Here is a 133,869-nt window from a genome sequence, read left to right as displayed (position 1 = left end):
TGCTACCAGGAATTTGCAAATACTTTCCCACCCCATGAAGTTCTTGGCACACACTCCAGGAATATTAGTTATAATTCATCTTTCATGAGTCATCTTAGATGTCATTTCTTCAGACAGCATTCTGGGATGCCCCCCCACCCCAATAATATAAATGTTAGGTATGAAATTGCAACTCTATTAAGTACTGCTGAGGAAAGGAACTATGAAAGGCATGAAATAGGGGAAATAGAGAAAGCTTCTCTCTACAAATGGTGATTGAAGATCATTCATCCCCTTGGATCTGCTTACTTGACCACCCTCCAGAATGGGCTGAGTTCCCCAAAGGCAGAACTCTGTAATACCTCTGTGTCCCAGCACCCAGAACAAAACTGGGAATACAGGGCCTTGGTAATGGGCTGGTGAGCAAATAACCGAATTTGGTTTCCAGAATAGGTTTTCTTTCCTGATTTCTGCACTCCACTCAAGATATGCTGCTGCTTACTGATAAATACAGGGGAAAAAAAGTATATACAGTATGCTGCTTTTTGAAAAGAAAGGGGGCAAATAATAATGTATATTTGCTCAGGCTTGCAAAAAGAAACAAACTGAAAGGATTCACAATGAACAAGTTTATCTGTGGGGGGCAGAAGGTGAAAAGAAAATTGGGACTGAGAGTAGGTAAGAGTGAGACTCATCAGTGTACTTTTTCACATACTTTAAAGTTTTGAACTATGTGATTTTGTGACCCACTCAAACAATGTGAATCAGAGTGAAAATAAATAGAACACAATCAAGAGACTCTTTCCCCATAAGCATATAGAGCCCAGCTCCAGATAAACTAAGGAAGAGATTAAAAATAATTTAAAAAATAAGTTTTATAAACTAATGTTCATTAACAGCATTATTCCCAATAGCTAAAAAAGAATAAGCAACTCAAGTGTCCATTAACAGACGAGTGGATCAAGACAATGTACCTACACAAAATGCAATGTTATTCAATCATTAAAAAAAATTTTTTTTAAGATTTATTTCTTTCCACCCCCCCATTTCCCCCACTGTCTGCTCTCTGTGTCCATTCACTATGTGTTCTGTGTCTGCTTGCATTCTCATTAGGCAGCTCTGGAACTGATCCTGGGACCTTCTGGAGCGGTAGAGAAGCAATTACCCTCTTGTGCCACCTTGGCTGTTCTGCTACATCTTCTTTACTCTCCTCTGTGTCTCTTGTGGCATCATCTTGTTGCACCAGCTCTCCATGTTGGTTGGCACTCCTTTGTGGGGCAGCTTTCCCATGCAGTGTGGCATCCCCACACAGGGCAGCTCTCCTGCATGGAGGCTGCTTTCCCCCCCATGGGCTAGCACTCTGTGTGGGCCAGCTCACCCTCACCAGGAAGCCCTGGGCATCGAACCCTGGACTTCCTATATGGTAGACAGGAGCCCAACTGGTTAAGCCACATCCATTTCCCAGAAATTAATTTCTGATACAGGCTACTACATGGCTGAACCTTGAAGACATGTTTCAAATTAGTTAAGGTGGATTTTAAATTTGGGTCCTGGTGGAGGTGAGGTGCAACACAATGGGAAGCTGAGGCCATAATGCATGAGAATAGATAGTTACTTATAGGTCCCAGAGAGAGAGGGGGCTATAAGGAGTCGATGGAAAGTGCAGTTGTCTGGGGGTGGGGGTTGGACCCAACCAGTGGGTAGGGAGCACACAGGCAGAACAAGAGGGGACTGTGGGCTTGTGCCTTTATTTTGATGTAGGGGTAAATGTTAGTAGATCCCCTGTGGAACTCAAGGACTGGTTAGCCCTCCTTTTAATACATTTAGAAGGTTCTATTTAAGTAATACAATTCAGCTTCATTAATTTGAACTTTTCTAATTTGAAATGTAAAACCATGTAGCTCTGGAAAGGAAAATTTAGCTAATCCATGTGACAATACAGGAGAATATCAAAGCTACTTTGTTTTTTTAGGAGGTATTGGGGATTGAACCCAGGACCTCATACATGGGAAGCAAGCACTCAAACACTTGAGCTACATCCACTCCCAGCATTGATTTGAAGCACATTAAAGGTATAGCAGTCACTATACTGGAAGACACACAATAGTTTTCAAACACTGTTAGAGGTTCCCCCTTAGAAGGCTTGCAATAATTAACAAGCTGTAGCTCAGTTCCCTCTGATATGCACTGAGGAAAGGGAAACCCCCTCCCTCATAAGCCTAATGTCTGAGGGCACGGCACTTCTCCAAAGGTTGAACAAAGAAACCATGTGGAGACAGGACTAAAGGGAGATGGAGATCTTCACTACCTGCATATCAACAGAAAACCCACTCCTCCAGCATTCTAAGAAAACCTAATTCCCTAACCCACTATCCTCTAGCCATATAAGGGAAAAATTTCACCTGTAGGGCTTCCTATTGGCTCCTGCCTTACTTGGACCCTTGAACCCCTCCCACCAAATATAATTTCCCTGCCTAAGAAAGTTCTGTATAAATTAAATCCCTCCTTCCAGGAGTGGGCTGAAGTCTATTCTTCAGACCCCCTCCATTGGGAGAGCTTCTCAATAAATTTCTGCTTGTAGTCCTATCAGTCTCCATGTCCCAGTGAACAGTTTTTCTCTAACAAATGCCTAATGAAATTTATTAGCCTCAAGTTCTTACTAACCACAATTTACATATTACTTGAAAAGTACCCTTATTTGGCAAATTGGTCAGTTTAGTCCAAGCAAGCTATCTGTGTACCTGACCTATGTTTTGCTGGTAAAAAGTGAGCTGCCTGAGGATATTCCTTGTCTTATTGAGCTCTATATTCTCCAACAGGCATAACACAGTGTCTTATGTCAAGTATAGTACTCAAAAAATATTTCTAAAAATGATCAAACTGCATGATGTACTTGAAGCTAATTCAGTTGTCTCATAATTCACATTTTTGTCACTAATTCGTCCTGCTCTTTTTCACAGTCCCAGTTTTACTCTACTTCCAAAGAGCAAACTGTGTAGCTCTTTATTAACTTGTCCCAGTTATTTTTAGTAAAGATAAGTATTTCCCTTTTGTAATTGGTAATCAACACCATGCCCTCATTTCTGGGACTGATGCATCCTGTGTGCAACTTCAGCCTTGCTTCCGAGAATGGCGCCACCTGGAGCTGTGCACTGCCACAGCCTGCTCACTTCCTTTAATGGCTCAGGACAGAGAAAACCTAATTCATAAGATTCCCATTCTGCCTCTCATAGAGATTTACAAATCAGCATTCTATATTTTTAAAAGATTACAAAGAAGAAGGAGAACCAGCAAGATGGCAGCGGAGTAAGAACTCCTAGAGTCAGTTCCTGCTACAGGGCAGGTAGCAAACACCCAGAGCTCTCTGAGCTAGCTGAAACACCTGTTTGGGGGCTCCAGGAGGTCAGAAGAGCATCCTGCAATGTCCTTGGGGGAGTAGGAGGAGGAGACTGCCTGTCTGCGGAGAAGACTCATAAATAGAGTGCTCAATGCCCTGGAGGCCAGTGCCCATCCTCCACTGGAGGCACAAGCTGCCTCGGGAGCTGTTCTGCAGCTGGAATAGAAAGCTCCGCTTCCCTAAAACAGGAAAGGAAGAGGCGGTCAGGTACCAATTTCAGCTATTGATGAGGAAATTCAGCAGGCTACAGTACAATCCTGAGAACAGCTAAAACTTGAGCCTGTCAAAGTCAGAAAGAGACCAGGAGCCAGCCATGCCTGGCACTTAACTCCATGCCAGGCACAAGGGGAAGCGGGGCGGACTGAAAATCCCAGTGCCAGTGGGGACTGGCTTCTTCCCACCCAGATCATATTGCAGCTGTAGCCTAGACCCCAGTGCCACCTCCAGCAGGGAGGAAGCTGTGGGGACCTGTGCCAACCTCTCCCAGAAATTACTGGCTAAACCATGAGGCCGGTGATTATACTGCTCTGGCGGCACAAGCCGCCCCAGGAGTTGCTCTGTGATGGGAATTGGAAGCGCCATTTCCCAGAAACAGGGGAGGAGGAGACAGTTGGCTGCTGATTTCAGCTACAGATTGGGAGTCTTGACTGGCTAAAAGATAACCCTGGGAACAGCTGGGGTGGGAACCCGCCCAAGTCAGAAAGAAGCCAGGAGCCACCATTCTGACTCTGCCCCCAGCCTGAGGGGAAGCTGGGCTGACTGAAACTCTGTGTCAGCAGGAACCAGTTTCTTTCAGCCCCGCCTCGGGTCGGAGGAGACTGAGGAGCCCTGCACCAGCCTATACAGGTAACTGCAGGGAACTTTGTCTGGCATAGACTGAAAATCAGAAGTCTACCAGGGCAACTGCAGTCATCTTAGGACCTGCACTGCATAGATTGCTGCCCACACTTGCAGCTCCTTCCCTTCCCTGCCCCAGGTAGGGAAGAAAGGGATGTGAAGCTCCATCAGTCTCTCTGGGCAACTACAGCCTAGGCCTGCACATGGATTATTCCACACAGCTGGCAAAGGAGAAAGTTAGAGAAAGTTCATTCGTCCTTGGTGCAGTGAGGGCAGCTTGAGCCTCCACAACTTACAGCACCAACTACATGCTTGGCTCCTACTGCATAACCAGCAAGGGAGAAATGATAGGAAGCCCTAAACTAGAGAGAAAACCTGCACCCAGGAAAAATACTCTAGTAAGCCAGATGTGAAGACCAACAAAAAATTACAATCCACACCAAGAAACAGGAAGTTATGGCCCAGTTAAAGGAACAAGAAAAGCCTCCAGATGACATAAGGAACTGAGACAACTAATTATAGATGTTCAAACAAATCTCCTTAATAAATTCAATGAGATGGCTAAAGAGATTAGGATATTAAGAAGACATTGGAGCAGCACAAAGAAGAATTTGAAAGCACACATAGAAAAATAGCAGATCTTATGAGAATGAAAGGTGCAATCAATGAAATAAAAAAAAATTGGAATCATATAATAGCAGATTTGAGGAGGCAGAAGAAAGGATTGCTGAACTTGAAGAAATGGCCTCTGAAAGTGAGCATACATAAGAACAGATGAAGAAAAGAATGGAAAAAATTGAACAAGGTCTCAGGGAACTAAATAACAGCAAAAGATGTGCAAACATATATGTCATGGGTGTCCCAGAAGGAGAAGAGAAGGGAAAAGGGGCAGAAGGAATATTTAAAGAAATAATGGTAGAAAATTTCCCAACTCTATTGAAGGGCATAGATATCCCTGTCCAAGAAGCACAATGTACGGCCATCCAAAAAAATCCAAATAGAACAACTCCAAGACACATACTCACCAGAATGTCAAAGGCCAAAGACAAAGAGAGAATTCTGAGAGCAGCAAGAGAAAAGCGATGCATAACATATAAGGGATATCCAATAAGATTAAGTGCTGATTTCTCACCAGCAATCATGGAGACAAGAAGACAGTGGTCTGATACATTTAAGATACTACAAGAGAAAAACTTCCAGTCAAGAATCTTATATCCAACAAGACTGTCTTTCAAAAATGAGGGCAAAATTAAAATATTCACAGATAAACAGAAACTGAGAGAATTTCTAAGTAAGAGACCAGATTTTCAGGAAAACTAAAGGGTGTGCTAGAGCCTGAAAAGAAAAGACAGGAGAGAGGGGCCTCAAAGAAAGTCTAGAAATTAAGATTATATCAATAAAAGTAACTAAAATGTCAAAAGAGTGGTGAAAATAAAATATGACAGATAAAAGTCAAATAGTTAGGAATAAACTTAACCAATGATGTAAAGCACTTGTATTCAGAAAACTGCAACTCAATGTTAAAACAAATCAAAAAAGCCCTAAATAACTGGAAGAACATTCATTCCATGCTCATGGATTGGAAGACCAAATAGCATTAAGATGTCAATGGTACTCAAATTGATATACATATTTAATGCAATCCCGATAAAAATTCCACCAGCATTAAAGAAAAAATTGAAAACATGATCATTAAATTTATTTGGAAGGGTAAGGAGTCCTGGATAGCCAGAAACATCATAAAAAGGAAAAGTGAACCCTCATCTCCAGACTTTAAATCATAATACCTACCTATATTGGTAAAAACAACATGGTACTGGCCTAAAGACAGACACAATAAACCAATGGAACCAAATTTATGGTTCAAAAACAGACTCTCACAGGTATGGTCAAGTGATTTTTGACTAGCCTGTCAAACTCACACAGCTCGAGCAGAACAATTCATTCAACAAATGGTGCTGAACGATTTGGACATCCATAGCTAAAAGAAGGAAAGAGGACCCCTATCTCACACCTTATCCAAAAACTAACTCAAAATGGATCAAAAAACTAAAAATAAAAGCATGAACCTTAAAACTCCAGAAGAAATTATTGGAAAATATCTTCAAGACCTAGTGGTAAAGGTGGTAAAGAAAAGAGGACTGAGTGGACTACTGATGTTTAATGTATGTAGTTTTAATTAGCTTTACTGTAAAATTGTGGAAATGTATAGAGTGGATGATAACACACAGTAACAGCTGGTTTATAAATGGGGATATGACTGAAAATGGTAGTGTAAGTATGTAAATGCCAATTGACGGAATGGTTGAGAATAATCTAGGAACTGGATAGCACAGTAAACCAAAAGGTGGGTGAGAATTGTGATTGATGGTACAGATGCAAGAGTGTCCTTTGTTAGCTAGAACAAATGTATATCACTACTGCAGGGTGTTGGGAATGTGGAGAAGCATAGGAAATATACAGCTGGAGTGACCTATGGACTGTGGTTAGTACTAATAATATATTCTTGCATCTATGCAAAAGATGTACTGTGTTGATACTGAGACAGTATGGAAAATGCGAGCCAAATATATACTATGGACATGGCGATAATCAGATGATATTATTCTATCTGTAGCAAATGACACAACACGCTGTGGTGTGTTGATTGAGGGGTGTTGTTTGGGAATTCTGCACATGTGCATGATTGTTTTATAAGTTTGCAACTTGTCATTAAAAAAAATCTTTAAAAAATAATAATAGGGTGGATTGGGGGGAAAACATACCAAATGTAAGAAAAGAACTATGATTAGTAGTAAGATTTTGACAGTGTTCTTTCATAGTTTTTAACAGATGTCTCATGACAATGCACGGTGTTGGTGGAGGGTTACTGTATGGGACCCCTGTATTATGTTATGCATGTTTGCTTTGTAAGTTCACAACTTTTACTATACACTTGTTTATGTAAGTTCATATATAAATGATATAAAGATAATAATAATCAGATTGGTTAGGGGGAAATACTTTAGTAGTAATATTTTCACAATGCTCTTTATTTTTTTAAAGATTTATTTTATTTCTTTCCCTTCCCCCCCCCAGTTGTCTGCTCTCTGTGTCCATTCGCTGTGTGTTCTTCTGTGACTGCTTCTATCCTTATCAGTGGTGCTGGGAATCTATTTTTTTGTGTGTCATCCTGTTGTGCCATTGCCATTCTTGGGCAGGCTGCACTCTCTTTTGCACTGGGCATCTCTCCTTATGGGGCACACTCCTTACGTGTGGGGCTCCCCTATGCAGGGGATACCCCTGTGTGGCAGGGCACTCCTTGCATGCATCAGTACTGCACATGGGCCAGCTCCACATGGGTCAAGGAGGCCTGGGGTTTGAATCACGGACCTCCCATATGGTAGGTGGATGCCCTATTCATTGGGCCAAGTCTGCTTCCCTCAGAATGCTCTTCAATCATTAGTTAAAAAGGTTTAAAAGCAATGCAAGTTATTGGTGGTAGGGTGAGATGTATGTTTGTTTTTCAAGTTCACAGCTATTATACATTTATTATGTATGTTTATGTACAAGTGATATATTTCAATAAATTTTTTAAAAATTCAAGAATCAAAAAAAAAAAAATTACAAAGACCATTCTGCTTAGAAGAGGAAATAAAGATATCTAATTTTTAGTGTATTCCTCCAATTTTGTCAGAACAGAGATCAAACTTCTTATATAGTGTTTTAATGCTTATGTTCAGATACTTCTCAATGAATCAAATTTTGAAATATTTCTTTATATGGTTAATAACTGTCTTTGAATTTAGGTTAACTGTTGTTGAAATAACTGCTCATACATAATCATACTTAATTACTGCTCTGAGATATTCATAATTTTTCCAGTTTCAGTCTGAGTGTTTAACTCGTGGTGACAAGATGTGGCTTCTGGGACCAGATCTTCTAATTAGCTGTATAGCCCCAGACAAGTCATTTCAGAGCCCTCCATTCACCCAGATCAGACAGGGAAAATAATATGGGCAATAATATGGATAATAATACCTTTTAATCTACCTTATGTGTGAGCTGACATAAGAATTTATATGAAAACATTTTACAAAGTTACTAATGTAAAAATTTTGCCAAAGTAAAGATGGCATCCTTTCAGAACTACAAACTTCATTAGTTATACAAGGTCAATTTAAATAGCAAAGCTAGTTACAATAAATCCATTCATCCAGTTTCCCATTTAACTTAATTACAAAAATAGGTATTTTTCATGAAAATATTTCTATTTATTTTTAAAATTTATTCCCCTCCCCCACTGTTGTTTGTGCTTGCTGTCTGCTCTTGTGTCTGCTCACCCTCTTTTTAGGAGGCACTGGAACCAAACCCCGGATCGCCCATGAGGGAGGGAGGCACCCAATCACCTGGGCCACATCTGCTTCTTGCTTGTTGTCTCTCACTGTTTAATCATTGTCTCCTCATTGCATCGTCTGTTGCATCAGCTTTCTGTTTTGCTCATCCTCTTTAGGCGGTACAAGGAACCAAACCCAGGACCTCCCAATGTGATAGGCAAATGCCCAACTGCTTGAGTCACATCCTATTTTTTTTTAAGATTTATTTTTATTCTCCGCCCCCCGCCCCTTGTTTGGGCTGTCTGCTCTGTGTCTGCTCATCCTCTCTTTAGGAGGCACTAGGAACCAAACCCGGGAACTCCCATGTGGGAGGGAGGCGCTCAATCATTTGCGCCACCTCCACTCCCTGCTTTGTTCTCTCATTTTGTTTTCTCTGTGTCTCTTTCGTGTCAGCTCTTACCACAAATCTACAGAAATTGTTCTTAACAGCTCCAGCCCGACCAGCCTTAATTAGTTTTAACCACAAAGATATGCACAGTTAAGTAAAAGAAAGTTAACCTATGAGAAGTTTGCCTAATTATAATAGTAATCACATTCACCAAGTCACTAGAATAGCCCTTCCCTCATTAACCTGTTAAAACTTTCACATCCCTCTTTTAAAAATGCAGGATTTATCTAACCCAAGGACAAGTTCCTGCTGTTTTCTCTACAGAACTAAACAAGATTAGCAAGGCATGTGCAGAATTTAAAATGACCCTGAAGGAAGTGCACTTGGCCCAGTGGTTAGGGTGTCCGTCTACCACATGGGAGGTCTGCGGTTCAAACCCTGGGCCTCCTTGACCCGTGTGGAGCTGGCCCATGCGCAGTGCTGATGCGCGCAAGGAGTGCTGTGCCACGCAGGAGTGTCCCCGTGTAGGGGAGCCCCACGCGCAAGGAATGCGCCCCATAAGGAGAGCTGCCCAGCGCGAAAGAAAGTGCAGCCTGCCCAGGAATGGCGCCATACACATGGAGAGCTGACACAACAAGATGAAAGATGATGCAACAAAAAGAAACACAGATTCCTGTGCTGCTGACAACAACAGAAGCAGACAAAGAAGAACACGCAGCAAACAGACACAGAGAACAGACAACTCGGGGGGGGGGGCGGGGAAGGGGAGAGAAATAAAAAAAATAAATCTTTAAAAAAATAAAAATAAAAATAAAATGACCCTGAAACATAAAATACCCTGCGGGTATAATCACATTGGGCAGGAACAACACAAAGAAAATACCAGACCCTAGATAAACCTACATGAAATCTACCAGCCAATAATAACAACCAACTTGCAATCCCTCATTTGAATGTGGGCACAGCCAGTGATAATAACCAACTCACAATCATTAAAGTCTACTACTAGCCAATCCCAATGTGCCAATAGTGCTGATGACTCTAACTCCAACTCCCTTTGTTTAATCCAGTAAATGTCCCTTTTCCAGCTCCGGAGACAGATCTGAGGAACATGACTCCTGTTTTCATCGGGCTAGCCTTTGCTAAATAAACATGTTCTCTTCTCAAAATCCCCATGTTTACTGATTAAATCAGAGTGCATCAGATGAGAACTCACTTTTGGTCTGCAACACATGGTGGAGCAACCATTTCTGATTCTTTGCTGGAGAGTATCTGCCCTGAACCCATCCCCTTATAGAGTGGGGGTAGTGGTGGGAGCACTAATCCAGGATTTAAAGACAGAGGTCTTCAAAATTAAGTGTGGGGAAGTGGATGTGGCTCAAGTGATTGGGTTTCCATGTACCGTACGGGAGAACCTGGGTTTGATCTATGGGGCCTCCTGGTGAAGGAGAGAGCGCACCTGTGCAGTGAGCCGGTGCCCATGGTGCCCACGTGGTGAGCCAGGGTCCGCACATGTGAGTCACGCAGCAAGATGATGATGCAACAACAACAACAACAAAGAGAGACAAAGGGGAGAGTCAAGGTGAAGCACAGTAGAAACCAGGAACTGAGGTGGTGCAGCTAACAGGAAAACTCTTTGTATATCAGAGGTCCCAGGATTGAATCCTGGTGAATCCTAGAGAAAAAATAAGAGAAGACCAAAAGAGAAATAGATACAGACGATCACACAGCGAATGGATACAGACAGGAAAAACAGCAGGACAGGGGGAGAAGAGGGGGAAAACAAATACATAAATAAATCTTTAATCAAAAAAAAAAAATTAAGTGTGCATCAGAAAGCCCTTATTAAAAAATGCAGAGTCCTGGGCCCCTAACCCCATGGTTGGTTTAGGAAGTCTGGGGTGTGACCCAGGAATCTGCATTCATTTCCAAGCTTCTGGCAAAAAATCTTCAAAACAGTAGCAATTCTCAGAGTGACAGGTCTGTGGACAAATATGAGGGTTCATCTTCAAGACAGCCCAAAATGATGTCAATTCCTCCCATCTCCAATACTCTAATCCATTCAAAAGGATGGACACTAAAGTTCCATCTTTTTTATTCTTATTCTGGTGATCCTCTTCCTTTCTTACTCTGCCCCTTTTATTCAGTCGCTAAGTCTCTCGCTAATCATGCCTGAAAGTTTTTGGACACAATTATCTCCTTTAGAATTGACTTCATACCCTTCAATGATAAAAACTGATTGAGCAGTCCATGAACTCATTTATTAAATCAATAATTTTGATTTTCCTGTATTTATGTCTCAATATGTCATCAGTTTTTATTTTATATTTTAGGAAAATATAAAATCTGTAAACCTGTGCTCTCCTATTTAATTTCCTGGGATGGAAATGATGGTGACTGCTCTCAGGATACACTTTCCAGGCACATACTTTGTAGTCAAGCTCCACAAACAGTAATCACAAATGGCTATAGCTCAGCACTTGAAATGTGGCGAATGTGAATGAGGAATTTGATTTTAATTTTGTCAAATGTTAAAAGATAGTCACCAAAGGTTTTAAGGGATTTATAATTTACTCGGGGAGATAAGTTATACTTTAATGCCCATGTCTTATGTCCTAGGGTGCCTAACTACCACTCATTAAGAGTCCTTCCCCCGATGCTCGAAATAATATATGCCCCTTGAACAAGAAATCATCAAAAGAAATATTTAGGATTTTCTAACTCCTAAAAATTCTAACCAAACTTTAAACCAATACTCCTTGTCCACTGCACTTAAATGTATATATTTACATCATCTGACTAGATTTGTTGGATTATAAAGCTACCACTTAAATATAACCCAAATAATGCTCTCTCCAAGGCAGTATGGGCTAGTTCTGTTTTGTTCACCATTGTATCCTCAGCTCCTGGAAGAGGATCAAGTACAACGAAAGTATTTGACAAATACTCATTCAGGGAAACGGACTTTGGCACAGTGGTTAGGGCATCCGTCTACCATATGGGAGGTCCGCGGTTCAAACCCCGGGCCTCCTTGACCCGTGTGGAGCTGGCCATGCGCAGTGCTGATGCGCGCAAGGAGTGCCGTGCCACGCAAGGGTGTCCCCCGCGTGGGGGAGCCCCATGCACAAGGAGTGTGCCCATGAGGAAAGCCGCCCAGCGTGAAAAGAAAGAGCAGCCTGCCCAGGAATGGCACCGCCCACACTTCCCGTGCCACTGCACAAAGAAACAAGACACAGCAAATAGACACCAAGAACAGACAACCAGGGGATGGGGGGAAATTAAATAAATAAATAAATCTTTAAAAAAAAAAATACTCATTAAATGAATGGACTCAATGTGAGGCTACTGCTTCAGAGGTACCTCTGCATAATAGAGTTCTACAAGTTTATGGTACACATCCCAGTTTTCAACTAATCCTTCACACTAGCCTAGAGAAACTGAATGGATACATATTGATGTATAGTGCTCCAAATCCCACTCAATCCAATATTGCCCCTTCCCCATGAACTACATTCTCTGAGGCTTTCCATTTATAGCAATATTCCAGGTACCAATTATCTTATGTTTTAAAAATTCACAGTACTCGGGAAGCGGATTTGGCCCAATGATAGGGCATCTGTCTACCACATGGGAGGTCCAAGGTTCAAACCCAGGGCCTCCTGACCCGTGTGATAAGCTGAACCACGCACAGTGCTGATGCGTGCAAGGAGTTCCGTGCCACGAAGGGGTGCCCCCAGTGTAGGGGAGCCCCACGCGCAACTAGTGTGCCTTTAAGGAGAGATGCCCAGGGCGAAAAAAGTGCAGCTTGCTCAGGAATGGCGCAGCGCACACGGAGAGCTGACGCAGCAAGATGACGCAACAAAAAGAGACACAGATTCCGGATGCCACTCACAAGAATACAAGCAGACACAGAAGAACACACAGCAAATGGACACAGAGAGCAGACAACTGGGGCAGGGAAGGGGAGAGGAATAAAATATAAATAAATAAATAAATAAATAAATATTTTTTAAAAATTCACAGTACTTATCTCCTTCACTTAGATAAACTCAGATTTTGTTCACGCATTTAATTGACACAATAGAGCAACTGATGTGTACATGTTTGGGTTAACATTAGATTGTCTCTGCATCAGTCTATTTATGGAAGACAAGTGTGTTAGGCTTTCCCAGTCTTTGCATTCATACAATTCCTCTCGGTATATACTTTTCAGCCATTTGAGCTAGAAATTTTTACTCAACCCTTTTCCATATTAAGTGTATCTGAGTTTTACCTATGGGTTCCCGGTGACGTAAAATAAAACATAATTAATTACTGAAGGCACTACCACATTCGCTGCATTTGTAACGTTTCCCTCTTGGGTAAATGCTCTGTTATCTCCTAAGGGTGCACATCTGGCAACAGGCTGTCCCACGAGAACAACGTTCCTATTTGTCAGAAGCCCACTGATGTTTAATGATGTCTGCGGGGTCACTGAAGGCAGCTGCACAGTCACAGTATTAACAGGGTTTTTCTCCTGCCTGAGATCACTGGTACGTGATGAGCTACGTCTCTTTGTGGAGGGACGGTCCACCTTCACTGAATCTACACGTTTCTCTCTTGTGTGTATTCTCTTATGTTTAACAAGGCAAGACATGTAGGCAAAAGCTTTCCCACACTCCTTGCAGCCATAGGGTCTCTCTCCTGTATGAGTTCTTTGATGTACAATGAGCTTTTGCTTCGTGGTAAAGGCTTTCCCACATTCCCCACATTCAAAGGGTCTCTCTCCCGTGTGAATTCTTTGATGTTTAATGAGACCTGACCTCTGGGAACAGGACTTTCCACATTCACTGCACACAAAGGGAGTTTTTCCTGTGTGAAATCGCTGATGTGCTATGAGGCATGTCTTTTGGATGAAGCCTTTTCCACATTCATTGCATATATACGGTTTCTCGCCTGTATGAATTCGCTGATGCACAATCAGATTTCCCTTCTGGATGAAACCTTTTCCACAATCACTGCATATATAGGGCCTCTCTCCTGTATGAGTTTTCTGGTGTATATTGAGCCGTGATTTCTTGGGAAAGGCTTTCCCACATTCGGTACATTCATAAGGTTTTTCTCCTGTATGTGTTCTCTGGTGTTCGGTGAGCATGAACTTTCTGGAGAATGCTTTCCCACAAAGACTGCATCTATGGGGTTTTTCTCCTGTATGAATGATATGATGATCAGTGAGCCAAGACTTCTTGGTAAAGGCTTTCCCACATTCACTGCAGACATGAGGTTTCTCTATTTTGTGAGTTTTCTGCTGCTTAATGAATTGGGACTTAGTACTGGTGGGTTTTCGATTTTCAGGGAATTTAACTTCATTATGTAATTGTTCATGATTAGCGGGGAGAAATGACTTCCTATCTCTATTAAACTCAGCAGTGTTCTTTATTTCATAGCTTCTGCTCTGGTTGACTAAAGTTAAATCTGATTTCACAGTTTTTCCATGTAAAGGAGATATATAATGATTTTGCCTTAAAGAAAAATGACTGTTGCTCTGATGAACAATATTTTCAAATGCGTTACACTCATGGTATTGTTCCATTCCACATATACAGCTTTCATTTTGTGAGTTTGCCAGCTGATGATCATTAACTTTCAAGATGTCTAGGAAAGAAGAGAAGAGTGAATCCTTCCATCATCTCGATTTGGAATATGCACATTTTAAAAATGCTTTGATGTGCGATGGCTCTATAGTGACAACCCGAGGATATGAGTGTAAATAAAACTCCACGCTTAATGTTCCTTGCATGTTGGCAAAACTAATAATGTAAACAAACCAAAAAGTAAAAGCAGTTAGTGTAGAAACAAGGTTAGATAATTTACTGAGTAAATACGGATTTGGCTGCTTTCTAAATAAGGCTGTGCAAAACATGCAGAGACTGAAATATGAGCAAGTCACTGTAGGCAGCAGAACACACAAGCTGGAGGGGCCCTTAATCCAAACTGGTGGACAGATTCATTAATTCTATCAACCCTTATTGAATAGCTACTATGTACCAAGCAAGGTGCTAGCTAGTGTTGGGGATACACAAATATCTCCCTTATGGTAAAGAAGTCTACATCAAATTTGGTAAAACCACCTGTGATGGTTAAGCTAATGTGTCAAGTCAGCCAGGTAACTGTGCCCAATTGTTTGGTCAAGCAAGCAGTGGGCTAACTGTAATACAAGGGAATTCATGGACTTTAGTCACCATTGACTTTACCGCATAGATAGCTGATTACATCGATCAGGGAGATTGGATAAAGCAGCACTCATTGCTGATGGCAATCAGTTGAATGCCTTAAAAGGGGAAGTGATTCCAGCATTCAGGGAGAATATCCCAGCTTGTCTTTGGACAGCCAATGTCTCCCAGAAACTCATCAAGCCCCTGGCTACAGCCTGCGTGCGGAACCTGGACTTGTGCATCCCCATGAGAGACTCTGATAAAATCTCTTACTATTGACAGATATCTCTTGTTGATTCTGTTTCCCTAGAGAACCCTGAGTAATACCACCTAAAGAAGCAAGGAGAGAAATAAAGAAAGCAGCTGCAGATTGTAGAAAGTGGTTTAAAGGAGCTATGGAGTGGAGCAAGGTGGAGGAAATCAGGATACATTTTGGAGGAAGACAAGACTCACTCAGGGGTTTGTTGTTGGATGGGGAATAAAAAAAGTGAGGAATCCAGGGCAATGCCCTTCCACAAGATGTAGAATAGTATTGATGAATAGAATGTGGAAGAAACCAAGCATACATTCTGAAACAGAACCACTTTAAGATGGTTACTGCATATCTAACTACAGACATAAAGCCTCTGAAGAATATATAAATCTTGAAGAAAGTCTTCACTGGAGACAACAATTTAGTATATAAATATTTAAGGACAGAGAACTGGATAAGGTCATGTACTGAGAACATGTGGATTAAAAGAAGATGAAGGCACAGGACCAAGGTTTCTGCTAATCTATCATGTAAGAAGTTCAGAATTGGAAAAATCCAATGGTTAACAAAACGTTAACCATCCTGACCAGGAAAATAAGCAGACACAGTGTTTAGAAAAAGTATACTGGAGATCAGGTCAGACTGCTCTATTCCCAATACTTTATTTTGGCTTAATTGCGGTAGACTCAAGTGGAGATTCTTTTCCTAAAATTTTCCTTTCTTCTTTATTCTGAAGACACCATCAAACCCACTAACCTCACATTTATTGGAAACCTCCTGAAGTTAATAAGCACTTCAACCACTGTTTTAGCTGGAACATTCTCCTATATTCCTTGAGAAAGAATCAACAATTCTTAGGGATTATTATGACAGGGCAGTGGAGCATATAATCTCCGGAAGCAGATGAACTACTGCTCTGGCTGTGGGAACCGTCATCTCTTTCTTCATGCTGTACCTTAACAGAGCCAAATTCTTTGCACTCTCATACTTTTCCCTACTGACAATGCAACCTGAATCTTCCTCCTCCATCTCTTTTCTCCATCACAGTAAATGGCAACTCAGCTCTTGCTTCATCTGATTCTATCCAAAGCGATCCTTTAAATACAAATGTCACTCCTCTACTTAAAACTCACCAGTATTTTCTCATTCATTAGGAATTCATTCCAAGTCTTGAAATGGGACCCTGTAGGACCTGCCTACCCCAACCCCAAGCTACTACCCCGCTGACCTTATCTCCAGCCTCTCCCTCCTGCACACTCTGCTTAGTCCACTCAGGCTTCCTAGAAGTTTCTCAACACACTCCTACCTCAGGCCTTTGAGCTTTCCATTTTTTCACAATGGGGCACTACTCATCCAGGCCCACCTATGTCCCTCATCTGTGTGCTCTGGGCACCTTATCAAAGAGGTATTCCTATCCCTAAAGGCATAGCACCAAAGCTGAGCACACACTGCATTTATGCTGCTTTAATGTTCCTTAGAGCAATTTCTATCCCCAAACCCTAACATCAACCTTCATCCAGCTCCTCCTCTCACATACCTATCTACTTTGATGGCAAATCCCATTTGTTCTCCTTTACAAATATATCCCATCTCTAACCAACACTCACCCCTCCACCCATGTCAGAGTCAACCACTCACTATTTTTACTCCCTCCCTGGCTTCCCTGCTTCCACTCCTGCCTGCTAATGTCTTCTTTCCACAAGTAGCCAAAACAATCCTTTTTAAAAGCTAAATTACATCATGTCATTCCAGTATTCAAAACTTCCTAACATTCTGTCACCTCATTAGGAATAAATTTTATTATTCTTAATAAATGGATTAAAGGCCCTATCTGACCCCCTCCTCACTCTGTCACTGCTACCATTTTGGCCTTATTTCTTACCATGTTCCTGATAGCCAACCCTGCTCTATTCATATTGGCTTCTGTGGCAGTTTGATACTATTTATGAATTTCAAAAACAGATATAGATTATGTTTGTAAACTGTCAGTTCCTCTGGGTACAATACCCTTTGATTGATTTAAATTCAAAGGCTAGAAGTTTACTTCATTAAATCAATTCAGGGCCTTTGATTTGACCACAACAGGTGGCTCAGGGTGGAGTCCCCACCCCCAGGGCTATATAAACAGATACTCAATCAAGAAGACACACAGAAGAAGATACAGAAGAAGGCCCACAAAGAAACAAGCCCTCCAGCCTATAGTTGAGACTGGAAGAAGCTGGGCCCACAAAGCCTTAAGAGAAAGAGGAGGGCTGAACCCTTGCTGTCATCACCTGCCATCTTGCTTCAACTCATGGCAATAGAGTTTGGTGAGAAGATGCCTCTTATGGTACCTTGAGTTGGACTCCTTAGGGCCTTATAACTATAAGCTTTTATCCCAAATAAATACCCTTTATGAAAGTCAACAGATTTCTGGTACTTTGCATCAGTACCTCTTTGGCTGACTAATACAGCTTCCTTAACATCTCAAACACACTCCTGCCTTGGGTTTTTAAACTTAATTACTCTCTCTACTTGGACACCTAACCCAGGCAACCTATTAACTTCCCCAACGCACTTTCTCAAAGGTACCTTATTAAAGAAAAGTCCCTTTCCTAAAAGAGAAGTCCCCAGCTGTAGTGCATACAGTCCGTTATGCTGCTTTATTTTTCTTCACAGCACTTTCACCCCTTAATTTTCCCACAGATTTACAAATTTGGTTTTTATAGATTTCAAGGCTCCTCTTCCTCTCAGAAGGAAAACTCTTGATAAATTGTTTTGCTCACTGTTGTTAGCCCCAGCATTTAACAGGCTATCAAAACATAGTTTTTAAAGGAATGAATCAAAGAAGCAATCACATATATGGAACTCATGTGGGACATTTTAGGAAAAAGACAGAATCTCTGTATAAGCAAGATGACACCATTTCATGAGATCCCAGAACGAGAAATTTCAATGTCAAATGACAGGGAAAATGGTTACCTGGGACCTGAAGTCATCAGAATATGATGGGGGGTGGGATAGGGGAACCAAAGCTTCAGGTAAGTGAATAGAGTGGTAGCATCTACGATGAATTAGGAGAAAGATCAGAATTAGCAAATAGCCAAAGGGATTAAACAGAAGTAGACATGAGTTGTGATCTCGTTTAGGCTGGAACTGAGAATGTAGGATGTTAAAAATGTCTTCTCTAGTTAAAAAATCACCATGCACAGCAGAGACCTTTAAAGAAATGAGCTCTGCAGAGAGGGGACATTCAAAGAAATTCAACACGGGCAGACTCAAGATGTACAGAACTAAAGGAGAAACTGGTTTTCTTATAAGGAAGATCATTTAGTTCTTTGCAGTTACTGGGAACTCATAGGGCAGCTACTGCTGAGAGAAGTAAAACATAGAAGTGAAGTCTATGTTAGACAATATCAAGGCAGATGTCAATTTGGGAGTCTCCTCCAAAAAACAAAAGGACTTAAGTCATTTGAAGGAAACTTTGGAGGGTTAGGAGAACAGAGGAGAAAATGTAAAACAGAACTTTTGAGAACCTCAGAATGGGCCAAAAGAGCAGCTAAGGGGCCAGATAATTGCAAGCCAGTTTACTGTGGGTTCTTAACATCTGAAGCGGGGTTGGATGTTAGAAAGGGAAAGCACTAGGACCCAATAATGCAGGAATCAGAAGGCAGTGATGAATCCAAAATTTTCTTTCTGGAGAGAGGACAGGAAGGTACAATTTCAAAGCAAGGGATGTGAAAGGTATGAAGAAGGGAAAGACTGGTGAATCCCAGGAAGAAGAGAACTTGGCAAATAATCCAACCCTCCAAATCAAGATGTAGACAAAATAAACAGGGATTAGAGCCCAAAAGAGATAAAAGGATATAGTTTTTTTTCTAAACTCCTACAAAACATGGGGAGAGGTGGAGAGGCTGTTAAGGTATCCTCTGACATCCTGCAGGGCTGCGATCCTTTGCTGCTTGGCCAGAATGGGGCTTCCACAACCTCCCCCACTGCTGCGTCTCTTACCCACATGAGCTCCATGATGGACTTCCTCTCGTCTCATCCATGGTGGTTCTCCTCGTTCCAACTTGGAGAGTGCAACTGGTTTGCTAACTTGATACCCTGTTCATGGGAAATGATATATAACTTAGGCACACCGACTGGGACTGTGGGCTATAAAGACCATGGCATGTTACATTTGAGGACTAAGTAACTGACACACCTACAAGGCAAAGGCTTTTCAATCCCATGTTTCTTTGGGGCCCAAGAATGGACTAAGAATCTGCCAGTACAGAGCACAGCAGTTACTCCAAAGCTTTCAGCAGCTGAGACAGGAGAGGCCACTGACTGGGTACCTCTGAGTGATGCAGGGGAGCTCTCCTCACCCAGTGACACCAGGCTGCTATAGTTCTCCAACATCACATCCAGGTACAGGTCCTTCTGAGCAGGGCCCAGCAGCTGCCACTCTTCCCAGGTGAACTGTACAGCCACATCCTCCCATGACAGTGATTCCTGTAATTACAGACACCCCTTTAATAGAATGATTTCCTTTTTATTTTATTTTTCTAATCTTTTATTATTTTTTTTTAGAGCAGTTGCAGGTTTACAGAAAAACCGTACAGAAAGTTTAGTATTCCCAAATACCCCCAAGTGATTTCCCTTTGATGACATGGAGGAAATATGAAGGAAGTTGTTCTCCTCATCTCCACTATATAGGCAGCATCTATATCCCTAGGGGTCTTTTTTTAAATTAATACATTGAGGAAGAAGTACAACTCTAACAAAACATTCTGTAAATGTGCACTGAGTCATCCAACCTTTCATCAAACTAAGTTTCTACAGTGTATAGCAGTTAAATCCTCTTACTACCTAGAACTATCTCTCATATTAACACTATACACACACACACACACACACACAGAAATATGGGCCTATCTGCTAAGTGATAAACATAGGCTAGTGATGTCAGGATGAATAAAACATGTTCCGACATTTAACATGAGCCTTCACAGCCAATGGCAGAGATCTACTGTAAAGATACTCCAGATGCCAGCATTACAAGAAATTATATGTTCAATAACCATGTTTGGCATGATGAAAGGAATAACAAAAACTATCAGAACAAGACAATAACAAAGATGGCTAGGCAGATTTGGGGGAAAAAAGTAAAAAATATATATATATACATATATATGGGGTGTTGTATGTATGTGTGTATATGTGTGTGCACACGCACACACACATATATATATATTTTAAGAGGCAGGTTAGCAGCATAATGGAGACACTAAATAGATAATTACTGAGTTGTAATATACAATCGAAGAAATTACCCAAAAGTTTACACAGAAAAACAGATAGAAAATACAAAGAGGCTAATAAACATGGAGGATTATGAGTTCTAACATATGAACTATCTGTAAATTCTGAAAGATAAAACAAAGGAACAAAGAAGTGATATCCAAAGATCTAAAAACTAAGAAATTTCCAGAACTGATTAAACACCCCAAACCACAGACTCTGGAAACCCAACAAATGCTGAGCAGTAATTCAACACCAGGACCACTGGGCTAAAACATAATACAGGCATACCTTGTGCTACTGTGCTTCATTCTATTGCACTTCGCAGGCATCGCATTTCTTACAAATTCAATGTTTGTGGCTACTCTGCATCAAGCAAGTCTATTGGCACCATTTTTCCAACAGCATGTTATTGTATTTTGATAATTCTTGCAATATATCAAACTTTTTCATTGTTATATGTTATGGTGATCTGTGATCAGTGATCTTTGATGTTACTATTGTAATTATTTTGGGGTGCCATGAACCTTGCCCATATAAGACGGTGAACTTAATTGATAAATGTTGTGTGTGTTCTGTCTGCTCCACTGACTAGCCATTCCCTCTCTCCTTCTCCTTGGGCCTCCCTATACCCTGAGACACAACAATCTTGAAATTAGGCCAGTTAGCAACCCTACAATGGCCTCTAAGTGTTCAAGTGAAAGGAAGAGTCTTTGTGGGGTTACATAGGCGCTACAGAAAGTGATTCCTCTCCTGGATCTGGGCAAAGTAAATTGGAGAGGATTCACCATTCTAGATGCCATTAAGAACATTTATGATTCATGGGAGGAAGCCAAAATAGCATTTTCAGGAGTTTGGAAAAAGTCAATCCCAACTCTCAGACAACAGTTTTGTCAATTTCTTACCTCCAAATCTGTCCTCAAAATACCAGTTCACCTACCTGTTCATTGAAAACGCTTGGGTTAACTTGAGTCGGGCCCCTGTGTCCCCTGAGTTTGCCTGTTCTCGCCTCACCAGGGTCTCTGAGGAGCCCTGGGAGAAGCAGCCGGAGGAGACCTGCTTTTGCACTGATGAGATGGCAGCCGTTCAGGATGCCACTCATTAAATCTCCTCTAGGAAGAACAGTCAAATTTCCTGAGACCAAAGTGCCGTGGAATAAGAGCATACTCCAAGGAAAAGCTCTGCTCCCTCCTCAAAATCAGTCAGTGCATATCAAGCAAATTACAGTGGATCCTTTGTTGTGTTGACTGCTGGGAGACGGTAGGTGAAATTAATAGCTAATGGAACCCACAGCCTCCTCCAGTCACACATTATGTTCCAACAACAGTCATTCAGTGTTGATCTTGTGGTAAATATATTGCTGAGCCAACTTTGTCCTCTGCTGAAGTTAGAATCTAAGTTTATTTCTCTCTAGATCCTGCTTTTCAAAACTTATACTTTTCAGATTAACTGAATTGATTTCTTTTTTTAATGGCCTCTACAAATATCTTAGGGAACAAAAGAAAGAATAAAACAAACCAAAAGTCACCTGGGCCTTGATCATTTTCTTCAGTTCTCAGGAAGTGGCCAGCAGTGGAGATGCTCTGTCTTTGTGTCTTCTGGATCTCGTCTAAGTTTCTGGTGAGAAATCCTAGTCTCCAATCAAGTGTGTCCCCAGAAATGATGATACCCAAATCCTGGAACTTCCTCCTTCCTGCACTTGATGCTCTTGCTCTTGGGGAGTTAGGACCTGTGAGCTAAAGAGAAAATTCCATTTGAGTGGTACATTTCTTCTTGGCCTAGATGCTGTCACTGCTCTGAGACATTTTTCTTTATCCAAAACTCCAATTTTCCTAACTGTTCTTTTATTTGGTGCCCTGAAGATTTTACATCCTTAGGCAATAAAACTTAAGATTTTGAATGTGGAAAAGGCATGCCTTTCTTTTGTGCAGCGGAAGTGGGGTGGCTGTGAAAGTGGAGGTGGGAAAGGAGATCCAGCAGAGCACCATATCTCAGCAGCAGGTAAATTCTCAGGCAGATCACTTTTAAGAAACACCATATAGGAAGGAAAGGATCTGGATATAACTTTCCTTTAAGCGATGTGTGCCTGTGTACCTTTTCACAAGTCTTTGTATAACCTGAGGCTTTAGTCTGAAGGCAATTGTACTGGGCCTTCAATAGACAACAGGATTGTCCTTTTAATATATGGTATTAGTATAGTCTTTGCATATATTGTCTGTAAAGAGTATCAAAATATCATGTAACATAAGATGACAAATACACACTATATCTGAATTCTAGTGTAACCTCTGAAACTATCAATTTTTAAACATAATTTCTATATTAAAAGAAGGGGGAAATATAGTTAAGAAATGCATCCAAAAGGAGGCAAGCAGTAATAACAAGGAATAGAGAGCAGGTGGGACAAATACAATAAATTCAATAAGATGATTCTTTTAAAACAAAATCTATTAAGAATTACACTAAGTATAAACTGAACAAGAACTCCAGTTAATTACATTAAAGATAAATGCCTTACATTTATCAGACTGGATTAAAAGTTAGAATCAAATAACAGGAAGCAGATATGGGTCAAGCAATTGAGCTCCCACCTACCACATGGGAGGTCCAGGGTTCAAACCAAGGACCTCCTGAACTGTGTGGTGAGCTGGCCAATGCACAGTGCTGATGTGCACAGGGAATGCCCTGCCACGCAGGGGTGTCCCCCATGTAGGGGAGCTCCATGAACAAGGAGTGTGCCCTGTAAGGAGAACCGCCCAGTGTGAAAAAAGTGCCGGGTGCCCAGGAGTGGCGCCGCACACAGGGAGAGCCAATGCAGCAAGATGATGGAACAAGGGAAACGGACTTGGCCCAGTGGTTAGGGCCTCCATCTACCACATGGGAGGTCCGCGGTTCAAACCCCGGGCCTCCTTGACCCGTGTGGAGCTGGCCCATGCGCAGTGCTGATGCGCACAAGGGGTGTCCCCTGCGTAGGGGAGCCCCATGCGCAAGGAGTGCGCCTGTAAGGAGAGCCGCCCACACTTCCCGTGCCGCTGACAATAGCAGAAGCGGACAAAGAAACAAGACGCAGCAAATAGACACAGAGTACAGACAACCGGGGGAGGGGGGGAATTAAATAAATAAATAAATCTTTAAAAAAAAAAAAAAGATGATGCAACAAAAAGAAACACAGAGTCCTGTGCCGCTGACAACAACAGAAGCGGACAAAAAAGATGATGCAGCAAACAGACACAGAGAACAGACAACTGGGGCGGGGGGGGGGGGGGGGAATAAATAAATAAATCTTTTAAAAAAATCAGGGAAGTATAATAGCAGTACAAGGACAGACAAAACTGCCTATGAACAGACTCATGCCTATATAGCAACAATTTATGACAACAGTGGCACTGCGGAAGTGGATAACGAAGTCACTTAAAAAATTTAATTGGGAAGGAGATGTGTCTCAACTGATAGAGCATCTGCCTATCATATGGGAGGTCCAGGGTTCGAACCCAGGGCCTCCTGGCCTGTATGATGAACTGGCCCGTGCACAGCGCTACCACGCACAAGGAGTGCCACGCCATGCAGGGGTGTCCCCAGAGTAGGGGAGCCCCACATGCAAGGAGTGCACCCCACAAGGAGAGCCACCCTGTGCAAAAAAAGCACAGCCTGCCCAGAAGTGGAGCCGCACACACGGAGAGCTGACGCAGGAAGATGACTAACAAAAAGAGACACAAATTCCCAGTGCCACAGATAATGCAAGCAGACACAGAAGAACACACAGAGAATGGACACAAGAGAGCAGACAATGTGGGGGGGAGAGAAATAAATAAAATTCTAAAAAAAATTTTCATTTTCTTAGGTATGGGAACCAGGGAAATGAACCTGGGACCTTGCGTGCAAGAGGCCAGCGCTCAACCACTGAGTCACATCGGCTCCCCTGTGTCAGTTCCCTCCTCTGCTCATTTTCTTTAGGAGGCACCAAGAACCAAACCGGGACTTTCCATGTGGGAGGCAGGCGCTCAACTGCCTGAGCCACATCCGCTCCCCATCATTTTACTAAATGGTGCTGGAAGCAGGTGTAGCTCAGTGGTTTGAGCACCTGCTTCCCATGTAGGGGTCCTGGGTTCAATCCCTGGTACCTCCAAAAAAAATTAATTATTTAATAAATAGTGCTGGGAAAGTCTATGTGAGGTGAGGAGATAAGGTTCATCCCCATCTCACAAACATACACAAAAATCAATCCAGGGTCAACAGTACATCTCAATGGGAAAATCAATTTAATAAAAGGAGAATTTCTCCATGACATTAGGATATGAAAAAATATTTTACACAGGTCACATGAAGCACTAACTATAAAGGGAATGATATTCTTCTGGAAGAACTGTAAAACTGTTTGGCAACATCTATTTTAGGTTGAAGTTACATACATCCAATGACATAGCAATTTCACCCTGAAGTATACAATTAGGTATATATTCCCTCCAAAGTGAGTGCACATTCAAACAAAAAGACAAAAGAACTCTCGCAGTAGCGTTATTCATAGTAACCCAAACTGCAAACAGTCCAAATGTATATTAAAACTAGGAAAAACTGTTACAATGGAATGTTAAGGGCAACTATAACCTTTACAGCCTACAAGCTAAGGATACTTTTTAAATTTTAAAAGACTGCTTAAAAAACAAAAGTCAAAGAAGAATATGTGAGAAACTGTATTAGATTTGCAAAGCCTAAAATATTTAATGTCTAGCCATTCACAAGAAAGTTTGCTAATCCTGTTACAGAACAAAGAAAATGCACCTACATGCAGCAACATGGATATACAATATGTATAATGCATGTTACATACATAATGCACAAATTCATAAATGTAATATTAAAAGAAACCTCACATACACAAAATGCATGCTGTACAATTGCATCTACCCAGTTTAAAATAGGCAAATCTAAATAAATTATAATGATTAGAAATAATTCAGTACATGGTAAAAAGTTTTTAAAAAGACTGGAAGTAGTTATAGAGAGCAGTATGGTAAATAGCTTTGGGTGTGAGGAAATAATATAACTGGAAAGGGGTTCACAGATCACCACAAGAAATGTTCTATTTCCTGACCTGGGCGATGGTTGGTCACACATATTGCCTTTATAATAATTAAACTGTACATTTTGGAAAAGATAAATTCAGAAAGAGTAACAACAACAACAAAAATGGAAGAGCTCAACAGCACCAGAAGTTTGTTCTTTGAAAAAAAAACCCAATAACACTACTTCCTGGAAAGATGCTGACGCCAGACAATATAACAGGCGAAATTTCTAGACAGCCAATAAGACAAAGATGCCCACTGTTTTCCTACTTTGTATCTGAGAGCCAAGCCTATGTATTAAGACAAAAATAAGGTATGAACACTAGAAAGCAGGACAGAAAATTAAGGTTACTTCCAGAAAATGTGATCGTCTATAAGGAAAAAAGAGATTCAAGGAATTATATATTTAAAAGCGAAAATCCTCCTCCACAATTCCCCAGGCAAATTTCCACATATATATTTGACTAGAATTCCACCATATACCTAAGCTCACCTCCATACAATCCTATGATTACCTGTGGGAAATGGCACCACCACGACTGGCAAAGACCGGCCAGGGTTTACTAATAAACTGGGATACGGGTCACCTTGCCAGAGGGATAAAGACTTAAAGTAGAAAGTGTGAATGTATGACAAGCGCGTAAGCAACAGCGCGGTACAGTAACAGGTCAGAACAAGCGGTAACAAACTTCTGTAAAATACATATACACCTTTTCGGTTTTGAGGAGCATAAGGTGTCTCACAACGACTCCACCTTGCCTTCGCAGCAGCCATGGACAGAACACACGGAAACCCAGGCGCGTGGCCGAATTAGCCCCCAGTCTCTACCTGGCCAGCTCCCGGGCGCCGGGTTTCAAGGCACTGCCCGGCGCCGTCCCGCCGTCTGTCCCAGCAGTCGAGGTTCGAACCTCAACTCAACCACTAGCCCGAGGTCCTGAGCCTCCGCAGAGCCAACTCTCACAGGCACCATCAGTACCACAGAAGCTGACCACACCTCCCCGTATTAACCGAAACCTGGGCAGCGCAGAGGCTCAAACTCCCGGCGGCCACTGAGCTCCACCTGAAAGGCGAGACCAGGAGCGCGTTCACGGCACCCACCAGCGCCAACCCTCGCAGGCAGAGCAACCCGCAAAGACCCCCTACCCTGCGGCTGGGACACAGCCCAGAGACCCTTCACCATCGTACCGAGCCCGAAGCACCCCACGCACAGACAGGCGCGTCGCGGTCTCCCACTGCTGCCCCCCAAAACTCCCCATCCTGGCGCACCTTCCAAGCCCTCCACGGATTCGCACTACAGCACGTCCACGGACCTCCTCGCCTGTTCCAGGGACAAAAACCACACACCGACCTGATCTTCTCCCGACCCACGGGGCCCTGCTAAACGTCGTATTTACTTCCGCGAACTGCTCCGACTCTACTCCTCCGCCAGATCCCACGTCCGCCTACGGCAGCTGAGGAGGACCAGAGGCCGTTGGAGAAGGGACGACCCGACTTCCGGAAGCGCCGTAGAGTCAACATGTCCGCGCCCTGCCGCCATTGCTCGCCGGGGGCTGCCATCTTTGAATATGTGATACAGAAGGCAGGTACAAGCCAGGGATGGCGGGGAAGGTGAGAAGCCTCAGAAACGGTCTCCTTCCCTGAACAGCTCGATCTAGCGGAAAATGGAGAGATATTTCAGAGTCTCAAGCGTACACAGGTTAACATGGCACTGTGACCGGATTTTGTCTAGGTTCTTGTCTGTGCTGCAGAAATGAATTTCAAGAGCAGGTAGGGTTAGGCCAGTAATTTAAAATAGGGAGGGAAGAGATATGGGAGAAAGTAACAGATAATGGGTCTCAGGTAGAGAGGAAGGAGCTGAAAAGTAATACAGCGGGCTGATTTACAGGCTACAATTTTGACAAATGTTAAAAAGCAATTCAAAGCAAAAAAGATAGTTTGCTTGTTTTTAAAATTGTATTGGAACAATTGGAGGAGTACATAAAAAAATAAAAATCTGAATACATTCCTCACTTCATATTAAAAAATCTCAAAATAGATCTTAGACATAAATTGAAAATGTAAAGTGATAAAACTTCTAGAAGAAAACATAGAAGATAATCAGTTGAACCTTGGGTTTGATGATGAGAGTTTAGATACATCAAAAGCATGACCCATTAAAGAAAAAACTTATAGATTGTGCATGATTTAAAAAATTGTTTAAACTTGTGCCCTCTGAAACATACTGTTAAGACAATGGACAGACAAGTCAGGACGTAAATATGTGCAAGTCATATATCTAATAAAGGACTTGTATCTATAACATAAAGAATTCTTAAAACAGTAAAACTCAGAAAAGAAAAAAAAAAAAAAGGCAAAGTCCTTGGACACTTAACCAGAAAAAACAAACAGCAAAAGAACACGTAAAAATATGGTCAACATCATTTTTTTAAAACAGGAAATTGAAAAAACTACAACTTGAAACACATAACCAGCTATTAGAATTGCTGAAATCCAAACCAACTGACAATATCAAATGCTGGCAATAATGTAGAGTAACAGGAACTCTTAATAATTTAAAGAGAAAATGCAAAATAGCTCCAGTTTTCCACCAGTCATGATAGAGGATAGTTTGTTATATGGTTGTAGAAGTTGAGAGAGGTTCAATTATTTGCGTATAGAAAGTCCAGGACTCAGGAATGATTTTGAGAAGGAAAAATGATTTATTGACAGCCGGTGAGACGTGGGAGCTTTCTGTTTCAAACTGGAGCCCCAAACAAGATTTTCAAGTTCCTTTTATACAGGGTGGGGAGTCATGGAGCTTTTATCAAAGAAAACTACTTTCTTTGTTAGTTAAGTCTTTGCCTGAGTACCTATCATATCACCCACATTTCAAGTGAGCTTGAATTAGCATCTAGCCCACATTCTGTCTGGATGCAATCTGGAATACACAATTAGTCTTACATCCTTTCTGAACATTCAAAGCCCATATCACTTAAACTGGATTTCTAGAGACCAGGGTACAGAATTAGATGATTTTGAATTTATGCACAGGCTATATTCTATTCCCCATTGGAGGCTAAGTCCAAGTTCCCTTAAGGTTCGGCATCACTACCATCAGAGTTTCCCTGGATTGACTGGTAGGTATATAGAGTTTGCATTGCTAAATGGCCTTCTGAGACTGAAGTGGTTGCCATGGTCACCAAGGGCAGGACTCCAGCTTCTCACTGTCCCACACCCACAAGTCAGGACAGACAGCTTAAGTTACTTCTGAAGAGACAAAGAGCCTCCCACCCATAACCCACATCAATATGTGTGGTTATAGAGATAATCATATTTTTTTCTTTTTAAAGGTAGGCTAAAAAGATAGAAGAATAAAATGGTTCTCACCAGATTGTAGAATTTAGGAAAATGGTTGTTTCTACTTGTGTCAAATAAACCTGAAATAACCAAGGGAAATATGCAGTTAACTTTTAGAAAAGAGGGGAAAAAATCCCATCTTTAATAGGTAACACCACTTCATCACCCTGAACTCTGAATTTTGTGGGGACAATAAAAGTGAATATAGGAAGACAGTGCTTTAATAGAAACCTGGAGAATGGCCTTACACTTTTAAAGACTGAACGGAAATATTCCCAGCATCCAAAATTTTTTTTTTTTTTTTTTTTTTTTTAAAGATTTATTTATTTATTTAATTCCCTCCCTCCCCCGGTTGTCTGTTCTTGGTGTCTATTTGCTGCGTCTTGTTTCTTTGTCCGCTTCTGTTGTCGTCAGCGGCACGGGAAGTGTGGGCGGCGCCATTCCTGGGCAGGCTGCTCTTTCTTTTCACGCTGGGCAGCTCTCCTCACGGGCTCACTCCTTGCGCATGGGGCTCCCCCACGCGGGGGACACCCTTGTGTGGCACCGCACTCCTTGCGCGCATCAGCGCTGCGCATGGCCAGCTCCACACTGGTCAAGGAGGCCCGGGGTTTGAACCGCGGACCTCCCATATGGTAGACGGACGCCCTAACCACTGGGCCAAAGTCCGTTTCCCGCCAGCATCCAAAATTTGAGCCTCAAACCACCCACCAACCTGGGACTGCGGGCCTGGAAAACTCTTAACTTCCTAAAGCCCCTCAAACATACTGGCCTCACCAAAAAAAGGTTGACTTCATATTAAATCTGAACCCTAACCCAGACCCCACCCCCACCCCTACTCTAGGATTCTCTGAGTCCCACGTTAAATGCCAAACATGGTGGAGACACAACGTTCACTCATGACTGAGTCCTCCGCCCGAACCCCAGTCACTAGATTCTGAGCCAAGACACACTTTCCGGGAAGCTACCAGAGCTGGGGCCAAGCCTGGAACCACTTCCGATTCTGGCGCGCTCACGCCGCAGGCCCTCCTTCCGGTTGCCCGGGCCCCTGAGGGCCGGTGGATGTTCCTGGCAATCCAAGTTCCGGCTTGGGACGCCCACCCTCAGCCTTTTTGACGCTGTGGCCGTAAAGGAGGTGGTGACTCAGGCAGTGGGGAAAAACTGAAGTCACTTTTAGGCCCCAGTGTCTTCCCCTACTTATGGCAATGGAGGGGCAGCGGTGCTGTGCAAACTGCAGAGGTTTTCAGCAGCAGGAGCCTGACCAAGGAGAACGTGTCACATGGGGCATAATATTCAGGCGACTGGGGGGGGGGGGGGGAGATGGCAGCATTCTTTTTGCACACTTTGTTTTAGCCTTTAAGCAGGAGTCCAATGGGCATGGCCGTCTTAGAGGAACTCAGGTGTCTATGTGGGGAGAGATGCACAAGGAGTGAATTCTATAAACTAAGAAACACATTAAAAAATAATAATAATTAGACGAGGAAAGCCCCAGTTGTGGCTCAACCGTTAGTGTCCACCTACCATATGGAGGGTCCAGGGTTCTATACCCAGGGCCTCCTGACCCGTGTGGTGAGCTGGCCCATGAGCAGTGCTGCTGCAGGCAAGGAGTGCCTTGCCACACAGGGTGTCCCCACATAGGGGAGCCCCATGCACAAGGAGTGCACCCTGCGAGAAGAGCCGCCCTGAGCAGTAAAAGCGCAGACCGCCCAGGAGTGGCATCATACACACAGAGAGCTGACAAAGCAAGATGATGCAACAAAAAAAGAGACAGTTTTCCGCTCCTGGATAAGAATGCAAGTAAGAAAAAAAAAAAAAAACAACACACAATGAGCAGACAACGGGGGTTGGGGGAGGTGGGAAGGGGAGAGAAATAAAATAATAATTAGATGGAGTGACAGCATGTTTTTAGGTTGGAAGACTCAATGTAGAAAAGATGTCAACTCTGATTTAATTTGTAGATTCAATAGAATTCTCAAAGGAGCTTTTGTAGATACAGACAGGCTTACTTAAAAATTTATATGGAAAGGTAAAAGAACCAGAAGAGTCAAAACAATTGAAAAAAGAAAAAGCTAGAGGGTTCTAATTACCTGTTCTTTTGTCTTAGTATTTATCTACAGTAATCAGGATAGTGTGGTATTAGCGAGAGATAGGAACAGATCAGAACAGGATAGTCAAGAAGTAGACCCAAATAAATACTGGGAAATGACTTTTACAAATGTACAAAAGCAATTCAATGGAAAAAGAACAAATAAACTATAACTAAACCTCATCCCTTTAAAAAAAAATAGCTAAAAAATGAATCATAGTTCTAAATACTGGTGGCAAAAAACTATTTTTCTATGAAAATACTCATGACCTAGGGTTGGTGAAAAACACTTAGACATAACACCAAAATTACAAACCATAAAAAAAATTAAAAAAAAAAAAACAGGCAAATTTGACTTCATAATAATATCTTTTCCTCTGAGAAAAACTGTTAAGGGAATGAAGAGATAAGCTACAGAAGAGGAAAAATATTTGTATAAAACATGTTGGACAAAGGGCTTTTCTGCAAACTATACAATGTCTAAACGCCACAATTTAAAAAAAATCCACATAAACATTCCAGTTGAAAAACACCAAAAGACTTAAAATAGAGAGTTTATCAAAGAGGATATATGGATGGCAAGGGAACACATAAAAAGATATTCTGGAGTGGATGTGGCTCAAGCAGTTGAGCATCTGCTTCCCACATGGGAGGTCCTGGGTTCCCTCCTTGGTGCCTAAAAAAAAAAAACAAAAAACAAAAGCAAACAAGCAAATGAAACAACTAACTCAGGGGAGCCAATGTGGCTCAGTGGTTGGGCACTGGCTTCCTACATACAAGTTCCAGGGTTCAATCCCAGGACCAGGTACCTAAAAAAAATTTTTTTTAAATAAAAAGTCATTCAACATTAGTTAACTACTAGGGAAATGTAAATTAAAGACACAATGAGACACAAGTGCACCCATAATTGAATGGCTAAAATATAATATACTGACATTAAGTGCTAGACAGGATGTGGAGCAACTGGACCTAACATATATTGCTGATGGGAAGAAAAAATGGTAGTCAGTCAGGAAGAGTTTATTTCTCATAATCATACACTTACCAAATGATCTATAAATTTTATTCTTAGGTACTTAGCATATAGAAATGAAAACTTTAGTCCCACAAACCATTATATAAGAATATTCACAGTATCTTTATTCATAACAGTAAAATCCTTGAAACAACTCCAATGTTCTTCAGTTGTTGACTGGGAAGCATCTATATTACAAATCACTGCTCAGCAATAAAAACAAAACAACTATTGACACACCCAACAAATTGGATGGCTCTTAAGGTGAATTTGCTTAACATCAAATAGCCAACCTCAAAAGGGTACATGCTGTATGACTACATTTTATAACAATGATTTTTATATCAGTGATTGCCAAGTGTTAAGGTTGAGGGGAGGGTGTGAATATAGAGGAGTAGCATGAGGAAGTTTGTGTTGAAATAACAATCGTGTATCTTGATTGTTGTGGTGGTTACAGGAATATATATGTGATCAAATTTCTTAAAATTATACAGAAAAACAGAACAAACCCTAATGAGTGTATGTCACATCTGGTGAAACTCAAATAAGTTTTCTAATTTAGCTAATAATATTGTAACAATATCATTTTCCTGCATTTGATGATGAAGAAACTGGGTAAAGGACATCTAGGGCTATTTTTTAAGTTTTTGTGGATCTAAACTTATCTCAAAATAAAAATGTATAGAAAATCATATTAACAATAATCCCATAAACTACTTGATGGTATCTATCAACATGTTAAAGCACATCCAAATATGTTGTTACACTTATGTATTTAACATACTGTTTCACTTTGAAGTGCTTCGAGAATTCCAAAATAATGTTTAACTGAGAACCAAAAAATGGAAAAGCTAATATACAAAAATGATAGGCATAGAATTGTTTGAATTGTATATACTGAATTTAATTCAAGAGAAGAGGTATAACCACTCTTTAAAAAATTATAATATCATTCAGAAGGTACTGAAATATGGTTCAAGATACCCTATTCCCCAAATGTAAAACAGATTGTATTATTTATTAAAGTTAGACTTGTGGCAGAAAGCACTCAATTATCATTTTTCTGAAAATCTTTTATGAGATCAATGATATTTTGCTAAAGGTGCTTCACATTTAGTTTGTTCATAGGATTGTTAGAAAATGATTTTCTGGAAAAGGATGAAGTCAAATTTATCACCAAAAACCCAGCTGTATATTCATTGCCATATGGAAGTATTTCTCTTAGGGTGTAAACTCTTTGAAAGCTTTTGAGATGTTATTTTTGGGCAAAGGCTTCCCCACAATTATCACACTTTTTCCAATTAATTTACTGATGACCTATCTTCCCATGGAAAGCTCTCCTAGTTTGTCCATTCATAGCATTTTCTCAGCATAAACTTTTAAAGATATAAAATGACCGAGAGAATTATCAATGCAGATTGTATCCGTTGTTTCATACATGTTTTCTTTGACCTAAAATGTGAGGTGACTAATGACTACAGACACTAACACATTATCTGCATTCATTAAATTACTCTTCAATGCAAATACTGTAATATACTGGGACTCCTAACTGGCAACAAGATGTCCCACAATGACTATGTGTGCATTCTCTTATGTTTAACAAGGATTGACAAATGGGCAAAAGCTTTCCCACAGTCACTGCATCCATAGGGCCTCTCTCCTGTATGTTTTCTTTGATGGACATTGAGCCCTGATTTTGTGGTGAAAGCTTTCCCACATTCATTGCACTCATAGGGTTTCTCTCCTGTATGAATTCTCTGATGGGTAATAAGATCGTGCTTGCGCAAAGAGAATTTTCCACATTCAGTACATGCAAAAGACGTCTTTCCTGTGTGAAATCTCTGATGTTGTATAAGGCATGTCTTCTTCCTGAAGGCTTTCCCACATTCATTGCATTTGTAGGGTTCCTCTCCAGTATGAGTTCGTTGATGTATTCCTAAAGTACTCTTCATAGTAAAGCCCTTTCCACACTCATTGCATATATATGGTTTCTCTCCAGTATGAATTCGCTGATGTGCAATGAGCATGCTTTTTCCAGTTAACCCTTTTCCACATTCATTGCAGATATAAGGTTTCTCTCCAGTATGAGTGCGCCGATGTACATTGAGATGGCTCTTTTCAGTGAAGCCTTTCCCACATTCACTGCATACATAGGGTTTCTCTCCTGTATGGGTTCGCTGATGTCCAATCAGCCGGATCTTTGCTGGGAAGCCTTTTCCACATTCACTACATACATAGGGTTTCTCTCCTGTGTGAGACCGCTGGTGCACAATAAGACGGCTCTTCACAGTGAAGCCTTTTCCACAATCATTGCATATATAGGGTTTCTCTTCAGTATGAGTTCGCTGATGTACGATGAGATCGCTCTTCATCGTGAAGCCTTTTCCACATTCACTGCATACATAGGGCTTCTCTCCTGTATGAGTTCGCTGATGTCTGATGAGAGGGCTCTTAAGAGTGAACCCTTTGCCACACTCATTACATACATAGGGCTTTTCTCCAGTATGAGTTCGCTGATGAACAATGAGACAGTGCTTCATGGAAAAGCCTTTCCCACATTCAGTGCATGTATATGATTTCTCTTCTGTATGAGTTTGCTGATGTGTAAGAAGACTGTTCTTTAAAGTGAAGCCTTTCCCACATACATTGCATATAAAAGGTTTTTCTCCAGTATGAGTTCGATGATGTGCAATAAGACGCCTCTTCTCAATGAAGCCTTTTCCGCATTCATTGCATATATATGGTTTCTCTCCTGTATGAGTTTTCTGATGAGTAGTAAGACTGAACTTTGTAGAGAATGCTTTCCCACATAGACTGCATCCATGGGGTTTCTCTCCTGTATGACTTCGCTGATGATAAATGAGCCGGCATTTCTTGATGAAGGCTTTCCCACATTCAGTGCACGTATAGGGGTTCTCTCCCATGTGAGTCTTCTGGTGTAGATTGAGCTGTGATTTCTTGGGGAAGGTTCTGTCACATTCAGTGCATTCATAATGTTTCAGTCCTGTATGTGTTCTCTGATGTTCAGTCAGCCTGGAATTTCTGGAGAATGCTTTCCCACACAGACTGCATCCATAAGGTTTCTCTCCTCTATGAACTTTCTGATGATTAATGAACTGAGACTTCTGGGCAAAGGCTTTCCCACATTCACTGCATATATGATGTTTCTCTATTTTGTGAGTTCTCTGAAGCTTAATAACCTGGGACTCGTTGCTGATGGGTTTTGCACTTTCAGTGTATTTAAGTTCAGTATAAAATTGTTCATGCTTACCATGGAGAAAGGATTTCTCACCTCCATTAAACTCAGAAGAGTTCTTTACCTCACTGTTTCTGTTCTGGTTTTCTAAACTTAAATTTGAATTTAATGTTTTTTCATGTACTTTAAACATATCATGATATCGTCTTAAAAGAAAATGACTTTTACTCTGATGAGCAGCATTTCCAAATGTATTATGTTCAAGGCATTGTTCCACAAGCTTCTGAATTCTTTGATTTTGCAAGTGATGCTGCAGAGGACAATTAATTTTCCCAATGGCTATGAAAGAAGAGAACAATTAATCATTTAATAATTTGTAATAAAACTGTTTAAATAATACCTTTGTATGAGGCTCTTTAGTGACAATTCTATATCAGTGAAAAAGAAACCCCATAAATGTTCCTTATTTCTTGCACACTGGTAAAAGCAATCATATAAACACACAGAAAGTAAAAGCAATCGTTACACAAACAAGGTTAGATAATTTGCAATCTATGTAGATTTGGTTGTTTTCTAAACCGGTTCTTGCCAAACATATGGAGATAGAAGCAAGTCACTGTTCACAGCAAACCACAAAATTTGGAAGGATACCAGACCACAGAGGCTGATCCAAACTGATAAGGACCGCATTGATTTATTCCACAAATGTTTGCTGAATTGCTCTCATGCACAAGGCACAATGCTTATATTTGGGATATACAAACACATTCCTTATTTTCAATGAGGTTCAAATTCTAATTAGTGAAAAGTGAATAAATAAGGAAGTGAAGAAATAGGTAGTTGCAGATTGTGCGCTGTGGTTAAAGGAGATGGAGATGGAAAAAGAAGAAGAAATCTAGATATGATTCCAGAAAAATGACAAGGTTCACTGATGGTTTCAATGCTGGAGTGCAGAGGGTTAATGAAAGTGATTTCTCTGCATACTATATGACTTGAGCCACTGAGTAGGTGGAATTCCTCATAAGGAAATGAGGATTATTAAAGTTAAGAACATGGGAAAAAAATCAAGTGTGTACTGTGAAACAAACTTTAATATTATTATATATCTAGTATGGACATGAAGAAATCAAATATATAAACCTTGAAAAATGGTTTTAACTAGAGATAGCAATGTGGAAAACATCAGCACAAATTATTCAAAGAAAGTACCATATGAGATCATGTTCCAAAACACGTAGAATGAAAAAAGATGATGACATACATCATTCCAATACACAGAGTTCTGGAATCCTTTAAACCCACGGAAAGGAATCACTGACTACAGTGATAAGGGCAATATGCAGATTCAGGTGCACAGAACATATATCTCAGAGCAGTAAGAATATGAAATCCTCACTATTTGGTTTCCAGCCATGTGTGATATACTATAGAATGACCACATTATCCCAAAAACTAGTCCTTTTTCTCCAATCTAGAGACCACCATTAGATGAACTTTCACAAAACAGCAATGTCAAATTTAAAGGAATGCTTTTTTGTCAAGACTCCAACTAATGATCTAGTTGGGACATACTCTCCCAAGTTCCTATAGAAAGAGGTTAACAATGATCTGCAGTATGGGCTAAATTGGCAGGCTTGATTTACCCAAATCCTTTACCTTCCAAGGAAGGATTGCTCTTTACTAGCTCCTGGGATATAACCTCTGTGCCCTTGGGAGTACTGACCACACCAGACAGTTTATACTAACTGTGATTTAAAGTGAATGCTTGTTTTTTTAAGGGCTGTCTTTTGGGACAGGCTGTATCAGTTTAACCCAAGGCTAGAGATTGAATATCATGCCTACATGACTGACCCCCAATAAAACCATGGATCCCCAAGGCTTAGGTGAGCCTCACCAGTTGGCAATACTATGCACATGTTGTTAACATATCATGGTTGAAAGAATCAAGAACTGTTCATATGATTCCAATGGGAGAAAACAACTGGAAGCTCGCACCGGGTTTTTCCTGGATTCTGCTCAATGTGTCCTTTACCTTTGTTGATTTGAATCTGTATTGTTGCACTGTAATAAATGTCAACTGTGAGTGTAAAAGATTTTCTGAGGCCTGGGAGTCCTTCTAGTGATCACTGAACCTGAGGGTGGTTTTGGGGACCCCCAACACAAATGATTCTTAGGAATTTTGCATTAGGCCAGTAGATCCTGCATTTTTTCAGATGTGCTCCTGCATGGGATAAGGAAACTGTCAACTTTCCCATCACATTCTACGTGTTGTATCTGGTATATGAATAGATGTTATATATGAATTTTTCTCATTATCAGTATCCCTAATATACTGATTTCTCATCTTGCCACTAATAGCATCTATTTGGTTGGCAGCTAGTAAGGGGTCCTAAAGGACCTTTTTTTTGTGGACCATGACTTGTAGACCAAAATTTATCTTCAGAATTTTTTTCAACATCTGGATGTACACAACTACCATCCAGGTAAAAGGTAAACAACCTAGAGCTAGAAAAATATGAGGCAAACTTATCCTCCCACCATGCTATCTCAATTACTTTAAAAAATAAGTCTAGTCATCTGGCAACTGAAGTTAATATTTAACATGATACCACCTTTACCCACTTTTCTACTCCATTCATTCCCATACAAATACCTTCTAACATGGCCTTCATTTGGTCATGTTCAGGTCACTCTTTTGAAAGTTCACAACAAGGCTTTGCACATTTCCATTTTCTCTTCATTCATACTAGTGGTAAGTTCAATTTCCAACACATTTTAAATTAATCCTTGTCTTCATTGCTCATTTTTAGTTACCTTCACATTGCCTTGAATTGTAACAAAAAAAATGGATCAAAAGCTGAATTTCTAAATATTACATACTGATTTGTCATTCTTGACTATAAAACTTTTTATCCCTGGAAAGTATTTCTTTTTTTCTTTTTTTAAAAGATTTATTTATTTATTTATTTATATCCCCTCCCCACCACCCCAGTTGTCTGTTCTCTGTGTCTATTTGCTGCATGTTCTTCTTTGTCTGCTTCTATTGTCAGTGGCATGGGAATCTGTTCCTTTTTGTTGCATCATCTTGTTGTGTCAGCTTTCCATGTGTGTGGCGCCATTCCTGTGCAGGCTGCTCTTTCTTTAGCGCTGGGCGGCTCTCCTTACGGGGCGCACTCCTTGTGTGTGGGGCTCCCCTACGCGGGGACACCCCTGCGTGGCACAGCACTCCTTGCGCACATCAGCATTGCACGTGGGCCAGCTCCACACTGGTCAAGGAGGCCTGGGGTTTGAACCGTGGACCTCCCATGTGGTAGATGGACGCCCTAACCACTGAGCCAGTCTGCTTCCTGGTATTTCTTTATTTCATACTAAATTCAGTCTGTTTAGCATATATTATGGCTGTGATTCACCACCTATAAGAGCATCTCTTAGAGAGCTTTACATATAGAAGTCATGTCCATACTTGCCCAAAACTTGCATTGAGAAATGCTTGAGGGAAGTGGATTTGGCCCAACGGTTAGGACATCTGCCTACCACATGGGAGGTCCAAGGTTCAAACTCAGGGCCTCCTAACCCATGTGATGAGCTGGCCCATGCGCAGTGCTGATGCATGCAAAAGGAGTGCCGTGCCACGCTGGGGTGTGCCCCGAGTAGGGGAGCCCCACAAGGAGAGTCGTCCAGTGTAAAAAAAGTGCAGCCTGCCCAGGAATGGTACCGCACACATGGAGAGCTGATGCAGCAAGATGACACAACAAAAAGAGACATGGATTCCAGGTGCCACTGACAAGAATACAGGCAGACACAGAAGAACACACAGTGAATGGACACAGAGAGCAGACAACTGGGGGGAGGGGGTATGGCCTCTTCCCCACATGGTGAAGCCATCAAACAAAGAAAAAAATCAGTGAATGACTATGAAATCTTCAATTCTTACATAAGGGAGAATGAAAAACAGGCTCTTCAATCCCAGGAGGCAAAGATACCTTGGGCACCATGAGTGAAAAATGGTACAGTATTTTTGGGACCACCTCTCGATGTTATAGAAACAGTGTAGAGTGGGAATTTAGAGGAGGAATAATCTAGTATATCCTGGAGTCCTTGAAACTATTTCATAAAAAGAGAATTGAAAGTGACAAAAATATATAGTGTCTGAATGGGACAAACACCAAAATCACGTGATGTCCAGCAGTTCCCATCTTAATCAACAACTCTAGACAATGTTTATCGCTCTGAATTTCCTGAAACAAATTACCTTTCAAAGACAGTAGCCTCACTGGGATGTTCCTGTCTCAACATTTACTCTTTTGCAATCTAACTTATTACATAATCATCTTTCTGGACTCTAACCACCCAAGGTTCTTCTTTATCTTTACTCAAACTCTGTAAGAGCTCATGTAGTTCATACTTCTATTGCCAGACATAACTCACCCTGAACTTCTTGTATGTGTACAACCACAGTGCAGAGAGCTCCACTTTGATGCTAACAAATACGTGCAACTAACAATGTCCAAAATAGAACTTCTGATCCTAGCCCAAATCCTCTCCTCCACGTATCTTCTCCATGACAGTAAATGACAATTTTACCTTTCTCAAGAATCATGCAAACAACTTGGCACAGTCATTCATCTATTTCTTTCTGTCACAACCCATATCTACTTCACTGGAATATCCCATCTGCCCTACTTAAAAAAAAAATACATCCAGAGTGTATCCCCCACTCACTATTTCCACCCAAGTCAAAGCCAAACACTTTCGATTATATTAAAGCAATAGCCTTCTCCTAGGCTTACCTGCTTCTGCCAATGCCCACTACTGTCAACTTTCTATACAGTAGCTAAAATGATCAATTTAAAAAAAAAAAAAGATCAATTTTAAAAATAACGTATTAAAAGAAACAGAAGAGACCTTTAAGAAGAGAGCTCAGCATGTAGAGAATACTTAAGATAATGACAAAATGATTAGAATTTATGACACAGAATACTAGAAGAGAGGCTAAGCTACAAAAAGGATGGTGGGGGAGTGGATGTGGTTCAAGCAGTTGAACGCCCAACTCCCACAAAGGAGATCCTGGGTTCAGTTCCCAGGGCCTTCTGGAAGAACAACAAAAACAAGCAAAACAAATGATAAAACCAATTTAGGGAAATGAATGTGGCTCAGTGGTTGAGCACTGATTTACCACATACAAGGATCCAGGTCCAATCCCCAGCTACCTAAAAAAAAAGGATGGTGGTGGGAAGGGTTTTTCTTCAGGAAAAATAATTCTTGGTTCTCACACAGAAAAGTTGGCCATGATATGCCTGTTGCTATGGAGATGAGTAAAATAAACAGAACTGAGAACAGAGAATAAAGAGAACAGAAAGAGCTTCATTCCTGGTAAGGAAAGAAACGTTTAATGAGGGGAAAAAATGGAAAACAGAAGTTTGTAAAACCTCAGAGATGGGTAAAAAAGAGAAGCTAAAGAACCAGATAAACACACAGTGAGAGACCAGGTTATAACGGGGGCAGAGCATACAAAGGGGAGTTGAATGTTAGGAGGAGAAATCAGGATTTTCATTGGGGCAGGAAGGTGCAGTAGTCAGAAGACAGTGTGAATGCAAAGCAGTCTCTCTAAAGAGAGGTCTGAAAAGTAGAATTCACAGCCAGAGAGGTTGAAGGAAGAGACACAGTTGATAATGGGTAAAGATAAAGAACATGAAAATCCCTGAAAGAAGAAAACTATGAAGAAACAAAAAAACAAACAAAAAACCAACCTGTAAGATAAAATAAACAGGGTTCAGATTTCAGAAGGAAAATAAGAGCAATATTTTCCTCTACAATCCTATAATGAAAAAGCACTCTCATATGGAAAAAAAGGTACAAGGAGGGATGTTTATGAACCTCAGACACCCTCTCAGTTGTGATACCTTCTCTGAATGGCTAGAATATGGCTTCCTCTGTCATCCACCTTGAAGGCTGAATTCACTCACCTGGACAGATCTGACCATGGATTTCTTCTTCTGTTGTCCATGGTTCTCCTCTTTTCAAGGAGGAGAGTGCATCAGGTTTGTTAGCTTGATACCCTGTTTGTGGGAAATGATTACATATTTTGAATTGGTCTGTGGTTTGTCAAGGGAGAATGTGACTGTATAATGGAGAATTTGGCTTCAGCCCAATGAAGAGCTGGACTTTGTCCCCAGATCCTGGGAGGTAACCTGTAAACCCTGGGAACTCCCAAATGATAGGAGTGTCTTAGATAGTCATGGTGGCACCTTGGACTAGAACTCCAAGGTGTCAGCCGCACCTCCACGGAGGGGAGGACTGGAATTGAGTTTAACCTCCCAGACAATGATTCCGTCAAGCGTGCCTGGGCAAAAAACCCCAATAAAAACTCCGGGCACTAAAGCTTGAGTGAGCTTCCCTGTTTGTTAATACTTGGTGTGTACTGTGACATGTCAGTACTGCCGGGATAAAGCATCCTCAGGATGATGGAAGCTCTGTGTTTGGAACCCAATCTGTGTCTCTCCACTTGGCTGATTTTGATTTATGACTGTTCCCAATGTGGGAAAGAGTCAAGTTTAATATTCACAAAGGGAAGCTGGAGCCGGCTCTGCTGTTCTAGGAGGGAGGGTAGGGGTTCCAGTGGCTTTGGTGCGCCAAGAATTTGAAAAATGGTGCCAAAATGAGGGAGGGCCAATGGTGAGTGCTAGAAGCGGGGCTAGAGCAGGGAAAGCCAATGGTGAGTGCTGGGGGGGAGGGGGCCAGGAGTGAAAGCGGTGCCAAATTTGATAAACACGCTAGGGGTGAAAGCTGCACCAAGCCCGCCCAGCCAGCTGGAGTGTAGGGAACATGGAGAGCCAAGAATCAGAGAAGGAACCTGGAAAGTTAGATTTCTCAGATAGGCTGTAACCTCTGATGTACCCAATCAATGCGGAACTGGGGAGGGACCCAGGTGTTACGTTTAGGTTATAAATATCACTGTTTCTTGTTGTTTGACGTGCTGGCCATTTTGTCCAGGTTGAGCGCTCATTCCTGCAAGATGGTTAATAAAATTCTTTTCTCCTCCACAATCAGGTGAGCTTTTGTTTTCTTATAGGTGCAGCGTTCTAACATCAGTAATAAAACTGTAATTGTAATTATAGTGTTTCCTGCGTTCTGAGTCATTTTAGTCAATTATTATCAAAGCTGAGAATAGCTGTGGGGACCTCTGAATTTGAAAGTAGCTGGTCTGAAGTAAGGGTGGTACTGGAGATGACCCCAAGAGGGCAGTCTTGCAGGGACTGCTCCCTCAGACTCTGCAGTTGGCTAAATTCTTTTGTAACTGGGACAACATGGTTTTCATATCTACAAGGCAAGACTTTTCTCTCAGGACAGGGGACATTAAACCCTCTAATATTAACCAAGAAGATCTAAGCATCTCTCATTTCAGAGTACTGCAGGTATTCTGAAGAGTTAAGCAGCTGAGAAAAGAAAGGCCACTGACTAAACAGCCCCTGAGTGAAGCAGGGGAGCTGTCCTCACCCAGTGACACCAGGTTGCTATAGTTCTCCAGCATCACATCCAGGTACAGGTCCTTCTGAGCAGGGCCCAGCAGCTGCCACTCCGCCCGGGTGAACTGCACAGCCACATCCTCCAATGTCAGCGATTCCTGTAATCACAGGGTCTTCTTTAATGAAGGAGTACTTTTTTGATGCGATGGAAAGACTACAAAAGGAAGTCATTCTGCTCCTTTTCGCCCTATAGGAAATTGTTTTTTCTTCTTAATGCATGGTGATAGAATCAAAATCATATAAAATGTGTTGTAATTGTGCAGTCACCTATTCATTCAACTAAGTTGAAAATTCAAAGACATTTGTGTAATATGTAGTCATTAAATCTTGCTAATGTTAAGAATATCCACAATATATATTAATTGAACATCAATTTGCCAGTACTAAACTATATGCTAGTTATGAGATGAATAGTACAGATTCTCAGATTCACCATGAGGCTTCAGAATCAATATCAGAATTGATAATGAAAAGACCCATAATACTAGAACCATAAGGCAATATATATCAAATAAATGTGGTTTGAATAAAATAAACTATACAATACATGTATAAGGTACAAGAGATTATATGACTAAGCAAAAAAAAATCTTTAAATGAATATGTATATAAGGACACATATACGTACAAAAGATATCCATATATATGTGTGTGTGATTGTTAGACAAGTTAATACCATATTAGAAACAATGATGAGATAACTTGTGAAATGAAATATGCATCTACGGAAATGACCCTAAATGAAGCAGAGTAAATAAGTCAAAGAATTGGCAAGTATGAAGGGGTGGTTAAAAAATACGGAGGAATAGAGTGAAAGAGTCTAACATCTGCTTTTCATAGTTTCTGTATACTACAGTGTAACATAAAAGTCATATCCAAAGATCTCAGGACTGAGCAGTTTTTATAACTAATAAATAACCATACCTCAGACTTAATAAATCCACACCAGCAAACCTCAAAGAGGAAATCCACACCTAGCCACATGCACTGAAGCTGGGGTATATCACATGCAAAGGGAAGCTTATGAAAAAAGCATCAGAGAAACGAGGTTATCTATAAAGGAAAGACAACATTTACCAATAGGTGAATTTTCCACAGAAACAGAAACCAGGTAAGAGCAGAATAAAATCTTCAAAGACCTGATGTAGCAACACAGTCCAGCCCTGAAGACCAACCAAGAGTGAAAGGTCCAAGAAGTAGTCATACTACACTGATATTTGGGACCTGCTTGCTAACTAACCTTGTTCCTCTCCTGTCTCAGATGCCTTGCATGGCTATGGCAGACTGGGCAATGGAAACTGGGAAGTTCCAAGGAGACATGGATGGAATCATCTATACCCAAATGATTGTAGAGGCCACTGTTTAATTAAGAGAGCACACTAGTAGAGGATACAAGTGCTTAAACCTGGACAGGTGATCACATTCTAAATTATCCCAGGTGAGACATCACTAATTTTGGAAAAAATAGTATATTTAGATTGGTACCAAACTTCACAAATACCGAACCTCAAAAATGACTTTCTAGTTCATGGTCTACCCTGTGTTGGCCCTGGAAGGATTATCCAGTGAGTTTGCTTGGTGTATTCCCACAGCAATCTATGAGAACTTCTATAATAAACACTTGTAGGGGAACCTGCTTTTGCATTTATGAGAAGGCTGCAGTTAAGGACACCATCCACATCGCCTCTCGGAAGAATCATCAAAAAAATTTCCTTAGACTTTAGTGCCATGGAAATGAACATTCCCGAAGGAACTGGTATGTTTCCTCCTCCCAGTCAAAGAGGAGCACGTGACTTACTGCAACTCTCGTGTTGTGATGGCTGTCAGAGATGTCAGACCCTCACTGACAGCTTATGGAAAACAGTCCTGCACAGTCACATATTATGTGCCAACTGTTAATCACATACTATGAATACTATGAATAATGTATCCCCAGTCCTACTTTGTACTGATTTTGAAATTAGCGTCTAGGTTTACTTTTTTCCACCTACTGCTGTTCTCAATTTACACATTTCTGTTTACATTCACTGATTTTTTAAATTGTTTTTTTATTTTTAAAGAAGTTTTAGATTACATAAATGTTACATAAAAAAATGTAGGAGGCAGAGTAAGGAGCTCCCAGAGTTGGCTCATGCTACAGGGCGGTTACTAATAACTGAGAGCTATCTAAATCACCTGTTTGGGGGCTCAGGCGACCAGAAGAGCATCCTGCAACACCTTGGAAGGAATGGAAAGAGGAGACTGCTCATCTGCAGAGAAGACTCGTAAGTAGAGGCTCATGCCTTGGAGGACAGTGCCCACCCTCCACTGGAGGCACAAGCTGCCTCAGGAGCTGTTCTGTGGCTGGAACTGAAAGCTCCACTTCCCAAAAGTGGGGAGGAAGAGACAGTTAAGGTACCAACTTCAGCTACTGATCAGGAAATTCAGTGGGTTAAAGTATAATCCTAAGAACAGGTAAAGTTTGAGCCTGTCCAAGTCAGAAAGAGGCCAGGAGCCACCATCTTAACTCCACACCTGGCACGAGGGGAAGGAGGGGACTGCAAATCACAGTGCTGGTGGGAACCGGTTTCTTCCCATCCAAATCAGATTACAGCTCTAGCCTAAGCCCCAGCCCCACCTCCAGCAGGGAGGAAGCTGGGGGAACCTGTGCTAGCCTCTCTAGGAAAATATAGGCCGCACCATGGAGGCCAGTGATCATTCTATTCTGCCAGCACAAGGTGCCTCAGGAGCTATTCTGTGGCTGGAGTTGAAGGCTACATTTCCCAAAATGGGAGGAAGAGACGGTTGGCCACCGATTTCAGCTACTGATTAATAAACTCAGCTAGCTAAAGTATAACCCTAAGAACAGCTAAAGTTTGAACCTGTCCAAGTGGAAAAGAGGCCGGTAGTTGCCATTTTAACTCCACCCCCAGCATGAGGGGAAGCTGGGCTGATGGAAAATCACAGTGACTTGTAGAGACCTGCTTCTTTTACCCAGATCAGCTTGCAGCCCTAGCCTAGGCTTTAGCCCCATCTCTGGCAAGGAGGAAATTGGTGAGACCTTCACCAGCCTCTCCCAGTAACTGCAGGTACATTTGGCTGGAAAGAGTCAGAAATCTACTGGGGGGAACTGAATGTGGCTCAACTGATAGAGTGTCCGCCTACCATATAGGAGGTTCAGGGTTCAAACCCAGTGCCTCCTGACCTGTGTGGTGAGCTGGCCCATGCATACTGCTGCCGCGCACAAGGAGTGCCATGCTACACAGGGGGTGTGGGAGCCCCACGTGCAAGGAGTGTGCCCGCAGGGAGAGATGCCCTGCATGAAAAACAGCGCAGCCTGCCCAGGAGTGGTGCCTCACACATGGAGAGCTGATGCAGCAAGATGAAGCAACGAAAAGAGACATAGATTCCTGGTGCCACTGACAAGAATACAAGTGGACACAGAAGAACACATAGTGAATGGACACAGAGCAGACAACTGGGGGTGGGGGTGGGGAAGGGGAGAGAAATAAATCTTAAAAAAAAATACACTGGAATCATATAATAGCAGATTTGAGGCGGAAAAAGGATTGGTGAGCTTGAAGAAATGGCCTCTGAAAGTGAACTTAAAAAAGAACGGAAAAAAACTGAACAGGGTCTCAAGGAACTAACTGACAGCAAAATATGTACAAACATACGTGTCATGGATGTCCCAGGAGGGGAAGAGAAGAGAAAAGGGGCAGAAGGAATATTTGAAGAAATAATGGTGGAAAATTTCCAAACCCTATCAAAGGACATAGATATCCATGTCCAAGAAGCACAACCTACTCCTATCTGAATAAATCTGAATAGACCAACTCTGAGGCACATACTAATCAGAATGTCAAATGCCAAGGACAAAGAAAGAATTCTGAGAGCAGCAAGAGAAAAGCAATGGATAACACATAAGGGATACCCAATAAGATTAAGTGCTGATTTCTCATCAGAACCATGGAGGCAAGAAGACAGTGGTCTGATATATTTAAGATACTGTAGGAGAAAAACTTCCAGCCAAGAATCTTGTATCCAGCAGGACTCTTTTAAAAATGAGGGTAAGTTTAAAATATTTACAGATAAACAGTGACTGACAGAGTTTGTAACCAAAAGACTGGCTTTGCAGGAAATACTAGAGGGTATGTTACAGCCTAAAAGACAAAAGAGAGAGAAAGGCTTGGAAGATAGTCTAGAAATGGAGATTATATCAGTAAAAGTAACTAAAAGTGTTAAAAGAGTGGCAAAAATAAAATATGACAGATAAAACCCAAATATTTAGGAATAAACTTAACCAACAATGGAAAGCACTTGTATTCATAAAACGACAACTCATTGTTAAAAGAAATCAAGAAAGACCTAAATACTTAGAAGAACATTCCATGCTCACAGATTTGAAGACTAAATATCATTAAGATGTTAGTTCTTAAAAAAAAAAAAGTAAATTCTACTCAAATTGATACACAGATTCAATGCAATCCCAATAAAAATTCCACCAGAATTTTTAAAATAAGTGGAAAACATGATTATCAAATTTATTTGGAAGGAAGCATTTCTGAATAGCCATAGACATCTTTAAAAGGAAAAGCGAAGTTGGAGGACTCTCACTTCCAGACTTTAAATCATAATACCTAGCTACAGTGGTAAAAACAACATGGTATTGGCATAAAGACAGAAACATTGACCAAGGGAACAGAACTGATGGTTCAGAAACAGACCCTCACATGTATGGTCAAGTAATTTTGGCCAAGCCTGTCAAACCCACCCAGTCTGGGCAGAACAGTCCATTCAAGAAATGATGGTAGGAGAACTGGATATCCATAGCCAAAACAAGGAAAGAGGACCCCTATCTCACACGTTATACAAAAATTAACTCAAAATGAATAAAAAGCCTAAATATAAAAACAAGAATCATAAAGCTTCTAGAAGAAAATGTAGGAAAATATCTTTAAGATGTGGTGGTAGGTGGATTCTTAAAGGAGATGAGAGAAGGACTAAGATGGACTACTGATATTTAATGTATGTAGAAGTTTTAAATAACTTTACTGTAAAAGTGTGGAAATGTAGAATTGATGGTAACACATTACAATGAATAACAGCTGGTTTATAAATGAGACTGTGGCTGAAAAGGATAGTCTAGGGACGTAAATGCCAACTGACAGAAAGCTAGAGAATAATCTAGGGATTGAATAGCACAGTAAACCCAGAGGCGGATGAGAATTGTGGTGGATGGTACAGATTCAAGAGTGTCCTTTGTGAGCTAGAGCAGATGTACATCACTATTGCAGGGTGGTGGGAATGTGGAGAAACATGGGAAAAATACAATTGGAGTGACCCATGGACTGTGGCTAACACTAATAATGTAATATTCATGCATTTATGCCAAAGATGAACTGTGTTGATAATGAGGGAATATGGAAAGTGTGTCAAATGTACGCTATGGACCTGGTAATGATATGATATTATCTCATAATCTGTAAAAAATGTTCCGCCACAGTCTAGTGTGTTGATAGAGGGGTGTTGTAAGGGAATTCTATACATGTGCATGATTGTTTCGTAAGTTTACAACTTCTGTCATAAAAATACATTTAAAAATAATAGGGTGAAAATACACCAAATGTAAGAAAAGGGCTATAGTTAGTTGTAAGATTTTGACAATATTCTTTCACAGTGTGTAAAACATGTCTCATGACAATGCAAGATGTTGGTGGTGGGGTGATGTATGGGACACCTGTATGTTGTTACACATATTTGCTTTGTAAGGTCACAACTTTTTTTTAAAACTATCTTTTTTTTAAAGACACATAGATCACAAAAAATGTTACATTAAAAAGTATGAGGTTCCCATATACCCCACCCCCACCCCCTAAGTTCACAACTTTTACTATACACTTATTGTTTATGTACATTCATAGATAAATGATATAAAATAATAATAATAGGGTGGGTTGGGAGAAAAACACACCAAATATAAGATACTTTGGTTAGTGGTAATATTTTGAGATGCTCTTTAATCATTAGTTAAAAAGTATTACACAACATTGCAAAGTATTGGTGGTAGGGTGAGGTATGAGAGCCCTGTATGATATTATGTATGTGTGTTTTGTAAGTTTACAACTATTACTATACACTTATTGTTTATGTATGTTTATGTGTAAGGGATATAATTCAATAAATGAAAAAATTAAAAAAAAAATATAGGGGATTCCGATATGCCCCACTTCTTCCACCTTCCCCATTGTGCACTGATTTTTACAGGCCCCAAGAAATCTAGTGGAAAATAAAGGAAATAATAAAACAAACCAAAAGTCACCTGGTCCCGGACCATTTTCTTCTGATTTGGGGAAGTGGCTGCTAACCAGGTAGTCTTTGTCTTTGTCTTTTCTGGATCAGCTCTCCAAATCTGCATCCAATAATCTTAGCCTTAGTCAGAGAAATGGCATTCACTAAATCTTAGAATCTCTTCCTCCTTCCTTCACTTGATTTCCCTTGCTCCTAGAAACCTAGCACCTGTGGGTTGAACAGAAAATTACCATGAGTAGTGCATTCTCTTTGGGCCCAGATGTTGTCCCTGGTGCTGTGCAGTCACCTTAAATCAAGACCCTCAAATATCTATCTATCTCTTTAGGTAGTGCTCCAGAAGCTTTTACATTTGGGCCAAGAAAACATAAGATTCTGAATGTCTGGGAAGTAGGCCTTTCTTCTGTAAGGCTGAAGTGATTTTACTGAAAGGGGAGGTGGGACGGAGATGCAGCACAGTACAATGCCTCAGCAGTGGGTAAATCCTTAGGCAGTTCATTTTCAGGAAAGAGCACATACAGCCAGTTAGGATCTTCAAACCACGTGTACCCATGAACCTCCTCAAAAGTCATATAGTCGTAGAAAATAAAAGTATTAATTATCATAAGTACTAATTATCTTAAGAATTTGATAATGGTTACATTACATGTTTTGTGTACTCTCTAGTGTCAGCAATAAAACATGAAACAAGCAAAAGAAACCACAAAAAATGCATATAATTCATAATGTAAAACCCATTTACAAAAAATAGACAAAACTAAATGAATTAGAATTAGGATTTAATTACACAGTAAAAATAGAAAAGTATTTTCCTCTAAAATTCAGGATCAAGCTTACCATTGGGTACAAGTGTGAAGGTTATGATTGAGAAGGGGCTCATGGAGGACAACACAGTTGGGTTTATGTTCAATTTCTTGCCCAGGGCAAGGACTGGCTACAAGTATACAGGTGGACCTTGCTTGGCACAGGTGAAGTATTTGACAGTTTAGTTAAATAATAGCAGTCACTCAAGAACAAGAGAGGGAGAGAAAGATGGTGAAAGAAAAAGAGTTATAAATACAAATTACAAAACACAAAACCATAAATAAGGGGAAATAAGCAGCCTTCTTTACTCATTGTACTATATTCCTGCCTTCACAATTCATTACTTAGGTATTTTACTTCACTTGATCTTCAAAATAACCCTGAGAGGATTTTAATTTCCCTTTTTGTTAACGAGGAAATAGAAACCCACCAGTTATGCATGTCATCCAATAAGCAAGAGACAGAAATCAGGATTGCAAAACCAAATTCATGTCGGTCTGAAGTTCATGCACTTCATATCTGACCAAAATTAACTATAAATAAGATGTCTGCTCATCAAGTAAACAAGCAACTAAAAGGCTATTGATATGGGAGGCAGATCTGGCTCAAGTCACAGATCGTAAGCCTACCACATGGGAGGTTAAGGGCTCAAACCCAGGGCCTCCTGACCTGTGTGGTGAGCTGGCCCACTTGGAGTACTAACGTGCACAATGGGTGCTGTGCCACACAGGGGTGTTCCCTGTGTAGGGGAGTCCCATGCGCAAGGAATGCACCCTGTAAGGAGCGCTGCCCCATGCGAAAAAAGTGCAGCCCACCCAGGAGCGGCGCCGCACACATGGAGAGCTGATGAAGAACGACGATGCAACAAAAAGAGACACAGATTCCCGGTGCCATGGACAAGGATACAAGCAGACACAGAAGAACACACAGCGAATGGACACAGAGAGCAGACAACTGGGGGAGGGGGGGGCGGGCGGAAAGTGGAAATAAAAAATAAATCTTAAAAAAAAAGAACATAAAAAAGGCTATTGATAGAATTCTCCTTAATCGTATGGTCACAGAAGTATCAAGGGGATTAAGAGGATGGCATTAACATCTACCACTTACTTTGAAGAAAAACAACAATAAAAAAGACTGATTCATGAACTGAGGGACGGACAGATGGTTGGATAACTGGTAAAGTTAGTCACTAGTATTTACTAGTATTATCTTTGGGGAATAGAATTTCCAACGACAGATGTTATTGTACTTGTATCGGAAAAAGTCTGAAAGGATATATCCAAGAGAAATATGCAGTAAACGTGCAAGACAAAATATAAAAAGCGCATCTTAAATGTAGAACATATTACCTTTAGGTATGCTTAATCATTCATCTCCCCCAAAACTTTCATTTTATGATTCAAGAGCAAAGCAGGATGTGGGCAACCCACTGGGATTTAAAAACGAAGGGTGGCTGGGCAGCGGGTGGAGCTCAATGGTTGAGCGCCTGCTTCCCATGTAAAAGGTCCGGGGTTCAAGTTTCGGTACCTACTAAAAACAAAGGGTGAAGAAGGGGCTTGGACCTGAAGGGCTGACCGGGAAGGTTTTGCGCTCTACCCACATCAGCTACGGGACCCGGATCTCCAAAATGTCAGCCCCCGAGTACCAGGACCCCGAAACAACTCCATCACTGAGCCCCAAATAAAACCCAACTCTACACTGCATTCGTTGACAAACACCGTCCCTCCAGCTCTCACTCAAACCCCTTTAGGTAGACTCTCACCGCAGATATCCAGAGATTTATAACCACTACCTCTCAGAAACCCCCGAAAGGCACTCCAATCGCAGACACCCCAGTCCGCACCCGTACGTGGCCCCGTGGAAAGAACACCCAAGCACGCAATCCTTCCCTCGGAATCCCACAAACAAGACTCCAAACTCCGACGCCCACGGAACCCCCCCTCAACATATTCCAAGAAAGGACGCAGACAGGGCCTGATTTTCTGCAGACGCAAGGCGCCGCGCCAGCAGCTTAACTTAGTTGCAGCGCTCGGTTCACTGCTGGCCCCCTCGCCCGGCCTCCCACCGGCGTACGGTGGCCTTCGAGGGTCTGAGAGTTTTCTACGGAGTAAGGTCTACGGGATGCCGGCTTGTTTCCGAAGGCGCTCCTGGGGGCGGCCATCTTTGAAAGGGGCAAAGGGGCCAATTTTGCGCCAGAATCCAGAGAATGCCGTCAGGATGAGTGTTTTCCTAAACGGTCCCATTTCCGGGCACCTCAACCCTTAAGAAATTGGGTCAGTGCTGAAAGCCTCGAGTTTATATGAGGCAAAAATGGCGTGGGGCAAAGCCCTTTCGGCGAATGTAACAGTAAAGGAAGGTGGCCGCGACATGACTCCACTTTGTGAAAGGCCTGGGAAAGGCGTAGTGGACGCAACCATCTTAGAGGAAGTTGAAGCTTCCATACGACACCCAGCGGGGAAGGATCAGGTTGAACAAGACTAAGGAAGATAACCTGGGCAACTAAAATTTACCCCTCTATAATTTTTAAAACATTAAATTGTAAAAATTTAAAGGAAAAAAGAAAGAAAGAAAGAAAAAAAACAGATTCAATCCACCGTAAAAGTATTGTGAAGTGAAAGGACACAGATAATTTTCACTCCTTTAAGTTTGGCTAATGAAAGGATTTGGTGACCTTGGAGCCTACTGTATTGGCAGCAAATGAGGGGGCATGTGAAATCGAACTCATACACTGCTTGTGGGAGAATAAAGTGGTTAAAATCTGTATGGAAGAAATTTGACATTATCACTTTATAAATAAATGTCTCTATCTTTGTACTATTCCACTTGTAAGAATTCTTTGTGTGCAAAATATATGTTACTCATAACAGTGAAATACGAAAAAAGGAAATAAAGTAAATGTTTATCAAAAGGGAGGGAAGTGGTTAAATAAAGTAAGGAAACAATTTTGTAATGGACTATAATGAAACCATGAAAATTTATGAGAAAGCATTTCACAAATTTATATAGGATCATATCCAAGTCATATTTTTCTTTTTTTCTTTTTTAATTTATTTTAAAAATTTATTTCTCCCCTACCCTGTTGTTTGGGCTTGCTGTATGCTATCTCTGCTTATTTTCTTTAAGAGGCACAGGAATTGAAGGCAGGGGAGCTGAACACAGGACCTCCCATATGGTAGGCAGTACCCAACTGCTTGAGTCACATCCTTTCCCCAAGTTATATTGTTGTAGAATTTAAGAGAGGTTCAATTATTTGCGTATAGAAAAGCCAGGACTCAGGAATGATTTTGAGAAGGAAAAATGGTTTATTGACAGACCGCCGTACTCAGGAGCTTTCTGTTTCAAACCTGAGCACCGAACAAGAATTTTGAGTTCCTTTTTATACAGAGAGGAAAGGCCAAATGATCCTTTTGTTTCAGTTCTCAATAGGCTTGAATTAGCATATATCTTCCACATCCTAGGTAAGCTTTCAGCATGGATTTCATACATTCTAGATAAGCTTTGCACACATTAGTTTTGCATTTCCCCTGAATATTTAAAGTTTATAGAGTATGCATTGATAAACTGTTTCCTGGGACTGGAGTCATTGCCATGGTTACCAAGGGCAGGGCTGCAGCCTTTCACCATCCCACACCCACAAGTCAGAGACAGATAGCTTAGGTTAAGGTTATCTCCGAAGAGACAAAGAGCCTCCCACCCATACAAAGCCCACATCAATATTTTTTGAGTGTAAAAAAGCAAGGGTCAGGAAAACATTTATAGTATTTATAGCTAATATACATTTGTTTTAACAAAGCAAAAGTATACATTATACGTATTGGCTTGCATATGTCTATTTCTGGAAGAACAAGGTAAAAATAATTAAAATACTAAGATAAATTTAATTTAGGAATGCAATGAAGGCTCAACTTTCACTAATCCATTACTACATTTTAGTGTCTTCATAAATACTTTTTTTTTTTATTTTTTTTATTTTATTGACTTTGTAATAATATTACATAAAAAAATATATATGATCATAAATACTTTTAAAGTCTTACATAACTGTAGAAATTTGAGATTATAGATGAATTCCAAAAAAGAGATATTTATTATGTTTGTAAACTGGTCTATTCCTCTGAGCTTGATACCCCTTTCATTGTATTAAATTCAGAGGTTTCAGGAAGCAGATGTGGCTCAAGCAGTTGGGCACCCACCTACCACATGGGAGCCCCAGGTTTGGTTCCCTGTTCCTCCTAAAGAAGATGAGTTAGACAGCAAGCTAGTGCAGCAAGCTGACAAATGACCAACAAGATGACACCACGAGGAAACACACAAAGAAACACAATGAGAGACACGACAAGCAGGGAGCAAAGGTAGCTCAAGTGATAGGGTTCCTCTCTTCCAAGTGGGAAGTCCCCAATTTAGTTCCTGGTGCCTCCTAAAAAGAAGACAAGCAGACAGTGAGCGCAAACAATGGGGGAGGGGGAGAGGGAGAGATATTTAAAAAAAACTTTTTAAAAAATTCAGAGGTTTCACTTTTATTATATCAAGATTAGGACTTTGATTTGATCACATCATCAGGGCATGCAGAGTTGAGTATCTGCCCCCTTGATGTGATATATATATATATATAATCAAATTACTATTTTTTAAAAATTTAATTGATTTTGTAAAAATATTACATTAAAAAAATTTATATGAGGTCCCATTCAACCCCACCACCCCCACCCCACCACTCCCCCCCCCACCCCAGCAACACTCACTCCCTTCATCATGACACATCCATTGCATTTGGTAAGTACATCTCTGGGCATCTCTGCACCTCATGGTCAATGGTCCACATCATGGCCCATACTCTCCCCCATTCCATCCAGTGGGCCCTGGGAGGATTTACAATGTCTGGTGATTGCCCCTGAAGCACCATCTAGGGCAACTCCAAGTCTCAAAGGCGCCTCCATATCTCATCTCTTCCTGCCATTCCCCATATCCATCAGCCACCATGTCCACTTTTCCCATTTCAATGCCACCTTTTCTCTGTGGGCCTTGGATTGGTTGTGTCTGTTGCACCTCTATGTCAGGAGGAGGCTCAGATTCCACATAGATACTGGATGCAATCCTCCTGCTTTCAGTTGTAGGCACTCTAGACTCCATGGTGTGGTGGTTGTCCTTCTTCAACTCCATCTTAGCTGAGTGAGGTGAGTCCAATAAATCATATTGTAGGAGCTGGAGTCTGTTGACGCTCAGGGCCTGGCTATCCTATTGTCAGTCCAGAGATTCAAATCCCCTAAACATATCTTAAACCCCAACACCAACTACAATTCCAGTAAAGTAGGATGAAAGTCTTATGAAAAGAGATCCCATCTGAGTCCAGTTCCATCACGCAGAAACACCAGCTCCAAAGAAGGGCCATCTGACATGGCAGTGAACCCCGTCTGCCATGATTGATGGGCTATATAAATGGATGCTCAATCAAGAACACAGAGGTATATACATAGAGAAGTACACACAGGAAGAGAGACAGCTCCATATGCACATCAGAGGCCCTGGGGAAGAAGGCTGAGCCTGACTGTCTACAGCTGACCTTGTGAAGAGACCAGAGCAACTGAGCCTGGAAAGAAACAAGCCCTCCAGCCAACAGCTGAGATTGGAAGAAGCTGGGCCCATGGAGCCTTAAAAGGAAGAGGAAGGCTGAAACTTTGCATCTATAACCTGCCATCTTGCTTCAACAAGTGGCAAAAGAGTTTGGGAAAATAAAGAGTTGGAGGAAGGTCTTGCCAGAGTAATTTGGCAAGATAATGGAATAAAAGGAATCCAAATAGTAAAGGAAGAAATAAAACTTACTCTGTTTACAGAAAGAAAGAAAAAAAAAAAAAGTAAAGAGTTGGATTCTTTAGGGCCTTGTAACTGTAAGCTTTACCCCAAATAAATACCCTTTATAAAAGCCAACAGATTTCTGGTACTTTGCATCAGCACCCCTTTCGGCTGACTAATACAATAATGTTTTTTGGGTTTTTTTGTTTACATTTTGAATGAGAATCAAGAAGTTAAATATTACTAGTAGCCTAGATTTTAAATGAGGGAAATAAAATTCAAATTGACCATGTTCCCAGTGTGAATCGTGGTTCTGGTTCCAAAGGGAGCAGAGTAACCCTCATGCACACACTAGGAGCATATATGTCTGGGCCAATCTATTTGGCAGTGGCCTGATGGACATGTTGGACCAGAAACTTCCCTGTGTGAAGGCAGCTCACTGAGATCTCCTACAGAACTGTGGGAGAGCAGTCAATTCATGCTGCCTGGGGCAAAGGATTGCTGGCTATAGGAAGGAAATGCAGTGCAGTACCTGTGACTAGGAAGAAACTATTTTCGAGGGATATTCACATCCATATATAAATAAGGGAATTCCTAGGGCCACACACACATACTCAAGACAAAAGGTGTGCACAAAAAGGATCAGGGAGGTTCCTATCCTTTGGCCTGGAGATTTTCTCCAATCTCCACATTTGGATAAACTCTGAAGGATAGCACTCGCACAGGTCAACCTGGAAAGACTAGGAAAGGTATTTAGTTATTCCCCCCCCCCCCCCCCCCGCTTTTTATTTTCTTAGCTCCTGACAGTCAAGGAAATTTCTGTTGTAACACTACCTGGATACATGCTTAAGGAAAAGATGTCTTGGTGTCTAAATTCCAGCAATAACTAAAATATCAAAATGTCCAGGTTTCAACAAAATATTACAAAACGTACATTGAAAGAGGAAGTGATAGCCCAGGCAAAGGAGAAGATTGAAACATTAGAAACCATCAGCGAGTTCGAAGTTTGTTTTGTCCAATATTAGTATAGTTACACCTGCTCTTTTTGGTTACTGTTTGCATGGAGCATTTTTTTCCCAACCTTTTACTTTCAGCCAGTTTGTATCCCTGGGTCTAAGGTGAGTCTCTTTTAGGTAACATATGGATGGTTCATTTTTAAAATCCATTTTGTCAGCCTATACCTTTTGATTAGGAAGTTTAATCCATTCACATTCAATGATTTTACTCTAAATGCATTATTTAATTCCACAATTTTATCTTTGGTTTTCATGTTATATCTTATTTTTGTCTGTCTTTTTACTCTTTTGGTTATCCTTTCTGCTTTTCTTATCTTCTTTTTTTTTTTTTTTAAAGATTTATTTATTTATTTAATTCCCCCCCCTCCCCTGGTTGTCTGTTCTTGGTGTCTATTTGCTGTGTCTTGTTTCTTTGTCCACTTCTGTTGTCGTCAGCGGCATGGGAAGTGTGGGCTGCGCCATTCCTGGGCAGGCTGCTCTTTCTTTTCACGCTGGGCGGCTTTCCTCACGGGTGCACTCCTTGCGCGTGGGGCTCCCCGACGCGGGGGACACCCTTGCGTGGCATGGCACTCCTTGCGCGCATCAGTGCTGCACATGTCCAGCTCCACACGGGTCAAGGAGGCCCGGGGTTTGAACCGCGGACCTCCCATATGGTAGACGGATGCCCTAACCACTGGGCCAAAGTCTGTTTCCCTTTCTTATCTTCTATACTCTCCTCCGAGCCTCTCTCCTGTCTTTTTCTTTCAGATTGTAAGGCTCCCTTTAATATTTCCTGAAAGGTGGGTTCTTTTTTTTACGAACTCGCTTAGTTTCTGATTGTTTGTAAATATCTTAAACTCATCTTCAGGTTTGAAGGACAATTTTGGCAGATAAAGAATTCTTGGCTGGTAGTTTTTCTCTTTCAGTATCCTAATTGTAAAATACCACTGTCTTCTTGCCTCCACAGTTTCTGAGGAGAAACCTGCAATAAGTCTAACTGGCTTTCTCTTGTATGTGATGGTTTATTTCTCCCTTGCTGCCCTCAGAATTTTCTATTTATCTTTGCCATTTGCCATTTTGAATACTTTGTGTCTTGGAGTGTGTCTATTAAGATTTATTCTGACTGGGGTATGCTGTGCTTCTTCATCATGTAAGTGCATTTCTTTCATGAATGTTGGGAAATTTTCAGCTGTTATTTCCTCAGATACTTTCTGCTCCTTTTCCCTTCTCATCTCCTTCTAAAACTCCAATGACATTTACATTGTTGTGTTTCATGTCATCATTCAACTCCTTGAACCCCTGCTCAATTTTTTCCATTCTTTTCTCTGTTCTTTTCTTTCTTCAATTTCAGCTGTTCTGTCTTCTGTCATTTCAAGTCTGCTGTTGTATTCCTCTAGTGTGTTTTTGATTATACCTATCATGTCTTTCACTCCCTTGAGTTTTGTTACTGCTTTATTCAGGTTTTCAAAGTCTCCTCCTCCTCCTCCACCTCCTCCTCTTCTCCACTGATGAATGGATAAACAAACTGTGATGTATACATGCAATGGAATACTATATTTGCTGTAGGAAGACATGAAGTTGTAAAGCATATGACAACATGGATGACCTGGAGGACATTATGTTAAGTTAAGCAAGCCAGACACAAAAGGATGAATACAGTATGATTGTACTATTATAGACTAAATATATTGTATAATCTCTTGGAGTTAATAACTTGAATATGGGTCACCAGAAAATAAAATGAGATTGGAGAATGGAGAGTTGAGGGTTAACTTGTGTAGAATTGGTAGAAAAAGGATGTATGTTAATCTTTAGAAATGAATATAAAAGGTGAAAACAGAATATAATGTTTGTAATTAACAGTACTATTATATGAGTATGACAGAAGTTTAAAAAGGAATGTCTAAGGTCATGTATATTACTAAAAGAAAAATGAAAAAATGTAGCATGGGACTGTACAGCATAGTAATACCACATGTGTAATATGAATGTGGGTAAAGCTGCATATACAAGACAATTTTTCTTTGAAACTGAACTAATATATGTTAATACTACAAGATGTTAATATCATACAAAAAATATTATACTAAGTTAAAGAAACCAGACACAAAGTACTACATATTATATGAGTCCATTTATATAAAATGTAAATATAAATCAAGTTATAAAGATGAAAATGGATTAATGGTTATGTAATGCTGGGGGAGGATAGCAGGATTGAGAGGTGACTGTTATGGGGTGTGGAGTTTTTCTTTTTGGAGTAATGAAATTGTTCTAAAAATTTTGTGGTTACAAAAAACACACAACACTGATATACTAACAGTCATTGGTTATACACTTTGGATAGGTCATATGATATGTGAATATACTTTTTAAAAACTGCTTAAAAATCAATACTGGGAGTGGATGTGGCTCAAGCAGTTGAGCACCTGCCACCCACATAGGAGGCCCCAAAATAATGAGAAGACAATGAGCAAAAACAAACAAACAGGAGCAAATAATGAGCAAACAACAGCAAGCCAACTTAGGAAAGGTGATGCAGCTCAGTAGTTGAATGCTGGCCTCCCACATATGAGGTCCCAGAATGTCAAACAAATAAATAAATAAATGTGCAAGAAAAGCCAGAAATAGAAGCTAAGTACTGCACAGAAAGTATAGAGACAGTGAGAGGTGAAGAATTTTCTTGTATGTTTGTTTGTCTGCTTTTTATTATTATTGAAATAATGAAAATGCTCTAATGACTGATGTTATGAATGCACAACTATATGATTATAACAAATACCATTGTTTGTACACTTTTGATGAACTGTATGCTTTATTAATATGTATCAATAAAATTTATCTGCTTAAAAATAATTTTTTTTTTTTTTTAAACCACCAGTGAGGAGGATCAGACCTGGGACCTTCCAAAGACTAAAAAAAAAAAAAAAAAAGGTCCAAAATTTGCTCAAAGAAGTATAAGAAAATAAGCACAAAGAAGTAACGGAAATGAAGAAAATTATAGAGAAACAGAAAGATAATGACAACAGAGAGATGGAAATTATGAAAAGGAACAAAATAGAGCTGAAGACCATAGTAACAGAAATGTAAAATTCCTTGGGGGTTTCATCAGCAGATTGGAACTGTCAGAAGAAAGAATCGGTGAATTTGAAGATAATTTAAATCATCCAGTCTGAGAAAATCAAAGAGGAAAGAATGAAGAAAAGTGAACAGGCTTTAGGAACTGTGGGACACTGTTAAATGTACCAATACATGCATTGTTGGAGTTCCAGAAGAAGGAAAAGAGAAAAGGACAGAGAGAATATTCAAAGAAACAATGGCAGAACACTTCCCACATTTAACAAAAGGCATGAATGTATATAATAAAAGTTAATAATCCATGGAATATGGTACACAGTGAACGCTAAGTTAAACCATGGACTTTACTTAACAGTACAAGTATAAAAATGTACTATCATCAATTATAATGAATGTTTCACACCAATGCAAAATGGGGTGGTTTTTGGAAATTCTGTATTTTATGCATGATTGTTCTGTAAACCTACAACTATACTAAGGAAAAAAAATGAGTGAGGATTTAAGACATTTCTAGATAAACAAAAGTTGAGGGACTTCATAACCACTAGACCAGCCCTACAAGAAATGCTGAAGGGAGTTCTGCATGTTGGTAGGACACTAGGTAACTGACTGAAGTCACTTGAAGAAATAAAGATCTCCAGTAAAGATAATGACATAGGTCCATATAAATACTAGTACTATTGTATTTTTTATTTGTAACTCCACTTTTGATTTCCTACAGGATCTAAAAAATACATAAACATTTAAAAATAAATGAATGGATTTGGACACATAATGTATAAATATGTAATTTGAGAGAAGAACTACGTAAAGACTGGGGGATGAAGGAGTATAAGAACATAGTTCACATATGTTACTGAGATTGTTAAGTTGATATCAAAGCAAATGAGTTTGTTATAGATTTAGGATGTTACACTTAAGCCCTGATGTAACCACAAAGAAAACACAGGAAAATATGCAAATTCATAAAGATAGAAAATAGAGTACAGTTTTCCAGGGATGGGGGACAGGAGCAATGGGGAGTTAAAATGAGTGTATTCTGTCTGGGGTGAAAGGAAAGTTATATCAACAGATGGCAGTGAGAGTACTGCAACATTGTGACCATGATTAATCCCACTCAATGGTGTGCTTGAGAGGGATTGGAATGGGAAGATTTTGGTTGTATATACATTTACAAAATTAACAAAAGCACAAAAGAATAACTAAAGAGAATGGCAATTTAATGCAATATATGATACTACATCTGCTATAAGAATGGAGGCGAAAAGGCTCAAAAGGACATTACTGAGATATAGGAAAAAATTGGAACATAGAATATAAGCTAGGTATTGTTAAGTTTCTTGAACCAGATAACTGCATTTGATTACATAAAATAGTTATTCATAGGAAATATAAATGGAAGTCTTGAGTGTTCAGGAAGTAGGATGTGTGCAACCTGCTCTCAACTGTTCAGAAAAAAGATAGATGATAATAGGTAGGTAGGTAGATAGATAAATAGGTAGGTATGTAGGTAGGTAGATAGATAGATAGATAGATAGATAGATAGATAGATAGATAGATAGATAGATAGATAGATAGATAGATAGATAAAGAAATAGAATGAATGATACAGCAGAGGTGGCAAAATGTTAAAATTGGGTATGGGGGGTACATTGGAGTTTTCTGTATTGGGTCTGTAATATTTTTGCAACTGTCTTGTAAGTTTGAAATTATTTCAAAATAAAGTTTTTAAAAACACTTTAAAAATTGAAAATATTGAAACAAGCTAGAAATCAATAATAGAAAGGAAAATCTACAAATAGTTTGAAATTAAGCATCACATGTAAATGATCCATGGATCACAGAAGACATCTCAAGGAAATTTGATTTGATTTGATTTTTTTTAAACTTTTTTTTTTAAAGATTTATTTTTATTTATTTAATTCCCCTCCCCTCCCCCGGTTGTCTGTTTTCTGTGTCTTTTTGCTGCGTCTTGTTTCTTTGTCCGCTTCTGTTGTCGTCAGTGGCACGGGAAGTGTGGGCAGCACCATTCCTGGGCAGGCTGCACTTTCTTTCATGCTGGGCAGCTCTCCTTATGGGTGCACTCCTTGCGCGTGGGGCTCCCCTATGCGGGGGACACCCCTGTGTAGCAGGGCACTCCTTGCGCGCATCAGCACTGTGCACGGGCCAGCTCCACACGGGTCAAGGAGGCCCGGGGCTTGAACCGCGGACCTCCCATGTGGTAGACGGACGCCCTAACCACTGGGCCAAAGTCCGTTTCCCTCAAGGAAATTTTAAAAATATATTTATGTGAATGAATATGAAAATACAACATATTAAAACATGTAGAATGCAGCAAACCAATATTTATAAGGAAATTATTAGGACTAAATTCTGATATTAGAAAAGAAGACAGTTCTCAAATCAGTAACTAAAGCTTCTATCTCATGAATCCAAGCAAAGGCGAGCAAAATAAACCCAATTCAAGTATAAGAAAAGAAGTAATAAAGATAGGGGCAAGAATAAAAATAAAAAATCAAACCAAAAGTTGTTTCTTTGAAATGACCAATAAAACTGTGCAAAATTTCTAGCAAAATTAAGAATGGAATGTAAAAAGAGTTTATTGACAAGAGAAATGAAAGCGGGTGTAGAGACATTAAAAGAGTGAAAGAGTACTGTGAATAAATCTATATCCATCAATTAAGCAATTTAAATTATATTAGATCAATTAAAAAATTTATGACCTAACAAAACTCACCCAAAAAGAGATAATCTGAAAAGTCCTGTAATTAATTTTTTAAAATAGTGCTTAAAAGCCACTTGGAAATTCTCCAGGCCCAGATGGACTCACTGTTGAATTCTATTTAATACTGGAGAAAGAACATCAATTCTAAATAATATCTTCCATATTAACTGTCCAGGGGAAAAAAAGGAAAAACCATATAATTGTGTCAGTTGATGCAAAACAAGCAGTTGACAAAATTCAACATCCACTCAAGATAATATAAAATCCAGGGAAGCAGCCATGGCTCAATCAGTTGGGCTCCCATCTATCTCCTTGTGAAAGCAGCCTTGCCCACATGCTGCGGAGAGCCATCAACCTACAAGTGTCACGGAGTGCTGCCAGCCCACAAATGCTGAGGATAGCCGACTCAGCAAGGTGATGCAACAAAAAGGGAGACAAGTAAAAATACAGGAGAGTGTGCAGCAAATGGACACAGAGAACAGACAACAAGCAAGCTGCAAGGGGGGGATAAATAAAAATAAATACAGACACACAGAAGAATGCACAGTGAATGGACACAGAGAGCAGATAGTAAGCAAGACACAAGGGGGATTGGGAAATAAAATCAATAGGGGAGTAGATATGGCTCAAGTCATTGGGTGCCTGCTTCCCACATGGGAAGTCCTTGGTTTGGGCCCTTCGGATATTCATTGATATTGTCATAGTGGTGGAGTTGCACATGACACCTGGGGGAGTGCTGAGTTCTTATCGTGGGGAGCTCTGTCACATTCTACAGTGGAACCGCAACAATCCCCAGAGTGCAGGAGTGAGGACTAGGGAAGGGGGTGGTCCAATGTGGGGCCCTTGATGTTGAAGGCTGTGTTTGTGAGCCTGTGTGCTTGAAATTTCAACGAGGCCTAGAGCTGCAGGATGCCAAGAATTGCCTCCTGAGAGCCTCTATGTTGCTCAAATGCGACCACACTCTAAGCCAAACTCAGCATGTAAGTGCATTGCCTTCTCCCCAGCATGGGATATGACTCCCAGGGATGAGCCTCCCTGGCACTGAAGGATTACTACCAAGTATCAGCTTGTGATGCAACTAGAAAAAGACCTTGAATAAAAGGGGGAAATGGTAAAGACAATTGAGTTTGTATGGCTAAGAGACTTCAGAATGAGTTGGGAGGTCATCAGAGGGGTCATGTTTATGCATGTCTCAGTAGGATCCCAGAGTGTGGGAAACAAAGGCATGTTGTTTCCATTGAAGCAAGTTACTTTCTGACCACTGGGTCATGCTGTCCCTAGAGATACACATGCAGGTGGCTAATCTCTCTGGGAAACATAACATTCCAGCAGAACCCAGACTTGATATCTCAAGTAACCTGGGCAACAAGATTAATGAGTATATTTGTTTCAATAATATAATAGAACATTATGAGCTTTAGTAACTATCTTATCTACTGTGCACTGTATTATTTAGAATGAGGTAATGGGAATAGTTAGCTAGAAGAGTTGCTGGTTCTCACAATAGCTTGGGGTTTATAAAGAAGACCCTGAGATTAATAAACTTGTCTGATGAGCTTGAGGCTTCAATGCTCGCAAATCCCCTGAACCCAATCTTTCTTTGTCTTTCATTCCTGATACCCTCGGGTCCGTCAACTCTGACACCAGAGCAAGCCAAAGTAGATACAGCCCCAGGTAGTGGTGCTCCTGAGGGCTATGGAGACACCCAGGTCCTATGGTCATGGCAGATGGCTCTGGAGTTCAGTGCCTTGCCAGTGGACCCTACTTTGGAATTTGTGCTTCTGAGTGTGATGGAGTTGGACTCAGATGTGACCTCTCTATGCATGCCTCTTCATCACTTTTACTGAGCCTGTGGTTGGCACTGGGGTTGGTATATGCTCAGGAGACCTGAATCTCTGGACTGCCCATGTGCCAACTGGGCCCTGAGCCTCAGCAGAGTTGCAACATGTACTCTCCAGTTTGTTGGACTTACCCAGGTCAGCTAACAGGAAGGTGAGGATGGTCAATCACCACACCAGGGAACCAAGAGAGTCTACAACTGCAAGCAAGATAATCCCATCCATCAGCCATGTTGGATCTAAGCTGCCTCTTTAGAAGTGGAGTGGACATCCCATCCCAGGGTCCTCAGGACAGAGGAATAAAATATGGATTAAAATGGACTTACTGGTATTCTACTATAGAATTGTGACTCTAGCAATGGAAGAAATTGTTTCATTGAGGTGGAGACAGTGGCCATGGTTGTTGCTGAGGGCAGGGAGAGGGAAGAGGAGGTGTGATGTGGGGGCATTTTCGGGACTTGGAGTTGTCCTGAATGATATTGCAGGGACTGATGCAGGACGTTATATATCCTGTCACAACCCACTGAATAGACTGGGGGAGAGTGTAAATTACAATGTAAACTATAATCCATGATGTGTAGCAGTGCTCCAAAATGTATTCATCACATGCAATGAATGTGCCATACTGATGAAAGAGGTTGTTGATGTGGGAGGAGTGTGTGTGGGGTGGTAGGGAGTAGGGTATATGGGAACCTCATATTTTTTAGTGTAACATTTTGTGTGATCTATGTATCTTCTTAAAAAAAGACAATAAAAACATTAAAACAACAACAAGCAAATAAATGAAAAATAAAAAAACAACAACAACAACTCAAGGGAGCGATGTTGTTCAACGGTTGAGTGCCTCCCATATATGAGGTCTAGGGTTCAATCCCCAGTGCTAGTACCTCAAAAAATAAATCCATAAATTAGGTCTAGAAGGGACATTCCTAAACATTAAAAAAGCATCTACAAATTGCCAACAGATAAATTATACTTAAGGATGAAAGACTGAACACTTTCCCTCTAACACTGGAAACAATGCAAAAATGTCTTTTCCCACAACTCCTTTTCAACATAGTTAGTACTGGATGTCCTAACCAGTCCAGTAAAGCAAGATAAGGAAACAAGATAAAAAAGATGGGAAATAATCAAATTAGTTTCTAATCATAGAAGACATGATTATCTACAGAAAAAATTTCAACAATCTAAAAACAAAGAAGGGGAGTGGATGTAGCTCAGTGGTTCAATGCCTGCTTTCCATGTATGAGGTCCTGGGTTCAATCCCCAGTTCCTCCTAAAAAAATAAAAGATTAAAAAAAAAACCTCTATGAATATGTGAATTTAGAAAGTTTGCAAAATAAAGGTGTGCACTACAGCATTAACTCAGCAGACATGGGTTGCTCAAATTCTGCACATTCCAAAGAAAGGAATGGACTCTGGCTGGCTCCTGAAACATCTTTCAAAGATCCCTCAGAATATCCTACCTCATAAGGATATCACTATATGACTTGGCTCATAGCAGATTGCTTTGCTACCAATGTAATAGTTAAAGGGCTTTGGGTTTCCCTATACCAGACCTCTCAAGGGGCTTCTGGTAGATTGAGTTATGTACCCCAGAAAAAGACATGTTTTTAATGTAATTCCATTCTTGTGAGTGTGAACATTTTTTAAAATTTATTTTTTTGAGGTACCAGGGACCGGAGATTGAACCTGGGACCTCACATGTGGGAAACTGGCACTCAACCATGGAGCCACATTGGCTTTCCTGAGTCAGTTTTTTCATTTGTTTTGCTTGTTGTTTTTGTTTTTTCAGGAGGCACTAGGAACCGAACCCAGGACCTCCCATGTGGGAAGCGGGCACTCAACTGCTTGAGCCATATCTGCTCCCTGAACCTATTTTATTTTTTGTTTATCCCCCCCATTGTTTTGTATTCACTATCTGCTCTGTGTCCATTCGCTGTGTTCTTTTGCGAGAACCCATTTTAAAGAATACCTTTTGAAGATGTTATTTTTAGTTAAAATTGTGACCAACTGAATCAATTTGGGCTTTAATATAAGTTACTGAAGTTCTTTTAAGTAGAATGTACTTGAGACATAGAGAAAGCTATGGAGAGAAGAGGGAAGTCAATGGAATCCAGAAAACAAAGCAGAAGACATTGCCATGTGACAGAAAATTCAAGGACCCAAAGATCATCAAGAGCCAGTTCCAGAACAATTCTTCAGTGAAAAGCATTACCTTACTGATACCTTAATTTTGGATACCTATCTTCAAAGCTATGAATGGTGTCTTAATTTCCTAGCTGTTAAATATCATACGATGAGTTGGTTTAACAACAGGAATTTATTGGCTTATGGTTTCAGAGGCTAGAATCCTTGCTTCCTCTTCAGGTTGGTATATTCTGGTTGGCTGACAATCTTTAGGTTTCCTTCACTTTTACATCTAGTGGCAATGAACTTTACAGTGTCTTCTTTTTTGTCTGAGTTCTGTTGACTTCCAGCTGCTCCTCATGGCTTCTCCTTCTATGTCCAATTTCCTCTCTTCATAAGGATATCTGTTGGATTAAGGCCCACCCTCACTCAGTTTGGCCTCACCTTAACTAACCTCTTCAGAGGTCCTATTTATAAATAGTTTAGCACCCACAGGACCAAGGATTGGGGCCTGAACATGCCTTTTATGGGGAACATGATTCAATCCCCAACATATGGTATTTGATTTAGGGCCTTGGAAACTAAGACAGGGCTGAATACTGATTAACTAAAATTAGTCATGTGGTGCTCCAAAGAACCCCAATGAAAACTCTGGACATTAATGTTCAAGTGAGTTTTCCTGGTTGATATGTGTTGTCATCCATTGTTGGGAGAAGTAAGAGGTAAGTGCTATCTGTACAACTCCACTGAGAGAGGACAACTGAAAGTTTGTTCATGTTCTCTCCAGGATACTGTCTTATGCACCTTTAGTTTAGTTTGTATCCTTTCCCTCTAATAAACTAATTTTATCACAGCTTTCCTGAGTTCTGTGAGTCCTTCTAGAAAATCATTAAATCTGAGGCTGACACTGAAACCATACCATTTACAATTCTCCCCTTTTCTCTTGCAAATTATTACTCAAGTATTGTATTAGTCAGCCAAGGAGGTGCTGATGCAAAGTACCAAAAATCTGTTGGTTTTTACAAAGGGTATTTACTTGGGGTAAAAGCTTACAGTTACAAGGCCTAAAGAATTCAACTCAAGGTTACTTTCTCACTAGTCAGTTGCCATGTGTTGAAGCAAGACGGTTGCTGATCTCTGCAAGGGTTCAGTGTTCCTTTCTCTCAGCTATGGGCTGGCATAGAGCTTGTCTCTCTTCCTGGGGTCATAGGATCAAAATGATCTCCTGTGGCATCTATGTAGCTCTCTCTTCCATGTATCTTCTTTTTTTCCCCTTATTTCTCCCCCCTCCATTGTCTCCTCTCTGTGTCCATTCAATGTGTTGTGTTCTTATTAGGCAGCTCTGGGACCCATCCTGGGACCTTCTGGATTGGGAGAGAGGTGATCATTCTCTTGCTCCACCTCAGCTCCCTAGTTTGATGTGTCTCATATTGTCTCTTCTCTGTGTCTCTTTTTTGTTGCATCATCTTGCTGCATCAGCCTGTGTAGGCAGCTCCACTCCTGGGTGGTCTGCCCTCCTGCATGGGGCTGTACTCCTTTCACGTGCGGGGCGGGGGGGGGGCACCTCTGTGGGGCGACATGCCTTGTGCACGGCAGCACTCCACATGGGCCAGCTCGCCACATGGTCCAGGAGGCCCTGGGTATTGAACTCTGGACCTCCTATATGGTAGGTGGAAGCTCTGCCATTGAGCCCTATCCACTTCCCTCCATGTATCTTTTTCTGTCTTCTGGAGTGAGTGCCCATTTATACCAACCCACCAAAGGGGTGGGGACTAAACACGAGTTATACCCTAATGATGTGGTTGAATCAAAGCCCTAATCATAAAAAATAATTTAATCAAAGATATCTCAGGTGAATCTAATATAAGCAAAGAGAATCATACCCAGAGGAACAGACCAATTTACAAACAGTCTCTTATTTTGGACTTCATAAATATCAAACTGCTACAAGTACATATGTAGTAAATAATTTAACCTTGCCCAAAAAGAGGTCTGGTCTTTGCCCTCAGCTCTGGAATGTTAATCTCTAGTGTCTTTACCTGGGGACCTCGGGTCACCTAGATAGACAATGTTATTTAGGAAAGGACTTGGCCATGCCAGAAATACCAACAATATAACTTAGGGTGAGAGGTTTGGGTAATGCAGTGTCAACCTGAGGACTGGGATCAGCCAGAAGGACAATCAAGCAATCATTCCTACATAACAGAGCCCTAATAAAAAATGAACACTGAAGCTTGGGTAAGCTACCTCAGTTGGCAATCCTCCCTGCATGTCACACATTGCTATCTAGAGGGTTATATGTCCTGACTCCACAGGAAGAAAAATGGAAGCTCCATACTTGGTATTTCTCCTGCACTCTATGTCCTTCTTACCCTGGTTGATTTCCATCTGTATTATTTCCCTATAATATTGTATAACCATGAGTATAATGGCTTCACTAAGTTCTGTCAGTAATTCTATCAAATTATTAAACCTGAGCATGGCTTTGGGAACCCTCTTGATCTTGCAACTGGTGTTAGAAATGAAGATGGGGAAGCAGACTTGGCCCAGTGTTTAGGGCGTCTGTCTACCACATGGGAGGTCTGCGGTTCAAACCCCGGGCCTCCTTGACCTGTGTGCAGCTGGCCCATGTGCAGTGCTGATGTGCACAAGGAGTGCTGTGCGACGCAGGGGTGTAGGGGAGCCCCACATGCAAGGAGTGCGCCCCGTAAGGAGAGCTGCCCAGTGCGAAAGAAAGTGCGGCCTGCCCAGGAATGGTGCTGCACACACAGAGAGCTGACACAAGATGACGCAACAAAAAGAAACACTGATTCCTGTGCCGCTGACAACAACAGAAGCGGACAAAAAGAACATGCAGCAAAAGGACACAGAGAACAGACAACTGGGGCAGGGAGAGGGGAAGGGGAGAAAAATAAATAAAAAATAAAAATAAATCTTAAAAAAAAATGAAGATGGTCTCTTGTGGGAACTGTAGTCTATAAACTGAATAGTGGCCTTAATATTACAGTATAAATTAACAAAAACATAGTAGATCTGCATGGTATAAACTACCCAATGCTGATAAAAGAAATCAAGAGAATTAATTAAATGGAGAGACATGTTTATGGATTGGAAAGCTGAATACAGTAAAGATATCAAATTTTCAATTTGACATATAGATTAATGCAATGTCAATCAAAATCCCTGTAGATTTTGTGCAGTTAAACTTAATGTAAAAATGACTATCAAAAGACAAAGAAACTATATTAGCTAAAACTACTTTAAGAATAATAAAGTTGGAGGAATGACTAGCCAATTTTAAATCTTACTATATGGATACAAAAATCAAGACATTGTACTATTAGCAAAGGGTTAGAAACCTAAATCAATGAAAGATAATAGAGAATCTAGAACTACAGCTATAAAATCAGTAACTGATTAGAACAAAGGTGGGAAATCAACTTAATGGAAAAAGAACAGTCATTTCAACAATGTTGGAACAACTGCACATTGATAGGTAAAGAAAATGAACCTTGACTTAATTCTCATACCTCATATAAAATTAACTCAAAATGGATTATAGTATTGAATGTAAAAGGCAAAATGATAATATTTTTCTAAAGAAAACCTGGGAGAAAGTTTCATGCCCAATCGTCGGTGAAGAATTCTTAAACTAGACACCATAATTACAATCTGTATTAGAAAAAAAGATACATTGCACTTCATGAAAATGAAAAACTTTTCTCTGAGACCCTGCTAAGATAGTGAAAGACAAGCTACAGACCAAGAAAAACTATTCGCACATTACATCTCCAACAAGTATTTGTATCCAGAATATATTAGCAATGCTTTTAAACTACGTTTAGTAAGAAAACAAACAACCCAACTAGAAAATGGGCAGAAGATTGTGTCCAGGGATTGAACCCAGGACCTTGTACATGGGAAGCAAGCAATCAACCACTGAGCTACACCTGCTCCCCAATGAGAGTTGTTTTTTTTTCATTTGTTTATTTTTTAGGAGATACTGGGGATCGAACCTGGGACCTTGTGCATGGGAAGTAGGTACTCAACCACTTGAGCTACATTCACTCCCCAGGCAAAAGATTTTAACTGACAATATATCAAAGAGGATACATGTGTGGTAGGTAAGCAGAAAATGGTGTCCATCATCATTAGTCCATCATCATCCATGCAAGTTAAGGTCATACTAAAAAAAAAAAACTAGTGAAATCCAAATCAGGTTAGGAGTAAACAGTATTTTACCAATGCTATTTTCCTGGTTTTGATAATGAGATACGGTTATTGATGATGTTTTCACTGGGAGAAGTTGGGTGAAGGATACAAGGAAAGTCTTCGGACTATTTTGAAATTTCTTGATGCTTAAAGTAATTTGTTTTATAAAAATAGCTGAATGTTTTATAAACTATTTGGTTATATTTTATTGACTTAGTTTAGCACTTTCGAAGATGATGTTACACTTACAAATTTATTTAGTTTCCTCTTTCGGTACTTCAGTAGGTTAAATTCAGTATTTTAAAAATTTAGAGTCAAAGAAATATAAGAGCTAATCACATAATATGGGATAGTCATAGAACAGTCTTGCTTAATGTATAAATAAAAATCAATCAGTGCTGAAGAGAGATCATTTTTTTAAAATTACAGAACCATTGACAAGGCAACTAGGAATAAAGTTCAAAGTACGCAGTCCAAGAAATGACATCAGGAATATTTATGATGTATAAGGTTAGACTTGTAATAAAAAATAAACATTCATTTTCTCAGGGCTTCATTCCTTCATGAATTTTCTGATACTTTCTAAAGGTGTTTCATATTCAGTGTGCTCAGAACAGTTTTATTTTCTACATAATTTCCTGACAAGTGATATCACTGAAATCCTGCCAAATTTACTGTTGTCTTAAAAGTTTTTTCTCCAACGTAAACTCTTTGACACTGAAATCTTATTTCTGGGTAAAGCCTTTCCTACAGACATTTTATTTCAATCAACTATGAGCTCAGTGTTGATCTGTAATGCTCACTGATAATAAAGCCTATCTTCCCATAGGCTAGTCTATTGTAAGTCTAGTCACTGCTTTTATAAGATTTGTCTCCATATACACTTTTTAGACATTTAATGAACTAGAAATTTTTGCTCAAGGAATCTCCACATTGAATGTATCAGAGCTTTTTCTATGTTTTTTTTTGAAAGAAAATGTGAGATAATCATTAAAGGCACCACCACATTCAACTGCATTCAAAAGTTTTCTCTCCTGGGCAAATTAATATTCCTGAGAGTGCACATCTAATGTCAGATGTACATTCCAATCAGCTAGAAACCCACTTGTATTTAATGAAGTCTGAGTTACTACAGTCACATTTCCACAGTTATTGTATTAATGGGAATTTTCTTCTGCATGGTATCACTTGTATATAATAAGCTGTGATTCTCTGTTAAAGGAACTTCCAACTCGAGCAAATCCACACATTTCTCGTGTATGCATTCTCTTATGTTTAACAAGGTTTGATAAGTGGGAGAACGCTTTCTCACAATCACTGCATCCATATGGTCTCTCTCCTGTGTGAGTTCTTTGATGTACATTGAGTACTGACTTTGTGGTGAAGGCTTTGCCACATTCATTGCATTTATAAGGTTTCTCTCCTGTGTGAATTCTCTGATGGGTAATGAGACCATATTTGTGTGAATAGGACTTTCCACACTCAGTACATACAAATGGAGTTTTTCCTGTATGACATCTCTCATGTTGTATGAGACAGATCTTCTGGCTGAAGGCTTTACCACAATCATTGCATTCATAGGGCTTCTCTCCAGTATGAGTTCGTTGATGTATAACAAGAGTACGCTTTGTGGTAAAGCCTTTTCCACATTCACTGCATATATAAGATTTCTCCCCTGTATGAGTTCGCTGATGAATAATGAGAGTGCGCTTCACGGTGAAGCCTTTTCCACATTCACTGCATATATAAGACTTTTCCCCCGTATGAGATCGCTGATGTACGATGAGATTGCTCTTCACGGTGAAGCCTTTTCCACATTCATTGCAGATATAGGGTTTCTCACCAGTGTGAGTTCGTTGATGTACAACAAGGTAACGCTTCATGGTGAAACCCTTCCCACATTCACTGCATATATAGGGTTTCTCACCTGTATGAGTTCGCTGATGCACGACAAGATTGCTTTTCACAGTGAAGCCTTTTCCACATTCACTGCATACATAGGGTTTCTCTCCACTATGAGTCCGCTGATGTGCAATCAGATAGCGCTTCATCGTGAAGCCTTTTCCACATTCACTGCATATATAGGGTTTCTCTTCCATGTGCGCTTGCTGCTGAATGAGACTGCTCTTTAGAGTGGCGCCTTTTCCATATTCATTGGACACACTGGGTTTCTCCCCTGCATGAGATTTCTGTTGTTTAACATATGTGAAATTTCTAGGGTAGGATTTCCCACATTGACCACATCCATAGGGTTTCTCGCCTTTATGAATGTTCTGCTGGGAAATGAGCTGACACTTCTTGATGAAGACTTTCCCACATTCAACACATGCATGAGGCCTATCTATTTTGTGAGTTATCTGAGGTTTAAAGATTTGGCACTTAGTGCTGACGCATTTTGTACTTTCAGTAGATGCAATTTCAGTATAAAATTGTTCATGTTTACCATATAGAAAGATTTTCCTATTTCCATTAGCCTTAGGAGGGTTCTTTATTTCATATCTTCCGTTCTGATTGACTAAACTTAAATTTGATTTTAAAGTTTTTGTATATAAGTCAAACATATGATTTTGCTTTAGGGAAAAAAGCATTTTGCTCAGATGCATCATGCTTCCAAATGTACTCTTTTTGTGGCATCGTTCCATTTTCTTCAGAAATCTTTGTTTTTCAGTGTGGTCTTGTAGATGACTGTCAACTGTCCTGTTTTCTAGAGAGAAGAGAACCATGAATTCTTCTATGAAAATGAGATGGTATAAAAGTACCTAATGAATGACTTGGTGGCTCAATATTGCTAACTATGTAACCCTAGAATAAAAGAATATTAGGAAAGGAAATCAATATCTACTATTAAATAGAGATCAGATCCAAGAAGAGTCAGGGGGTATATTTTCCTCTAAATACCTACAAAGAAAGAGTGCTCACATAGGGAGAGCTGTTTAGATATCCCCAGACACCTTCCCAGCTGTGATGCAATCTCTAAAGGACTAAACTATGACTTACATGGCTGTTCCCATTGCTGGTTTTCACTCACTCACTCACCTGGACAGGTTCTACTATGGACTTCATCTTCTATTATCCATGGTTCCTCTCCTTGTTCCAACTTGGAGAATGTATTTGGTTTGCTAGCGTGATACCCTGTTCATGGGAAATGATACAAGATTTAGACACACTGGATTGGGGTTGGTATGTCAAGTTGGGAGTATGTTATATTTTAGAGACAAAACAATTTCTAATATGCAATATAAAAGCTTTTCTTTCAGGATAGGAGAGATTATAAACCCTTGCATGGGGCCAGAGTAGGAATTTAAAATCTAACAATTCAGAACAACACAGTGACTGCAAAGCTTTCAACTACTAAGAAAGGAAAGGCTAGTAACTGGGGACCCTCTGAGTGGCACAGGGGAATTCTCCTTACCCATTGATATCAGGTTGTTGTAATTCTCCAACATCACATCTCGGTACAAGTCCTTCTGAGCAGGGACCAGAAGTTGCCATTCCTCCCAGGTGAATTCCACAGCCACATCTTCTAATGTCAGCAATTCCTATAATAACAAGGTCCTGTTTAATATGATGTGAATTCCTTTTATTGATATAGAGGAAATATGAAGGAAATTGTTCTGATATCTGATTTTTTAGCATATACCCTATATCTATATAACATTTTTTTTTTAAGATTTTATTTATTTATTTGTCCCCCCTCCCTTCGTTGTTTGTGATCATTGTCTGCTCATTACATGCTCATGTTCTTTGTAGGAGGCACCAGGAACCAAACCTGGGACTTCCCATGTGGGCATCTAATCACTTGAGCCACCTCTTCCCTGCTTGTTAAATCTCTCATTGTGCTTCCTTGGTGTGTCTCTTTTTTGCGTCTTCCTGTTACGTCAGCTCGCTGTGTCAGCCGTTCGTGTCAGCTCACTGTCTTGCTTTTCTTCTTTTGAAGGCACCAGGAATTGAACCCAGGCCTTCCCATGTGGTAGGCACATGCCCAACTGCTTGAGCCACATCTGCTTCCCTATAAATCTTTTAAAAATATACTTTGGGGGAGCAGATGTGGCTCAGGCCTTTGGGTGCTCGCCTCCCATGTAGGAGGTCCTGGGTTCAGTTCCTGGTGCCTCCTGGAGAAGGTGAGCAAAAATGAGCAGACAAATGAGAGAACCGTCAGGGGAGGGGACAGATAAATAAAAAATAAATAAATCTTTAAAAAAATATATATATACACACACACACTTTGGTAGAAGCAAAACCTTATATACATATATATGCATATACATATACATATATATTTTAGTACCTATTTGCCATGTACTAAACACATGCTAATGACACCAGGGTAAAAAAAAAATTACTATATTATGACCAGACTTCACAATCAATATATCAACCATGAAAAGTCTCTACAACATGAAATTACAAAATATCAAGGGTTCTTAATGCAGTTAAAGGACTAAAAGAAACCACACAGGGAAGCAGATGTGGCTCAAGTGATAAGGCCTCCACCTATCATATTGGAGGGTCCGGCCTGGGTTCGATTCCTGGGACCTCCTGGTTAAAAATAAGAGAAAATGTGCCTCTGCAGCAAGCCAGTGCCCAAGTGGCAATTCGAGCGCCCACGCAGTGAGCCAAGTGCTCACATGATGAGCCAAGTGCCCAGGTGGTGAGCTGAGTGCCCGTGTTGAGTGCCCGCATGGCAAGCCGAGTGCCTGCATGAGTGCCCATGTGATGAGCTGAATGCCCACACTGTGAGCTGAGGGTCCGTGAGTGCCCGTATGGTAAGCTGAGTGCCTGTGTGGTGAGCTGAGTGTCCGCACGAGTGCCCACGTGGTGAGCTGATTGCCCAAGCAGCAAACTGAGTGCGTGCATAGTGAGCCAGTGCCCGTGCAAGTGAGTCACACAGCAAGGTGAAGGCACAACAAAAGAGAGACTAAGGAGAGAGTCAAGGTGAAGTGCAGAAGAGACCAGGAACTGTGGTGGCGCAATTGTCAGGAAACCTCTTTCCACATTAGAGGTCCCCAGGATTGAATCCCGGTGAATCCTAGAAGAGAAAGATGAGAAAACAAAAAGAGAAACAGATACAGAAGATCACACAGCAAATGGACACATACAGCAAAAACAGCAGTGTGGGGGAGAGGAAAGGGAAGGGGAAGGAAAAAAAAAAGAGAAACCATACAAGTGATGCCTAAAGCACAAAAGACCAGTAAAGTTGATAAGGCTGATTTTGGTTAAAAAAAAAAAATTCCAACAAGTAGATATTTATTCCAACATACATTAAACACGTAACAACATATTAGATACTGAAGGAATAATTAGTGAACTGGAATATATAGCTAAAGAAATTGCTGAATATGTGGCACAGAAAGAGAAGGAAAATGTAAAAAAGTTAATATGAAGGCTAGAGTCAGAGGTGCAATGTATACCAACTTACAGTTTTTGAAAGAGAAAACAAAAATGGAGATGCAATATCCAAAAATGTAAGACCTGAAAATTTTTGAGAATTAATTGACCATCACAAACCTCAGAAACCTAAGAAATCTCAAGCAGGGAATACACATGTAGACACACAGGACTAAAGGCATAAAACACCTAACAAATGGGAAAATTATAAAAACAACCACAGAGAAAAGACAGATTACTTACAAACAAGTGATGATCAAATTTATTTACAGCTGACTTCTTCACAGGAACAATGAAAGTCAGAAAAGATGGAACAGTATCTTTAAAGTCCTAATTTTTGTACCATAAAAGGCCAGACCTAAAGGCTACTGGAGATTGAAAAGTCATGAATAGCAAATGACCTACTGCCCTAAACAGTTACATTTAGGACCTGCTTGTAAACGAAATTGCCACTCTCCTACTTTAGAATGCCTCACAAGGGTAGTGCAGGGTGTGATGTAGAGGTGGCTAAAATTCAAGGAAATACTGATGGGATAATCCCTATTTTATTGAAGAGGGTAGTGCATAGACAAAATAGACTTGGAAGAGGGTGCCAGCGCTCAACCCTGGTGAGTTTATCCAACTCTAAATTATTTCATATGAGATGGCTACCCATGTGTGTGATGGTTTGGAACTGTTTACACCCAGAAAAACATGTTCTTAAATTTAATTCATTCCTGTAGATGTAAATCCATTGTAACAAATGTTTCACAATATAACCAGATAGAAAAAACAAAACAACATAATTTCAACCACCTGTTTATAGAGGACCATCTGAAAGTCATGTGATCCTTTTTTTCCCCCCAGACAAAAGGAGCTTTATTTCTGGATCAACCCAGACTGCCATAAAGTTGAGTCTCTGGGCCACCTAGCTGTAGTCTCCTGAATAATTGTATCCACTGAGTTCTGTTTGATGTATTTCCACAGAGAATTCTGAGACCCTCTATAAGAAATAGCCACAGGAAAAGCCATAATCTTGTGTTTGCATTTATGAGCAAGATTGCTGTCAAGGATACTGTCCACACATCACCTCGAGGAAAACTCATCAAAGAAATTTCCTGAGCCCTAGGCGACCCAAAATATTAACATTCCCCAAGGAACTGGTCTGCTTTCTTTTGAGAATCGATGCATATCATGTAGCTTTCATGATTCTTTGGCTGTGATGGCTGTCAGAAATATTAGACATAATTTGACAGCTAATGTAACCAACAGGATTCATCCCAGCCACACAATATATTTCATTATTAGTCATACAGTATGACCTTTATGCACAATAGATTCTTTTTTTTGAGGTACCGGGACTGGGGATTGAACCCGGGACCTCATATGTGGGAAACTGATGCCCAACCACTGAGCCACATCAGCTCCCAACAATAGATTCTTTTTATTTATTTATTTATGCCCCGCCCCCCCCCCCCCATTGTCAGCTTGGTGTTCATTTTCTGTGTCTGCTTGTATTCTCATTAGGTGGCTCCAGGAACCAATCCTGGGACCTTCTGGAGTAGGAGAGAGGTGATCTTTCTTTTGTGCTACCTCAGTTCCCTGTTCCACGTTTTCTCATTGTCTCTCCTCTGTGTCTCTTGCTGTGTCATCTTGTTGTGCCAGCTCTACATGTCAGCTGGCACTCTTGTGCGGGGCAGCATTCCTGCATGGGGTGGCACTCCCATGTGGGTCGGCACTCTGCATGTGCCAGCTTGCCACGTGGGTCACCTTGCCTGCACCAGGAGGCCTTGGGCATAGAAGCCTGGACCTTCCAAATGATAGATGGGAGCCCTTGAGTATCATCTGTTTCCCCCACAATAGATTCTTGATCCCACATTGCTCTAAAAATCTAAGTTTATTTCTCCTCAGAGTTGTCTTAGTTTGCCAAAGGGCTGCCAATACAAAGTACTAGAAGTGAGTTGTCTTTATAATGGGAATTTCATCAGAGGAAAATCTTAATAGTTCTGATGCCATGAAATGTCCAAATCAAGGCACCACCAAAGATGCTTTCTCACCGAAGTTAGCTATTGGTCACTCTGGCATCCTGCCATGTGGTATTCAGGCACATGGCAGAGCTCATCGTCTCAGCTTTGAGCTGTTCCATGGGCCTAGCCCTTTGGGGACCTCTTTCCATGCCTCTGTGATCTGCTGATTACAGACTCCGGGATCTCTCTTGGTCTCTCAGGGCCTTTTTAAAAAAATGATTTATTTTTAAAATTTTTATTTATTTATCACCGCCACCCCCCCACCCCCCGTGACTCGCTTGCTGCCTGCTCTCTGTGTCCATTCACTGCAAGTTCTTCTGTCTGTCTCCCTTTTTGTTGGGTCATCTTGATGCACCAGCTCTCTGCAGGCATGTGGGCCATCAGCTCTACATGGGCACGTGGGCTGTCAATTCTCTATGGGTGCAGGCCAGCTTGCCTTCACAAGGAGGCCCTGGGATGTGAACCCAGGGCCTCCCATAAGGTAGATGGGAGTCCAGTGGATTGGGCCAAGCTGCTTTCCTCTCAGGGCTTTTGTCCTTGAGCTTAGCTGTGGGTGATCAGGCATCTCTCTCTGGATCACCGCTCCCTGAGTCTCTCAGGGCTCCTCGGACTTTTTGCAGCTGTAGGTGAACCTGGAGTTTTCTCTCTCTTTTGACTTTCTCCTTCCTCTCACATGGAAGGATCAAAATGACAGCTTCTTTTCTTTGTATGTCTTATCCTTTTTGTCTCTGTTTATATATAAGACCCAGCAATAGGACGAAGACCCAACCTGACCCATGCCTCACTGACATTGTCCAATCAAAATCAATCTACCCAGATGATCTAATCAATGTCCTTTAACAGAATCTAATGCAATCAAAGGGTCTCACAGCCATAACAATAGACCAGTTCAAAAACAATCTCTTTTTAGAATTCACCAAATTCAAACTGTCACAGAATCCAATTATCCCAATTTATAATTTTCTTTAAATTGAATTGCTTTTTTTTTCAGGCCACCATATACCCTTCAGGAAATAAAGGAAAAATATAACAAACCCAAATTACCTGGGCCTTGATCATTTTCTCCTAAGGTCAGGAAATAGCGAGTAACATGGATTCTCTGTCTCTCGTGTCTTCTGCATTGATCATGAATTATTATGGTTAGATATCTTGGTGTTCAGTTAAAGCTGTCCCCATAAATGATGATATTCAAGTGATGGAATCTTTTACTCCTTCCTTGACTTGATCATGGGAACCAGGACCTGTAGGCTGAAGAGCAAATTGACTTTGAATGTACATTGTCTCTAGGCTCATTGTCACAGTCACTATGCACTTACATTAAATAAAGGATCTCCAAATTTCTAATTGTCACTTAATTTGGTGCCCCAGAGGCTTTCATACCTGGGACAATAAAATAAGACTCTGAATGTGTAAATATAAGAACCATGATTATGGAAGGGAAGGTGGGGAAGCAGGGCCAGGATAGTACAATGTCTCTGGGGCAGGGAAAATCTCAGACAAATCTATTTGAAGAAACAGCAAACACAGAAGGTTCTAGGATCTGGACATTGTGTCTTTTAAAAGCATGTGTGTTCATGTATTACTTCAAAAGTCTTTGTATCCATAATGGGTACATGCTTCAGTCTGAAGACCCCATCTATATAACCAGGCCCCAATAAAAACTCCGGACACCAAAATCAGGTAAGCTTTCCTGGCTGGTAATAGTCCGTGTAAATTGTCACACACAGTTGCTGGGAAAAATAAGGGCTGTCCACATAACTACACTGAAAAAGGAAAGCTGGAAGCTCCACACTTGAGGAGTTCTCCTGAATTCTGCCTTATAGATTTCTTCCTTTGGTTAATTTTAACCTGTATCATTTTAGTATAAGCTTTCCATGAGTTCTGTAAGTCCTTCTGGTGAAATATCAAACATATAATCTTGAGGGTAGTTGTTGGGATCCAGAATTTGCAATTGTTATCATAAGCTCAGAATGTTTTTGAGGACCCCTGATTTGTAGTTGTCAGAAGTGATGGTGGTCTTGGAGACTCCCAAACTTTACAGTTATCTATAGATCAAACTCTGAAGCTCAGATGAAAGACTCAGGGTGAATTTCCAACTTGGCAGAGATGTTTTCATTTTGTTTTTTTAAGTAAGAATTTATTTTTATCTTATTAAAAAAAAAACACACAGTAATTTTATTTTTATTTTTTTTAGGAGGTACCAGGGATTGAACCTGGGACCTTATACATGGGAAGCACACACCACTGAACTACAACCACTCCCCAGAAGTCTTAACACTGGTATTTTTTTTTAGGAGGTAAAGGGAATTGAACCCAGGGCTTCATACATGGGAGGCAGATGCTCAACCACTGAATTACATCTGCTTCCGACAGAGCTGTTTTGAGGTTACCTTCTATCATATATAGTCACAAACCATTCTATGATAAACTCTCCTGCATCCTCCCAACTCATAAAACCCCTCACATAATAATTTTCTGGACTAATAATACATACACAATCTCTCCCTCTCCAATTGGCTACTTCAGGCAAGACACCATGGTCTCCTGAAATCCACCAAAGGGAAAGTACACAGCATGAGGTAGTGAATTTAACATCGCAGAGGCATCCAGGATGTATTCTTTCAAATGTCAACACTCTTTTCCCCATGAGGTTCCACAGCCTTCCATTCAGCAACAGCTGAAGGGATTTCACCTCCTTTTTCAGTCCTAACCAAATTCAATATAATGGACTCTCTCCTCTTGCCCCTTGGGGCTAGGCCCTATCATTGACCCAGGGGGTATAACTGCCATTCCAGAATATACATGTATATAAACATATATAGAGAGAATATATAGGAAGTCACAAAGGATATTTCTGCAATTTCCAAAAAAATCATTGTAACTATACTCAAAAGCAAGGCAAGGATGTATACCAATACCTATGTTATGCATCATTATACTGAGAAATGCTACTCAATGCCAGTTTGATAGAAGAATCAAATAAGAATTATAAATATTAGGAAAGAGGGTAAATTATCAGCATTTGCCAGATATGATTGCATACTTTCAGCTAGTTGGCTAGTTATAAAATTTATATATAAATACTGTTAGGATTCTAAAACACATTCCTCTGATTTCAGTGTTAAATGGAAGAACAATTCTAGGGGATAAAATAATACTGTATACCAAAAACCTTCAAAACTGGTATCACCAGCAAACCAAAACTCCACATTTAGAAATTTCTTTGCATAAGATTTATTTAAAATTATCTGGATCTATTAGTAAAGGACTGATTGAATAATAGTACAGTGCTACAAAAATGATATATATAGTTAATGAAAAAAAACCAAGTTGCTTGAAGTTATGTGTAACAATTCTGTTTTGATGCTAGAAAAGAAAAGTGTGCGTTTAAAATATTACTGTGAGGTCACAGCCTTAATAGTTTTCAATTTAAGGGAAAAAAAAATCAGGGAAAGGGAAAATGACTTAAAACAACAATATTACAAAATACCAAAATATGTGTGAAGTAAATGGAACTACTATATCATTAGATACGTCTTTATTACAGTTCACAATTTAAGCTATTTTATCACACATTTACAATAATCCTGACGTAGGAATTTTAACTTCTCTTCCCTAATGGGGAAACACACGCAGGTTTGGTAAGTACCTAAAGTAAGTATATAAGAAAATTCAGGACTAAAAAGCAGATTGATTTCATTCCATGCCCTTGCTGCCAAGCCAAAATTCTTTGCAGATGATGTCTTTTTTATCAAGGAAACAAAGGAATCAATTAAAAAGCATTAGTAGAATCTTAATTAATAGCAGGAATGTTAAAGTATTTAGGGGGAAGTATATTGATGTCTGCAACTTTGAAATATACAGACACAAAAGAGATGGAATAATGAATTTACAGGGGAATGAATATATTCTAACTGACAGACCAAGTAAAGTAAAATCTTAATGTTAAAATCTAGATGGAGGGTATATGGGTGTTAGTTGCAGAATTCATTCGTTCAATTTTGCAATGTTTTAGAACTTGTCATAATAAAATATTGGGTGAGAAAAAACTATTAGTAATAAAAAGAGTTCAGTGAGGTGACCAAACACTAAAAACCAATTGTCTTTCGATGTTACAAGATTGGGAAAAAAATTAGTATACAAATAAGAAATGAGTTCAAAATCAGTAAGACTGCTTTTAAATTGCAAAACAAAAACAAAAACAAAAACTAAAACAAACAAACATGGTGGAGATAAGCAGCAGGGAACCACACCCTTGGGTATATGTAAAACCCTAGGACTATAATCCTACAAATTGAGTGGTTATATTTAAAATCTATCAAAATTATAAAAATACATGATTTATTTAACTGTTACTAGATTCCTATCATCCATCACTGGCTCAACCTCTCACTGATACACTACTGCAGCAACTAAAAACACTTTTCAATAGAGACTTTGTAATATGGAAATGTTAAAAATATAAAATGAACTTAAAAGCAAATTATATCAACGTTTCTGGAGTTGATCTGAATTATATAAATAATGCACGCACGAAAAAGACTGAAATCGAAATACTATAAAATTTTGGCAAGGGTTATCTTTTAGAAAGAAAATTTGAGGCGACACAGGTGTTATTTTACTTGAGATAGAATGAATTTAAAAGGACATGTGCAAGAGACCCACTATTTAATAGAAACAAACGTGTTTAGTCTTTGTTCTCTCCACTAATTTTCAATTCTGTGGCGCCAAGAGCGGAATATCATTAAGTAATCGAAGGTAGATTTGAAATACACACTTCAGAAGAAAATTAATTGGTTTTGAGGGACTGAGGGAAAAACAACTTTCATCAGCGCTCACCCAACTGCCCAGGTTTGAACCTCAATTTACCCACCAGCCAAGGGACCTGGTTCTCCAAAACGACAAAGCCTCAGATGCTTCTCTACTGCAGACACACGTGAGCCTCCCCCAAACACTGACAATGTCCCCAGTAATAATCCTGAAACCTGGGCCAGACACCCCAGTACCGTCCTTCAGTCCCTGTATCACTGAACTTCATATTATACCCTGAAACCAACCATATTCTTCAGTGACAAATACCATTCCCCATACCATTTAATCTTGCGCCCTGCGGGCAGAGTGACCCGCAAAGGCCCCGAACCCTGACCTTACAACTCTCAATCATTTAATCTCTTCACACTTGATTCACTGAACACGAGAGTCCCCATGATTGATCCCAAAGATTCCCTAACTACAGACAGCTCGTCTCGGACTCCCACTTGCTTCTCCACGACCCCATTCCACACCGAAGACCTTAAACCCTGCTCATGCTGCCCCAGACACTCACGCAGACATGATTTCCTCCAGACCCCACTGCAACCACCTTAGGCAAAGCAGTTACTTCCGTGAACTTCCTCTTCTGATACCCTCGCCCAGCCTCCGCGGGGCTTACGGCGGCCGAGGAAGGTCAAAGAAGTTTTACTAAGAGCGGATTGCATTTCGGCTTCTCTCTAGGAGGTAATATGTCGGCGCCATAGTCGTCCTGACTCCCTGGTAGCGGCCATCTTTGAATAATTGACGTACAGAAAGCAAAGCAGCCGCGTTTGGCTGGGGAGCCAGGTATGGACGCGGCGCGGGGAGGCCTTTTCCACTGTCCCGTATCATGGCACCTCAAGCTTTGCGTAAACTGTATGTATTTTCAGAGGCTCGATCTTACAAAAGGCAAAAAATAGCTGGGGCGACGTCCCTTTCAGCGGGCTGCGCAGAGATGACCTCGCGTGCCCTATCCGCTTTGTAGAAGGAAAGGTTTGGAAACGGCCCATTTGGAAAAAATTCATTTAGAGATCTGTGAGGTCTCCGTACAAAACAGAATGCGCCCCCTTGGCATCGAAACGGCCCACATGCCGATGGGCGGAAAGTGGCTTTGGCAGGAGGAAGCTTTGAGCACAGACAAGCTTTGTAGCAGCCAGGACAGCACGAGGAAGGCGGTCACTGACTAGGAAGAAAATCAGCAGGTGTTATGAGCCTAGGCTGTGTTTCCAGATGATGCACGAAAGAAAGCAGTCAAGAGGTGAGGTTAAGGGCAGGAGCCACTGGGAGGATGGAGTCAGAGATGAGGATGGGGCTTTCCCAGCACCAAAGGGCAGAAATGGTAGAAACACGTCAACTCCAGGGGAAATAAAACGTGGTTCAAGTAATTATAGTTTTCTACACGTGTCAACTGTGCATAGTTTTTACACATTTATAACACTATGAACACGGCATATGGCTCTAACCAAAATTTTGATAAAACTTTACTGAGAAAAAGCGAGGGAGAAAAAGAATGGGAAAGAAATCAGACCTGTTTCAGTCTCCGTTATGACACACCTAAAAAACCCTACAAGTGAGACATATATCATCAGTGTGAGTGTGTTACTTAGAATACCAAAATAGTTACGATGAATGCACCTTGTCAAACAGTCCAAAACTTTGTGAATGTAAATCTTTTTTTCTTTTTTTTTAATGTATGAGAGAGAGAGCGAGAGACAGAGAGACAGAGACAGAGAGAGACAGAGAGAGAGAGAGAGATGGAAATATTTCATTTTCTCTTTTCTTAAGTTTGGTAAAAATGGGAAACGACTTGGCCCAGTGGTTACGGCATCTGTCTACCACATGGGAGGTCCGCAGTTCAAACCCCGGGCCTCCTTGACCCATGTGGAGCTGGCCCATGCGCAGTGCTGATGCGCACAAGGAGTGCCGCCCCATGCAGGGTTGTCCCCCGCGTAGGGGAGCCCCACGCGCAAGGAGTGTGCCCCATAAGGAGAGCCGCCCAGCGCGAAAGAAAGTGCAGCCTGCCCCGGAATGGCGCCACCCACACTTCCCGTGCTGCTGAGGACAACAGAAGCGGACAAAGACACAAGACTCAGCAAATAGACACAGAACAGACAACTGGGGGGGGGGGGGGGGGAATTAAATAAATAAATAAATCTTTAAAAAAAAAAGTTTGGTAAAAATGAAAAGATTTCATAATGTTGTAGCTATTTGTGTTGGCAAGCATATGAAAGAAATTGCAAGCCCATGATGATGATGGGAGTGGAAATGGGTAAAATTCAGCATTAGAAAATCTGACAACAATCATCTTTACAAAAGAACACACCTTTGACACAGCCATTCCACTTGTAGTAATTCCTCCAAGTACAAAATGTACTACCCACAAGGTTATTAATTACAGTTTGTAACAGAAGAAGAATGGAAACAAATTAAATGTCTATCAAGACAGGGGAAACGGATTTTGCTTAACTGATAGAGCATCTGCCTACCATATCGGAGGTCCAGGGTTCAGACTCAGGGCCTCCTGACCTGTGCGGTGAGCTGGCTCACGTGCAGTGCTGACGCACACAAGGAGTGCAGTGCCACACAGGGGTGTCCCCCATGTAGGGGAGCCCCATGCACAAGGAGTGTGCCTGACAAGGAGATTTGCCCTGTGTGAAAAAAGCGCAGGCTGTCCAGGAGTGGCGCCGCACACACGGAGAGCTGACACAGCAAGATGATGCAACAGAAAGAGACAGATTTCCAGTGCCGCCAACAAGAATGCGAGTGGACACAGAAGAACACACAGTGAATGGACAGAGAGAGCAGATGATGGGTACGGGGGGAGGGGAGAAGAAAAAAAAAGGAGTTAAATTATTGAACACTCATGGAATGGAATACTATGCAGCCAGAGAAAAATATGAGAAGGTATTCTGAACTGATATACCATTTTCAACATATATTTCTGCCAGAAAATAAGATGGTACAGGAGACTTTATAAAGCATGATAAATCTGTGTTTAAAAAACAGGAAAATATATGCAGTATAGGGATTTGCTTCTATATGCCTACAATATCTTTGGAAGGAAGAAGCAAAAAGGAAAAGAAAATTCAAGAGAAAGAGGACCAGATAAAGTTTACTTCAGGAATGCAAAGAAAGTTTAACATCCGTGACTCAGTTAATATATTTCAATATCTAATGTAAAAACAAGCTATCAGTAGTAACAGAAACAAAACAAAGTAATATTTCATACATGTTCCTCATAGAAACTCTGGGGAAGATAAAAAATAAAGTTGATAATTTGATAAAGAAAATTTTTGATAGGTCAAGTTATGGTTGAAAACTAGAGAGATTATCCCAATAAAATCAAGATCCAAACAAAGAAAGCTGCAATTTCTGCTTTTATTAAACACTCTTCTGGAGATCCTAATTAATGTAATGAAGGAAAGAGAAATAAGGAAAATAACTGCTAGGAAAGAACAAACAGTATATACTTAAGATGTTTCTTCTAGGATGTACCATATATTCAACTGAAAGACAAATAGAAAAAAAAAGTTCAATTTTTTAAAAATGTATTTTTAGTCATTAAATTTTGGGTATTTGGAAGTGGATGTGACTCAGGCAATTGAGGTCACCACATGGAAGGTCCCAGGTTTGGTTCCCAGTGCCTCCTAAAGAAGACAGCACCTGATGATATTGCAAGCCATTATATATCCTGCCATAACCTACAGAATTGAATGGGAGAAAGTATAAACTACAATGTAAACTATAATCCATGCTTAGTGGCAATGCTCCAAAACGTGTTCACCAATTGCAATGAATGTACCACACTAATGAAAAAAGTTATTAATGTGGGGAAAAGTGGGAGGTATGGGGATAAGGGTACATGGGAATCCCTTATTTTTATGTAACAGTTTATATAATCTAAGTATCTTTTAAAAATAAAAAAAATAAAAGACAGCAAGCTGGCACAATGGGCAGGCAAGGCAAGCTGACACAACAAGAGACACAAGAAGAAAAACATGAGAGATACAACAAGGGGAACAGAGGAGGCTCAAACAATTAGGCACCTCCCTCCCATATCAGAGGTCCAGGGTTCGGGTCCCAGTGCCTCCTAAAGAAACAAGGAAGATGAAGAGACACAGCAAGTGCAAATAGTGAGGGGATGGGGAAAAGTAAATCTCTTTAAAAAAATTTTGGGTGTTTAGAAATGTAGCAAAAACTAACATACAATCTGAATGTAGGGGAGCAGATATGGCTCAAGCAGTTGAGCACCTGCTTCCCACATGGGAGGTCAGGGGCTTGATTTCTGACAGCTCCTGAAAACAAAAAAACAACAAGCAAACAAATGAAAAAATCAACTCAGGGAAGTCAGTATGGCTCAGTGGTTGTATGCCAGCTTCTCGCTTTTGACGTCCTGGGTTCAATCCCTGGCCCTGGTACCTAAAAAATCTAAGATAAAAATTTTTTTACAAATTGAATATAAGTCAGTTTGTGATTAGGTAAATGAAACAGCATATAGAACTTAAAAAGGGGAAGCGGATGTGGCTCAAGCAATAGGGCTCCCATCTACTATATAGGAGGTCCAGGGTTCAATGCCCAGGGACTCCTGGTCAAGGCAAGCTGACCTGCATGGTGAGCTAGCCCATGTGGAAGTGCCACCCCATGCAGGAGTGCCGGCCAACATGGAGAGCTGATGCAGCAAGATGATGCACAAAAAGAGACACAGAGGAGAGACAATAAGACTTAGCAGACCAGGAAGCTGAGGTGGTGCAAGAGAACGATCACCTCTCTCCCATTCTCGAAGGTCTCAGGATCAGTTCCTGGAGCCGCCTAATGAGAATACAAGCAGACACAGAAGAACACACAGAGAATGGACACAGAGAGCAGACAATGGAGGGAGAGGGGAGAAATAAAAATATAAAAAAGAACTTAAAAAGAATGAAGGAGAATTTCAACATACATTTATAGTTGTATTTTTCCAGAACTAACATATTATTAATTTGAAGTAGCTTAAGATAAAGGAAGATGCCTACTGCAATCCCTGGAGCAAACAGTAAGATTTCTAGTAAGTAAATAACTTCAAAATATATACAGTTTAACAATCAATAGAAGAATGGATAAAAGAACAACTCCATCTATATTCTACATGCGGGCGGTTTCGGGCCTCTGGGAGGGCAGGTGAGGCTGGCCCGGCGGGCTCTCTGGATGGGGCCGCCGCGCGGGCGAAGGAGGAGGAGCGGGCACGAAGCCTCAAGGCCCCTTCTCGCCACTCAGGTTTGGTGGGGACGTGCGACGCAATGAAGAATGCCACGGAGACGAGGACTATGCGCAGGTCTGTTTATTGAGGAAGTGCTTGCAAATATAAGTCTGGGGGAGCAGAGGCGGGGCTGGCCTGGGGCGAGTGTGGATTGGTGGGAATGGACTTTATGCCCTAATATGGCTGGGAGATGTCGCTATCCAGGCCAGTGGGCGGAGACCGGGCAGAGGGGGGGGCCGGCAAGGGGCGGGCCGGGGGCTGGCAGGCTGTGACTGCCAGGCGCGCCTGTGCCCTGCCGGGAGGGGTGTGGCAAGCGGTGATTATGTCTGCACTTGCGTGTGGTGGGAGGGGGGAAGAGGCGTGGGGGGTTCCTCTATGGCGGCGGCCTCTCGCGGAGGCCCCTGGAGGGGGGGGGGTTTGAGAGAGAGGCACAGGCAGCGGCCGGATCGTGGCGGGGAGCGAGGGGAGGGCGGGAAAGCACCCGGTTTCCCCTCTCGGCAGAGGGCCGTAGGCCCGTGCCTGCCGCCCGGGCTGGCTCACGCCGGCGCCTGGCATGTGCCGAGCCCTGCCACTGCCGTGAGCCACACCTCGGCCTAACGTCTCCCCTCACTACATACAAGAGATACACATTAGGGAAGCGGGTGTGGCTCAAGTGATAAGGCCTCCACCTACCATATGAGAGGACCTGGGTTCAATCCCTGGGGCCTCCTGGTGAAAAAGAAGAGAAACGCCTGCATGGTGAGCCAATGCCTGAGTGTCTGCATGGCAAGCTGAGTGCCCACGAGTGCCCATGCAGTGAGCCAGGTGCCCGTGAGTGCTCGCATGGTTAGTCAATGCCTGCACAGCGAGCTGAGTGCCCACGTGGTAAGCCAGTGCCCAGGCCAGTGAGTCATGCAGCAAAGTGATGACACAACAAAAGAGAGACAAAGGGGAGAGTCAAGGTGAAGCACAGCAGAGACCAGAAACTGAGGTGGCGCAATTGACAGGGAACTTCTCTCCATTACCAGAGGTCCCCAGGGTTGAATCCCGGTGAATCCTAAAGGAGAAAGATGAGAAGAGAAGACAGAGAAATAGATACAGATCACACAGCAAAAACAGCAGGGTGGGGGAGGAGGAGAGGAAGGAAGAAAAAAGAGACACAGATTAGCTTCAAAGACATAAATTGGGTGACATATCAAGGATATAAAAAGATATGCCATTCAAACAATAATCATAAGAGCTGGTGTTGCTACATTGTTATCAAACACAATAGATTTTCAAGCAAAATACTGGAGACAAAGAATATTTCAAAATGATAAAAAGGCATATATATATATATATATATGGAAGGTATGATAATTATAAACCTATATATGTCTAACAACAGAATTTCAAAACAAAGTAAGTAAAAACTGAACTGAGGAAAGAAACACAACACTACAATAAGAGACTTCAATAATAAGTAAAACAAAGAGAAAATCAGCAAAAATATGGGAGAGTTGAACAACACAAGTAACCGACTTGACTTACCTGACATTTATAGGACCCTACACTCAGTGGCAGCAAAATAAACATTCTTTTCATGGACACATGGGATGTTCTCCAGCAGAGATTATATGCCAAGATGTAACAAATCTCAGTAAATTGAAACTATGTTTTATAACTACAGAATTGAATTAGATATCAACATCAGAATGAAATTTAAGAAATACACAAATATTTACAAATCAAACACTTTGGAATACCCAAGGGTTAAAAAAATTAATCATGAAAGCTATTGTCTCAATATCTGTACATCAGTTTCAGTAAATATAGTATGAATATGTAAAAAAGATTATTGCTGTGGAAGGGAAAAGGTTTTATGCTGGTTATGTGGGAGTACTGTATATTGTATATATGAATTAATGTGATCTAAAATTCTTGTGAAGATAAGCTTAATAATTAGAAAAAAAGAAAAGAAAAAGATAGGACATAGACACTGAGGAGAAGACGGAAGTAGTTGCCTTGCCAATTTGCGTACAGGGCAACACTTATTGCAGTGATGGCAGACAAAACATCAAAACAAAGCTTTTGCATTTTTAAATTTTTTGATACTCCAATTTATTTTTACCATAATTTTTCCAAATTAATATGTATTCTATATCTAACCTTTAAACTCACCGCTATATTCCATTTTACTATTAATGGAACCTGGCAATATATTGGGCTTCACTTTTCAGGAAATTTTGGATCACAGGTTCAACAGTGGCAGCAGAGGAATACCGGTGTGGGATGTTATTGACAGGGGACACATGGTTGGCAAGGAGTTCTACAGGGCATATCTCCAGGGTACATAAAAATGTTTGGATATTTTCATAGTGGCTACAATTAAAAACAACAACTCAGGGAGTGCTGAGTTCTTAGCCAGGGGAGCTCTATCACAGTCCCTAAGGAACAGCAACAATCCCCCAAGTTAAACGGCAAAGACCAAAAAAGAATGAAGGTCCAACAATGAGCCATTGATACTAATGACTATGCTTGTGAGCCTGTGCACCTTGAAATAAGAACAAGAAATAGAGCTGCAGGGTGCCTAAGAGTTACCTTCTGAGAACCTTCATGTTGCTCAAATGTGGCCAGTCTCGAAGCCAAACTCAGCATGTAAATGGGTTGCCTTCCCCCCAGCGTGGGACATGACTCCCGGAGATGAGCCTCCCTGGCACCGAGGGATTACTACCAAGTACCAGCTGATGATGTTAACTAGAAAATGACCTTGAATAAAAGGGTCAACTTGGACCAGTAGAATATCTCAGTCTACATATAACACCGGGAGTTAAAAATGCTGTTTGACCTGAATCAAGGGGGAAATGGAAAGGACAAAGGAGTTTATATGCCTATGAATCTCCAAAAAGAGCCAGGAGATTATCAGAGGGGTTGCCCTTATGCACACCTCAGTAGAGTCCCAGAGACAGATAAAGTAGATATAACCCCGGGTATTGATTCTTCTGAGGGGTACAGAGACTCACAGGTTCTATGGTCATGGCAGATGGAGTTCAGTGCCATGCCAGTTGGCCCTTCTTTGGAGTTTGTTTCTATGTGATGGAGCTGGACTAAGATGTGATCTTTTTTCACAAGCCTCTCCTGTTACTTTTACCAGAACTGTAGTTGGTGCTGGGGTTTAATATATACCCAGTAGATCTGAATCTCTGGACTGACCATATGATAGTCAGGCCCTGAGCCTCAACAATCTTCAGCTCCTGCACTCTGGTTTATTGGACTTACCCCACTCAGCTAACATGGAGTTGAAGAAGGTCAACCATCACACCACGGAGCCAAGAGTGCCTACAACTGAAAGCAGGAGGATTGCATCCAGCATCCATTTGGAATCTAAGCCCCCTCTTGATATAGATGTGGAGTGGACACAACCATTCCAAGATCCACAGGATGGAGGAATAGAATATGGATTAGAGTGGACTTACTGATATTCTATTCATGAACTACTGTGATTAGTAATTGAAGAAAATGTGGCATTGGTGTGGAGAAAGTGGCCATGGTGGCTGCTGGGCATGGGGAATGGGAGGAAGAGATAAGATGTGGTGGTGTTATCGGGACTTGGAGTTGTCCTGGGTAATGCTGCAGGGACAGTTACCAGACATTGTATGCCCTCCCATGGCCCACTAGGTGAAATGTGGGAGAGTGTGGGCTATGATGTGGGCCACTGATCACGAGGTGCAGCGGTGCTCAGAGATGTATTCACCAAATGCAATGAATGTCTCATGATGAGGGACGAGATATTGCTATGGGGGGAGGAGTGGGGTGAGGGGGGTGGGGAATATATGGGGATCTCATATTTTTTTAATGTAATATTTAAAAAAAAGACCAAAAAAAAGATACTCTTGTTTTATGCCCATTTGTAAATCATATTTTATTTTGAAAGGGGAAAAATATAAGAAATACTTAAATAACAACAATGAATAAAAATAAAATAACAAAAAAATTAATCACATGTCAAATTGGACAATATCTGGATCTAGCAGAAAAAAATGCACAGAATACCAATATCAGTTGGGTGTCACTAAAGTAGTAGTAGAAGTAAAAGGACACTTATAACTTTAAATTCCTATATTGTTGGGAGAAAAAAAAAGATCTCAGATCAATACTCTATAAACTTGCAACCTGAAAAACTAGAAAAAGAAGAGCAAATTAAATCCAAGGCAAGTAGAATGAAGAAAATATCTGGGAAGATGGTGGACTAGAAAGACACAGGATTCTTTTCTCTCCCAGAAAAATAGCTAGAGGACAGGCTGAGATGACCTGGAAGAGACAAATGAGGGGAACTGCCACCCCAAAGCTGTGAGTTGTAACCAGAGGATGCTACTGCCAACATCCTACCCCACACTAAAGACAAATTAGAATTCTCAGGCCTCTGGGCTGGCTATGGACAAAGGGGGTTCCAGGGATCCACTGCCCCAGGAAAGGGGAGAGGCAATGACACACCTAAGGCTGACTCAGATTCTGACTCACAATTTGGTCCCTGTGTCCCACTAGCTCTTCCAGTCTAGGTGGGATGATCGCTGTTGTTTGCCTTGGGAGCCAACAAGGGACTTAAATACACAGGACTAAAGAGATCCCACCCTCCTAATCTCCCTCTCTACTAACTGGGACTGATTGTTGAGGACTCAGAGGCGAGTGGAATTATTTCCTACCCTGGAAAAGGGAGGGGACTGCCAGTGAAAGCTGGAGAACTGTCTGAGAAATTTTGAGTTGCAAGGCTTTTAGCCTCCAGGCAAGATTCAGTCAGTTTTGCAGCAAAACTCCCCCAGTCATTGAACTGAGAGGGCTGCCAAACAGTGCCATCTGCTGGCAAATCAAGGAAGTGCATGTGAGAAAAATTTAAATGAGAAGTTTTTTCCTGTCTTTTTTTTTTTTTTTTTTTAAGATTTATTTATTTATTTAATTTCCCCCCTTCCCCTGGTTGTCTGTTCTTGGTGTCTGTTTGCTGCGTCTTGTTTCTTTGTCCGCTTCTGTTGTCGTCAGCGGCACGGGAAGTGTGGGCGGCGCCATTCCTGGGCAGGCTGCTCTTTCTTTTCACGCTGGGCGGCTTTTCCTCACGGGCGCACTCCTTGCGCGTGGGGCTCCCCCACGCGGGGGACACCCTTGCGTGGCACGGCACTCCTTGCGCGCATCAGCACTGCGCATGGCCAGCTCCACACCGGTCAAGGAGGCCCGGGGTTTGACCCGCGGACCTCCCATATGGTAGACGGACGCCCTAACCACTGGGCCAAAGTCCGTTTCCTTTTCCTGTCTTTATAGCATCCCTCCTCAAGGCCTTAGGAAGCTAGTATGCAACCCAATACTGGGGCCAGAGCCCAGTTTTGAGCAACTAACAGGACCAATCCTAATGATCCATGTTGAACCAAGAATCAAAGAGCAGCAGTAATAGTCTCCTGCCATTGAATCCCTACAAAAAAGAAAGAAATTGAACATCTGAGTAAACTACCATCCTAATCAGATTCCTAGACAATAGCAAAAAATTACAGGTCATACAAGGAAAATCAAAGATATGGCCCAAGAAAAGGAATATATCAAAGCACCAGAAGAGATGCAGGATTTGAGACTACTAATTACAAAATACACTCAAATTTCCAAAATCAAATTAATGAGTTGAAAGACAATATGGCTAAAGAAATTAATGACATCAAGAAGACAGTGAGCAAGCACAAAGAAGAATTTGGAATCCTGAATAGAAAAGTAACAGAGCTCAGGGAAATGAAAGACATGACAGGTGGGATCAAAAAGACATTTGAAAAAAAAAAAGCAAAAAAAAACCCGACATTAGAGGGGAAGCCAATGTGGCTCAGGTGACTGGGCCTGCCTAACACATGGGAGGTCTGTAATTTGGTTCCTGATGCCTCCTAAAGAAGACAGCTAGTGTGACAGGCAGGCACTGCAAGCTGCACAACAAGATGATGCAACAAGAGACACAAGAAGACAAACAATGAGAGACATAACAAAGCAGGGAGCAAAGGTTCCCAGTGCGTCCTAAAGAAAAACAAGCCAGGGAAGCAGATGTGGCTCAAGTGACTGGGTTTCCATCTACCATATGGGAGGACCTGGGTCTGATCCCTGGGGCCTCCTGGTAAAGGAGCAAGCCAGGCCCATGTTAGGAGTGATGCAGCAAGATGATAACACAACAAAAGAGAGACACAGAGGACAGTTAAGGTGAGACGTGACAGAAACCAGGAACTGAGTGACTTGGTACATCTCTCCCACATTGGAGGGCCCCAGGATTGAATCCTGCTGAAGCCTAGAGGAGAAAATGAAATGAGAAGATAAAAATAAACAGACACAGAAGTTCACACAGTGAATGGACACAAACAGCAAAAACAGCAGGGTTGGAGTGAAACACATAAGAGGGAGAAAAAAAAAGAGAAATGAGCAAGACAGTGAGTTGACATGACAGGCAGGCACAACAAGATGATGCAACAAGGGACACAAAAAGAAAAAACAATGAGAGGCACAACAAAGCAGGGAATGGAGGTGGCTCAAGTGATTAGGCGGCATCCTCTCACATTGGAGTCCCCAGTGCAGTTCCTGGTGCCTCCTACAGACACAGCACACAGCAAAGTGCAAACGACAAGAGGGTGGGGAAAAATAAATAAAATAAATCTTAAAAAAAAAAAAAAGACATTAGAGGCATACAACAGCAGACTCAAAATGACAGAAGAAAGAGTAAGTGATACCAAAGACAGAACAGCTGAAATTGAAGGGAGAAAAGAATGGAAGTAATTGAGCAGGGGCTCAGAGAGTTGAATGACAACACAAAATGCAACAACATATGTGTCATGGGAGTTCCACAATGAGAAGAGAATGGAAAAGGGGCAGAAAATATCTGTGAAATAATAGCTGAAAATTGCCCAACTTTCACAAAAGAAATGAACTTACATGTTAAGAAGTGCACTGTACCCCAAACAGAATAAATCAGAATAGACCTACTCCAAGACACATACTACTCAAAATGTCAAACATCAAAGATAAAGAGAAAATTCTCAGAGTTCCAAGGGAGAAGCAAACCATCACATACAAGGCATGCCCAAAGACTCAGCACAGATTTCTCTTTAGAAATCAGGAAGGCAAGAAGACAGTGGTATGACACAATTAGGAGACTGAAAAAGAAAAACTGCCAGCGGAGAATTCTTTATCCAGGAAAACTGTCCTTTAAATATAACAAATGGTGGAACAATTGGTTCTAACCATATTCAAAAGTGGATATTACCTGACAACATACCCAAAAAGTATATTAAAGCTCAAAGATTAAATTTAACAGCTAGAAATATAAAGTATCTTGAAGCAAAAGGAGAAAATTTTCATGACCTTGGATTAGGCAAAGAATTCTCAGAGACATCACCAAACCAGCAAACCATAAAAATTGATCAAAAGATATCATTAATAAATGTATGATTATATCAAAAGCTACGGAATGTACATTTTGGATGGAAAGTATGGTAGGTGAATATATCTCATTAAAATTGTTAAAAGAGGAAAATGGATTTGGCCCAACAGGTAGGGCGTCCACCTACCACATGGGAAGTCCAAGGTACAAACCCAGGGCCTCCTGACCCATGTGATGAGCTGGCCCATGTGCAGTGCTGATGTGTGCAAGGAGTGCCATGCCACACAGGGGTGTCCCCCACATGGGGGAGCCCCATGTGTAAGGAGTGCGCCCTGTAAGGAGAGCTGCCCAGCGCAAAAAAAGTGCAGCCTGCCCAGGAATGGCGCCACACACACAGAGAGTGGATGCAGCAAGATGATGCAACAAAAAGAGACACAGATACTGGGTGCCACTGACAACAATACAAGTGGACACAGAAGAACACACAGCAAATGGACACAGAGAGCAGACAACTGGAGGAAGGGGGCGGGGAAGGGGAGAGAAAAAAATTGTTTTAAAAAAAAGATCATAACGCAAAAGGAAAGGATAAGCTACAGGCTGGGAGAAAATATTTGCAAACCATGTATCTGATAAAAGGCTTATTGTAGAGAGCCACCTGCTGTAAGACCTATTTACAGCCTCTCACAACATGGCGGATCTCACAACATGGCGGAGTTCACAAATCTGCCCTGTCATTTCCTTATTCTTCTTCCTCCCTGCTTCTTTGTTCTCCCCTTCCCGCTGCAACTCAGGTGACCACAGCAATACGCATGCACAAGGCGCAAAACACTGCAGACCCGGCACGAACTTTCAGCCAATCCCCTCCTTGGACGTCTGCCACCCGCAAAACCAGCCTATCACCTATGTACACGTTCCCTTCCCTCTCTATATATCCCTGTGTTTTACCCCCAATAAATGAGGCTTGATCAGAATCCTGTCTTGCCTCCGTTCTTCGTGTCTCTTGTCCCCGTCTCTGTGTCCTTTGCTTTGTTTCTAGATCCCCGAGCTTGGTTGGACGGGAGACGCTCGGACGGGAGACTTCCTGTTGTATTGGCCTGGCCCACGGGCGGGTCCGGGTCAGCTTACATGTATAATATATAAGTAATGCTTAAAACTCAATTTATTAAGAGAAACAACTCATTTAGAAAATGAGAAAACACTTGAAAAGACATCTCACTAAAGAAGACATATGAATGATTAGTAAGCAAATGAAAAGATGGTCAATATTGTCATTAGGGAAATGGAAACTGAAACCATGATGAACTTCTGCTACACACCAACTAGAATGACTATAATGAAAAAGACTCAGAAATATCAAGTGTTGGTGAGAATATGGAGAAACTAGCATGGCTCCTAGGAATTTATCAAACAGTATTGAAAATTTAAGTCCAATCTGTATGTGAATTATTCTAACAACACTATTCATAATAGTATCACACTCGAAACAATTCAAATAACCATCAACTGGTGATGCAATAAACAAAATATATTATAGTCATCCAATGTAATATCATTTCATGAATGAGAATGAAGAGCAGAAAGTATATCCCAACTCATTCTATGAGACCAGAATTACCCTAATATATATATAAAGATATTACAAGAAAAGAAAACTAGTGATCAATATCCTTCATGAACATAAGTGTAAAAATTCTAAACAAAAGTTTAGCAAGCTGAATACACATATTAAAAGAATAACAAATCATTAACAACTGTGGTTTACCCAGAGAAAGCAATGTTGGTGTAACATTCTCAAATCAACGTTACATACCATATTAAAAACAAAAAGGATTTTAAAAAAATGATCATCTCAATAGATGGAGAAAGAACATTTGACAAAACCCACCATCCATTCCTTATAAAAACTCTCAACCAAGGAGTAATAGAAGGGAACTTTCTGAATGTAACAGAAAGCACATATGAAAAACCTACCAGCTAACAGATAATAGTGAAAGACAGAATGTCCCCCTAAGATCAGGAACAAGTACTGATATTGTCTCTCACTTTTTTTTTAAAGAAGGTACCAGGGACTGAACCCAAGACATGGGAAGCAGGTACTCAACCACTGAGCTATATCCACTCCCCAATGAGAGTTGGCTTTCTCACTTGTTTGTTTTTAGGAGGTACTGGGGGTCAAATGCAGGACATCATACATGGGAAGTAGGCACTCAGCCACTTGAGCTACATTCACTCCTCTCTCACCACTTTTATTCAACATTATGTTGGAGGTATAAGCCTGTGCAATAAGGCAAGATAAAAAAAATGAAGAGAAATGAAACTGTCTTTATTCACTGATGACCTGTCTATGTAGAAAATATAATGGAATTTACAATAAAGCTGTTAGAATTAATAAGTGAGTGTAACAAGTTCACAAGATATAAAATCAAGTTACAAAACTTAATTGTAGGTATGTCCTCTTCTGTCACTTGTGATGACTCTCGCTGTTTGCGAAGATGAAGCTCAAACTGTTGGAGGTTAACCCTGAGATGCTGAACAAAGTGCTGGTGCAGCTGGGGGACAATGGCCAGTGGTGCTTTGCAGACAGGCTAGGACTGGAGGAGGAGGCTCTGGGCTTGGTGCCAGTGCCTGCCTGTGCACGGCTGCTCTTGTTTCCCCTCACAGCCCAGCATGAGAACTTCAGGAAAATCAGATTGAGGAACTGAAGGGACAAGAAGTTAGTTCTAAAGTAGATCATTGGGAACTTCTGTGGTACAACTGGACTTATACACATGATGGCCAGTAATCAGGACAAACTGGACTATGAGGATGAGTCAGTCCTTAAACAGTTTCCTCTCTAAAATGGAGATGTCACCAGAAGATAGAACAAAATGCTTTGAAAAGAATGAGGCCATTTAAGTAGGCCATGATGCCTTGGCACAGGAAGGCCAATGTTAGGCAGATGACAAGTGAACTGGTGTTTTACTTTGTTTGACATGGATGGCCACCCTCAAGGAATTATGGACCACGGTGCCAGTTCAGAGGACTTGCTATTGCAGAATGCTGCCAAGGACTGCAGAGAATTCACTGAGCATAAGCAAACAAAAGTCTGCTTTTTGCTGTGGCCCTCTGCAAGGCAACCTGATGTCCCACGGGAGGGACTTATCTTATTTCCTCCTTCCCTTCAACATGAAACATGCCTCTATCAATGCAGTCTAAAATACTTCAATATTTGCAAAACACAGCAGTTTTCCTTCAGTTCTGCAGAGATATTCTCACCCTGACCATACCCAAATTGCTTGCAGAGCTCAACTGTCGATCGAGCAGTCTGGTGTAAGTTGGCAAAGCATTTTCTCCCCGAGTATCTACTGTATGTCTTGTTCCATAATATCTAATGTTTTAAATGACTACTTTTGTTTGTGTCTGTTAAATTAAGGCCTTGGGTGTGGTTTAATTATCATAAAAAGGAATAAAACTTTTCTGTTGATAAGAAAAAAAGGGAAGCAAACTTGGCCCAATGGATAGGGCATCTGCCGACCACATGGGAGGTCCGCAGTTCAAACCCCGGGCCTCCTTGACCCATGTGGAGCTGGCCCATGCGCAGTGCTGATGTGTGCAAGGAGTGCCCTGCCATGCAGGGGTGTCCCCTGCATAGGAGAGCCCCATGTGCAAGGAGCGTGCCCCGTAAGGAGAGCTGCCCAGCGCGAAAGAAAGTGCAGCCTGGGAAGGGGACTTGGCCCAGTGGTTAGGGCATCTGCCTACCACATGGGAGGTCCGTGGTTCAAATCCTGGGTCTCCTTGACCCGTGTGGAGCTGGCCCATGTGCACTGGTGATGCGTGCGAGGAGTGCCTTGCCACACAGGGTGTCCCCTGCGTAGGGGAGCCCCCCACACAAGGAGTGTGCCCCGTAAGGAGAGCCACCCAGCATGAAAGAAAGTGCAGCCTGCCCAAGAATGGTGCAGCACACACGGAGAGCTGACACAACAAGATGACGCAACAAAAAGAAACACAGATTCCCGTGCTGCTGACAACAACAGAAGTGGATAAAGAAGAAGACGCAGCAAATAGACACAGAGAGAAGACAACCAGGGTGGGGTGGGGGGGAAGGGAAGAGAAATAAATAAATAAATCTTAAAAAAAAAAGTGCAGCCTGCCCAAGAATGGAGACACACACACACACAGAGCTGACACAACAAGATGAAGCAACAAAAAGAAACACAGATTCCCAATGCCTCTGATAAAGAAAGAAGTGGTCACAGAAGAATACATAGCGAATGGACACATAGAGCAGACACTGGGGGAGGGGGGAAATAAAAAATAAATCTTAAAAAAAAAAAATCAATTGTATTTCTATACACCAGCAATGAAGTATCAGAAATAGAAGGCAAAGAATACAGTACCACAGGGAAGCAGACTTGGCCCAATGGACAGGGTGTCTGCCTACCACATGGGAGGTTCGCGGTTCAAACCCCAGGCCTCCTTGACCCGTGTGGAGCTGGCCCACGTGTAGTGCTGATGTGCGCAGGGAGTGCCTTGCCATACAAGGGTGTCCCCGGTGCAGGGGAGCCCCACGCACAAGGAGTGCACCCCATAAGGAGAGCTGCCCAGTGCGAAAGAGAGTGCAGCCTGCCCAAGAATGGTGCCGCATACACGAAAAGCTGACACAAGATGACGCAACAAAAAGAAACACAGATTCCCCATACCACTGATAAGGATAGAAGCAGTCACAGAAGAACACACAGCGAATGGACACAGAGAGCAGACAACTGGGGGAGGGAGGGGAAGGGTAGAGAAATAAAAAATAAATCTTAAAAAAAAAGAATACAGTATCATTTAGAATAGCATCAAAAATTTGAAGTAGAGAAAAATATAAAATGTGAAAGATTTTTATACTGAAATCTGCAATATATTGCTGAGAGAAAATTTAAAAGACCTAATAAATGGAGAGCTATACCTTGTTCATGTTGGAAAACACATAGGTCTTGTGATGTTAATTCTCCCAAATTAATCCATAGATTCACTAACATAACAATCATAATCCCAGCATATTTTCCTGTAGAAACTAATAAGCTGATTGTAAAATTCATATGGAAATGCAAGGGCCTAGAATAGCCAGAAAACCTTTGAAAAATAACAAAACTGGAGAGGTAATGCCACCTGATTTCAAGAATTATTATTAAGCTACAGAAATCAAAACAGTGCGTATTCATGTCAAAATAGACAAACAGATCAATGCAAAAGAATAGAGTTCACAATACAACCCACAAATACATGGTCAACTCACATTTTACAAAGGTACAAAGGCAATAACGTGGAGAAAGGAAAGTTATTTCAACAGAAGTTGGTGAAACAAGTAGATGTCTATATGTAAAGGGAAAAAAGAGAAAAAAAAAAGAACTTGGATCCATCCATACCTCATTTCATATATATAACTTAAAAAAAAGTATAATTTTTTTTCCCAATGGCTCCCTTTTCTGTTTGCTCATTGCTTTTTTAAAATTTAATTTTATTTATTTATCCACCCTTCCTTGTTATTTTGTACTTGGTGCCTACTTTCTCTGTCCATTTGCTATGTATTCTCTGTGTCTGCTCATCTTCTCTTTAGGAAACACCAGGAACCAAACCTGGGACCTCTCATGTGGGTGAGAGCCACCTCACCTCCCTGCTTTGTTGTGTCTCTCATTGTCTTTCCTCTTTGTATCTCTTTTGCATCATCTTATTGCATCAGCTCACCATGCCTGCCTGTCACATCAGCTTACTGTCTTGTTCATCTTCTCTAGGTTGCACTGGGAAGTGACCTGGAACCTCCCATGTGGTAGGCAGGATCTCAATCCCTTGAGCCACATCTACTTCCCCTGCTCATTGCTTTTTGCTTGTTTTTTTTTTTTGCTCGTCTGTTTTTTCTTTAGGAGGCATAGGGAACTGAACCCAGGACCTCTCATGTGGGAGGTGGGCACTCAACTGCTTGAGACACATCTGCTCCCTGTTCATTTTGTTTTTGCTCATAGTCTCCTCATTTGTCTTCTTTAGGAGCCACTGGGAATCAAACCCAGGACCTCCCATGTGAGAGGCAGGCACTCAACTACTCGAGCCACATCTGTTCCCCAAGTGTAAATTTTTAAAATTAAAAATTTAAAACTTCTGGAAGAAAAGAGTGGAGAAAATCCTGTGACTTTGGGGTTAGGAAAAGATTTCTTAGACATGACACCGAAAGCACATTAAACAATTGATACATTGGGCTTCATGAAAACTATTCTGGTCTTCAAACACATTGTCAAGAGGATGAAAAGACAAGGCACAGACTTGGAGAAAATGTTTGCAAAGCACATAAGTGGAAAAAAAAAAAAGGTCTTGTATCTAGAATATAAAAAGAACTCTCAAATATCAGTAAGAAAACAAATGACCTAACAAAAATTTAGTAAGTGTTGAATAGACACTTTGAAAGATATATGGATAGCAAATAATCATGTTAAAAGATGCTAAACACCATTAGCCAACATTAGGTAAACACAAATTAAAATCATGAGATACATCTACATACTTATACATACCAAGTATTGACAAGGGTATGGAGATACTGGAATACTCATATGCTTCTGGTGGGAATACAAAGTGGTACAAACATTTTGGAAGTTAGCAGTTTCTTTGTTAAACAAGAATGAAGCTAGAAATCAATGACAGAGAAATGGAAAACCCAAAAATACAGCAAATTAAATAACACATTATTAAACAATCATGGGTCAAAGAAGAAATCACAAGGTAAATTAGGAAATACCTTAAGGCAAATGAAAATGAAAACACAGCATACCAAACCTTATGGGATGCAGTAAAAGCAGTGCTGAGAGAAGGAAATTTATAGCTATTAATGCTTACATTAAAAAGGAAGAAAAATCTCAAACCAGAGACCTAACCTTTAACCTGGAGAAACCAGTAAAAGAAGTGCAAACTAAACCCAATTGAGCAGAAGGAAAGAAATAACAAAGAGTAGAGGGGAAATAATGAAATAGAAAATAGAAAAACAATAGAGAGTTATCAATAGCACTAAAAGGTGGTGTTGGAGATGTGGGCCTGAAGGGTATCGGGAATGAAAGAAAGAGGAAAAGGAGAATGAAACAGAAAGAAAGAGAGAGAGCGGGGATCAGGGGGTCTGCAAGGAGAGACTCATCAGACAACTTTGTTTACAAGGGGCTCTCTATATACCCCAGTCTAAGTGAGAACAAGCAGCAACATGCAGTTAACTATCAGCATTACTCATAGTCTAAGGTACTCAAAAAATCTTATCTCAAGGTACAAGGTCTAAGTTTTCTATTTACTATAAAATATATGTACTCATTTTTATCTCTGCCTGTGGCATCATCCTGATAGCCATCAAGTGACCCGGACCCGCCCACGGGCCAGGCCAATACGACAGGGACAGGACGTCTCCCGTCCGACCAAGCTCCAAGCTCGGGGATCTAGAAACAAAGCAAAGGACACAGAGACGGGGACAAGAGACACAGAGAACGGAGGCAAGACAGGATTCTGATCAAGCCTCATTTATTGGGGGTAAAACACGGGGATATATAGAGAGGGAAGGGAACGTGTACATAGGTGATAGGCTGGTTTTGCGGGTGGCAGACGTCCAAGGAGGGGATTGGCTGAAAGTTCGTGCCGGGTCTGCAGAGTTTCGCGCCTTGCGCATGCGTATTGCTGTGGTCACCTGAGTTGCAGCGGGAAGGGGAGAACAAAGAAGCAGGGAGGAAGAAGAATAAGGAAATGACAGGGGAGATTTGTGAACTCTGCCATGTTGTGAGATCCGCCATGTTGTGAAAGGCTGTAAATAGGTCTCACAGCAGGTGGCTCCCTACAATCAAGCATTCAAATGTTGAATTCCTTATGTTGCAAGCGTAGCCATGGAGACAGTACATCTCTCCTTGCGAGACCACTGTGCCTCAGTTTTCAACAAGGTGGTTCCTTGTAAAGATCAATAAAATAAACAAATCTTTAGCTAGACTGACAAAGATTACAAGAGAGAATTCAACTAAATTCAGAAATGAAAAGGGGATATTACCACCAATATCACAGAAATAAAGATTAAAAGATGATGAGGAGATGTCCTGGGTGGTGCTTCACGGACAATTATGGGACATTGTAGATCCCCCCAGGGCCCACTGGATGGAACGTGGGAGAGTGTGGGCTATGATGTGGACCATTGACTAGGGGTGCAGTGATGCTCAGAGATGTACTTACCAGGTGCAATGGATGTGTCACGATGATGGGAGAGAGTGTTGCTATGGGGGGAATGGGGGGTGGGGGTGGTGGGGTTGCATGGGACCTCATATTTTTTTAATGTAATTTTTAAAAATAAATAAATAATTAAAAAAAAAGATGATACTATGAACAGATGTCCACCAATGAACTTGATTTCCTAGAAGAAATAGATTTCCTAGATGAAATAGAAAAATTCCTAGAAACGCATAAACTACCCACACTGACTCAAGAAGAAACAGAGGATCTCAACAAACCAAGAAACTGAATCAGTAACCAAAAGTTTCCCAACAAAGAAAAGCCCAGGACCAGATGTCTTCACTGACGAATTTTACCAAACATTCCAAGAAGAATTAACACCAATCCTGCTCAAACTCTTTCAAAAAATCAAAGAGAAGGGAACACTTCCTAACTCATTCTATGAGGACAGCATTGCCCTAATACTAAAGCCAAATAAAACCACCAAAACCAAAATTATATACCAATATCCTTCATGAATATAGAGGGAAAAATTCTCAACAAAATGGTAGCAAGTCAAATCCAACAGCACATTAAAAGAATCATACACCATGATCAAGTGGAATTTATTCCAGGTACGCAAAGTTGGTTCACCATAAGAAAATCAATTAAAGTAATACAGAACAACAACAAAGACACAAATGATCATCTCGATTGGTGCAGAAAAGGCATTTGACAAAATCCAGCATCCCATCCTGATGAACAGACCCAGAAAACGAGGTATAAAAGCAATCTTCCTCAATGTGATAATGGATATATATGAAAAAACCAAGCTAATATAAGACTGAAAGCTTTCCCCATAAGATCCAGAACAAAACAAGGATGCTCTTCTGTCACCATTGTTATTCATCTTTGTACTGGAAGTTTCAGCAAGAGCACTTAGGAAAGAAAAAGAAATACAAGGCATTCAAATTGGAAAGGAAGAAGTAAAACATTTCCTATTTGCTGATGACATGATCCTTCATATAGAAAATTCTGAAAAATCCACAACAAAGCTACTAGAGCTAATAAACGAGTTTAGCAAAGTGGTGGGGATACATAATCCATACCCCCAAATCAGTGGTGTTTCTAAACGTTAGTAATGGCAATCTGAAGAGGAAATCAAGAAAAAAAAATTCCATTCACACTAGCAAATTAAAAGAATACCTAGGAATAAATTTAACTAAGGATGTAAAGGACATGTACATGGAAAACTATAAAACATTGCTGAAAGATACTGAACAAGACCTAAATAAATAGAAGGAATGAATACATTTAATTTGATTCCAGACATCATGTCCCTGGTTCACCAACCTGGGTTGATACCATTGCAGCAAGTTAAAAATATTGTGTCATATGCAGATATTTCAGCATGAGAAACAAAGTTATACACCTATGTTTATAAAGAATATACCAATTGCAAGAAAAGTAGCATAAAAAACAAACAAAAAGGTTCTCACTAGGGATCAGAATATGGAGTAAGGGAGACAGTTTTACTTGTAAATGACCCTAAAAGGAACTATCCAAAAGGAACACAGTAAACTTGAAGACAAAAACAACACAAACTACGTTTAACCGGAAGCTTCTATTACTAGATTCACTCTGAACCATGCTGCATTTTGGTGGGACAATGAGAAGGATGGTGATGGCAGACATCAGAAAGTTTTTACTGAGAACCCTAAGGATTGGGAAGTGAATGTGGCTTAAGTGATAGAGCGTCTGCGTACTATATGGGAGGACCTGGGTTCGATCCCTGAAAAAGAAGAAGAGAAAGCATGCCCTCGCACAGCAAGCCAGTGCCTGAGTGAGTGCCTGCATGAGTGCTAGTGTGGCGAGGCAGTGGCCCCCGCCCCACAAGTGAGTCACACAGCAAGATGATGACTCATCAAAAGAGAGACAAGGGGAGAGTCAAAATGAAGCACAGCAGAAACCAGGAACTGAGGTGGCGCAATTGACCAGGAACTTCTTTCCCCATCAGAGGTCTCCAGGATTGCACCCTAGAGGAGAGATAATGAGAAGAGAAGACAACACAGACAGCAAAAACAGCAGGGTAGGAGGGAAAATCAATCAATCAACCAATCTAAAAAAACCAAAACCCTAAGGACGAACCTGCAGGGGATCAGCAATGTTAATGTAGCTTCTTCTTTTGCTATTTTTTGCTATTTATTTATTTATTCATTTAAAACAGATGCTCCCAACAGCTAAGGTTTGAGCTTCAACCCACCCACTCTCCAGCTTCTTCTGGGTCTCCCCCCAAAAAGACAAACCTCCCATTGACTAAGGCCTATGTTAAATGCCATATTAAATCCCAAACGTGGCCCAGACACCAACATGGACATTCCTCCATCCCAGGCTTCTCTAACACTTAGTTAATAAATCGTGAACCTGGAGGGGATACCGTGTTCACTGATACCCTGAACTCCAGTACTCAACCACTGAGTCCCGCAAGCACAGTGATTCACCTGCCACGTGGACCCCAAACTCTCACAGTGGGAGCTTCCATCATTGATTTTTTTCAGACTCTTAATCACTAATCGCCAAAGGCCCCATCACTAACACCCAGATTCCTCAGTGACTATACCCAAATAAGACCCTAACATACGGCCACACATGCTCCCTCATTCAGATTCACGCTCACGACCCCACTCACTTGGTCCTAAACCGCTGCAGGCTCCAATGGCAGTGTACAAAAGGCTAAACCCAAGCCCGAAACCTCTTCACTGCGAGATTCTCAAGCCGACACCCCGCCATGGCTGTTGCTAGGGACACTGAGGGGGCTGGGACGACGGTGTCCGGAGAGGGCCAAGCGGCGCTCCCAGAAGTGCGATGCTGCCTGACGTCCTGTTCCGTAGGACGCCAGGGCCACGCTCACCGCGGCCCTCTGGCGTAAGCGGCCATAGCGGCGGCTCCGGCTCAGCACTGTGACCACTCTTAAGTGCTCCAGTGCCTTCCCCTCTTTGTTGCGAGGGTCGGCCAACATAGCTATGTTAACTGCGTAAGTTTTCAGAGACCGGAGCCTAGTAGCCAAGGGCAGCATGGCGTGGGCTGCATTCCTTACGGGAGACCGGGGAGAGACAAAAGATGGCGGCTCCCTTGAGCACAACGTGTATCAGCTGGTAGGCAGGAGCCCCATTGAGGCGACCATCTTAGACGAAGGTCTGTGGCCGAAAGGCGGAGATGAGGCTTTCTGGAGAGGGCTTTAGACGACAAACAAGGTTTGTAGAACACGAGACGTTGCTGAGAGACGTTGCTGAGAGGCGTTGGTCAAAGTTGATAAAACCAGTGTACATTTCAAGTCTTAACTCTTACTCCTGTTTGGGAATGGGGTCAATAGGAATGTTAGAAGACACACCCGTTTAAAGGGCGGAGACAATGTTGGGTGGGGGGTGGCAAGGAAACTAGTTCCAGGTGCTCTAGTGGGACTGGATACTTGATTACCTCTGGGAGAAGATGAGGAGGAGGTGAAGATAAAGTATAGTTACACGTTTCCTTGAAAGCAAAAAAAAAAAAAAAAAAAAGGCATTTGAGAATATTAAATTGTGCGATAATGCAGTCATCATATGTACTTTGTATAGTTCCCAAACAAAAAAAGAGAGCCCACTTAAATTGAAAATGTTTTGTGTGCAGACATGGAGGGTGTGCTTGTAGAGAATTTAAGGAGGTATTCCCTCTTCGGAAAACAACATGGATCGAGTTTAAATTTTTCATTTTGTTTAACCCAGCAATTCCAACAGTTATTTTGATACTAAAAAAAAAAAGGGAAACGGACTTGGCCCAGTGGTTAGGGCGTCTGTCTACCACATGGGAGGTCCGCGGTTCAAACCCCGGGCCTCCTTGACCCGTGTGGAGCTGGCCCACGCACAGTGCTGATGCGCGCAAGGAGTGCAGCCCCAGGCAGGGGTGTCCCCCGCATAGGGGAGCCCCACACACAAGGAGTACACCCGTGAGGAGAGCCGCCCAGCGCAAAAGAAAGTGCAGCCTGCCCTGGAATGGCACCACCCACACTTCCTGTGGGGCTGAGGACAACAGAAACAAGACTGCAGCAAATAGACACAGAGAACAGACAACCGGGGGAGGGGGAGGGGGAGGATTAAATAAATAAATAAATCTTAAAAAAAAATAAGTTCTTTAACTACAGGAGTTTTCATTGGCTTTGTTTTCTGCTTTTGTAATTAAGGGGAAAAAAAGGAAAAACCTTAATGTACAACAGTAAATGGAAGCTTTGTTAAATTATGGGTCATCTACTAAAAACATTCTATAGCAATGAAGTAGAATATAGTACAATTTTCAGTATTAGTGAGGAAAGATGTGCATATTCTTCAAAGGACAAAAAAAAATCTTGAGAACAATATATAGTGACATGGAAGAAATAAGCATTTGTCCTTTTGAAAACTGATCAGTTAAATAAAATATTTAGTTTGCATTATTTTGGGTTCTGTGCTTAGAGGCAGAGAGAATATTAGGAGTTTTCACAATTTTAATTTTTGCATTTCTCAGCTACATCTGTACTAAAATCATGTATTACATTTGTTTTATGAAAAGATGTTGATTTTAGAATAGTTTTAGAAGAATACTTAAAATATGGGTAGATGTTCACAGTATAGTAAATTAAAAAACAGCCCACAGTCTCATCTTTCAAAAAATTTTTACTTACATGCATTGGAAAATTTGGCAAGAATATACTGTTAACAATGCTAGACTCTTACATACAATTATGAGTGAGTTTAAATTTCTTCATTTTTGTTATATAGGTTGTCTAAATTCTATGCAATTTAATTACAGAGATGTTCAAATTTAAGTGTGCATCACGAAGCCCTTGTAAATACAGAGTCCTGGAACCCAACTTGGGAAGTTCTGGTTTAGGAGGTCTGGGGTGTGACCTAAGAATTTTGCATTCTCAGCAAGTCCTCAGGCAGGAAGTCCACAGACAACACTTCAAATCAGTTCTGTAATATTCTCTGTTTCCAAATGTTATGTTGCCTCATTCTCTTTAACATAACAAGGTCTTCGCTCAAATTTTATCTGCCCAGAAAAACCTCTGAAAACTCTTATTAAAATAGCTTCTCCATTACCATCCATAAACTTAACTAGGCTTTTTATTTTTATTTTTGCAGCATTTTTCACAACATTCTGTTATTTATCTATTACTTAGTCTCTTTTACCAGAATTTGAGCTCCACGAAGGTCATTATTATATCTCCCATTGTGTACGACAGAGGCTAGCGAAGTGTAGATGCTCAAAAATATTTTTTTGAATGAGTGAATTACCCAACAACAGCCCAGGGTTAGGGATTGAATTCTGTCACAACCAGTGTGTGGCAAATTTCCCTTTCTTTTGCTACAAGCAAGACTCACCATTCATAACCCAGATAGAACAAGGGAAACAAGGGAGATAACCCTGGATAGAAAAGAGAGCACACGAGTCCTATTTCTAAGAAAGAAAGAATGATAGAGGCAAAATAAATCACACATCTGTACTCAGTAGGTAACAGAAACCTGAATCTCTGAAAAGTTGGGAACCTTAGAGGATATAGACATATTGTCAGTAAAAGTCCTTTTCCAAGACATCCCCAAAGTTTACAATGCCCATATTGTCCTGTATTATTTGATAAGTAAAGTTACCTTTTAATTTGGTTTATTCTGGGGCCCTATTTATTCTCTGATCTTCCCTTTTCATACTCAAACATAAGCCTCTCTGTTTTATTATTATTATTGTTATTTTTAGGAGGTTCCAGGGATTGAACCCAGGACCTCATACATGGGAAGCAGGCACTCAGCTACTGAGCTACATCTGCTCCCCAGTGAGAGCTGGCTTTTCATTTATTTTGTTTCTAGGAGGTATCAGGGATTGAACCCAGGACCTGGTATGTGGGAAACAAGCACTAAACCACTTGAGCTATATCTGCCATCCAAGCCTCTCTATTAAGGGAAGAATATGTATTATGGACAATTCAAATCTTTAGAACTACTCATCCCCTTCACTGAAAAAATGTTTGGATTGATTAATCCATTGGCTCATTGATTTACCTTCATTCATATTTCAAATCAGCATATAATTATTTTCCTTTTTGCTTTGTGATTCTATAGACTATACAATTATATGTAAATCATAAAAAGCATAATCTACTTGTGAGATAAGGCATGGGTATTAAAAAATACTTATACACTTGGTTACTTAGATAATTGTAAGAGGAGTTCCATTTCCTATTTGAAAGTGCCTATTATAAAAATGCCCAAGAAAGCAATTCTTTTTTTCTTTTTCCAAAACATTTTATTCTCTATACTCTCTGAGACCAGACAAACATTATTTGGTAAACCTAAATATCTTTGACAGTGTATGCAAGAAATAATTAGAAACAGCAAAAGTGGGCTTTTATGGTATAAATGGAACTGCTACAATTACAAGATGTGGACATTGAACTGTTTAACGATTCTCTGCAAATGAACCAAGTCTTTTTTATATGTGCCATTTTATGAAAAGCTTAGCTAAAGATGGCCTCCCCTGGAAACACTCTTCCTGTCCCAAATGCCTATGTCCTCAGAAGAATAAAGTCATGTCTTTTTTTTTTGTTACTTTTTAAATTGTCTTTTTAAAAAAAGATAAATAGGGCAATTCTTGAAGGACATAGAAAAATAAGTCTCATAAAGAAAGAGAAATCATAGTGAAGAACAAAATGAAAACTCACTATGTGGGCTCATCAGCAGAAGGTTGATGAGAAGAATCTGTTAACTTGAAAATAGATCAATAGTAATTAGTAAACTTGAAGAGCAGAGAAAAACCCAATAACGCTAAAGCCAAAGAAATCCTATTCTGATGCATCAAAATGAAATTTCTGGAAACTAAAGTAAAAATAGTGAAAGCAGCCAGAGAGAAATGATGCATTACCTATAAGGGAAACATGATTTGAAGTACAGTGGATTTCTCAACAGAAACTGTGGGGACCAGAAAGAAGTGGCACAACAAATTGTTAATCCAAAAGTCTATATCCAGCAATAAATATCTTTCAGGAAGGAAGGTGAAATAAGGACATTTTTAGGTGAAGGAAAACTAAGAACTTGTTGCCAGCAGACCTGCTCAAAAGGAACTGATAAAGTTCTGAACAACAGAAATAACAGAAGGAAACATGTATTATCAGGAGATAGTAGAGCAACAGAAAGGGTGTGTGTGTATTAAACAGTTTTTCTTCATTTTGAGTTTTAAAAATTATGTTTGATGATTAAAAGCAAAAATTACAGTTTTATCTGAAGTGGTTCTCAATGTATGTTGAAATAATATTAAATATTTATCCTTAAGGAGGAAACTTAAATGATACTAAGTTTTCTACATTTCTCTTGAAGTGGTAAAATCTTGATATTAGTGGAATGTAAAGAGTGTGAGGGAAACGGACTTTGGCCCAGTGGTTAGGCGTCCGTCTACCACATGGGAGGTCCGCGGTTCAAGCCCCGGACCTCCTTGACCCGTGTGGAGCTGGCCCGTGCGCAGTGCTGATGCGCGCAAGGAGTGCCCTGCTACACAGGGGTGTCCCCCGCGTGCGCGCAAGGAGTGCACCCATAAGGAGAGCCGCCCAGCGCGAAGGAGGGAGCAGCCTGCCCAGGAATGGCGCCGCCCACACTTCCCGTGCCGCTGACAACAGAAGCGGACAAAGAAACAAGACGCAGCAAATAGACACCAAGAACAGACAACCAGGGAAGGGGGGGAAATTAAATAAATAAATAAATCTTTAAAAAAAAAAAAAAAAGAGATAACACTAAACACTAAAGATAAAACCAAATATGAAAAAATGGTCAAGTAACCAATAGGAAGACATTAAATGTAAATCAGGAATGAAAAACATAGGGAGCAACGTAAAAATCAAGAACATATTTGATTTAAATCCAAACATATCAATACCATAATCAGTGTAAATGTTCTAAACACATGAGTTAAAAGAGACTGAAAGAATGGATTTTTAATGATCCAACTTTATCCTATCTATAAGAAAGTCCTAATACAATGATATATGTAAGGAAAAGCAAAAAGATACAGTGTGCAAACATGAATCAAATGAAAGATGGAATAACTTTATTAATATCAGATGAAGCAGACATCACAGCAAAGAATTACCAGGAGTGAAGAGGGTTGTCACAAAGATAAAAAGGTTAAATAGGCAAGAAGACAATTTTAAATAAGTACACCAAAACAAAACAGACCAACAACAGAAACACATTAAGCAAAAATGAACAGAATTGAGAGTACAATTAGATACCTCCATAATTATCATTACTGATTTCAATAACTATAATTAACAGAAAATCAGTAAGGATATAGAGCCAAATAACTCCCTCACTTAATAGGATTGAATAGGCTTTTGTAGAACACTCCAAGCAGTAACAGATGCTTAGACATTTTTTATTCAAGCTTCCATGGAACCTCCAACAATATAGACTATATACGGGGTCATAAAACCACACATTTAAAGAATTGGAATCATAAAAAGACATGTTCTGTGACCATGAAGGAATAAAAGAAATCAACAAAAGATATAATAGATTTCCAAACACCTGGAAATTAAATTTCATACTTCTACATAATTAATTATCCCTAAAACGAAAGTCTCAAGGGAAATTTAAGTATATATTGATGTGAATGAAAAGAAGATTATAACATTGAAATGTACGGTATTCAGATAAAGTAGTGCTTGGTGAGAAATTTATAGCATTAAATGCTTTTATTAGAAAAAGTCTCAAAATTTAGTAATGGCAATGAACATAGAAAAGTAGTGCAAAACAAGCCATAGCAATCAGGAGGAAATAGTTGGAAAAATATCCCAGAAATAAAATTGAAAGTAGAAAACCAAAATTAAACCAAAACTTGATCCTTTGGGGAAAAAAAATATTATTGAGAAATCATAGCAAAACTGAGAAGGAAAAGAGAAGACACAAATTATTATTCCTACAAGAGAGGGGATATAGGGAATACAGTCCCTATACATATTAAAAGGATGAGTGAAAATTATGAGCTGTATGTACATAAATTCAAAAACTAAGACAAAATAGATCCATTCTGAAAACAAAAACTAAAAATTAAAAAAGGATACTCCAAATGAAATAATCTGAATTGTCCCTTAACTATTTGACTAATTGAGTTTATAATTGAAAACATTCCAAAAGAAATCTCCAGGCACATATAGGTTCAGTGGTGAATTCTACCAAACATTTTTAGTAAAAAAATAACACCAGCTCTATAAAATCAGTGCCATATTATCAGTCTAAAGAAGAGAAGTCATATAATCATATCAACTGATGCAGAAAGAACATGTTTGAAAAAATACAACAGCAATCTGTATTTTTAAAAGTCCACAAATTAGGATTAGAAGGGAACTACAGGGAAGTGGGTGTGGCTCAAGCAGTTGGGTGCCCACTCACTACATGGGGGGTGGGGTCCCAGGTTCAGCTCCCAGTGACTCCTAAAGAAGACAAGCAAGACAGCAAACTGATGCAACCAGATGACACAACGAGGAGACAGAACAAGAGATCCAAAAAGCAGGGAGCAGATGTGGCTCAAGCAATTGGGTGCCTTCCACATGGGAGGTCCCAGTGCCTCCTAAGGAAAAAGAAGATGAGCAGACACAGGGAACACACAACAAACAGAAACAGAGAACAGACAGCACAATCAATGGGGGAAAGAAATAAAATAAATCTTAAAAAAAAAAAAAGCATCTACAAAACCAAACCAAACCAAAACACATAGAGCTAACATCATACTTGTGAAAGGCTGACTCCTTCCCCTCTAAAATCAGAAACAAGACAAGGATAGCCACTTTCACAGCTCCCATTTAACATAGTACTGGAAAGGGAGTAAACACATACATAATGGAGATATGAAACTATGTATTCATAGATGATGTCATTGTCTATGTAGAAAAGCCAAAGGAACCTATAATAACATTAGAGCTAAAAGTGAGTTTATTAATGTCTCAGGTTACAAGGTCAGTGAACAAAAGTGAATTGTATTTCCATAGACTATTAAGACAATTGGAAATTGTAATTCGAAGTTAAAAACACAAAAATAGAATAACATTTACAAGAGCTACTATAGCAGTTTGGTAGTGTTTATGAATTCCAAAAATAGATACTGGATTATGTTTGTAATCTGGTTTGTTTCTCTAGGCATATTAGATTATATTGGACTCAGAGGTTTCACTTTTACTTGATTAAATAATGATTAAGGCTTTGGGCCACATCAGTAGGACATTGAGACAGCACTGCAGAGAAGGGAGTTTGGAGTTTTGATACTGGAGCTCTGGAAGTAAATAAACAGAAGCAGATAAATGAGGAAGGAGAAAAGACTCCATTAAACACAGAGGCCTCAGGAAGAGATGAGCTGTTTGCCTGATAGTCTACAACTGTCCTTGTGGAGAAAGCAGAGCAGCTGAGCCCAAAGAGAAATGAGCCCCAGGAAGAGAGGAACCCAGATAGCCTGAACCCTTGTAGGCTCCAACACGTGGCAACAGACTTTGGTGAGGGAAGTAACTTATGCTTTATGGCCTGGTAACTGGAAGCTTCTACCCCAAATAAATACCCTTTATAAAAGCCATCAGATTTCTGGTATTTTCTATCAGCATCCCTTTGGCTGACTAATACAGAATTTGGTATTGGAGTGTGGGTTTGCGCTTTTGCAGTTAAAATGCTGGAACAGTTTTATAAATGGGTAAGGGGTATTTTTTGGAGGAATTGTGAGATGGCTGATGGGAAAGGCCCAGCTTGCTTTGAAGAGACTTAGTAATATGGATGCTAAAGTGACTTTTCATGATGCCTTAGAAGTAAATGATGAAACTACTAATGGAAACTGGAGGAAAACTGATCCATGTTTTAAAGTTGCAGAGAACTTAGCAAGATGAACTCCTGGTGTTTTATGGAAGGCAAATTTGAAAATGGCCAGCCTGGACATTTAGCTGAAGAATTTTCCAAGGTAAACTTGGAGAATGTGGCTTGGCTTCTCCTTGCAGCTTATAGTAAAATGCTAGATGAGAGCTAAGTTGAGAACTGAACTGTTGGGCACAAAGAAATCAGAAACTGATTCTGGAACTTCTAAGTCTGGAAATCAAGCCCCCAGATGATAGTTCCCATTTGAGGACTTAACTAAATTTGCAACTTGTAAATCAGTATTTAAAATGCAGTTATATGGAAAAGACTTGGTGGAAAGTTTTACTGTCTGATGGTTTGGACCTCTGCTTTCTTCATGCTAAACCAACAAACTTTTTGAGAGAGCTGTATGAACAAAATCACTGTCAGCCTGGAATAAAAGGGACATGGAAAGAAGAGATGGAAGGGGAAATGACCTTAAGAGGAAAACCATGGAAGCTGATATCTGGAATTAAGACATCACCTTGGGCCAAGAGAGGAATCTCACCCACATGTACAGAGAGGGTGAGTTTGCCCTGGCAGTTGAAGAGGGTAGATGTTCCTGCCTAGTGTTCAGGGGGAGTTTTGCCACCCCACGGTAGAGAGAGGGTGGAGCACATTCCCCAAGGATTAGAGAGGTTGAGGTCAATGCCCCATAGGTCTGAGAGGGGTGGGTCAGGTCACCAACTCATTCTGAGAGGGTTGGGCCTGTATGCCAGGGTTTAGAGAGGATGTTGCCATCACCACACTGTGCTAGGGGGGTGAAGACTGTAGCCCAAAGATTGGGTAATGTGTGGCAATCACCTGAATGCTCTTGGAGGGTGAGGTCTGGAGCTTGGTCACCACCCAGATGCTTGATGAGAGTAGAGCCAAGAAAATGACCATTGAGCAAGCCTATGGAAAGGATTGGTCCCCGTGTCGCCCCAAGAAGAAACCATCATCTTATGCCTTGCATAAGATGAACTGTCGAGGACCCATGACTCATGTTTCCTTAACAATTTCTCTTTATGATAATGGAAATGTCTATCCTTTGTCCATTTCTGTATTGGAAGAAGATAAATTGTTTTCAGAGGTCTATACCCAGATGGGACTTTGCATGAAGACAAACTGTATTTTCATAAACTGATTGTGATCTTGTGGGGAGTCACCCACTGTGAAATCTATTTACAGCCTCCAACAACATGGGTGGATTTCACAACTACCTCAGCCCTGCCCCTCCATTTCCTTCTTCTTCCTCCTTGTTTCTTTGTTCTCCCCTTCCCGCCAGAACTCTGGTAACCACAGCAGCACGCATGTGCAAGGCGCGAAACTCTGCAGACCCGGCACGAACTTTGAGCCAATCCCCTCCTTGGACGTCTGCCACCAGCAAGACCAGCCCACCAACTGTGGACACGTTCCCTCCCCTCAGTATAAATCCCCTTGTTCTACCCCCAATAAACGAGGCTTGATCAGAATCCTGTCTTGCCTCCATTCTTCTCGTACCCCTGCCCCCACTTCTTCCCACAGGTCCCTGGAATCCGCCCCTGCCGGTTTGGACATGATCTGACTCTGTTTAGCATTGTACTGATTTAAGTTTTTTTGAATATTGTAATGTCTTTTTGGAATTCAGAGAGTGAAGTATAGCAGTTTGATATTGTCTGTGAATTCCAAAAATAGATATTGGATTATGTTTGTAAATTAGTTTGTTTCTTTGGGCATATTAGATTACATTGGATTCAGAGGTTTCACTTGTACTTGATTAAGTAATGATTGAGACTTTGATTAGGCCATGTCAGTTGGATGTTGAGACAGCCCCGCAGAGAAGGGAGTTTGGAGTTTTGAACCTGGAGCCTGGAAGTAAACACACAGAGCAGATATGTGAGGAAGGAGAGAAGTCTCCATTAAACACAGGCAGAGGCCTCAGGAAGAGAGACGAGCTATTGGCTTTGTGAAGAAAGCAGAGCAGCTGAGCCCAAAGAGAAATGAAGCCCAGGAAGAGAGGAACCCAGAAAGCCTGAACACTTGCAGACATAGACAGCCATCTTACTCCAACACATGGCAACAGACTTCGATAAGGGAAGTAACATGCTTTATGACCTGGTAACTGTAAGCGTCTACCCCAAATAAATACCCTTTATAAAAGCCAAAAGATTTATGGTATTTTCTGTCAGCACCCCTTTGGCTGACCAAAAAATTACCAAAAAATTACTTAAGTATAAATCTAACCAGCATATAGGATGTACATTCTATGAAATACAAAGGCTGATGAAAGAAAATGAAGACACTTAGTGGAGAGATATATGTTCAAGGGATGGAATATTCAACAAAGTAGAGATGTCCAATTTTCAAGTGAATCTATGGATTTAATGTAATTTATATCACATTCTAACAGGAATAGTTTTTGTAGCTACAGACAAGCTTGTATACAGTATATGGAAAGATAAAGGAACTAAAATAGCTAAAATAATTTTGAAAAAAAAATAGAAGCACTTAGATCACCTGATTTTAAAGCTTTAAAAAAAAAAAAAAAAAAAAAAAGCTTTACTAGTCCAGCCAGTGAATTATAAGTGGAGAGAAAGGCACATAGATGGAACAGATCAGAATCCAGAAATAGAAACAGACCCACACAATTATGGACAAATGAGTTTTTATAAAGATGTAAAAGCAATTTATAGAGAAAGAAAAGTTTATTTCACCATAAGGTATTAGAACAATTTATACATCTTTTGGTGAAGAAAATGAAACTCAATATAAACCTTACATCATATTGAAAGATTAACTCAAAATCGATATTTCAACATGTAATAGGAAAGACTATAATACATATCAAAGAAAACAGGAAAAAACTCTGTGACTTAGGGTTGGTGAAGAATTCTTACACATGACACCAAAATCAAGACCCATCCAAAAAAAAAAAAAAAAAAAAAAGTTGGTCTGCCATTCTTTATCCTGCCTTGTGAGATTAGAGGACTGCAGGAAAACAGAAAATACTGCTATGGGCTGAGAGGGGTCCTGGTGAGCAGCACAAGGCTCAGGAGATGAGCCCTGCCATATGCCTCACAGTTTACAGCTGAGCTCCAGGAGCTGGGCTTAAAGAGATGGTGAGCCTGGAGGGGAAGGCTGAGACCTGTGCCTTCTATCTTGCAACACTGTGTAGCAGCTGACTTTGGCTTTGAGAGGTTTGAAGGCTATTTTCACAGTTGGGAGTACACGAGTCCTGAGAAATTTTTTAAGAAAATGAATCATAGTGGTTGACATTGGGAATTCTGGAGTGGATGTTGCAGTGGAGTTTTGTTGTGTAGCAAATCAGTTACTCCTTAGTACTAGATGACATATTTGGAATAATGAGTATCCTATGGATAGTTCATTCTTCACTTGGTTCAATAATTTTCTCCACAAAATAGCAACTACAGCATTAATAACCACCTGGAGATGCTGAATTCAAGATTCAGTTATGTGTGCCATGGCCTGCAGCCTCAGTACAGCACAACTGAAAGGTTCCTTCTTTATTCAAGAGACCATGCTCATAAGAAAAGTAGTATTGACTGGAGCTAGAATCAGTGGTTTAGGTGCTATTAAGAGCTGCTTGGATGAGGGACTCAAGTACCTTAGTTTGGAAAAGACCATGACATTGGAGGTCTGTGGAAATAGGGGGAGAAACCTGAAATTGAAAGTTTTGGGCTATACAAACCTGTGACCTCCATCACTTTAAAGGAGATGACAGCCTTCAGTGATTCCTCTATCCTGGATATTTATCCCAACTACTTGCACAATTCCAAAACGATGGAGTACCTCAGATGTATCTATGAAACACATCCAGTTCCTGGGAAGGAATGAAAACTCTGCTTGTCACCTGTGGATTGGTCATGGCAAAGCCTGAACAGGTCAGAGGGAGCTGAGGCACACCTTAAATTTAAATTTTCTATCACAATTTCAAAAGAAATAGTGACTCCCGTCAGTCTCAAGATTAAAGAAAATTTTTCTGTATATATTTTTTTCCAGAGGAAAAACTTTGTCTCATGATATTAACCTGAAATCTAGTTTCAATTAATTTTATTAAATATAGAATCATGGTTAGAGGAAAAAAAATTATCAAGGTGGTTTGCTCCCTAGGAAATGGTAGTTTTAAGAAGCTTAACCATGAAATTCCTCATGATCTCCTATGGAGTTTCAGACACTGAAAATAGAAGAAACTATCTGTTTTATTTTTTCCAAGTCTAAGAATTCACAAAAAAGAAAAACTGAAGGTTGAAGACAATGCTTGAAAACTAAGGCTGTCTTTGCTCCTTTGTTCTCAGTCAGAGGTGGGCAGTGTGAGGAAGTACCTGGCTTTTCTTCCTCCAGCAGTGGGATGTTGTGGAGCCTGATGGGAAGGAGAAAGCCCATTTTTCTGATGGGATCATCATTTTCAGTGGCCACTACACTGAAAACTACTTTCCCCTAAAGGACTTTCCTGGTATTAAACAGTGAGTGTGTAAGAAGAATCTGTATTTTATTTTTTAAAGACAATTTTATGTAGTTTTCTTTCCTTGTGGTATCTTTTATTTTTTCATTTTATTTTTCTTCCCCTGCCCCGCCCCGCTGTTTTTGCTGTGTCCATTTGCTGTGTGATCTTCTATATCTATTTTTCTTTTTTTGTCTTCTCATCTTTCTCCTCTAGGATTTACCGGGATTTGATCCTGGGGACCTCTGATGTGAAGAGAGGTTCCCTGTCAATTGTGCCAACTCAGTTCCTGGTCTCTGCTGTGCTTCACCTTGGCTCTCCCCTTCTCTCTTCTGTTGCATCGTCTTGCCGTGTGACTCAGTTGCGCACGCACTGGCTTACTGCGTGGGCACTGGCTAACCACATGGGCACTCACGTGGACACTCGGCTCACCACGTGGGCACTTGACTCACCACACAGGCACTCGCATGGGCACTCGACTCACCATGTGGGCACCCACATGGGCACTCAGCTCACTGTGCAGGCACTCGGCTTGCCACGCAAACTTAATGTATGCACAATTTTTAGTTGACTGTAATAGTGTGGAAATGTATAGAGTTGCTGGTAACACATTACAGTGAGTATAACTAACGTGGCTGGTTTGTAAATGGGACTGTGGCTGAAAGGGGAAGTTTAGGGACATACATGTCAATTGAAAGAAAGCTAGAAAATAACATAGGAACTGAATAACATAGTGTACCCAGAGGGGGATGAGGCTTGGGGTTAATAGTACAAATACAAGAATGTTCTTCTCTGAACTAGAACAAATGTACAACACTATTACAAAGTGGTAAGAATATGGTGATGCATGGGAAAAATACAATTAATGTAACTTATGGACTATATTTAACAGCAAAATTGTAGTATTCTTGCATCAATGTCAAAGAAGGTATTATATGAATACTAGGGGTCATTAAAGAGGGGAATATTGGATGATGTTTCTTTTGGACTAAAGAAAAGGTTCAAAAATGTACTGAGGTGATGACTGCACAACTCTGATAAAAGTGAGAGCCACTAAATGTATACTTTGGATAGATTGTACAAGGCATAAGACTATATAACACAGTGAGCCATGTGATGGAAGATGGACTGTGGTTAACCATACAAATATGAGTGTTCTCTCATGAACTATAACATATGTACAGTACTGATATATAGTGTTAATAACAACAGCATTTATAGAGGAAGCATACCAAATGTAAGCTATGGACCACAGTTAGTGGTAATAGTCTGATGATATTCTTTCATATACTGTAACATGTTCCACACTGTAGGGTGTTCATAGACGGGTGATGTATGAGAAATCCATACGTTATTAATGGTTGTTTTGTAAGCTCACGACTTATAAAAAATATATATTTAAAAAAAGGGAGCAGAAGTGGCTCAAGCAGTTGAACCCCCACCTCCCACACGTGAGGTCCTGGGTTCAGTTCCTGGTGCCTCCTAAAGAAAAACAACGAGCAGACAACAAGTGTAACCAATGAGCACAACCAATGAGCAAAACAGAAGAGAAAGCCATGGGGGGTGGGGGGAGGAATTAAAAAATAAGTGTGGGTGGCGGACTTGGCCCAGTGTTTAGGGCATCCGTCTACCATATGGGAGGTCCGCGGTTCAAACCCCGGGCCTCCTTGACCCGTGTGGAGCCAGCCCATGTGCAGCGCTGATGCACACAAGGAGTGCCCTGCCATGCAGGGGTGTCCTCTGTGTAGGGGAGCCCCATGCGCAAGGAGCGCGCCCCGTGAGGAGAGCTGCCCAGCGCGAAAGAAAGTGCAGCCTGACCAGGAATGGCGTCGCCCACATGGAGAAGTGACACAACAAAAAGAAACACATTCCCGTACCGCTGACAACAACAGAAGCAGACAAAGAAGATGTAGCAAATAGACACAGAGAACAGACAACCAGGGTGGGTGGTGGGGAAGGGGAGAGAAATAATAAATAAATATTTTAAAAAAGTGTGAAAGTCAGATCAGCTCAGAGAACCTCACACGACTGACGTGGCTGGAGCGGGTGAGTGTGCAGTGAGAGGTATGTAAAATATGTACATCCCTCTGTACATTGTTAGTGTAAAATGGTGCAGCCACTGTGGAAGACAGTTTGGCGGCTCCTCAAAAAGTATAGAATTAACCATTTGACCCAGTAATTCCACTTCTAGATATATACCAAAAAGAACTGAAAGCAGAGACTCAGATACGTGCACACCAATGTTCCTAGTGGCATTATTCGTGATTGCCAAAAGATGGAAGCAACCTAAGGTGTCCATTACAGATGATGGATAAAATGTGGTATATACAGGCAATAGATAATATTCAGCCATAAAAAGGAATTAAGTTTTGATACATGCAACATGGATGAACCTTGAAGACATAATAATGAATTAAATAAGCCAACCACAAAAGGACAAAGATTGTATGATCTCACTAAAATAAAAATAAGCGAACTAATAGAGTAGAAAATGAGAATCCAGGTTACCAGGGTCCTGGCTAGGGATAGGGAATAGGAAGTTAATATTTAGTACAGAATTTCTTTGGGGTGATGAAAAACTTTTGGTAATGAATGGTGGCAATGGTAGCACAACATTGTGAATGTAATTAACACCACTGAATTATGTGTGTGCATGTGGATAAAAGCGGAAATTTTAGGTTACGTATATATGTTACTAGAATAAAAAAAAGTTAAACCCTACAACTGTACAACACTGAACCCTAATATAGACTATGGACTAATCTTAATAGTATAATTATAATAGTATTCTTTCATCAAGTGTAACAAAGGTACCAAACTAATGCAAAGTGTTAATAATGTGGCAGTACATGGGAACTCTGTACTTTCTGATTTTTCTGTATACCTACAACTTCTCTAATTAAAAAATAACTTATTAAAATTAGAGTGTCAGTGAAGGAAAAATTGCTAAGTTGTTACTTCATGAAAATTAAATACTTTTTCTTTGAGAAAAACCTTAACAAAAAGGAAATTACATATCTGACAAAGGACTTATATTCAGAATATATATAGAATTCTCTCAAGTCCACACTGAGGAAATACTCCAAGTGAAAAACAGGCAAAAGATATGAACAGATACTTAAACAGAAATGTACGCTAAGACCATGATTATATACTTCTACTACACCCATAAGAGGATGGCTAAAATAACATTCTGACAATATGCAAGTGCTGGAAAGGATGTGGAACTGAAGAGCTCATACAATCCTGGTGGGAATGTAAAATGATAGAGCCAATCTGGAAAAGATAGTCTGACAATTTCTTATAAAGTTAAATACAAACTTAACATGGGAAGTGGACTTGGCCCAATGGGTAGGGTGTCCGCCTACCACGTGGGAGGTCCGCGGTTCAAACCCTGGGCCTCCTTGGCCTGTGTGGAGCTGGCCCATGTGCAGTGCTGATGCGCGCAAGGAGTGCTGTGCCACACAGGGGTGTCCCCCGTGTAGGGGAGGCCCACGCGCAAGGAGTGTACCCTGTAAGAAGAGCCGCCTAGCGCAAAAGAAAGTGCAGCCTGCCCAAGAAAGGCGCTGCACACATGGAGAGCTGACACAAGATGACGCAACAAAAAGAAACACAGATTCCCGGTGCCGCTGATAAGGAAAGAAGTGGTCACAGAAGAACACACAGCAAATGGACAAAGAGCAGACAACTTGGGGGGGGGGCGTGGAAGGGGAGAGAAATAGAAAAAAACAAACAAAAAACCAAGAATACAAACTTAACATATGAACTAGCCAGGAACTGTATTCCTTGCTACATATCCTAGAGAAATGAAACTTATGTTCAGATAAAATCATTCATAGCTTCCATATTTATAACAGCTATGTACACTAACCAACCCAAAATTCCTAATGGTGAATGGATAAACTGGTACATCCATACACTACCACTCAGTAATAAAAAATTAAAGCTATGCACTCAACAACTTGGATGGATCTTAAGCATAATTTGCTAACTGAAAAAGCTAATATTAAGATTCCATAGTATATATTCAATTTTAACGGAATTCTTGAAATGACAATTAAAGAGTAATAGACTACGGATTAGTGGTTGCCATGAGTCATGATTAGAGGAAGGATGTGATTATACAGGGTGTTTCTTGGTATTAACACAAAACTTCTGCATCTTGATTATGATGGTTATTACACAAATCTATAGGTGATAAAATTTCTTAAAAGTCTACCTAAAAAAAAACAGAGCATGCAAAACATAGTGAACTCTAAATATGATCTGTAGTTTAATAGATTGAACAAATATCCTTTTATTTATTTATTTATTTAGAGGTAGGGTGGGGGATTGAACATGGAACTTTGTATGTGGGAAGTTGGCAATCAACCACTGAGCCACATCGGCTTCCCTGAGTTAGCTTTTTTGTTTTGCTTGTTGTTTTATTTTATTTTTATTTTTCCTGGAGGTACCAGGAACCAAACCTGGGACCTCCCATGCCGGAAGCGGGTAGCTTAACCACTTGAGCCACATCTGCTCCACCTTATTAATTTTGATTATGTATTGTAGTTATGTAAGATGTCACCGGAAGAAACTGGGAACTTCGTGTATCTTAAAATTTGTGAGTCTACAATTATTTCAAAATAAATTTTAGAAAAAACACATTTAATGTGTTTTTGCAAACTACTTAATGCTACATAAACAGATAAACATACCTATATATGTTTAATTACATTTATGAACTTAATATATTCACTTTCCTTTTGAAATACATGAAGACTGAAATGAAATAAAATAGATCTAGGGACTAAGAAATGCAAGAGCTAATCTTAAGATACAAGTGGTGACAGAACATCCCTGCACTGTATATAAATTAAAAGTTTACTCATAGGGATAGTACTAAAGCTCAGGGCAGCTGGGAAAGTAAGAAGGAAAAAGTGCTTTTTGAAAAATGGGTTTAGATGGGACATGGATATTTAAATGAACCTCCTTTGCTTGGGGAGATAGTTTCTCCTCATTCTTTTGTCTGTTATTATTACATCTTCCCTGAAATAATCACTTACTTATCTAACAATACATTGCATATCCATTGTTCATTATCACAGAATTTCAGTTAAGTTAAACAATTATTTTAAGTTATCCATTAAGAAACCATTACACATTAAGCTAATCATGAAAATTAATTAAATTGATTCTACTAAAATGTCTAAACAAAAGTCCCTTACAAATAATATTCTGTTTCATGAATATCACACTTTTATGATTCAAATAAAACTAAAGGTATGATTACAATATAGAAATGCAAGTATTACTTTTTTTACAATGTATATTAGTGATTGCAATGCAGCATAATTATTTGTTCATAGAATATTTAAAATATGAATTTACACTAATATTGATTTTTATTTTACTTGGACCAATATCTACTTTGTGTTGCTCTGATCATCTAGCACTGAATTTTCTTCCCAGAAATTCTTTAGATTCATATTTAATTTTTTGAGACAAATTTTAAGACATAGTGTCACAAGGAGACTATGAAAACGTGCAAAAGACTCTGTAGTGGAGACCAAAGTTCTAATCTCTTCTCTGTTAATTAAATATGAAACTTTATTTTAAGTCAAAAAAAAAAAAAGTTTACTCAATGGTGAGACTAGCCAACTTTAAAATTATGGAATCATTGAAAACAAAATGAGGAATATCATCCAACAGATCCTAACCCAAAATGAACATCCACTATTTTATCTGATATATAGTGAGTTTAGACTTGTGATAGAAAGCTCTCAAACATACATCATTTTCAAGAGGCTTCCTGTCTGATAGTTTACTAAAGGTTCTCAACATTTAGTATGTGCATAAACATTTTAGTTCATGACATATGACTAGGAATGCCATATTCACCGCCATCTGAAAAATTTTCTCCAGTCTGAAATATCTAACATAGAAATAAAATGGGGGTTTTATTCCTGGGAAAAAGGTTTGCCCACCATCATTATATTGCTACTAAGTGTTAAATTATTGATCATCTGTGACAACTGCTGATGAGACAGGACTTCTTCCCCTGAAAGGCTTTCCAAGTTTCTCCATTTATAGGACTTATCTCAGTATACACCTTCCAGACATAGTTAGAAATTTTCCCTCACAGCTTTTCTATTGAATGTGTCTTTTTTTCCCTAAATGTTGTTTTTAACATAGAATGCAAGCTAAGTGATCACTGAAGGCACTACCACATTCTCTGCATTCATTAAGCTCCTCTCCTGTGCATTTCCATAATCTCCTGAGGGTGAAAATCTGGCACTACACTGACTACATTCATGTATACCAGGAGCGCACTACTGGTTAATGAGGTCACTCTCCCAACAGTGGCCTCCTACGTGAGTTCGCTTGCATGTAGTAAGTTCCAACCCTGCAAAGAATTATGTAACTTGGCTGAACTTATACATTTCTTTTGTGTGTGACATTTTATTTTCAACAAACCTGGATAAAGAGGGGGAGTGAGTGTAAGTCCTGGGCTCAATCTCCAATACCTCCTTAAAAAAAAAAAGCTTGACAAAGGAAAAATGACCCAAAATCTCTGGATCCATAGAATCTCTCTGTTCTATGAGTTCTCAGATGCACCTTGAGTGCTGAATTCAGCATGAAGCCTTTTTCATATTGATTGCATGCATATGATTTTTGTCTCCTGTGTAAATTCCCTGATGGGTAATGAGACAGATTCTGAGCAAAGAGGATTTTCCACTTGGAAAATACAAAGTTCTATCCTACGTGAAAGCTCTGATGTATGAAGTCTATTTCCTTTTTGAAGGCATTACCAAAGTCATTGCACTCTTAGGGTTTTTCTTCATTATGAGTTTGCTGATGTGTGATAAGATTTCTCTTTGAGGAGAAGCCTTTTCCACATTTGCTACATATAAAGGGTTTCTCTCCTGTATGTGTTCTTTGATGTACAATTAGACGGCTTTTCACAGTGAAGCCTTTTCCACATTCCTTGCATTCATAGGGTATCTCTCCAGTATGAATTTGCTGATGTAGAGTGAGTTCATTCTTCATGGTAAAGCCTTTTCCACATTCACTGCATATATGGGATTTCTCTTCTGTATGAATTTGCTGATGCACAATGAGATAGCGTTTCATGGTGAAGCCTTTTCCACATTCACTGCACATAAAGGGTTTCTCTCCAGTATGAGTTCGCTGATGTACAACAAGATTGCTCTTAAAGGCAAAACCTTTCCCACATTCCCTGCATATATAAGGTTTCTCTCCAGTATGAGTTCGCTGATGTAACATAAGTCCACTATTCACAATGAAACCTTTCCCACATTCACTGCATTTGTAAGGTTTCTCTCCTGTATGAGTTCGCTGATGTACAATCAGTCGACTCTTCAAGGGGAAACCTTTTCCACATTCACTGCATATGTAGGGTTTCTCTCCTGTATGAGTTCGCTGATGTATGATGAGCATGCTTTTCACAGTAAAGCCTTTTCCACATTCACTACATACGTAGGATTTCTCTACTCTATGATTTCGCTGATGTACAATGAGATTACTCTTCCTGGGAAAGCCCTTTCCACATTCATTGCACACAAAAGGTTTCTCTCCTGTATGAGTTCGTTGATGTTCAATCAGACGGCTCTTCATGGTAAAGCCTTTTCCACATTCACTGCATAGATAAGGTTTCTCCCCTGTATGATTTCTCTGATGTATGATGACATAGTGCTTTGTCGTGAAGCCTTTCCCACATACACTGCATATGTAGGGTTTTTCTCCAGTATGAGTTCGCTGATGTATGATGAGCATGCTCTTTCCAGTGAAGCCTTTTCCACATTCACTACATACATAGGATTTCTCTCCAGTATGAGTTCGCTGATGTACAATGAGATTACGCTTCCCAGGGAAGCCTTTTCCACATTCATTACACACATAGGGTTTTTCTCCAGTATGAATTCGCTGATGTTCAATGAGTCGGCTCTTCATGGTGAAGACTTTTCCACATTCACTGCATATATAGGATTTCTCTCTTTTATGAATTCTCTGATGTTCATTGAGCCTGGACTTTCTGGAAAATGCTTTACCACACAGACTGCATCTATAAGGTTTCTCTCCTGTGTGAACTCTCTCATGATCAGTGAGCTGAGACTTCTTGGTGAAGGCTTTCCCACAGTCACTGCACACATGAGATTTCTGCATTTTGTGAAATCCCTGATGCTTAATGACTTCGGACTTGATACTGATGGGTTTTGCATTGACAGGGAAATGAACTTCAGAATGAAACTGTTCCTGCCTACCATGTAGAAATGATTTATAATCTCCATGGAATTTAACAGAGTTATTCATTTTACAGCTTTTGCTCTGGTTAACTAAACTTAAATTTGATTTCAAAGTTTTTATATAGAACTCACATATATCATGATTTTTCCTAAAAGGAAATCTACACTTGCTTCGATAAACAGTATTTCTAAATGCATGAAGTGTATGGTATTGTTCTGTACTCTTCTCCATTCTTTGATTTTCCAAGTGTCCCTGCAGGTCATCGTCAACTTTATTGGTTTCTAGGAAAGAAGAGAACAATGAAGAGTTCAGAATGCATAGAAAATGCATCAGCTAAATCATACAGTACAGAAATCCTATGTATGTAGTGAATGTGGAAAAAATTTATTCTAAAAATATTGGAACAAAACTTTGAAAAAATTCCTTGGAGTGAAGTGACTCTGTAGTGACAATCCAAAACAGTATAAAATTTCATGTACAATCCTTTCCCCCAGTACACTGTTAAAAACAAAAAATGCCCCAAAAGGTAAAAGCAATTAATATATAATTAGTATACAAATAAGGTAAGTTAATTGACAAGTTAAATATATTTGACAGCTTTCTAAATTAGGAGCTTGCAAAACATACAGAAATAATGAAATACAAACAACTCATTCTACATAACTTGGAGAGACAAGAGACCACAGAAGTGAGAGAGAGAAATGATCCAAAATAATGGGGGCTGCGTTAATTCCACAACTTACCTACTGAATGGCCCCCATATATGACGTACTATGCTGGTGTTGGAATATATAAAAATATTCCTTATTTCCACCAAGCTTAGAATTCTATTTAAGGAACACTGAATGTATAAGCAAGGGAAGAAGAAAAAACAGAGGGAGGGAAGCGGTTCAAACCCTGGGCCTCCTCGACCCATGTGGAGCTGGCCCATGTGTGGTGCTGATGAGTGCAGGGAGCGCCCTGCGACGCAGGGGTGTCCCCCGCGTGGGGAAGCCCTAAACGCGGGGTGTGTGCCCTGTAGGGAGAGCCGCCCAGCGTGAAAGAAAGTGCAGCTTGCCCAAGAATGGCGCTGCACACATGGAGAGCTGACACAGCAGGATGATGGCACAAAAAGAAACAGATTCCCGGTGCCACTGATAAGGATGGAAGCGGTTACAGAAGAATGCACAGTGAATGGACACAGAGAGGAGACAACTGGGGGGAGAAGGGAGATAAAAACAAAAAAACAAAAAAAGGGAGTTTTAGACTGTTACATGTGGTTTGTAAGAGCAATGGAGATGGTTTAAGGTGGAAGAAATCAGGATAAATTTGCATAAAGAAAGAACAGTGTTAAATGAGTTAATAGGATATGGGGTGGGCTGATGAAAGTGAAGAATCAAGGATTGCTCCACTATATGGCTTGAGCTAGTGTAGGTGAAAAGTGTCTCATAATGAGATGAGGAATATTTCTGAAGTTCAGAATGCACAGAAAATCAAACTGCATTATGAAACATCAACTTTGAGAGGGTTAATAGACATATAGTACAAGGCATCAAGAATGCAGTCAGATGTATACATCTTGAAAAAGGTCTTGACTAGGGATAGCAATGGGGAAATCTTTAACATATACCTACTATGCAAAGAAAGAGGACTGGATGATACTGTGTTAGGAGGACATGTAGAATGAAAGATGAAGGGACCTAACAAAGGTTTTAGACATTCCACCATTTACAGTGTGGGGATTCTTTAAGCCTGCTTAGAGAAACCAACTACTGACTATAGAGATCAGGAAAATGTGCATACTGAGGTAGAGAACAAATATCCATCCCAGAGCAGCGAATAAGAATGTGAGATCCTCAGCATTTGAATTCCAGAGAACCAAGACAGACTCTTGTGTGATAATCCTATTCCTAAAGTTTGTCTTTTTTCATTCTGTAGACCACCATCAAACAGACTTTCCAAAAGCATCAGTCTTGTTTAGTAGACAACTTCTAAAACAAACAATCCAACCTTTGGTCTAGCTGTACCACATTCTCTTATGTCCCATTCCTAATGAGAAAAGGAAACACTAATCATTAGGGAATTTTGTAACAAGCCAGGGTACCATGAAGTCCCTAAAGTTTGTCTTTTTTTCATTCTGTAGACCACCATCAAACCAACTTTCCAAAAGCATCGATCACGTTTAGTAGACAACTTCTAAAACAAACATTCCAACCTCTGGTCTAGCCGTACCTGTTTTTTTAATGTCCCATTCCTAAGAAACACTAATCATTAGGGAATTTTGTAACAAGCCAGCATACCATGAAGTCTTCAGAAGCTAATGGGTTCCTCCACTGGGATATGGAAGCTGTCAACTTCTTTTATCAGATTCTGCATGCAGCAGAGAAGTCATATCCTAACTTTTCCCATTTCAGTATCCCTGATATATTCTTCTTCCATTTTCCCACTAACAGCATCTACTCCCATGATTCTACACTGATGTTTCAGTTGGTATCAGCTAAGCTATCATGAAGGAGCAGGGTTGAGAAACACTGATGGTTCACAGACACCTAAAACATTAATTTGTCATTGCAATCTTTATGCACACCACCCTTAGTGAAAATCAGCATTTAAGAAATGCTTGATAAACCAATGGAGAAGTAGGCCTTCTCTCCTTCCTGCTTAAAGAGTCTCTCAAAGAAGAAATCAGTAAATTGTTATGATGTTTTCCAGTATTACACAAGGAAGAATGAAAAACAGGCTCTTCAATCCAGGGAGGCAAGATGCCTCAGCCACCACCAATGAATAATAACAGTATTTTCAGGGCCAGATTTCAATGTTATAGGCACAAGTAGAATGGGATTTCAGAGAAGGAAGAATCTAGCATATTCAGGAGTCATGAAAAGCATTTCATAAAAAGAATTCAAAGTGACAAAAAAAAAATATACACTGTGAATGGGACAAACACCAGAGTCACATGTGTGTCTCTTAGTCCTTCCCTTAATCAATTGGCAACTCTAAACAATGTTTATGGCTCTTTCTCGCTTTTTTAAAATATTTATTTTATTTATTTATTCTTCACCCCACCCCACCCCCACTGCTTGTGCTCATCATCTGCTCTGTGTCCATTCCCTGTACATTCTTCTGTGTTTGCTTGTCTTCTCATCTTCTCTTTAGGAGGCACCAAGAACTGATTCCAGAACCTTCCAACTTGGGAGAGAGGCACTCAACTGCCTGAGCCACCTCAGCTCCCCGGTTTGTTGCTTCTCACATTGCCCCTTTCCTCTGTGTCTCTTTTTTGTGTGTCATCTGGTTGTGCCAGCTCTCTGTGCGGGTCGGCTCTCCACATGGGCCAGCTTGCCTTCACCAGGAGGCCCTGGGAAGTCCCATTTGGGAGTCCAATGCTTGAGCCACATCTACTTCCCATATACCTCTTTCTTCAAACATACTATCTTTCAAGGATGGCAGCAACTCTTGTACGTTCCTATCTTACCACCTGCAGGCTCTCAACATACTGTATTACATCCTCATCTTTCTTCTTTCTGAAATCTAATTATCTATGGGTCCTCTTTTCTTTCTCTCTACTCAGTTCATAGAAGACTCCTCAAGTACCAATTTCTATCTCCAGACCTAACCTCTCCCTGAACTCTGGTACATGCAGAGGGCTCCACCTGGATGTTAACAAGCAGCTTTAACTTACAATGTTCTAAACAGAGCCCAAATCTCCTCTATATCTCTTCTCCATCACAGTAAATGGCAACTCCACTCATCCTGTGACTCATGACAAAAATCTTAATATCCTTCATCTATTTCATTCTCTCACATCCCGTATCTACTTAATGGAAAAGCCCGTCTACCCTCCTTTACAAATGTAGCTACAAAATGACCCATACTCACGGCATCTACTCATGTTGAATTTAACCACACGTACTTGTATTTCAGCAAGAGCCTCCTCCTGGCTTTCCTGCATTGGGCCCTGTGAGCTACTACCTACTTTCTATACAGTAGCCAAAGTAACCCTTTAAAGTATAAATTATATCATGTCACTCTTCTACTCAGAACTAACTTATGTCTTTTTATCTCAATAGGAATAAAATCAAGGTCAGAATGTGGTGAAAGCAAAAATCAATTGTGTTTCTTTACACTAACAATGAACAACATGAAATAAAATTAAGAAACAGCTCCATTTCTAAGATTCAAAAATATTTAAATGTTAAAGGGAAAAATTTAACAAAGGTGGTATAAAACTTATATTCTAAAAATTATAAAGCACTGTTGAAAGAAATTAAACTTATTAATAAATGGAAAGCATCCAATCATGGATTGCAATACTTATTGTTATGATAGCAGTCCTCCCCCAATCTATAGACTGAATGCAGTTGCTATCAATATCCCAGCTGGCTTATTTGCAGAAACTGACACGCTGATCTTACAATTCAAATGGAAATTCAGGAGCCAGAAGAGCCAAAACAATCTTGAAAAAGAACAAAGTTGGAGACTCACACTTTCTGATTTCAAAACTTCCTACAGAGCTACAGTAATCAAAGCAGTGTGGTATTAGTATAAGCACAGATGCACAGATGAATGGAACAGAATTAAGAATCCAGAAATAAACCTTTACATTTATGATCAATTCATTCTCAACAAGGATGCCAAGACAATTCAATAGGGATAGAATAGCCTTTTCAACAAATGGTGCTGAGACAACTGGATATCCACAGGAAAAAAATTAAGTGGGATCCCTTCCATACACCATATATAAAGATTACCTCAGAATGGATCACAGACCTAAATATAAGAGCTAAAACTAAAAGATTTATAGGAGAAACTATAGGAGTAAATTTTCATAACCTTTGTTAAGGAAAGCCTAATTAGGTGAAAGGCAAGTGCAAACAGAAAAGAAAAAATAGATGAACTGAACTTCATCAAAATTTTAAACTTTTGTGGTTCAAGAAATATAACCAATTGAAAAACAATCCACAAAATGAGAGAAAACATTTGTAAATGATAGACTTGTATCTAGATTATATAAAGAAATTTTATAGGGAAGCGGACTTGGCCCAATGGATAGGGCGTCCGCCTACCACATGGGAGGTCCACAGTTCAAACCCCGGGCCTCCTTGACCAGTGTGGAGCTGGCCCGTGTGCAGTGCTGATACGTGCAAGGAGTGCTGTGCCACGCAGGGGTGTCCCCGGCATAGGGGAGCCCCATGCGCAAGGAGTGCACCCCATAAGGAGAGCCACCCAGCACGAAAGAAAGTGCAGCCTGTCTGAGAATGACGCCACATACATGGAGAGCTGACACAACAAGATGATGCAACAAAAAGAAACACAGATTCCTGGTGCTGCTGATAAGGACAGAAGCGGTCAAAGAAGAACACACAGCGAATGGACACAGAGAGCAGACACCTGGGAGGGGGGAAGGGGAAAGAAATAAAAAAATAATAAAATCTTTAAAAAAAGGAGAATTTTTATAAGAAATAATCCAATTTGTTGCCAATTTAAAATTTGGCAATGGATCTGAACAGACATTTCTTCAAAGATCATTGCCATCAAGGAAATGCAGATCAAAAAACACAATGAATACATTTATTCCTGCTGTGATGTCTATAATAAAGCAAGATAAAAACATTCTGGGTGGGAATGCAGAGAAATTAGCACACTCATAGATTGCCGGTGGGAATGTAAAATGGTGCAGTTCCTTTGGAAAACAGTGGTTAAATACTGAGTTACCATATGAGTCAGGAATTCCATTCCTAAGTATACACCTACGTGTGGCAGTTTGAGATTAGTTATGAACTCCAAAAAGAGAGATTATGTTTGTAAACTAATCTATTCCTCTGGGTGTGCTACCCTTTGATTGTATTAATTCAGCTGAGATGTCTTTAATTAAATTAAGATTAGGGCTTCGATTTGGCCATGCCATTAAGGTGACTCAGAGTTGAGTTCCTGCCCCCTTAGTGGGCTATATAAATGGATGCTCAATCCAGAACATGGAAGCAAATATGTGAGAAAATAGAGAAAGCTCCATAGACACAAAAGAGGAACCTTTGGCCCTGGGAAGAGAATTGAGCCATTTGCCTGATAGTTTATAGCCAACCTTGTGAAGAGAACAGAGTAACTGAGCTGGGAAAGAAATGAGCCCCAGGAAGAGAGAGGAGCCCTATGAAACACATCATAGGTTTTCATTTTTCTTGGTGTTATTAGTCAGCCAAAGGGGTGCTGATGCAAAGTACCAGAAATCTGTTGGCTTTTATAAAGGGTATTTATTTAGGGTAGAAGCTTACAGTTACAAGGACCTAAAGAGTCCAACTCAAGGCTGCTTTCTCACCCAAGTCAGCTGCCACATGTTGAAGCCAGATGGCAGGCCATCTCTGCCTGGTCTTGCTTTCCTTCTTTCTCTTAAGGCTCCATGGACCCATTTTTTTCCAATCTCAGCTGTACGCTGGCATAGGGCTCATCTCTCAGGGTTTCCTATATCAGTTTGGCCTGGGGCTCACTTCCTTCCAGACTTTCTCAGCTGCAGACTATCAGGTGAATGGTTTAGCTCTCTCCAGGGGCCCAGGATCAAACATGATAAAACTCTCTCCTCTTCCCTGTCTTTTTTCTGTGTGTCTTCTTGAATAAGTGTCCATTTATATAGCCCACCAAGGGGCAG

The 133,869-nt window shown here is 40.5% G+C and overlaps 3 protein-coding genes and 1 pseudogene across 36 annotated transcripts in view; 1 reads left to right on the top strand and 3 right to left on the bottom strand.

Moving 5' to 3' along the window:
• Positions 1 to 12,971: 12,971 nt before the first annotated feature.
• LOC139436935 (zinc finger protein 350-like) lies at positions 12,972 to 27,240 on the bottom strand. 10 transcript variants are annotated; one of them, XM_071209611.1, is made up of 5 exons: positions 26,959 to 27,240; positions 22,148 to 22,365; positions 19,684 to 19,840; positions 19,355 to 19,450; positions 12,972 to 14,551 (listed from the first exon to the last, which is right to left on the bottom strand). In XM_071209611.1, the coding sequence occupies exons 3-5, from the start codon at positions 19,745 to 19,747 to the stop codon at positions 13,191 to 13,193; spliced, it is 1,521 nt and encodes a 506-aa protein (XP_071065712.1). In that variant the 5' UTR covers positions 19,748 to 19,840; positions 22,148 to 22,365; positions 26,959 to 27,240; the 3' UTR covers positions 12,972 to 13,190. The 10 variants fall into 10 exon arrangements, with proteins under 10 accessions (XP_071065712.1, XP_071065704.1, XP_071065706.1 ...); XM_071209603.1 differs by having other exon boundaries at positions 22,158 to 22,365; XM_071209605.1 differs by having other exon boundaries at positions 22,158 to 22,365; positions 27,003 to 27,240.
• A 4,876-nt stretch (positions 27,241 to 32,116) lies between these two features.
• Positions 32,117 to 83,608, bottom strand: LOC101419163 (zinc finger protein 615). Of its 8 annotated transcripts, none has more exons than XM_071209582.1 (6): positions 83,432 to 83,608; positions 79,150 to 79,353; positions 74,124 to 74,250; positions 73,748 to 73,843; positions 71,975 to 73,415; positions 32,117 to 34,973 (listed from the first exon to the last, which is right to left on the bottom strand). In XM_071209582.1, the coding sequence occupies exons 2-6, from the start codon at positions 79,162 to 79,164 to the stop codon at positions 33,704 to 33,706; spliced, it is 2,949 nt and encodes a 982-aa protein (XP_071065683.1). In that variant the 5' UTR covers positions 79,165 to 79,353; positions 83,432 to 83,608; the 3' UTR covers positions 32,117 to 33,703. The 8 variants fall into 8 exon arrangements, with proteins under 8 accessions (XP_071065683.1, XP_071065681.1, XP_071065682.1 ...); XM_071209580.1 differs by lacking the exons at positions 71,975 to 73,415; positions 73,748 to 73,843; positions 74,124 to 74,250; positions 79,150 to 79,353; positions 83,432 to 83,608 and adding exons at positions 41,292 to 41,384; positions 42,823 to 42,949; positions 49,153 to 49,242; positions 51,293 to 51,473; positions 51,706 to 52,116 and having other exon boundaries at positions 32,117 to 35,664; XM_071209581.1 differs by lacking the exons at positions 71,975 to 73,415; positions 73,748 to 73,843; positions 74,124 to 74,250; positions 79,150 to 79,353; positions 83,432 to 83,608 and adding exons at positions 41,292 to 41,384; positions 42,823 to 42,949; positions 49,153 to 49,242; positions 51,293 to 51,473; positions 51,736 to 52,116 and having other exon boundaries at positions 32,117 to 35,664.
• Positions 83,609 to 97,972: 14,364 nt separating this feature from the next.
• Positions 97,973 to 99,241, top strand: LOC101418270 (ubiquitin carboxyl-terminal hydrolase isozyme L1 pseudogene; annotated as a pseudogene).
• Positions 99,242 to 123,255: 24,014 nt separating this feature from the next.
• LOC101446030 (zinc finger protein 432) overlaps positions 123,256 to 133,869 on the bottom strand; it is a 24,349-nt gene continuing 13,735 nt past the window's right edge. For all 18 annotated transcript variants that reach the window (XM_071209594.1, XM_071209597.1, XM_071209590.1 and 15 more), the window contains one exon: positions 123,256 to 127,534. In XM_071209594.1, coding sequence (XP_071065695.1) covers positions 125,814 to 127,534 — 1,721 coding nt within the window. In that variant the 3' untranslated portion in view covers positions 123,256 to 125,813. The remainder of the gene's footprint in view (positions 127,535 to 133,869) is intronic.

The sequence above is a fragment of the Dasypus novemcinctus genome, chromosome 18, assembly GCF_030445035.2.
Source record: "Dasypus novemcinctus isolate mDasNov1 chromosome 18, mDasNov1.1.hap2, whole genome shotgun sequence".
Lineage (NCBI taxonomy): Eukaryota > Metazoa > Chordata > Mammalia > Cingulata > Dasypodidae > Dasypus > Dasypus novemcinctus.
The sequence above is the reverse complement of the archived record's forward strand: the minus strand, read 5'-3'. Positions and strand labels throughout refer to the sequence as shown.

Excerpts from the sequence above, each read along its gene's own strand:
- LOC139436935 (XM_071209603.1), bottom strand. Across the intron at positions 19,451-19,683 it reads CTCCCCTGCATCACTCAGAG|GGTATCAAGTTAGCAAACCA; the intron begins GTACCCAGTCAG and ends TCCCATGAACAG. Across the intron at positions 14,552-19,354 it reads CCATCATGGAGCTCATGTGG|ACATCTTGAAAGTTAATGAT; the intron begins GTAAGAGACGCA and ends CTTCTTTCCTAG.
- LOC101419163 (XM_071209582.1), bottom strand. Across the intron at positions 73,844-74,123 it reads CAACAACCTGATATCAATGG|GGTATCACGCTAGCAAACCA; the intron begins GTAAGGAGAATT and ends TCCCATGAACAG. Across the intron at positions 34,974-71,974 it reads CTTGTTAAACATAAGAGAAT|TCATACAGGAGAGAAACCCC; the intron begins GCATACACGAGA and ends TCATCAGCGAAG.